Here is a 144,179-nt window from a genome sequence, read left to right on the forward strand (position 1 = left end):
TTATTGTTGTTGTTGCCCTCTACTAATATATTCAGCACAATCTCATCATAACAGCTTCCTGTGGAATCCATACCAAAAAGGACAAAAAGAGTAAGTGCACGAGGGGATCATGGCGGTCGGGAGGCAGGACTAGATTGCAGCTCCCACTCCGAGGGACAGAGCAGCGTGTGGAGGCTTGCATTATGAATTTTTGCTCCGGAAGGACTGCAGGAATAAATCGGGAAACCTGAGAGGACCCACAGACCACCTGAAGGAAGTGGATTGCTCCTGCAGGACCCTGGAGACACCCCAAATACTCAGCTGCGACAAGACCTGCCCAAGGAGAGTCTGAGCTCAGACACGCCTAGCCCTGCCCCCACCCAATAGTCCCTCCCTACCCACCCTGGTAACTGAAGACAAAGGGCATATACTCTTGGGATTTCTAGGCCCTGCCCCCCCACCTGTTCCTGCCCATACTACCACAGCTGATATTCTCTGGAAAGTGCCACCACCTGGCAGGAGGCCAACCAGCACAGAAATAGTGCATTAAACCACCAAAGCTAAGAACCCTAACAGAGTCCATTTCAAGCCCCCTGCCACCTCCACCAGAACAGTTACTGGTATCCATGGCTGAGATACCCACAGACGGTTCACATCACAGGATTCTGTGCAGACAACCCCCAGTACCAGCCCAGAGCCTGGTAGACTTGCTGGGTGGGTAGATCCAGAAGAGAGATAACAATCACTACAGCTCAGCTCTCGGGAAGCCACATCCGTAGGAAAAGGGGGAGAATACTACATCAAGGGAATACCCTGTAAGACAAAAAAATCTGAACAACAGCCTTCAGTCCAAGATCTTCCCTCTGACAGAGCCTACCCAAATGAGAAGGAACCAGAAAACCAACTCTGGTAATATGACAAAACAAGGTTCTTTAACACCACCAAAAAAACCACACTAGCTCAACAACAATGGATTCAAATCAAGAAGAAATCCCTGATTTACTTGAAAAAGAATTCAGGAGGTTAGGCCAGGTGCAGTGGTTCATGCCTGTAATCCCAGCACTTTGGGAGGCTGAGGTGGGCGGATCACCTTAGGTCAAGGGTTCAAGACCAGCCTAGCTAACACGGTGAAACCCTGTTTCTATCACAAATACAAAAAATTAGCCAAGCATGGTGGCACGCGCCTGTAATCCCAGCTACTCGGGAGGCTGAGGCAAGAGAATCACTTGAACCCAGGAGGTGGAGGTTTCAGCAAGCTGAGATCACAGAATTGCACTCCAGGCTGGGCAAGAAGAGCGAAACTCCATTTGAAAAAACAAAAAGAATTCAGGAGGTTAGTAATTAAGCTAATCAATCAGGGAGGCACCAGAAAAGTGTGAAGCCCAATGTAAGGAAATTTAAAAAATGATACAAGAAGTAAAGGGAGAAATATTCAAGGAAATAAATAGCATAAATAAAAAAACAACCAAAACTTCAGGAAACAATGGACACACTTATAGAAATGCAAAATGCTCTGGAAGATCTCAGCAATAGAATTGAATAGGGAGAAGAAAGAAATGCAGAGCTCGAAGGTAAAGTCTTCAAATTAACCCAATCTAACAAAGACAAAGAAAAAAAGAATAAGAAGATATGAACAAAGCCTCCAAGAAGTCTGGGATTATGTTAAATGGCCATACCTAAGAATAATTGGTGTTCCTGAGGAAGAAGAGAAATCTAAAAGTTTAGAAAACATATCTGGGGGAATAATTGAAGAAAACTTCTCCAGCCTTGCTAGAGACCTAGACATTCAAATACAAGAAGCACAAAGAACATTTGGGAAATTCATTGCCAAAAGATCATCCCCTAGGCACATTGTCATCGAGTTATCTAAAGTTAAGACGAAAGAAAGAATCTTCAGAGCTGTGAGACAACAGCACCAGGTAACCTATATAAAGGAAAACCTATCAGGTTAACAGCAGATTTCTCAGCAGAAACCCTACAAGCTAGAAGTGATTGGGGCCCTATCTTCAGCCTCCTCAAATCAAACAATTATCAGCCAAGAATTTTGTATCCAGCAAAACTAAGCTTCATATGTAAAGGAAAGATACAGTCTTTTTCAGACAAACACATGCTGAAAGAAGCCACTACCAAGTAACCACTATAAGAACTGCTAGAAGGAGCTCTAAATCTTGAAACAAATCCTGGAAACACATCAAAACATAACCTCATTAAAGCATAAATCTCACAAAACCCATAAAACAAAAGTACAATTTAAAAAACAATAACAAAAAACAGAAAACCAAGGTATACAGGCAATAAATATAATGATGAATGGAATGCTACCTCACATCTCTAACATTGAATGTGAATTGCGTAAATGCTCCACTTAAAAGATACAGAATTGCAGAATGGATAAGAACGCACCAACCAACCATCTGCTGCCTTCAATAGACTCACCTAACACATAAGGACTCCCACAAACTTAAGGTAAAGGGGTGGAAAAAGGCATTTCATGCAAATGGACACCAAAAGCGACCAGGAGTGGCTATTCTTATATCAGACAAAACATACTTTAAAGCAACAGCAGTTAAAAAATACAAAGAGGGACATTATATAATGATAAAAGGCCTTGTGCAACAGGAAAATATCGCAATCCTAAACATAAATGCACCTAACACTGGAGCTCCTAAGTTTATAAAGCAATTACTAACAGACCTAAGAAATGGACTTTAATACTCCACTGACAGCACTCGACAGGTCATCAAGACAGAAAGTCAACAAAGAAACAATGGATTTAAACTATACCCTGGAACAAATGGACTTAACAGATATATACGGAACATTCCATCCAACAACTGCAGGATATACATTCTATTCAATAGCACATGGAAGATTCTCCAAGATAGACCATATGATAGACCACAAAATGAGCCTCAATAAATTTAAGAAAATTGAAATTATAACAAGTACTCTTTCAGACCACAGTGGAATAAAACTGGAAATCAACTCCAAAAGGAACCTCCAAAGCTATGCAAATACATGGAAATTAAATAACCTGCTCCTGAATGATCACTGGGTCAACAATGAAATCAAGATAGAAATTCTAAAATTCAACAATAGTGACACAATATATCAAAACCTCTGGGACACAGAAAAGGCATGTTAACAGAAAAGCCCATAGCCCTAAATGCCTACATCAAGAAGTCTGAAAGAGCACAAACAGACAATCTAAGGTCACACCTGAAGAAACTAGAGAAACAAGAACAAATCAAATGCAAACACAGCAGAAAAAAGGAAGTAACCAAGGTCAGAGCAGAACTAAATGAAATTGAAACAAACAAAAAAAAAATACAAAAGGTAAGTGAAACAAAAAGCTGATTCTTTGAAAAGATAAATAAAACTGACAGACCATTAGCAAGATTAACCAAGAAAAGAAGAGAGAAAATCCTAATAAGCTCCATAAGAAACAAAGCAGGAAATATTACAACTGACACCACTGAATTACAAAAGATCACTCAAGGCTACTATGAACACCTTTACCCACATAAGCTAGAAAACCTAGAAGAGATGGATAAATTCCTGGAAAGATACAACACTCCTAGCTTAAATCAGGAAGAATTAGATACCCTGAACAGATCAATAACAAGCAGTGAGATTGAAATGGTAATTTAAAAATTACCAACAAAAAAAAAGTCCAGGACCAGATGAATTCACAGCAGAATTCTACCAGACAGTCAAAGAAGAAATGGTACCAATCCCATTGACACTATTACACAAGATAGAGAAACAGGGAACTCTCCCTAAATCATTCTATGAAGCCAGTATCACCCTAATACCCAAACCAGAAAAGGGTATAACCAAAAAAGAAAACTACAGACCAATATCCCTGATGAAAAGAGATGCTAAAATTCTTAACAAAATACTAGCTAACTGAATCCAACAACATATCAAAAAGATAATTCACCATGATGAAGAAGGTTGCACACCAGGGATGCAGGGATGATTTAACATATGCAAGTCAATAAATGTGATACACTACATAAACAGAATTTAAAACAAAAATCACATGATCATCTCAATAGGTGCAGAAAAGCATTTGACAAAAATCCTGCATCACTTTATGATTAAAACTATCACCAAAATTGGCATACAAGGGACATACCTCAATATAATAAAAACCATCTAGGACAATCCCAGAGCCAACATAATACTGAATGGGGAAAAGTTGAAAGCATTCTCTCTGAGAACTGGAACAAGACAAGGATGCCCACTCTCACCACTCCTCTTCAACGTGGTACTGGAAGTCCTAGCCAAAGCAATCAGACAAGAGAAAGAAATAAAGGGCATCCAAATCAGTAAAGAGGAAGTCAGACTGTTGTTGTTTGCTGATGATATGATCATTTACCTAGAAAACCCTAAAGATTCCTCCAGAAAGCTCCTAGAGCCTATGATAAAAGAATTCAGCAAAATTTCTGGATACAAAATTAATGTACACAAATCAGTAGCTCTTCTATACACTAACAGCAATGAAGTGGAGAATCAAATCAAGAACTCAACCCCTTTTACAGTAGCTCCAAAAAAAAAACAAAAAACAAAAAAACATAAAATACTTAGGAATATACCTAACCAAGGAGGTGAAAGACCTCTACAAGGAAAACTACAAAACACTGCTGAAAGAAATCATAGACGACACAAACAAGTGGAATACATACCATGCTTATGGATGAGTAGAATCAATACTGCGAAAATGACCATACTGCCTAAAGCAGTCTATAAATTCAACACAATTCCCATCAAAATACCAACATCATTCTTCACACATTGGGAAAAACAGTTCTAAAATTCATATGGAACCAAAAAAGAGCCCTTACAGCCAAAGCAACACTAAGAAAAAAGAGCAAATCTGGAGGCATCACATTACCTGACTTCAAACTATACTATAAGGCCATAGTCATCAAAACAGCATGGTACTGGTATAAGAATAGGCACATAGACCAATGGAACAGAATAGAGAACCCAGAAATAAGCCCAAATACTTACAGCCAACTAATCTTCAACAAAGCAAACAAAAACATAAAGTGGGGAAAGAACACCCTAGTCAACAAATGGTGCTGGGATAATTGGCTAGCCACATGTAGGAGAATGAAACTGGATCCTCATCTCTCGCCTTATACAAAAATCAACTTGAAATGGATTAAGGCCTTAAATCTAAGACCTGAAACTATAAAAATTCTGAAAGATAACATTGGAAAAATCCGTCTAGACATTGGCTTAGGGAAGGATTCATGACCAAGAACCCAAAAGCAAATGAAATAAAAACAAAGATAAATTGCTGGAACTTAATTAAACTCAACAGCTTTTCCATGGCAAAAGGAACAATCAGCAGAGTAAACAGACAACCCACAGAGTGGGAGAAAATCTTCACAATCTATACATCTGACAAAGGACTAATATCCAGAGTCTACATGAAATAAAAAAAAATCCACAAGAAAAAAAACTAACAATCCCATCAAAAAGTGGGCTAAGGGCATGAATAGACAATTCTCAAAAGAAGATATACAAATGGCCAGCAAACATATGAAAAAACGCTCAACATCACTAATGATCAGGCAAATGCAAATCAAAACCACAAAGTGATACCACCTTACTACTGCAAGAATGGCCATAATCAAAAATTAGTAGATGTTTGCGTGGATGTGGTGAAGAGGGAATACTTCTACACTGCTGGTGGGAATGTAAACTAGTACAACTGCTATGGAAAATAGTGTAGAGATTACTTAAAGAACTAAAAGTAGAACTATCATTTGATCCAGCAATTCCACTACTGGTATCTACCCAGAGGGAAAGAAGTCATTATATGAAAGCAGCAAAATTTATAATTGTGAAAACATGGAACCAACCCAAATGCCCACAGTTATATACATATGATTTTATATATATATATATAAAATATATTATAAATATATATATATATGATGGAATACCACTCAGCCATTAAAAGGAATAAATTAATGGCATTTTCAGCAACCTGGATGAGATTGGAGACTATTATTCTAAGTGAAGCAACTCAGAAAAGGAAAACCAAACATTGTATGTTCTCACTCATAAGTGAGAGCTAAGCTATGAGGATGCAAAGGCATAAGAATGGCCTTTGGGGACTCAGAAGAAAAGGGTGGGAAGGGGGTGAGAGATAAAAGACTACAAATAGGGTGCAGTGCATACTGCTCTGGTGATGTCTGCTCTAAAATCTCACAAATCACCGCGAAGGAACTTACTCATGTAACCAAATACTACCTGTTCCTCAATAACCTATGGAAACAAAAAAAAATTTTTTTTTAAATAAGCGCATGCATTTATTGAGCAATTAACTCGGTAGCGGGCACTTAAAATAGATATCCCTTCTTGTGGGTTGAATTGTGTCCCACCAAAGATATGTTGAAGTCCTGAACGTGACCTTATTTGGAAAATAGGATCTTTGCAGATGTAATGAAGTTAAGGTGAGGTAGGTCATACTGAATTGGGGTTGCCCCTAACCCAGTGACTAGTATATTTATAAAAGAAAGGAGACTGAACACAGACACACAAAAACAAACAGAAAAGGGAGAAGAGAATGTCCTTTGATGTCAGAGTCAGAGACTGGAGCGTCAGGCCAAGAAATGCCAATGATTGCCAGGAAGGAGTTTTTCTCTAGAATCTTCAGAGGGTGGCTGGCCTTGCTGACAACTTGATTTTGGACTTCTGGCCCCCGGATCTGTGAGAACATACATTTCTTTTGTTTTAAGCTACCTAATTTGTGGTACTTTGTTACAGTAGCCTGATAAAACTAATATGCTCCTGTTTTACAGTTGAGGACACTGTAACTCAAAGACGTTATGCAACTTGCTCCAGTTTATGCAGCTAGTAATTTGCAGAAGCAAAAGTCAAAGCAAAGCTGTCTGGCTCTAAAGCCCATCCTGCCATTTTCTATCTCTGACCTTGACTTCTCTCCCGAGTCAAGCCTATAACATCTATATATCTACTTTATATCACTACTTCGATAACTAATAGGAACCTCATCCATGTCGAAATTAACATGTCAATAGTGAACTCTTGATTTTTCCCTTCCTCTTTCACCCCATCTTCCTCTTTCTCCCCATCCCATCCCAGTAGCTTGCATCACCATCCAGCAAATCTTTTAACTGGAAAACTAGAGTCACCCTTGATTAGCCCCATTCCCTAATCCCTTATATTTAAATCATCAGGAAGTCTTGTTCACTTTACCTCCAATAAACCTGCATCTAACCATTTCTTACCCCCTTCACTGCAGACATGCTGGTCAAGTCAACATTATCTCTCAACATTATCTCTTGCAGGACAGTCCTGACTTCACTCTTGCCCCCTTATAATTTACTCTCTACCTTGTAACCAGGGTGACCTTTTAAAAATGTAAGTTTGATTATATCACTTCCTGTTTAAAGTCCTCCAATGAATTCCCATTGCACTTAAATAAAAAGATAACTCTTGCTAAGTTAAAGTGGACATTTGTCATTTCCTTGGTTATCCAGAATCCTAATCCACTTTCTACCCTTGGGAAATTCCCCACCTTTTGAGTTTTGGGTGGTGGACTTTGCTTTTCACTCAAGAATACTTTATATACTCACTTTCCCAGGCTTTCACATTCTGAAGGAATAGGCTCATGACCACTCAGCCAATTAGCTGCACTTGCTCATTGTGATGGTTAATTTCACATGTCAACTTGACTGAGCCATGGGTGCCCAGATATTTGGTTAATCATTTATCCTGGGTGTGTCTGCAAAGGTGTTTTTGAATGAGATTAACATTCGAATGTTAATCTTCCCACCACTCCATCCAGGTGTTGGGAAGAGGCAACAAGGCTGCTGTCTAGTGATGACAAGGGTGGTAGTACAACACTGGTGTTGCAAGTGCCCAGCTACTGCCTGTGATCTGATCTCTTCTGCATATCTTGCCCTGGCAATCCTGTGGGACACCTAAGCTCCTTTCAACAAATTACTTTTCTAATATAATCAGCCAATCAGTCTCTGTCACTTACAAAATGGACTTACACACATGACTTAGAAGGGCTTGTATATCCTGGTCACTGCCTCCTTCCCCAGCTTCATCACATACCACCCTTCCCACTCAGTCCCTACTCTCCACCTGTTGGGGTCTTTTTCCTCTAAATTCTTCCCATCTCCAGTCTTTGGCACTTGCCCTTCTGGCTGCTGGAATTCCCTTCCCCAGGTCTTTCTGTGGCTTCTTACTATTATTGAAGAACCAGCTCAAACAGCTCCTCTTCGGGGAGGACTTCACTATGTGATTTGAAGCAAATTCTTTCCCCATAAAAATCCCTGTGTTAATAACTGTCTTAATTTCTTTATAGCACCAGTAATTTCAAAGTAACTATAGCGCTATTATGTAAATGTAACTTATTCATGTTTTGACTTGTTATGGTCTACCTGCCCCCTTAGAAGTCATCCCAGGAGGGCAAGGACCTTGTCTGTCTTGTCAACGTTGCATCCCCTTGAATGCAGTCGATGTGCAGGAATCATTTGTAGAATGAAAAAAAAAGAATGAATGCCCCTCTCAGGAGATGCCCAGGCCAGACTTCTCAAAGGCCTTCTGCCCCAGCTCCAGGCTTACTCTTCATGCCTGAGCATTAATTTCTGAGTGTAGAAAACTCATGAATTTTTCCTTCTGAAGATTCAGGCTTTATCCCCTTCAGGGTGTCAGCAGGGGTGGTTCTGTTCATATCAATGACTACCATTTAAACCCTGAAAACTGTTAGAATGTTTGACAGTGAGAAGTTAGAAGACCAAAAGCCACGATCACCCCAAGCTACACATGTCATAAAGAGAGCCCTGGCTGTGTTGGAACAAAGGGGCAACCACTGGTATCATTTTCGGAGAAGCAACAATAACAAAAAAGATTTACTTATCTGTTCTGGTCTGTCCTAAGCCTATTACCATGCTTCTTGCCAGGGGCAGTGGGGCAGAGAGAAGAAGAAGGTCTGGTTTTTCAGGCCTTGGAGAAGTATCTGTAGAGCCAGCTTGGTTGAGTAGGCAGGGGGAGGAAGAACAGGGATACAGGGAAATTAAAAAGGGGAGGAGGCCGGGCGCGGTGACTCACGCCTGTAATCCCAGCACTGTGTGAGGCCGAGGAGGGCGGATCACGAGGTCAGGAGATCGAGACCATTTTGGCTAACACAGTGAAACCCCGTCTCTACTAAAAATACAAAAAAATTAGCCGGGCATGGTGGCGCGCGCCTGTAGTCCCAGCTACTCCGCAGAAGACTAGCGTGAACCCGGGAGGCGGAGCTTGCAGTTAGCCGAGATCGCGCCACTGCACTCCAGCCTGGGCGACAGAGCAAGACTCCGTCTCAAAAAAAAAAAAAAAAAAAAAGAGGAAACAGAGGATGCAAAGAGCAGGTCTCAGGAGACCGAAGAGAGATAGAGGAAAGGAGAGGAGGAAGCAGAGAGTAGAAGAAAGACGGAGGAAGGAAAAGGGAATTGGGGTCAAAAAAAGGAGAAGGAAAGAAAGGAGAACAAAACGTTACAAAAAGATCAGAGATAGAGAAGGAAGATGACAGGAGGCCAGAGGCAGAGAAGAAGGGAGGACAAGTACAGGGAGCTGGGGCTCCCGCATTGCCCCCCAAGCCCCACCCCTTTTCTTTAATTCCACTCAGAGCAAGTTTCCTCACTGAGTTATTGAAAAATTCTGTTTTTAATCTGGATCCCAGGCACTATCTGTCCTTCTTTTCTGTACCCTGCAAACTCCAGTTCAATGCCCACAGTAAGCCGCAAGCCTATGCAGTGCATTTACCATATGCTAGACACTGTTTTAGTACCTTATCTACATTAACTCTTAATCCTCACAACTGTTGACCCCAGTACAATTTACCCCATTTTTTCAGATAGGAAAACTGAGACACAGAAAACTTAAATATCTTGCCCAAAGTTACACAGCTGATAAAGTGATGAAGCTGGGACCCAATTCCACGCAGTCTAACTTCAAAGTCTATCACCTCAAACATCTTCTCACTGCTAAATATTTATTGAGTAGCTACTATATGACAGGCACCATAAAGTCTCTTCCGACCCCCCAGACAAAAGTAATTGGTCTCTTCTCTAGGCTTTTAAGGCATTGTGTATACCTACCCCGATCCCATTGCAATAAATTGTATATTTATGACCTCTATCTCCCAGGAGCCCATATATTTCTTAAGGACGCTGTCTATGCCTTCTTTATCAATGTATGTCTGCCACCTACTCTTGTGCCTCACACAGAGCAGGTATGCAGAAAATGTTTTTTTGGATGGAAGACTGTGGTGGTTAAATAATTTATGTTATCTGCTGTGACTTTGGAGCTAGTGGCTTAGATTCTAGAATTGTGGGCTTCATTTGACTAGTATGGAAAATGACAGAGCAGCCATGAAGGCAGCCAAAAGAGAAGTGTAAGATTGCCTGCCTGTGTCCTGATTCATTTACCTCAAACATGTGCACCCCAAGGCAAGATTATGGGAAAAAAATTAAAAAAGAAAACAAGGGTGAGGGATTGGCAAAGCCAGGGTAGGAGGCATTGCACCATCAACTCCTATTTCCCAAGGAGCTATGCACATCCCAGGAGGGTTAGTCCTGTTACAATGTTTTTGGGTTCTGAGCCCATGGCTGGGGCTGCAGCCATCATTTGCTGGCATCTGATAGAGAACCTCGATGGGACAGCATGCACCCCCTGTTATCAGAAGATTCACCTGCATTCACAGAAGCATAGACCCTAGAGATCAATCTGTCTAGTGGTTTTCAAAACCTTTTCTTGCTTTGAGTGCAAGATTGGGTTCTTCTAACCTAATCTATAAACCAGATAAATGTCAGACAGCTCTAGTTAAAACAAGGTTAGAGACCTATCCACTCCCATCCTCATGCCCACTGAATGTGTTGAAAACCATTGCTATATCATGGCCATCTCATTTCAAAGATGACAAATCGAGCTCCCACAAACCTTAAATGACCTGTGCAAAGCCCCCCAGCTGCTTGGCAGCATATTGGTGGGATTAGACAGACCTGAAGAAGGTTTTCTTTCATTTTGACCCTCTGCTTCCTTTCTTTCTAATCTTCTAAAAGTAACAATTAAAATAATGCTGCATATTTTCTAATCTGTACAATTTTCAGGGCATTCTCTGAATCTTGCAGCCAAAATGCTGCTACTTGTTAGGACCAGCCTCGTACTAGATTAGACAAACAGCAAAGCCTTGAGTTATGTTCTATGCATTTATATAACACTTGACACGTCTGAGAACTCTTTCAGATGTGGCAGTATAATTTGTTGAGAGATTAATTTGTGTGGCAGGCAGAAGTTGCCAGAAGACAACACCCGTTCCTTTTCGTGGCCTTCATTTTTTAAAACCTGGGCTTATAGAATGCATTATGCTAGGTTTTCTCAGAGGGGGTAAGAGATATTTGGGGAAATTTCCTGAGACTCGCAAGGAAATAGGAGTTTTGCAATGCAGCAAGTAAGTGGGGCTCATGCATTGCAACACCACAATACTCTGGTAGGAATACTCTGAAAAGCAAAGAAGAGCCAGGTCCCAGGTTTATTGAGTAGCTACTATATGACAGGCACCATAAAGTCTCTTCCGACTCCCCAGACAAAAATAATCGTTCTCTTCTCTATGTTTTTAAGGCATTCTGTATACCTACCCCTGATCCCATTGTAATAAATTATATATTTATGATCTCTATCTCCCAGGAGCCCATCTGCTTCTTAAGGATGCTGTCTATGCCTCATTTTTCAATGTATATCTGGCATCAAAGACCTGGCTCCCCAGCTGGTACAGGAGCAACAGAAATGCCTGGTTTCAAGGGACCATGCATGACTTTTAAATGAGGATCTTAAATTGACTACTACCGACCAAAGGCAAAGAACCATCTCTCCTCTCTTACTGTGTAAGTTCCAGTGCCTTTCCACACATCTCTGGGGAAGAAAGGAAGCCCAATTCTGACTTAGATTAAATCTCTTGCCAGCTTGGTAGGACAAGGGGTGTACAGCAGACAAAATGTGATTTAGAAACATAAATGTCACGTGTCTCTTAAAGGCAAAAATAAAGAGATCCTTATCCCTACAATATAATGTGAGGTACTTAGGGAAGCTTTTACTGTTATTCTCATTGTATTAGTGAGAAAACTGGGTCTCAGTCTTGTTTCATGTCCCAAGGCCAGTAGAATAAGTGCTCAGCTCTAGTTTATTAATTTCCAGTCTCCTCTTTCCTCCAAGTGTTACTGTTAATATTTGTGTGAGGGAAAAAATAGGTATGTTGGATATAACATAACGAGAGGATATGCTACTTTTATTTTTTAAAAGGTGAAGGGATTGGGAGCATTTTGCTAATTATATCCCTGCCCACCCTACCTTAGACCGGAAAGGATTTATGGCGACTCACAAAAATACTTACAGTTGGATTGGCTCTTAGCGTTCATTGCAGCCTTCTTCTAGTTTGGTTGCAGTGCTGCAGAGTACTTGACGAGAAATATTTCCTGGACTCTCTTGAAGCTAGGATTCTTGCTGTGAATTCAATTCCACCCGTCAGCAGTACTTATCTGAGGTGTAGCAGGAAGAAGTGAAGTGGAGACGATCGTTTCCCTCCTGCTTCAGCTGCTGCTGTTGGGAAAGACGGGCATAGGGAATGGTGTTTTTCTGTATTACATTGTCCAGCTCCTAGTTTTATGGGCATGAGAAGGCAGAGGCAGCAATCTTAGCAACAGTAGTTTCCTCACCTTTGGGATACAGCTACGAGGTGAGCTTTTGAGATCAATGATTCCAGTGGTGGCCTCCCAATTTCCATATCCTGGCTATGCCAGAGGCAGCAGCAGCCCTTATGGTCAGTTTAGCTGTGTTTTTCAAGAAGATATTCTTGGAGAACCAGCCTAGAGCCCACCATTCCAGCCCCTGATTAAGCACCTAATTCTACACTAAATCCTTCTCTGCTTGAGATAGAAAGGTCGCAGGTTTGGTATCTGTATCTTGAATGATAGATACAGTTACATAAAATAACATAAATCTTTAAAACAAATAAAGGGAAATGAAATGAGGGAGGAAACAAGGAGCCAGGCACAAGATTAATACAAAATGAGTATCATCAAATGGTCTCCATTTGCAAGGGGTAAATCACTCATTTGGCTCCAAGCTTTCTAGGAGTAACTACAAAGAGAAAAAAACATTATTTGATTCACAAAATCCATTAAGCCAAAACATTCTGTTTCATGAGATTTCTTTCATGAGTCTTAAAAGTGCTGTTAGTGAAAATAATACAATAGAAATTATATGGGTCTAGTAACTCACTGGCCGATTGAAAACAAAAACAAAAGCCAAAAAAAAAAAAACCACTCAGTAATACCTTAAACCTTTTACGTAAATTAATTCTATGAACATACATTCATTCCCCAATCTTTCAATGCCCTTTCTTTGATTAAAAGTCCTCTGATTTGAATTATGGTGCCATTTTTCTTATATAAATCACATCCACAATACATCATCTATGATTTTGAATTTCAGTTTATTTAAATTGGAGTGTGAAATTACACAATTTTTGAAGCATTTTGATTATATATTTCTTCTAGACTTTTAAATAGTATTTTCCTCATTAAAATTTTTTTATTTGTATATATGCATGGAGTACAGGTGCAATTTGCTACATTGATGTGTTGCATTGCAGTGAAGTTAGGACCTTCAGTGCATCCAACACTGGAGCAATGCATATTGTACCCACCAGAGCAACCTCCTACTATCCACCTCCTCACACCCCAACCCCTCCAAGTCTTCATTGTCTATCATTTCACAATCTGCTTCCATGTGTATGCATTATTTAGCTCCCACTTATAGGTGAGAACATGGTGGTATTCGTCTTTCTGTATCTGAGCTGTTTCACTTAAGATAATGGCCTCCAGTTCCATCCACATTGCTACAAAACATGTGATTTTATTTTTTTTAATGGCAGAATAGTATTCCATTGTGTATATATACCACGTTTTCTTTATCCAGTCTTCTACTGATGGACACTTAGATTGATTACTTATCTTTGCTATTGTGAATAGTGATGAGATAAACATGAGTACAGGTATCTTTTGATGTAATCTCTTTTTCTTTTTTTGAAACAGGGTCTCATTCAGCCCAGGTTGAGGTACAGTGGCATGATCTCAGCTCACTGCAACCTCTGTCTCCCGGGCTCAAGTGATCGTCCCACCTCAGCCTCCCAAGTAGTTGGGACCACAGGTGAGAGCCACCATGCGGGTAATTTTTGAATGCTTTGTAGAGACGGGGGTCTCACCATGTTGCCCAGGCTGGTCTTGAACTCCTGAACTCAAGCAATTCACATGCCTCAGCATCCCAAAATGCTGGAATTATGGGCATTAGCCACCATGCCTGGCCTGATTTCTTTTTCTTTGATTAGATACCCAGTAGTGGGATTGCTGGGTAGAATGAAAGTTCTATTTTTAGTTCTTTGAGAAATCTCCATACTGTTTTCCATAGAGGTTGTACTAATTTACACTTCCACCAACAGTGTATGAGTTCCCTTTTCTCCACATCCTCACTGACATCTGTTATTTTTTGTCATTTTTATAATAGTCATTCTGATTAGTATAAGATGATGCCTCATTGTGGTTTTAATTTGCATTTCTCTGATAACTAGTGATATTGAACATTTTTTCATATTCTTGTCCATTTAACTTGTTTTGTATTGAAAAATGTCCTTTGCCCATTTGTGAATGGGATTATTGTTGTCGTTGTTTTTGTTCCTTTTAAATTCTGTATATTAGAGAATTATATGACTCCCTTAAAGTCTTATGGCTAATAGATGGCAGAGGTGGAATGAAAACTCAACTCTTCTGGACTCCAAACAATAAACATTAATCATAATAATGTTCTTTTTTTAACAATTTCTTTAATTTGTGGTGGAAGCTGATGGATTAAACCCAACGCATAATTTGGCAAAAGCGTTTCTGGGGTTATGGTACAATATAACCCAATCCATACACACAGCTTTCTTAAGTTCATGAATAGAACTTGAATTTCAAAACAGAGGGCAGATGAACTGATTATTCTTTAGACAATTGTGCATAAGTATTGTTTCTATCAACCAGGCTTTTGATGGATTCTGAATGCCAGGGAGTTGGAGCTTATACTGCCTGACAAGTACCTGGAGTGCAGCTATTTTCATGTGGTTAAGAGCAGGCTAATGCTTTACCAATCAGCCCAAACTGGAGTAAGGATTGATTGACATTCTTGGGAGGAGGGGGGTTGCATTCATTGGAGAGCAGTTCAAAATGAAAGTGATAACCTATTGTTATCTGAAGGGTGAATGTCTAATGCAACCCTGGTGTGGTTTGGCTCTATTTTAATCATAGGCAGCCAATCTGTAGAAGTATGTGTATGATGGGAAAATAATTCCTTTTCTTCCAATTTCCTTTAGACATCTACAAAAAGCTAATAATCTTACTTTTAAAATACATTCAATAAAAATCTGTCCAGGCACACTAATATTCCTTTTACTTTCTCAGTTCGTTCTTACTTACCAAAGCATATTATATTTTGAGATTTAACTAACCTTTAATGAGTACACGTGCCTCAACTGGCACTGCACTAGGCCCTCTTGTATAAATTATCTTTATTTGCTAAACTGACCAAAATAGTATATCACATACTTCCCCCGACTTAGCTTTTAGTCCAAACAAACAAATGTATGCCATCCTCCACATTTGGCAGAAGTGGACCAAAAATGATAAGATCTTAGACTGCCAATAGCCAACGTGACAAGTTCCTACCTGAAAATATCAGGTTTGTGGTAGACCCATACTGTGGAAAATTGTAAATTTAATCTATATGTGATGATATGGAGTGATAATCATAATACATTGTAAGTTAAAAATGCTAGTTGCAGAATATATACATGCAATGCATATATATATGCAATGCAATGTTAGTTGCATATATATGTGTGTGTATATATATAACATATATATATACATATATATATATATAAAACGTTGACATAAAAGGAAAGGAAGAAACTGAGGCAAAATTAATATAAGTAGAGAGTTTATTTGGGCCAAAGTTGAGGACTGCAACTCGGAAGCATAGATTCAAGTTGCCATGAACGTATACTTCAATTAGTGGCAGTTACAAATGGATTTTTAACGGAAAAAAAAAAAGGGACAGGGAGTTGATAGGACATTCATTGTTTGTCAGGAATTCTCATTGGTTTACAGAAATAACATTGATTAGTGATTGGCTATACATTGTTAAACTCTAGAGTGTGGGTTATAGTGTTTGATGTGGCATTATTAGATTAATTTATAGGCAATAGCAAGCAGGTTCAATGGATGAATGCATAGCTCACAAAGCAGGGAAGTAGGATGTGATTGTTTTCGCATTTTAATGGCTTTTTAGGCCTAAAAGTTAGAAAGGGCTCATATTCCTCAGATAAAAATTCTTTGCCTTCCTTAATAGAATAATCCCATTTCTTTAAATAATAGATATAAATATATGCACAAGAATAGAAAGGTATGAAAGTTATTATATGAAAGTTAACATTGATTACCTAAAGGAAAATAAGAGCTGAGCAGATCTTTTGAAAATAATAGCATATTACATAAAAATTAAAAAGAAATTTAAAAACAAGAGCCTTAGTGCTGGAGAAATCTCAGAAACTTGTAGACAGGGAAGGTGTGCTTCCTTCCATATCTTCCTGTTTGAGTCAATAGAAGAGTCTGCATTTAAGAGGCTGGGGAATGCCCCCAAGGTGCCCCAGGGACTGGAAGTCTTTCAGGAAGAGGACACCTAAGCCACAGTCAACCACATCACGACAGGGTGAGATTTTAAGCTGCTGAACTGCAGGGAACTTTCAGTGATTTCCCAAATGTGGTCTGTGAAGGACTAGAGAGACTGAGGGGTAGCTGTGGAGGAAGAGCTGGGCAGGCAAGTGGACTTCAGGGACCCCTATCACTATTGTCTATTTTGCTTATTGGGACTTTTAACTTAATTTGGAGTTCAGCAGCAACAACAGTGGAAATTTTCTGTGGAATCCATTGATAAGGAATTTGGAGTTAAACAAAATTTACTTAAACTCCTTGAGTTTTAGTTTCCTCATCTTTGCAATACAGATAACTCCCTATCTCCTAGGGCTGTTGTGAGGATAGGATGAAATGATGCAAGTTAAGTGTTTAAGGCTTAATAAATGGTTGCTTAAGAAAGGAGGTAAGGTAAGTGGTAAATAGTAGCACAACTAAGGCAACAGGATGGGCTTGGGACTCCTTACAACCTGGGTCCTCAACAGGGACAGGTACTGGTCCATGGCCTGTTAGAAACTAGGCTGCATTGCAAGGGCAAGGGAGCATTACTGCCTGAGCTCAGCTTCCTGTCAGATCAGAGGCGGCTTTAGATTCTCATAGGAGCATGAACCCTATTGTTAACCAGTACATGTGAGGGATCTACGTTGCCCACTTCTTATGAGAATCTAATGCCTGATGATCTGAGGTGGAACAGTTTCATCCCAAAACCATTCTCCCCACCCCTGTCCATGAAAATAGTGTCTTCCACAAAATCGGTCCCTGGTGCTAAAATGGTTGGGGACTGCTGCCTTACACTGTACCATTGTCTTCAACTTTCCCTGTCATCCTTAGATATCATGCATGTCAAAGACAGTTCAATTGTCACCAACATGTGCTCTGGGTGCCTGTTTATCCTTGGGGCTTCATCATTGTCTTCCTGAAAAAGCCGTCTCATTTTGCAAGGTCAGGAATCTAAATCCTTGTCAGCCTAGGAGAAAAGAAGGACATTCAAGTCCCATGAAACTCATGTGTAGGAGGCATCCATGTGGAGAAGATCCCCTCTTGCATCCTAGGCCAGGGAAAAATATGAGGCCTGTATGGAACCCAGCTGACCTAGGTAGTCTGCCTTGATTAGAACAGGAAAATAAGTACATAGAGAGGCAGTTTGGCATAGTGGTTCAGAACCCAAACTCTGACCCGGGCTCCTTGGATTCCAGTCCTGCCTTGGCCACCCACTAGCTTTGTAACATTGGGCAGGCTGTTTGACCTCTCTGTGCCTTATTTTCCTCATCTGTAAAATAATAACTATTACGTATGGTTTTTGAGAGGATTAGACTAATGAATGTAAGTAAAGCACTGAGAACATACGAGCTATATATTGGTGCTATGTAAGAGTTAGCACACAAAATACAATTCCCCATGCCTATGTCCAAGCAGACAGAACTTAACCACAGCATACTTTCTCACTGAACCTATTGGAAACCTCTGTATCCTTCTCAAAAAAGTCACTTCAAGTCTTTGCTAATGAACCAGATCACTCAATAAAACCTATTGTCACATCATGCTATCATGTCAACTGGAGTATCTGAATGTAGCCGTAGAGAAATTCAGTTCACACATACCCGCTTTCTGTACCAAACACTCCATAGGAGTAAAATGCACCCTGATTAGAAGCAAATTATGCCATATAAGAGCGTTTGGCACTCAGGCCACCCAGGTGGCCTGTTGTGTGGACACAAGTGTTTTCAGTTTCCCTAGGATGCCTGTGCATATCCTGAGACAAGCAGCCATGAAGAAAGTCCTCTTGCCTGTCCTCATTCTTCATTTGCTATAGAACGAGAGTGGCTGCTAAGCCACAGACCACAAAGAAAAAGGTCAGCCTCATAAAATACACCACAGCCCTGCTGATGTGCTCAAAGAGGCACGCACACTTCAAAGTCAGCCATGGATGGAGACACACAGCTGAGCCACTCGAGAACTTTTATTTCAACTAGGAGCGTTTACCCTGAGGACTTAGCCCTTGTGAAGTTAAACCCTTCATAGAAGAACCCACATCATGGAAGCTGCATTCAACCAATGAACATGGAATCAACAGTGGAGAGACATATGGGTAACAGCTTGTTAATTTATAACCAACAATAACAACTGTTGGATCAAGAGAAAGGCAGTATTTTCACCCACACTCTCATTTATCTGAAATTCCTGATTGGCTCTATCTAATGCTCCTCTCCACACTTCAGACCCCACACCCCTCTGTAAATCCAGCATTTTGTTTTTCTCACTAGGCTCAAATGAACCAGATTATTCTTTGAAACAGAGGAGGATAAATGTCCCTGAAGGACATGGGGAAGTTTTCATGGCACACCAGGAAGTGGGCAGATCACAAACCTGTGACATCAACAGATAATTCTGGAGCCTATATTAGCTCCATTAGCATTTACTTCAACCACATTCTCACCAACATTTTAGAGGAATTAGTAATAAGTAGCAAAGTGGCTGATTTGATTTCCTTACCTTCTTGTATTTTTATTTATCTTATTTTTATTTTTTATAGAGATGAGGTCTCACTGTGTTGCCCAGGCTCATCTCAAACTCCTGGGCTGAAGCAATCCTCCCCCTTGGCCTCCCAAAGTGTTGGGATTATAGGCATGAACCACCATGCTCAGCCTTCTCTTGTATTTTTTAAAGTGAAATGAAATGGCTCAAAGATCATCCAACACTGAGAAACAGACAAGAAAGGACTTGCTCATCTTGGTGAAGTTGCTGCTTAAAATCCTATGATTCAGGGGTCAAACTAGAGCTTACCTCTCAATTCCATTGCCCATAGCCATGAAGTTTAGGGCAAGATAGCAAGCCTCTCAGAGGCCAAGTTTTCTCACCTTTAAATGGAGACAAATAATACCTACCTTCCAGGATTGCTGTGAAGCTTAAATAAGGTAATACATATAACACACCCAATAAAGATCCAGGGACATAATAGGCATTACATAAATGGTAGCTCTCATTATCATCAGTATTATCATCACTGATAATTCTCCAACCAAGGCAACCTGTTGATTATCACTGTTATTTATGTGACCAAAACATCTGGAAAGAACCCAGAGACAATAAATGACTCAATGAGTGAGTAATCTAAGAGAAAGTGAAATATGTGGTATTATCTCACAGGGCAAAAATAACTGAAAATTAATCCATTAAAATTATTTGAATACCTTTTAACTGCAAACAGGCATAAGGGAACTTTTGCGGATAACAGCAATGTTCTAAAGCTGGATTGTGGGAATAGTTGCACAATTCTGCAATTTAATAAAATCATTGAATTATATACTTACAATGGCCAGTGGAGTCTATGGTATGTTAATTATGCCTCAGTAAAGGTACTAAAATGGTTCTCCATGGACAGGAGCTGAAGGGGGATTCAGATAACAGGAATAACGGACATTACCTTGCATGTAACATAGAAAGACAAAAAGAAGGAAAATATGAAAGCCAGATTAAGAGACATGAAGGACACAGTGAGACTTTAGGATGCATTGAATTGGAGTCCCAGAGGAGAAGAGAAATAAGATGGAGAAGAAAGATTTTTAAAAGACTGAACAATTTTAAAAGGACTGAGATTTTTCCAGTATTGATGAAAGACACCAATCTATAGATTCAAGAAGTCCAAAGAATTTCAAATAAGATAAGTAAGGAGAAATTCAATCTTAGGCATATCATAGTTGAACTGTAAAGACCAAAGACAAAGAGAAAATGTTAGAGGCAATAATGAAAACAAAAAAATAATATCTTCAGGAGAATGACAACCTGAACAGACTTCTCAATAGCAAAAAATGGAAACTCGAAGAGGGTGGAAATGAATGTGCTAAAAAATATAACTGCCATCCTTGAGTTCTATATCTAGTGCAAATATATTTTTAAGAATGAAGGTGAAATGACAATTTAGACATCAAAAAGTAAAGGGTTTGCCACCTGCAGACCTTCAATAAAATAAAGTTCCTCTTCTATATTTTAGTATCTTTGAAACTGCATTTCTTTCATGTGCTGGACCTAGAATATCCAATAATTAATTAAGTGTCATCCTTAACTTCAAGAGTCTCATAATCTAGACAAGGGTTACCAGATTTAGTAAACAAAATACTGGTCATCAAGTTGACTTTGAACTTCAAGTGCACAATAATTTTTTAGGATCCATATGTTCTAAATACTTAAGGGTACATACTTATATTAAATGTTGAAATTCAAATTTAACTGGATGTCCTCTATTTTATCTGACAATTCTAGTCTATACAAAGGGAGAGATGTCAGAGCCAGAGACAGAGTTGGAAATTGTAGGTTGGTAGATGACAGCCACATCTCAGGGATTAGATGAGATTGACCAGAGATTGGAGAACATATCAGCTGAAATAAGACAAGAAAGGACCAAACGCTGGAACTCCCACTTTCAAAGGGGTGCTGGAGGAAGACAAAGAGGAGGACCGGCGAATGCAGGCAAGAAGGCAAGTTTCAAGGAGTCCTTCAATGCATAAAGCTTCATTTATTTGACAATTGAGTGGTTGCTACTGACCAGGCTCTGTTCTAAACACTGCTCTAGGCAATGGAATGATTGAACAGAGTGCTCTGAAACTGGAACTTTGGAGATCACTCAAGAGTTTTGAGAGAGCCCATTTAGTACTCTAGGGAGAACCAGGTCACCTGCAATCAAGAGGGTTTTGAGATTTTTCTGTTCTGGGTTGAATTGTGTCTCTCCCAAATTCCTATGTTGAAGTCATATCCATAACTCCCAGTACTTGAGAATATGGCCTTACTGGAAATAAGGTCTTGGGAGATGTAATTAGTTAAGATGAAGTTGTACTGGAGTAGGTTGAACCCCGAATCCAATATGACTAGTGTCTTCATCAAAAGGGGGAACTTGGACACAGACACACACACAGGGAGAGCACCATGTGAAGTTGAAGACGGAGGTGTACAAAGAATGCCAAAGACTGCCAGCAAACCACCAGAAGCTGGGAGAGGCATGGGACAGATTCTCACAGTGCTCCGAAAGAACCGACCCTGCCGACATCCTGATCTCAGACTTCTAGCCTCCAGGACTGTGAGACAATCAATTTCCATATGGAAGCCAGCCAGTTTCAAGTGCTTTGTTATGGCAGCCCTAGCAAACCAATACACTTTTCTTCATAAAGGTTCACTCAAAGGCTGCCCAGGTGGTGCTTCCTGAAGTCTTGCTCATCCCGAGACCTCTCCCATGGGGCATTTTCTCATGCAGACGCTGGTGCTGCTGACCTTCTCCAAGACGAAGTGTGGGGTGGTGCGGTCTTCCTGTCTTCAGCTTCTGCACCTTAAGCCCTGAAACTGCTTGTCAGCTGCAGCTCCTCTCCCTACTTCTGAATAAGGAAGAGCACTCCTGCCACTTTCCCTTCCTCTCCACCCTTCCCCAACTACCAACGCCCTCCTTTTCTTCTCTTCCCACAAAGCCTCTGTATAGGCCTCAGTAAGGCTGTCCGAAGGAATGTTTCTAGTTCCCCTTTCTCTTCTCCCCAAAGCGCCACCCCCTCATGTGAAATTAAGCTAACTTCACTAGCTTCTGTCTTCTTCTATTTCCTCTCTTTCTTGGGCCCATTTCCTCCCTAATGGCTCTCTCTCACTCCAAACACTGATGGGATGTTTAATTATTTGTTCAAAAAGAACCACTCTTGAAGTACTGTGCTAGCAGCTTCGGGGGTGTCTGAGATGAAGAACATCTGTCCCTCAGGAAGATGGAAACTTGGTCATCATTTAAGGGGGACAGGTAAGTCTCTCTGCAGGCTAACACCAGTTGACTCCTATCAGCTTGTTGGAAAAAACTGTGACTTCTAAGGCACCTGGGCTCAGTTGGAGGGTGTGGTGGCAGATGAGTGATGTCTGCGTGGCCAGGGTGGTGGGAGACACCAGCATGGGAAGACCGGGTGTTTGCCATCACTGAGGTACAGATCTGGATTCCAAGTCTGGCTTCATGTACTGCTCCATGAACTTGGGCAAAATGTAACTCTTGCAACCTCTTGGGCAATTTAACCCCTGAGCGTCCGGACAATTCAATATTTAACAAGTAAATGATACCACTGACACCAGTAACCCTGGCACATACGGGAATTTTATGTTAACCGATTTTAAGTCTGGATATAGTATGGGTGGGGACAAGACAAGAACCAAAATAATAAAAAAATCAATTGTAAGAGCCATAAAAAGTAAAGAGTGTTGTGGGAGTTCAGCGACAGCTTCCCATTGAGATGATTTCGCTGGTCTTGAAAGATGGGGTCTTGCTGGAGAGAAGAGACAGTATGCAGTCTGAGAATGGAAGCAGAGAAGAGCATGGGGCATACTCATGGGCCTTCGATAATAGGAGAGAAGTAGGAAGGAAGGCTGGAGCAAGAATAGAGAGCTTTGAATTCCTGGTCAAACACTGGGATTAAAAAAACAAACAAACAAACCACCACCACCACCCAGAAATCTTTATAGCAATGTCAAGTTGTGCAACACACTTGTACAATACTGTTTGCACCTAAGAGAAAGAAAATTAGAATCAAGCTTTTGACTGTGTAATTTTACATGGGTTATGTCAGTACAGGAACACCGCCCTCCCTGCTTAATAAGGTGAATTGGCCGTGGCAAAACTTATTAGGCATATGAACGAGCTGGTCTTGACAGCCTCACATTAATACATCAAGGTAGACACTACTCCCATGAGCTGAGATTTCAAGAGCTAATCTGCCTAATGTCACACAATGGTTAAATGGTAGACACAGGGGTGGCACTGAGATTCGAACCAAGTTTGAGCCTGGGCACCAAGACCTGGTATTCCTTTCCAATGAAAAGCTAGGCTGGTGAGGAAAATTAGCTAGACTCTTAACACAGGGGACTGTCAACTGCTTCTAACGCAAATTTCTCACACATGACAAAGGCTAAATGACAGTGAAAACATTTGGAAAGAAAAGACCTCTTTGTTTTGTGGTCAATTAGCATTCATTCCTGTCTGCAATAAAATAATGGGAATTGCCTGACTGAAATGTGGGTCTGTTTTTCACTGATTATTGACGCATTCCTTGCCACACAATTCCCTCTTGATTTTAAAAGGATTCCTTTTCATTACAGGTCACTTTTCACCCCTTCCCTTTCCTTTCAGGAGACATTTCTGCAGGTGTAGATGTCACGTCAATAAAGACAGTCATGACTGAGGGTGTGTGGGTGCCTCATTCTTAATAGGATTATGTGATTCAGGGTGCTTCCTTTTGTTTCAAGCTGAAGAACTCTCAGCCTCTGTTTGGGTTCCAGTGGTCGGTACCAATTGGGCATGCATAATGTTTCACCCACATGACAGCACCCAGCTCATACATACTAAGCACCTCCCTCCAAGTAGAAGTGGAACCTAACTGCTCCAGAAGCAAGTAAGAATAAGGACTTCAGGTGCAGCATGAATATCTCATTTTGAAATAACCTCTCTTCAAAACCCAAGCCAACAAGAATACAAGCCACTTTCTTGGGATTCCTCATGTCAACTTGGTCTATTATTTTACTGTTCATGTTTTTAGACAGTCTCTTTTGGGAGGAAACACGCCAGTCATATTAGATTAAGCCACATGAAATTGCTGTTATTTGACCATTATTTTGCTGCCAAAAATGGCAGCAAATTCACACGAATACCAAAAATTCACATGAATCAATCTAATAATAATCATAGCTATGTGTAAAATTTTTAGAATGTTCTCTGTGTTTTTCAATTTAAATAGAGACCTCAGGTTGCAAGACTAAAATGAGAAAATATCACACGTATGAAAATTCTTAATATCTGTTGAATCTCGAAGCATGTAAATCCTAGTGTGATCTGATAGCCCTGCACATATTTTATGAAAACTGAGTACAAAACCTTGTCAGGATGAATGCACTTTAATGCTTTAAAGTTTAATCTCACGAATCTCAACAATCAAATGACTCCACTTGATTTATATATGTACATTTTATTAGAATTCTTCAGAACTGTCAACAATTGGACAACATACAGGAATAAAACACGTGGAACACCAACATCCTTTAAACTTACGCCGCTTATGTATTTACACATAAAGTTACTGTATATATAAAAAATATTTTCAAGGACTCATGGGCTTGGGAATATTCAAAAGACATTATTGCTACATTTCAATATTTACAAAAAAAGCCACAAAATAATTTCAAACATTAAGCCACTGCAAAGAAACATCTGATGTAAGAAAAAATTATAAAAATATAAACTTTCAAGAATATCCAAGACAAAACTCTCAATGAAGTGCCCCTGAAGTACCTAGACATCTATAACTAACAACCACTTTTCTTACTATCATTGAAGTCAATAGAAACACAAAGGAATTTTTCAGACAAAGTATGGCAAACAACAATCTCTTGGGTGACAACACAACCCCAAAATCTGTTAACTTTGGAAAGGTGCGAGAGCATAGAACTCCAGTGCAAATGGTTACTTCCAGATAATGGCCACAGTTCTCTAAATGTAGTCTAAGAAATGTAGAAGGGGGAAACCATAAAGGCAACATACCTGAATCTTTCAAGACAACACACAAACTCTGCCATGTACACATTTACCTTTTATATTGGGCAGTGAGGAAGGGGAGTTTTTTGTTTTGTTTTTAAAGAGGTAAACTACAAGAATAATATCCAGGCTACAGTCTAAAGGGTAAAACTTAAATGTTTCAGTGAGACAGTAGCGTTATGGAAGGTCTAAGGAACAGGTACAGTCAGATAAGTCTAAATAACAGAGTGCCTTAAGTGCAGGTGAACTGCAAATACATAGGGACTGATGCCTTCCACTTCCTCTGCACCACTATGGAAGCTTCTGGTAAGCTACTCTAGATAGCTATGTGAAAAGAAACAAGAGCAGTACTAATAATGAAAGCCAAGTTACTTTTCAGGTACTAAAGGACCCTCTTGGACTCAGGGCAAAAATACCCCTCCAAATATTTGTCTACACACATACAAACGTACATACACATATATAGATACTGGCCCGGCGTCCAGGACATGCCTGCGAAGGAGGCTAAACCTATACTTTATTTCCTGCTACATAAGAATCCAAACTAAGACAGCAGTGTTTTCTCACTCCTGTGGGAGCCATGCAGTGAATCAGTAACTTTGTCAAACAGCATCAAATCCATTGAGTACAATGCCATTCTGAAGCTGATAGGCTTGTTCCACAGAATCTATAGAGTAAGTTCATCAGCTAAAAGAGGAGATTTTGTTCAAACTGTGCTTTGTGGTTATATTGTTTTCTTACAAAATGGTATTAACTGTTTCCTTCAAACTTATATGGCTCTTAATCTACTTCTATACACAGTGGACATAATGCCAGGGTTGTATACAGAAACGAAACCTTATGGTGTTTTCCCCTCAAATGTAAGAACACGGACAATTTATGGATGCGTATATACAAGTGTTGGCTAGGGAGGCCTTCTCTCCAATTCAATGCTCTAATAGCAAACTCTATTTAAAAACCAGGTCAGTAGTATAAAAGCTCATGCGGTGGTCCACAGAAGAGCATCTTTTGTTCACACTTGGGGATCATTTTTTTCATGGCCTATGTCTCATTCCCAGCATGAAATACTAGATTTCTTAAGCCCAGGTGTTCATACTCTGTCCTTTGTTCTAATGATGTTGTTTTCCACATAAAGGACTTAGGTTTTCAGCTTCTAATCTTGTATCATCATACTACTATGGATGGTTCTGAAGGCCAACTGTGATTACTACCATTTATTCAGGTAAACTATCAACCATATTTTTGGGCAGAATTGGAGGAGCCTTGGAAAGGACTCTGGCCCCCCAGTCCATACCTCCCTCTCTTTTTCCAAATCAGAATGTTTTCTGTTCATGGTAGAAGCTACGTTGCTATTGGGAATATATACAGTTGGAACCTTTGCAATAGGATGGTGGCTGATGACAAAAATCATCGACCACTAAAGTGTGCTCAGAAAGACAGGATTGCAGTGGGGTGCCCACTATCCTGGAGTTGGATGCAAGTTGAAAGAAAAGAAAATAACCATCATGGAAGCCAAAAGAAGAGATCATTCCTGCAGGGGTGACCCAAACACCCATTCTGCTCAGACATCGTCGTGCACAAGCAGAGGCTGGGAGGAGGAAGCGGTGCTGCCGACAGAATTGATCCGCACAGAATGGTCCACCACGGGCTTCTGTCGGTTGGGGCTGCAGTTTGCTAAGTTGGAGTAAATCTGGGGAAAACAAGCCCATAGTCAATACAGCAGTCCCTACAACGAACATAGCAACAAAAGGCATACTTACAGTGTCAAGATCACAACTAACTGATGGAAACTCTTAAGAGAGAAGTGGTTTACAAGAACTTTGTGGCCAAAACCCAAGTCATACTGACAAAACAAATATAAGCTTTGCTTTCCCCTTCATTTTTCCAAGGAAATAACTTTATACAAGAAGTGGGGACAAAACATGCACAAGCTTAGCTCTTCTAAAAGGGCACACCAGGCACCAAGCACTATCTTACCTATTTAAAAGGCTTGTAAATCTCTACAGCAACTACAACCCAATAACCAATGTAATTTGCTGGGAAACCCACGGCCCTTCCAGGGGTCTCTTGTCAAGAATCAAAGCAACTGGGTGGAAAATGCTGTTTAATTTGAAACATGCTTTGACACCCAGAAGAACAAGCTTTAACCCAAAAATTATCAGTGGTGTGCTATTAGGAAAGAAAAGATAGCTCCAAGCACACAGCCCAGGAAAGAAAGCAGCTTAAAAAAATCTGAGTCAAAGTATCACTAATTCTTGCTTAAAAAGAGGAAATAATGGATTTGAGTTTTCATTCCCCCACACTTCCCAAATCACTGGGAGGGGTCTCCCAACTTCAAACAGCTCTTCATTCTATATGGCTTGTGGGCATGACAGCTATCTGCCATTTTCTGGCTATGCTTGTTTGATCAGAAGGCTTATTTCACTGCAGTAACAAGCTGTCTTTTCTATGCTTTTATTCTAGTTCACATCACCCCAACCCTCCAAAGGATGCATGGCCCTGACATGTGAGAGGGAGAAAATACTGACCCCATGACCAGCATTTGAGATGAGGGAGGAAACATGGCAAATCCTTATGGAAACTTCTACTTCCAGTGAGTACAAAACTCTCCACCCTTCCCCCTCAATCTCACATCCTTCTTTGGCTCAGAATAGGAGGGCTGGGCAGAAAGAACTGGTTTCCATTGCTTTACTTCCCCTACCTGAAGCCCAATTTGCAACCTAAGATGAGGAGAGAAGGGGTTGGGAGGTTAGTCCTCACCCTGAAAGCCTGAGGAGGAGGACACACCTGGAACTGGGAGAAGGGGGATTCTATGCCTGGCCAGGGTATACTCACGTGATTGGTGCTCTCTGAAATCTGCTTCTCAATTAGCTGAACAATTTGCTTGAATGTTGGTCTTTTTAGGGGATCTGCATCCCAGCAAGTCTTCATTATGTCATACCTGCAAGACAAGGGCCATTTACTATCCCTCCTCAATGCCCTCAGCTTGTTTTCAAATGTATGGGCATCCAGCAACTTCAGTAATAATTCCAGGGCTATGCAACTGGACATATGGACTGACATATAGATAACATAAAACACTGCATGTATGAAATATTGCTGAAACTTTCTGTATTTTCGGTGACAAGAGATTATGAAAATAAACTACAGAAATGACATTTGACCAGTGTGTCATAAAGAATCCAAGTGACATTTCAAACTGTGTTATGAAAACCCTCAACATCTGGGTTTCTGTCTTTAAAAAGAAAAATAAAAGGGAAAACGTGACCTAAAGGAAAAATTTTTTGGCTCTTACATTTCAGCAGGTGCATGTTCAGGGCTGAGCATCCGGAAGCCTTCCTTGATCATCTTGTAGAACTTAGAATCGACAGGCATTCCAGGATAGGGGCTGCTTCCTGAGACACAGTTTGCAAAGCAGTGTTAATCACAAGGAAGCAGGACACCAGTGAAACCTCAAGAAGATGCTCTGAGTCTAATGAAGTTGTCTTTGGCAAGGATCATTTTACCTAAAGAGAACAGCTCCCAAAGAAAAATCCCATAGGACCAGACATCACTTTCAAACGTGTATACACAGTTGAAAATGCTTTCAGGTGCCATCCACTTCACAGGTAGTCGAGCCTGTAATAGAAGCACAACAGAGTCAATAATGTTAATTCAGAAGCTCAACAAAATTGAATAGAAGATATTCTTATAGATGCTGCTGTAGCTGAAATGTGGAGTGATAACTTGAGTACCATCTCACAAAAACCTTTTACCTATATGAACTCAGATGATCCCAATCACCTCTGAAATACATGGCTCACAAGTGCATTATCCCCATTTTAAGATGTGAGCACTATGTCAGTACGGCATAGAGATTAAGAGCACAAACGTCAGAGACAGCCAGACATTTTAGCCCTGGCTCCACCATGGGCCTTAGGTAATGCAGAGATTTGTTAGTTTCCACTGAATATGTCCCTCTCCTTCCTTAAAAACAGAAACACGGCCTCTCACAATTAGGACTACATTTCCCAGCCTCCTTTGCAGCTAGCTAGCTGTAGTTAGGTGACTCGGTTTTGGCCACTAAGTTGTAAGTGCTGTATAGCAGCTTCAGGAAAACCTCCTTACAATATAGCTGGCACGTGCCCTCTGCCCTCTCTTCTCTAGTGCAAGGGCCCCCTGCCTTCTGGATATGATGGCTGGTTACCCACCTGGTGGTCATCTTGGACCATGGACATGGGGGTTACACTCAGGAATGGCTAAGCATGGAAAGGAAAGACTTGCCCGGGTACTCCATGGAACCTTTATACCAATCCTGGCCTGCTACTCCTAGACTTCTTTTATTTTGGGTTTTCTGTCAAAACCCAAAACTTTCTCTAATACACTGGGAAAGTCACTAAAATATTTGTAATTAAGCCTCAGTATCTTCTTCTGTAAAACACAATGAATACTTTTAATTTTATGAATTGTCTTGTGGGTTAAATAAGATAATGTGGGTAAAAATGCTTAGCACCGCCTGACTCAGTGCTATCTGAAAAACTGCCTAGAAGAAAGGCAAGTACTTGATAAACAGTAGTGGCTTGTGATCGTGACTCTTTGGAGAACTCTCTCCATTAAAGTTGAGCTAAACTTTCTGTAACTAGTCCTTTTAGATGCATTCTGGATTCCCAATCTTAATCTGCCATAAAAAGCTAAATCAATCCTTCTCTTAATCCATTTAGGATTGAAAACTGGGAAAGCTTTTTTTTTTTTTTTTTGGTGTTAAAGTTATTTTAGTCAGCTTACAAAAACAAAACAAAAAACTTCCAATATCCCTTCCCTTCCTAGATGTTGTGCTAAAGTTCCTATAAGGGCTCCTAACCTGAGATCTATGGGTGTCAAATTCAGGGGCCTGTGAACTTGGAAAGGAAAAATGACATCCTTATTTTCGCTAATTTCTAGATGAAATTTAGCATTTCTTTAAATTACTAACAAAGGTGATAAAACACAGCATCAGCTGTACCTGTGACTTTGTCATGAACAGTAATCATAAATATCTTCATATCCTATTAAGTCTTTACAGGTATCTCAAAATCATATTTACATGAATCACCACTCTAAAATTACAGTGGTTTTTAGAAAAAATAGCAAAACCCACAATTACTTTTACACCAACCTAACAGAGCCTGTTACTCTCTATAGTAAACATATGTACTGACATATCACAAATTTACTTAGTATCTTCATAGCTATTTCGATTTAACTGTTTTCCTTGGTATTCCTATGTATTTCATCATAGGCGTTGAAAACAGTGTTCTGATAAGGGTCCCATAGGCTTTACCAGGCTCTAAAAGGGGCCATGACATGAAAAACAATGAAGAACTCATGTGAAAGGAAAGAACTTCAGAAAACCTGACACAACAAGGAGATCTCAAATGATGATGACAAAAATGTGGGGCAGTAACATATGTGAGTTTCCTTCTTCTTATCTTGTTCCAGAAATTCTCCTTACCCATTAGCCTGGTGAAAGCGAGATCTGTGATTGGTTAGTTCAACTGACTTGAACTGGAGTCTACAATCTGGAAGCCTGATAGAGCCAACCCCTCTTTGTCAATTCAAACTAAGGTCACTAACCAATAACAAGACAGTATGTAACCACCATCACGATTATTTAGATCGTAAATAAGACATCTATAAAGAATAGTAACAATATGTCTGGCACTGTCATAAGCACTTTACATATATTAACTCATAACTTTCTGAGTCAGGAATCACTATTATTCCCAAGGGGAGAAAAACAAAGATTCAGAGGTATTGGACAACTCTTGACAAAATTACACAGGCATGAAATAATGGAGACAGACTGCAGAATTCATCAAGACTGGGCCTGGAGGCTGCCACCTTCTTCCTCCTCCCTTTGGTCAATATTCAGAGGACTGGATAATTAACGACTTATCATTCTTCCTTCCAAAATTGCACCAGGATGAAGAGAAGTTGTTTTTATTATCACTCCTGATGATAATATCTAGCTTCAGCGCAGCCTTTTCAGAAATTCATGCTTTGGCCAGGAGATAAACACAGAAACACTCTTACAAAACCAAATCGAGTACAGGCTACCAATAGAGACGCCACAGTGATGGGGGGAAAACATTACATTATCATAAGGGGCACAAAAATCCACCTCCAGGAATAAATCTGGACTGCAGAAATGGGCCCAGGAAGACAGGCAGAGAAGAATATAAAGGGCAATATGGTTTTCCATGGCGATGGGATGCCACTCTGGAAATCACAGGCTCTAGTTTCAGCCTCTATTGTCCTGTGTCACCTCAGATAAAAAGCACTAAAATATGCCATGCCTTAGTTTCTCCAACTTTTAAAATAGGAAGGTGCTGCAATTATAGGACAAGGGTTTGTTCTGAGGATTCAATAAAAATTGGCAAGGAAATACAGCACTTTGAAAAACATTTGCTATGTTCTACAAACCCATTATTACTTATGAACCTATTTAATAGCTCTCCGTGTATTCTAGGATCCAACATTCTATATGGCTAACTCTGAATATGATCTTAGATTTTAATATTTTTCACACGGCATGTCAATCCCCCCAAAATTTCTCCTGCTGTGACCTTCAATGACCTACATTTGTTACACTTGAGCAAAATCAAGTTCATTGCTATTCTCAGGCTATAATGAAAATTAAGGCTATTTCTGTTTCCTTCACATGCCCCATAATTACACAATTAGAATTAGGACTTCTATTATTGAATGTTAGTTGTAGTAATGTTCAGCATACCATGCAAATTTTGCTGAAATACACTTAATTTGACTGCTAAAATGTGTGATATCCCTAGACAGGATTTACATTATGAAAATCACAGGAAACAATTTTTATCGAAAGTTGAAACTAAAAATCCTTTGCAGGACTGTCAAGCAGAGAATGGGTACTCACGTTTCCTTTAACCACATAATTAGAATCATTCTTGATGTCTCTGGCTAGACCAAAATCACAAATCTTTGTGATCCGACCATGAGTAAGGAGGATATTTCTGGCTGCCAAGTCTCTGTGAATACACTATTAGGTTGGAGGAGAAAAGAAAACCATTTAAATTCATTTTAACTTGTAAAGAGTGAAAACTAACTTTTTAATATTATAGTGTTGCTTATATTATAAAAAATCCAATACTTTTGTTTTAAAGTATTCAGTACACCAAAAATAAAAATCAAAAGTATGCCTTGAATGATGTTCACATAATCAAGAGTCTAATTACTATAATCTCTTTTAAAAGCAATTCTAATAAATGTTGTTTTCTTCTCAGGACTGCTTTCATTCATAGGGAAATACATAAGAAATAGTCATATCATATTGTTTAAACTGAAAATTCATTTTGCATGCATCTCTTTGAATGTCCTTTCACAGAGTTCCTAATATGCCTTTGCAACTTCAATCTGACATCTCCCAAGGACACACGGAAGAAGGTCTTTATTTCAGCCATCTTATATCCTTTCTTAGTTTGGTAATTGTTGGGAAATGTCACCCGTGACATTTAAGGGTAGGACTGGTAACTCATTCTGTTCGGTTAATCTTACTTCCTAAGGAACTCCTCTCACCCTTCCACAGACCATGCTCCTTGTTTTGGTTCCATCATTCTTTCCATTCCTATCCTTCTCCCAAGTGTTTATTACTATCTCTGACCCCTTATTTCCTGACACTTCATAAGCCACACATATAATATTTGGATCTAACTTCAATAAAACTCAAGTCTATGCTTCACCCCAAGCCTTGTAACTATGAGGTGCCCTCTGCTTTTACTGATAAAATGATTCTGTTCTCTAGGAACATATCCTATATCCTAAAAGCCAAAAGTTTTAAAAGAATTTCACTGCATATAAAAGAATATTCATAGAAAAACTCATTTAGACAGGCTTGTACTTTACAGCTTATAAATTAGAACAGGAATTCCAAAGAGACAGCAGTTGGAACATGAAGAAACTAAATTTCCTCTGCTTTTGGTTACCACACTTCAAAATGACATTCTGCATTTTAACTATGGCTCTAAAATGCTCTGTTCTCAAAAAAAAAAAAAAAATCAAAAAAAAACAAAACACAAAACTCTTTTGAGAATCACTCCCACTTACATTCTTGGAGGCGAGGAAAGCCATGCCCTTTGCCACCTGGTAAGAAAAGCTCAGCAAGTCTTCTAAGTCTAGGGCCAACTCGTCATCCTCCATGATGGCAGGAGTCACATCTCTTTCTATGTATGAGCCTGTGAGGAAGAGAGGATTTTTCTTAGCAATTAAAACCATAAAGGTCAGGAAAGGAAAAGACGGTGGCAATGACATACCAAAGGCTGGTAATGAATGAACTAATGTGAACTTGCAGGCAGATCACTTCCCTCGTGTCCAGGAAAGGTAGATGCTGAATCACAAAGTTAATATTTAACAATCCTAGGCTGGGTTACAAAATCCATAGAGGAGAGGGATGGCGAATTAATGCAAAGATCCCATATCTATAGAAAGATACTCAGGCACAAAAACATATGCTCTGACCCCAAACACCCACTTGCAACCCTAACTGCCACTGACCATTGGCACTGCTACCATAAAGCAGAACTGGTCTGCATCATTGCTACTGGGAATGATGTTATATTCCACATTAGCATGATATACATACTCTCTGTAAAGTTACTCTTGTTGCTTGATAGGTAGGTACTCACCTATTCTCGCAGATCTCCTTTTGTCGGCCTTGGTTGGGACAACATAAGAAACTCCAGGTTTCATGTCCATGTACTCATTAGTACTATCACTGCTGGGAGAGATGAAACAAGTCATGACTGAATCAAGTGGGACGTGTAGAAGGGCACTCATGGGTCAGGCTCTACCTCCTCATCCCCTTTGCTACATAATAGACTGGACCAATTTGAGGAAAGTCACGTAAAGTTTGAATAAAGAGTTTGAAAATCCTGTTCTGTAAGAAATGAGTTTTTAATAATGGATATTGGGGTCCATGCCCAGAAACTAGGTGTCCTTTTTGTGTATAATCATATAGAGGACTCAGGTTAGAAATTTCCCATCTCTTGACACAATGAATTTAATGGGAGACAGAGAGCCAAATACGGTATCCCGTATTACCTCAAACTCTCTAAATGAGCCCCAGGAGACAAGATGAAAGAAAGACAAAGAAGAGCTTCCAAGACGTGTTATGCAGGAGGCAGAGATCGTTAACATATAGTGACTGATGGAAGAAGGTTTAAAAAAAAATCAAGTTGGTTCAGATAAACACCAATAATTTGGATGATTTTCTGAACCATCTGGACCTCTTCAATCTGCAACATTTGGCTGGAGACTCTTCAAGATTTCTAGTACTTCCTGCTTCTGATTAGCATAGAAACACCATGACAACAATCTCCTTCAGAGTGTGCTGGTGGTTCCAATCCCATATGGGATCCCAAAGCACAAAGAACATCACACAGGATTGAACAATTTAGGCCATTATATCAGAAAGTTAAAGGATATATATAGGGCCAAGGTTTCAGAAAGAAGCAAAATGGCTCATTTCTTCACATAATGAGCACATGCCCAGGAGAAACTAACAAAAAGTGGTTTTGTACAGTTTCTACTACCACTTTAAACTACTCAAGTTTATAGGATTTAAAAAAAATAAAAAGTTTCACCTGGGGTTTTAAACTTTAGCCAGAGGTACAGAAAATGGCTTTAAGAGGTAATTGCCCATCAATAATATTTACTGAGGTCTCCTTGAGGGCCTGGTGTTAAGAGTTCAGGAGGCAATGTCTTGCCATTGCAAGATGCAGTGGATATAAAGTGCATGAAAAGGATAGGAGAAATCTACCACACAACTGCAGCAATATACAGTATAGGGGATTGGGCAAAATAACCATGACTTCTGTTGGACTGGGTACATCTAGGAAGTCTTCTCAAATGGTGGTCCTTAAGAGCATTTCCAAAGAAAGAATAGGCAAGATATGAGAAGAATTCTTTTCTGGTTGTAAATCAAACTCAAAGCTCTTTATACATGATTCAAATTCAGAATGGCATCAATGATGAAAGAGATGAGAATAATGTCCAGAATTTTAAAAAAATGTGCTGGAGTAGTTATGTCTTTTAATAGCATGATGAAATAAAAAGGGCAAGAGGCAAGGTATATAGGAATAATCCAGAGGTCGATGGCAAAAAGCCTACGTGTAGAGATATGTTCAGAGCTCTTTGTCATTCTGCTAAAGGTTTTAAAGGGACTTTACTGTGGCAACTTGAGAGGCTTTAGCATTTTCTCTATAAACAGTATCTCACTGGAAACATGCATATAGTACCAAGCTCAACAGTATAAATGGAAATACATGCAGGACAGAACCGTAAGAGAAACAGATATAGAATTCATTCAGTTGCATGGAACTAAGGTGTAGAAGAAAACTGAAAATGCATTTTTAAAAAATCAGCAAAAATCTAGGTTGGAATCTTTAAAAACACAATTTAACTTTCTAAACTGTTAATCACATTTAAATGATTTAATAATTTTGATTTCATACCTCAGAGTACCTCAGTTCATTTTTTAAAGAATCAGCCTTGATTGCAAACCCTTATGACCCCATGAACTGCCTGTCAACAGCTAACTATTTATGTAAATCAGTCTTACCAGGAAGACTCCTTTGAATGCAGAAGATTCTTATAAAGTGCAGCTTCTGCATGATCTTCCTGCTTTGAACAAATAAATGAATCACGTTTTCTTCTCAAAAAATTCAAAAGATCACCATAGCAACAATATTCTGTAATGACCAGGGTGGGCCCTAAAAGCACATAAGGAAAGGTTAGAAAGAAGGTGAGATACATAGATTAATTCTGCCTCCCATAAAAATACCCAAGGGTGGTCATGGCCATTAATATTCAGCTTCAGTGGATAAGACTACTTAGTCCCAATACAATCCTATATATTAACACTGCTTATCAAAAAAGCAGCATTATGTGGAGTAACATAAAACAAGCAAGCCTCTTTTAACCTGAATTTCTAAGTGACATTAGTATTTGGGGCCAAGCATGACTGCTGGTTTTACAGACAGAAGTTACTGCTTTCAAAGATTCTACTATTATCAAGCTTCCTACGTGAATCCTTTGGTTCACTTCTGTTTACAGCAGGGCTTCACACACTCTCTGTAATGTTATTATGGAAATAATGAAGGCACAAACTGTGGCATAGTGGGAAAATCAGCCACAAGGAGCAGCCAGCTGGGACAAGACTGGAAAGTGAGTGAAAACCTAAAATGACCTGTGTTCTGAGCGCTACTAGTTGAAAAATTTTTTGGTGCTATGAATGTTTAAACTGTAGTTTAGAAGTAACAGGCAACTAATTAACTTGGGTAAGAAATTTTCTCATGAACAATTCATGATGTGGTGAAGCAACATTTATGGGGATTATTTGAAGCATTATATAAGGCTGTCAACTTTATCGTGGATCTCCAGAAACAGCTCATTTTACACATCTTTGTTTCTTTCAACTGAAATACTTTCTGCAAACATCACAGACATCCTTGATGGGAACTTCAACTAAGGCTTCAAATTGGAAACTTATTTTTAGAGAAGTGAAATGTTTGCCTCATTTGGTGTATATTTGAGAACCAGTAGGCTTAGGCGCCCATTTTAAATTGTAGTATGCAAATTAATATTAACCCTTTCAGTGGCTACATATGATCAAGAAATGTATAAAGCTTACAAGATAACAGAAGCCTTCTGGTCAGGATGAGATATTCAAGAGGCTGATGTTGTTGATGTTACAAACACGACAATAACTAGTGTATGTCCTGGGCTGTTCTACCCCATAATGATAAAATTAAAAGCTGCATTCTTAAGAACAATAAGGAAAACAAAATCTAGCAAGAGAGAACAATAGTCTGGGTAAAAAAATCTTCCAAGCAGTTTATAATCTAGCATTGTCAAAATCATATTAAAATGTCATGTTTTGATAACCTGACAGACAATAAAAGGCAGTTTGGACATGGCTTTACCTCCAATGGTGCAGGCTCCAAGAAGATTCACAATATTCATGTGATTACCAAGGTAACTCAGGACTTTGAGTTCAGACATGAGGGCTTCCCGTTCTGTTAAATGGGCACTTGCTAAAATTGGAAACATGCATTTTAGCAAAAAGCACAATTGGCAAACTGATGTCAAGTGCATGCAGTACCATACAGGAACTTACGTTTGAGCATCTTTACAGCGACAGTCATGGCCGCATCTGACTTAATTAAGCCATAAGCAGTTGCCTCAACAACCTTCCCGAAAGCTCCAGCACCCAGGGTTTTCCCTGTAGGAAGGAAGACAACAAGGTAAGTGGTGGTGGTGCTGGTGGTGGAATTGAAGGACCATTTGTGCAGTTTCAAAATCAATAAAGGAATTAAAAACAATTTTGTCTAGAGACATTTTCCTACAATGTTCTCTATGCCAAACCTATCAAAAGGGGTGCAATTTCACAGAAAACTCATTGTTTCAGGTGGAACAAAACAAAGGAAGCCACTGGAGTTCCTTAAAGTCATTGTTATGTGTACCCAAAAAGGTGACATGGAAAGCCCCTGTTTCATACTGACCAAAACTCAGCCTGTTTCTGGGAAACTCCCATTTGTGATCATAAGGAAGTTGTGTTGGGTCTATGTAAACATAATTGTTTCCATTTATCTCCTCAACAACCTTCCACTGTACTTCATACATGGGTTTCTGTGGGGAGAAAGGGAAAAATAGATCACCTTTTAATAATTATTGTCTCAGTCATTAGAGCACTCTGGAGAGAGAACAAATAAATGGTTACCTGTAAATATTTGTAGGTCAGAATCATCACAATAATGCACATCATGCCAGCTACAATTACGAAACCAATCAGCAAAGGAGTGAACAGGGTGTGGGGATGGATTTGCTCTACAATGAAAGAGAAATGTGGAATCACAAACTTTGGCAGGATGGGATCTCTACCACAGCCACTCAGTCCCAAACTGACCCACCTCCCAACTCACAGCCCATGGCAGGATGCAAAGCTATGTGAGTCTCAGAGCTTCACCTTGGTTACATTGTACTCTTGTTATTCAAATGAATCTTTAAAAATATAACTTGAAACCACAATACTGCAGAATAGAAGTTGAGATTTCTGTAGAAAAGGAATAATTTATGCTGTTTTTCAATGAAAAGCAACATCTGAATGCACTTTATACTTCAATCAAATTCCTGCCTTGTACAACTTTAAAAAAAAGAAGCTTCCTTTATGGACGGTTTATATTTTCTTCTTTAAGCTTTCCTGTATTTTCCAAATTTTCTACACTGAGCATGAATGTCTTTCACAACCAAAAAAAAAAAAAAAAAAAACATTTTTAAGGTATTCTTTTCGTTGCCCTGTCTGAAAAACATGGAAGATTCTTCCCCTCACTACTCAAAACCTGAGAAAACACGCCACCTTTTGGCACTAGTCTTTGCCCACTCAAAAAACAAAAACAACAAACAAACAAACAAAACCCCAAGAAGGCCTAAAAAGTAAGTGCCCAGTTTCTTTGTCTTCCCACTTTGTACCAATTCATCAGTTTGCCCAAAAGATCTTTTAACTTGTTAAGAGAGTTAGTCACACATGAATCAAATTTTAAATATTTTAAAGAAATAACTTGCTAACATGACTTCATAAAGGCAGTGTTAACTTTTGGATACAGTGTCTGGCAAAGTGTTAAAATAATTCATTTTAAATAACTGAAATTTTTAATTGAATTTAAATTTTAGATTGTTCTAATTCTGTTTGGGTGTAAGGCAAATATATTCCCCCATTTGCTTTCTCTAGCCCTTTTTGATGGAGACAATTGTAAATATACAACTAATTATATAATAGAGACACACATACATATAAAATATATAAAGTAGCATGGTTAAAATTGCTCTGGTAAAAGCATATACTTAACAAGCTAGTACAAAATGAAACTTAGTGAGTTTGATGACAGTATGGTGTGATGCATGTATTACCAGAAATGACATGGTCAACGTTGGAATGAACTTAAAATCATGACTGATATGGTAGACAGAGCCTAAACATCCCCTTAAATTGGATTAAAAAGAAATATACCTTTGTTGTTACCTTTAAATGCAAAGTTAAAATAGGCAGAAGTCTTGCCTACATCGTTGTAAGCCTTACATTCAACCGTGCCATTGTGCTTGAATGCACTAGAATCTATAGAACTCTGAACCACTAGCTTTCCAAACGGTGGCCCAGATGAGTTTAGTGTCTGCACATCCACCGGCAGTACAGAAGCAGAGCATCTAAAGGGAAGAAAACAAAAGCCCCGGCTTACTCTAGGAAAATAAATAAATACATAAAACACTTGGGATGTGGCATACTTTTAAAACAAAGTTAGAGGTTCATAATCAACAGCAAATGTCCTTTTACAAGTGTCTAAGAATAAGCTCTTTGGTGACCTAGTGAGTGAAAAAAGCACTGGGGAAGAGAAGGGCAGAGGAGGCTTCGGAGTCAGATGCGGGTTTGAATCCTGATGAGTTACTTTAACCCCCACCAAGACTGAGTTTCTACGACTGTAAAACAGGGATAGTAATACCCATTGCAGAGGGTTACTGAAAGGATTGGAAAAGAATTCAATAAAATGACAGGCATGTATGCTGGTACACTGTAGATCCCTAAAATAAACAAGCTTCAAAAGGGTACATGAATGGTTGAAAAGAAATAGCATAGAGGAGGAAAGCATAAAAAATCTTCAAGGGGCCAGGCGCAGTAGCTCACACCTGTAATCTCAGCACTTTAGGAGGCCGAGGTGGGCAGATCACCTGAGGTCAGGAGTTCAAGACCAGACTGGCCAACATGGTGAAACCTCGTCTCTACTAAAAATACAAAAATTAGCTGGGCATGGTGGCAGGCGCCTGTAATCCCAGCTACTCGGGAGGCTGAGGCAGGAGAATCACTTGAACCCGGGAGGCAGAGGTTGCAGTGAGCCAAGATCACTCCATTGCACTCCAGCCTGGGCAACAGAGTGAGACTCGGTCTCAACAACAACAACAACAACAACAACAACAAAATCAAGGATGTAGACCAGAAAATAGTCAAAGTGAGGACTGAAGTTTGAGTTCTAAGCAGGAAGGCCTAGTTATACTGCAGGTGAGACCACCACTACAAGGGATCCTTTTCTTGAGCCAGACCCCGACTTCCCTATTCTAAACACCTAGCTATTCCCTGTTTCCTTTCTTAACACCTACATACATTCATTGTTTATTCCATCTATTATGTGTTTCTACCCACTAGAACAAGTTTATCCAACCTGCAGCCCACATGTGGCCCAGGACGGCTTTGAATGCGACCCAACACAAATTCATGAAGCTTAAAACATTATGAGATTTTTTTTGCAATTTTTTTTTTTAGCTCATCAGCTATTGTTAGTGTTACTGTATTTTATGTGTGGCCTAAGACAGTCGTCTTCTTCCAATGTGGCCCAGGAAGCTAAAAGATTGAACACCCCTGCACTAGAACATAAACTCATAAAGGCAAAAAGACTTGGGTGTGTTCTGTCCATTAGAATAGTGTCTGGTACACACTTGCCACTCCCTGTGTATCTACTGAATGAATGCCTGTAACTACGGGGCTTGCTTCTGCTGTGGCCATTCCTCCCAGGGGCCTTGAACCCTACTTAGTATTCCCCAAAAGAAAACACTCTCCTAAAACCCAGCTGAAAACAGCAATCCGATGTAACCCCTTCCAACTTGTTGTGATAAAGAGGCTTATTCCATGAAAAATAAAATTTCTGCGCCCATACTAACTATTCAATTGTGATATTAACCTGGGCTTTTAAAGCCTGAGCATAAAATAGCAATTGATGGATAAAAACAGCTGTGGTGACCCCATTTTCGTCTTCAGGTAATGCAAAAGGGCAATTTAAGGCTTAAGTGTGGATGGTGAGGGGCAAGCAGCACAGTGCCAGATGTTCTCTGTTCAGGGGCTGGGCACATAATCAAGAAGAAACCCTTTTTAAAAGCGGTCGCTTGCAAACGCCATATGTATGTTGTAATTGTGCGATCATTACTTTTTGGTAACTTGGCAATTAACTACTGAGGTAATTTTTTCATGATAACTACAGTCACATTTCCCACACACATTACCTCCTGTGTATAGAATGGAAATCTAATTACTCTGTCCTGCAAAATTGCTTTATCTACCTGCAGGCTAGAAATTGCATGATAAATCCAGAAAGATAACACCAAAATAGAGAAGTCATTCAGTAATGATTTTTCAGCAAACAAAATTAATGTCTACCAAGAAAAATATAGCAATTATCCCTTCTAAAAAGCCACATGGCTAGAAAAAAAACAATAATCAAAACAAAGCTTTTTTAAAAAAATCAGAAAACATATTTGAAATTCAAGTGAATTGCAGTCCTTCCCCTCTGCATTATAAGCAGTGCCAAAAATAATCATCTCACCTCTGCTCAGTTCCTGGACAAAAATACCAATCTATTGTGGGCTCTGGGAATCCTGCTGCCACACATTGGAGCATGCCATTCACGAGCCTGTCGTAAGTCAGGATTTCTGGTTTTGCTGCAGGAAAACAGAAATGGCCATATGTCAGAGTGCTGGAAAACCTCAGCAACATTCACTTCACTCCCTCTCTAATCCCTACAACCTTCCTGAGGCTGCTGAGTAGCCTGAGGGAGCAAGTTCAAAGGGCAGAATCTGAACCAAGGAGTGGAAGGGTACAAGGAGGCGGCTGTCAGGGTCCAACCCAGAAAGGCTTTCCCAGCCACAGTGGCCCAGCCCCAGAGGAGATGGCTGAGGCAGAGGTCGCAGGGCCAACTGCAGGGTTTCTGCTTTCAGGGAGTAGGGATCTGAAGACTGCTTCTAATCAAACTCTAGGACTCCAGAGTGTTCCACAGGTAAAAATCCACTTTAAAGGATTCCTGCCAATGGGATTTCAAGCAACTGTACCTGCCCTGGGAATTTCAAGTTATTGTGGGAACTGGAATGGATGAAATTAGGAGTTGTTAGAGGAAAAGATAAGCCCCACTCTTTTGCTCTTACATGAATTTTCTCCTTTTTGGGGGTGGAAGGGTGGTGCCGATTAAAAGCCGAATCACTCTATTTACAGGGAAGCTAGAACATAAAGAGTAAAATACAATATGGGCTTTACTTCAAATCTTTGTTTCAAATGCAAAATATGAACAGAAAACTAGAAGACAAAACCAGCCTAAGATTTATATATTTATGTATATTATGAACGTGAATATATACATATATATAAATATATATATAAATCTGAATATATTCACTGTAACAGCAGAAATGCTCTAATTTGGTATTTCTATGTGACTACAATAACCAGCTAACACTCAAGAATTTCTAATTTTTGAAGTTATCTACAAAGTGAAAGGAAGATGCACTTATACTCGGTGGTTCTGACGGCAATACATCTGAAGGATTCCAACCCTCTAAGAATAAATAAGCTCAACAGAAGCAACAGGATGGCAGGGATGCTGATATGCTGACCCTGTACTCGGAAGAACAGCATTGATTGTGCCAAGTCTAAGCACAGAATTACGGGAGCCCCATGCACAGTGGACACATCCGAATACCAGCTCTTACATTTCTCAGTTCTTTGAACTTGAGTAAGTTTCTACATCTCTCTAAATTTTTGTTCCCTCATGTGTAAAATGGGAATAATAACTGTGCCCATCTCATAGGGATACTGAGACAATTAAATGAGATGGCACACACAGAGAGCTAAGAATGACTTATAGAAATGAAACAATTATTTATTATTATTATTGCTGGGCACGGTGGCTCAAGCCTATAATCCCAGCACTTTGGGAGGCTGAGGCTGAGGCAGTGGATCACCTGAGGTCAGGAGTTTGAGACTAGCCTGGGCAACACAGTGAAACCGCATCTCTACTAAAAACACAAAAATTAGCTGGGCACAGTGACATGCACCTGTAGTCCCAGCAACTCGGTAGGCTGAGGCAGGAGGATGGCTTGAACCCAGGAGGCAGAGGTTGCAGTGAGCACCACTGCACTCCAGCCTGGGTGACAGAGTGGGACTCCATCTCAATAAAATTTATTATTACTATTAATACTGAGTTATTATTTTATAATCAGAATATCTACCTTTCTTGGATAACCAATTTCACTACAAATGAAGTGAACTGTATTTGCCACTCTAAATATTCTCCTCAATAATCTAAAAATTCCTTCTTTAAAATAGTCTGATAAGGTGTATATTTTAACCCAATGCGCAGGGAATTCAACATCAATTATATTGCAACTGATAGGGAAAATATATGCAGTGAGAAGGAAAGACTGACAGATCAGAAACTTAGGAAGTTTATTTCCCTAAAGGAAGGTAACACTGATAAATGACATCTTTGTAGAATAACCTCTCAGCACCTCACCTCCCTGGAGGCACCTCCCTGGAGTTGGCGGAGATCAGAGTATCCACATGCATGACACACCCACCTGTCACTCAACCTGGCCCTGCTGATGAGCAGGCCATTTGGCTAATATACACAAAAGAGAAACTCTCCAAAACAATCTCAAGGTAGGGGCATCCTTGAGAGTTTGGATCCAATGCCAGCTTTCACAAATAGAGCAAGAAGACAAGCCATCGTCTTGCGAAAGCATCCATCTGGCAAGTTTCATTTAATTATCATGGGCAACTGTGTGATCAGGCTGAAAAGTAGGACACAACACAAGAAATCAGCAGACCCTTAGGAGAGTGCTATTTGCTAGGGACTCTAGGTGCCATACTGTGGGTCTCTCTGGAGTCAGTTTAAGTGTCACCTCCTTTTCTAAGCAAGCCTAAACTCTCTGATGCCAAGCTGGTCTCTCTCCTTTCCTTATTCCCAAAGCATTTAAGAACACCTGACGCTGGTATGCAAGATCTTGGTCTGCCTCCTCCATCAGACTCGATGTTCTCGAGGGCAGAAACGACATCTTACTGATTGAGTATACTTGTAACTCCTAGCTCAGTGCGACCCACAGCAGGCACACAGTAAGCACTGTTGAATGATGAAGATCCCACCCAAAGGAACAAGTCTCTAAGATTCCAAAGGCATTCAATTATAGAGTCACAGGAAGAGACCTGTGAGAACAGCCTAATTGTGACTTTCGTAAATACGGCACTATTTCTATTATTTTTGCAATGGAGAGCCATGAGATAAGAAATCCGAGGGCCATGAGATAAGAAATCCAAGTCCCTGACAACATGAATTTTTTATAACACTGAGATGAATGATGAGTGGGACCAGTCTACACAAAGATGGTAGAGATAACTGAATAGGACTCAAATAGGAGCTAAGTTCACAACACAGATGTACTCATACCTATATTCCCTTAATACTCATACTTCCTAATGCTCATAACACTACATGGTAAATTCTTAGTGGAATTAAATATTAACTTAATAGGCGGAGGAAAGGCTGAAAGAACACTTTAAGATGATGTTAACAATGGTTATCTCTGGGTAGTATGGCGATGAAAAGTTTCTATTTTATTTTTTTATTTCTAATTTTATTTTGCAATGAATGGGTAGCTGAAAGTGAACCTATAAAACATTGTTTAATTAAAAAATTGGAACAGCTCAAAATTACATAATCAATTCCATTTAGCTTTGGTTACAAGTATGCTCTAACATCCAAGCCTTCTAGCATGACACCTGGTAGCAGTTATACAACAGCCATGGCTGGCAACGGTGTGGTCTGGCTGGCCTACTTGTTCCCATGTGCTGGTTAATTAAGCAGTTTTGTTAAGTTTCTATCCCAGGTGGGTCATAACCTGAGGCTAATTGAGCAGCTTTTGTCCTGCTGGCCTTAGGTTGGCCAACCAAGCTGACAGGGTCCTAAATCTTCAATATGCCTTAGACTCTCTAAGGGAAGAGAATAAATGCACATTCCTGGGCCGTACCTCCAGAGATCTAGTAAGCTGAGGGTATGACCCAGCAATGTACCTTTTTAAAGGGCCTTTAAGGAACCCTTATCAAAGCCAGGACAAGAGTAAGGCAAGAGAAGCACCCAGGGCATAAAAATAAGAAGGCACTAACCCTAAAGGGCCTATGAGTGGGTATCTGTGAGAGCACCTCCTTACATTTCACACTCTAGGTGCCTTTCTTGCCTCACCTCGGTCCAGCCCTTTCCCTAACATTGGTGCTAAGAGACCTCCTTCTGAAAAGGATGAGACACACTAGTACAGCATGAGCTGTACCTGGCAAGTTGCATTATGAAAATGTTTAATGCATAAAGAATGAGCCAGGTGGAAATCTAATTCCTAAAAATGAAAATCTGGGCTCATCTGCATTTTGTAAGTGCCTCAATGCACCGTGTTTGGCATTAAATATACATCTTGCTTTTAAAGATACATAACTCTGCAGTTCTCCAGGTTAAATCTGAGCTGTAGCTTCTTAGATATTCTGCAATAAGCAGTACAGCAAATGACACATTCTCTAATTCCTCCCAAGTTGGAGGTTTAGATAAGCCTAAGAGGTGTATAAGTTATGCATTTCCTGTGGAGATAAAAAAAAAATAGCCTTTTTGCCTTTAAAAACATCATGGACCTGAGTCATTCTGATATCGCCAACAACACCGATCAGCTTGTAGGCAGATTTCAGATGCTTGTAACTCTGCTGAGAATTTATTGCTCATGCAATTAAAAATCCTACACATCCAGTGATTTACCCCACAGATTTGTGATCTTGGAAAATATTCCTTTTCATCACCATCCAGTCCATGTGGAAAGCAAGAACAAAATGAATTTTAAGAACATAGTACAGATAACAAAGCTGAGGGCTGGTGGCTGAAAGGCAATACACAAGCCAATGGTAGAAGGGGTCTTCCTTTCTTCATCTAAATGCAGGGAGGCATTTTTTGATTAGAGTTCTCTCACCCAGCCACTTTAACCAACTTCCGCTATAAATGCACATTTGCCCACATTTTATAATCAGCAGGACAAAAAACGCAAACACTTAAGTCTCCAAATAATAAAAGACTAAATGAAGAGGGATCATAAGAATGAATTTCTGTTTTTAAAATTTGAGGTTTGCTGGTGTTTAAAGGCAATGAAGCAATGCTTTTCTGGAATTTTTCACTATCCCGGTTTTGGTCTGTGTAAAACCTACACTTGTGCCATAATACCATTATAATAAAGAAATTTAAGTCAGCTAAAATTGGAGTAGAAAAATAACCTTACTTATAAAAGGAATATTATACTTTTTTAAAAATTCCCAGAATAGATATTTTGGACATATACTGTGTCTTATACATTCTTAAAGATATCCAGAAATTGGCATATGGACACTAACAGAAGTTTATTTAACAAACAAAATAAAACTTCAACTACAATCTCCTGTACCTATTTATTTTAACAGTGACTGTCATTTTAAAAAGAAAAAAAATCATTCTCTTAATGAAGTGATTTTCTCAACTAGGGCTCAGCAAACTTTTACTATAAAGGGCGAGATAAATATTTCAGGTAAATATTTTAGATTTGTGGGCCATAAGGTCTTTCCTGCAACTCAGCTCTGCAGCTGTAGTACAAATGTGCCCATAGACATTATATAATCAAATAGGCATGGCTGTTTTCAATAAAACTTTCCTTGTGGACACTAACATTTGAGTTGTATTCTCATGTCTCATGAAATCTCCTGATTTTTTAAAACTAATCAGAAATAAATTCAATGACGTTCTTAGTTTGTGAGCCATTCAAAAACAGGTTATAGGCCGGGTGCAGCGGCTCACGCTTGTAATCCCAGCACTTTGGGAGGCCAAGGCAGGAGAAAGACCAGCCTGGCCAACGTGGTGAAACCCCATCTCTACTAAAAATACAAAAATAAGCCAGGCATGGTGGCAGGTGCCTGTAATACCAGCTACTCGGGAGGCTGAGGCAGGAGAACTGCTTGAACCTGGGAAGTGGAGGTTGCAGTGAGCCAAGATTGTGCCACTGCACTACAGCTTAGGCGACAGAACAAGACTCTGTCTCAAAAGCAAAAAACAAAACAAAACAAAAACAGGCTACAGGCCAATTCTGGCCAGCAGGCTATAGTTCTACCAACCCCTGTTCTAAACAGCAATCAAAAAGATATCCCAATCACAAGATTACGTTGAAAAATGATGAAACTACTTGGAGAGACTTCTTCAGCCAGAATCACTGCTCAACTTACAGGAGCACCATTGCTGTATCACCCAGCCGTGGGGAGGAAGACCTGTACACACATCACAATGCCACTCTGCTTGCTGCCAAGGAGTGCAGGCATGGGACAAAATCCTCTTTTTTCCTACTCTGGAAAAGTAGCTAATTCATTTTGCAACATAATTCAGAAGTGGAGGAGAAGGGTATTGACAGAATGCCCATGGAAACATTATGTCCCTATTCTTGGATTAATTTAAATTTCACTACATTACAGGTGACCTTGCATACATCTGTAAATGAAGGAAGCTAATTTGATGTAAAAACAAGTGGCTCAACTGAAAAGAAAATCTCCACAGAGTGGAAGTTCCACAATATAAAAGGGACCACTCACTGCTTTTAGCGAAGTCTATGTACCCAAGTTTAGAGTCAATTCCAGCAGAAGTTTACATGGCTACATACCTAAACCTGTTTCTCCTGCTTTTCCACCATCAACATAAAAAAATGGCCAAACCACACAAACAGGGGCAACCAAGGGCTATGGATCCAGACAGTTTACCTGGTTCTCTTACAGGTTCAGTGTTTACATCAAGGCCCCTAACTTAGCAACACACCCACCAGACCAACTTTCTTATGAGATAGGGAGGAAGAGTAATGACGCCAACCTTTGAGGAGGGAAAGATGTTTAGCTTAGTTCAGAGCTACATCTGCTAAATTTTTTCAGAACAGAAGAGAATCAAGTTCTACTTTAAAAGTAGGTTGCCATTATATCTTTTTTTTTCCAATTTAAACATCTATAACAATTCTTGCCTCCACAGACATTCTCTTTATAAGGAGAAAGAGATATTAGAGTGTCACATCAAAAACAACATTCATAATTCCCAAGCAATTTGAGAACACAAACTCATTTCAAGTTCAGGAACAGAAAACACAAACAGAGTTCAAACACTGTCAGATATCTCAAATGAACACATATTATCTATAAAAAGATTAATGTGAAAAGACAAGCAATGATTTTTACATAGATTAGCTACCACACTAAGAAGATCTGAAAATTATTCCTTAATTTAGAACTGTCCTGAAAGCCAGCACAGTATATCTGCCATATCGTATGTTGAAGACACAGAGCATGAAAGATAACAACAGATGATAACCTTATTAACTTCCAGCCACTTAAGCAAGGTCACTCATTAGACATTAAACAAGATAATTATAAACTTTAAATAATCATCTGACAGGTTTCTTTTAAAATTCAGTCACATCATTTCAGAGTCCCGCCTTGCTCCTGGATGTCTCAAAATTGCATCAGGCATGGGCTAAAGAAATTATAAAAGATCCATACACTGAGATGCCAAAATGATGTTATAGAAAGATATTCACAATGCTTTTGTTGTGCAGCACCAAAAATCCAGGTTATAAAGCAATATGACCTCATTTTTATTTAAAAAAAATTAACGGTCTGGAGGAATGTATAATAAAGAATATTAGTAATGGTAACCTATAAAAAGTAAATAAACATAAAAAGTAAAAATAAAACTTGATTTTTATTTTTGCTTATTTACATTTTCTAATTGTTCTACCCTTCACATAATGCTTTTGTAATAAGAAAAAATTGTTTTAATTTAAAAACATATGCAGTATACAAATGTTCACACAAACGAAGCTATGTTCCAGTTACTGTTGCAGCCTTAGAGCAAACTCTCAAAAGCAAGTAAATAAATCAGAAAGGAGTTCTATTCAGCACTTTATTTAATGTTTAAAATTTACAATTATTTACTATAAGAGGAAGTCACGCTAATAGTATCCACCTAATGGGGAAAACACTGAAAAGCAAAGACTTTCAAGCAAAAATTAACAGCAAGTCTTCAAATTTGTGGCCTCTAACACAAGTATGGTTTGGACACGCATGTGTTTGAAAGGTCCTACTATTTTTTTAAAAAATGGAAAGAAAAAGCTAATAGGTTAAGTGGTGGGAAGACATTGCCATCTTCCAAAAAAGTTGAAGTTCTAGTAACTTTGCTCTGTTTTGTGAGGATCTTACTGAAGGGCACAGTGGCCTTAAGGACCAAATCTGAGCAGTCCTTGCAGGCAAGACTGCCATTATTATTTTACTCTGGATAAAGGCAGTTGGAGATTCCAGCCAGGTGGGTGACCCAGAGAGCTGGCAAACAGGTGGAGCCATCTATATGGCTGGCTTCACGGGTCTATGATACAGTTTGAATATTTGTCCCCTTCAAATCTCATGTTTAAAAACTGATCCTGAATACTGGAGGTGGGGCCTGATGGGAGGTGTCTGGGTCATGGGGACAGATCTTTCATGATTAGCCTGGTGCTGTACTAGAGGTAATGAGTGACTCCTCACACTATTAGCTCCCTCGAGATCCGATTTTTAAAAACAACCTGGCACCCTTCTTCTCCTCTCTCTCTTTCCTCCTTTCTTGCCATGTGATGCCTGTTCCCCTTCCACTTCCACCATGAGTGGAAGCTTCCTGAAGCCCTCACCAGAAGCAGATGTTTCTTACATCCTGCAGAACTGTGAGCCAAATAAACCTCTTTTCTTTACAAATCACCCAGCCCTGGGCATTTTTTTTTTTTTAACAGCAACACAAATGCACTGATAGTCTACCTGTGATCATTTCTGGTTGGCTGGCCAAAAGCTAGATGGCTATGTGCTTTATCTGCAGGAGCTTCTCCCTAGAATTGGTTCCACCATCCATAACTGGATTTAACTGTGACCAAAAATACTAAAAGGTAGCCCAGACTTTGCATACATGGTCAAAGGGGATCTTTCTCATCGAGAAGCCTTATTCTGGGTGATTTATTGCTTTGGCTGATTTTGGTATACTGTATGACCTATAAATAATTGCTAACAACAGGTAGGATGTTAATTATATGATGCAGTGATTTGGAAATAATACATTATTTAACATTTCCTTAAATTGTTTCTCAACCCCCTGTTAATACCCTTCCATAAATGGAGTGAAATTGGTGACTTCTTAGTTAATTTGGTGCACTTCAGCAGTCACTTGGGCTTCCAATCTAGCTCAACATTAAAGGCATCCTATGTAAGGCTAATGATCAAAGGGAGCCCTTCAGTTCTCAATGTCTGCCTCCCCGTCACCACCACGTGAGGATCACAGTACTCCCACCACACTGGCTGAAGCTCGTCATTAAAGGATAAGCCTTCAAAATGGGAGAGGGATCTATTTATGATCCGTAAATACCATTTGCCACATATTTTAAATGCATAATACCGCCCTGGAAATGCTACCAGATCATGTTTTGAACTATCCACTTTAAGGTTACAGGATCTTCTTAAAATTATTCCAAAGGTTTGAAAAACAACTGGTTTATCATATCAACCATAATTTATTTCTACAACTATGTAAATTATTTCAGGATTCACATGGGTATTTAAAATTGAAGCCAAAATAAACCTACAAAATATTTACTTTACTGATTATCCTTTAAGTCCACTATAAAGTTTGTTATTTATTCAAGAAATACTAGATGGAGTGGGGAAAAAAGCCAAATGGATATATTAGGATTAAAGTGCATATTTGGCCTTTTATTTGTCCTGGATCTGGCAAAAAAACCTCATTGTGTGACATTTAATATAACCAAAGAGGCCATCAGTTCCTAAATAAGTAGCATAAGCTACCCATAGCATCTTGCCAATGTCATTTTTTTCTAATATTTCCAAGAGTTTTGGAAACGGTAATGCCTATTAAGAAAGCACTTTGAGGTAAGGTTTCAAAACTCTACTTTTTTCCTGATTTTCATTTCCAAGAAAAACAAATCACCATTTTCGCTGAAGGATATCAAACATTTCAGATCTAAGAATTTGATGTCTATACACATCTTGGATAAGCAATTTCAAAAGTAATTAGAGTAATGCAAATTCAATGCAGATATAATCACTAATTTTTGGTTTTGCTTTGTTTTTTAATGAAAATTCCTATCAGTTTCCACTAGAAGTTCTACTCAAAGATGGCAACCATGTTATAATGGCTCTTGGCCATTATAAACCACCTTAAATGTCACTGAGTCAGTTTAATAGGCCCATGTAAATCATGGCTTGATTTAGAAACAGTATTAGAACATTTTCAAGCTTAACATGTTATATACGTGTTTTCTTAACACAAATTGTCAGAGCACAATATTTTTTTAAAGTCTACCATATAAGCAATTAAAACATGCCCCTTCCCCACATTCAATATACTGAAATTTACATGTGGAATTTTCAAAACAAATAGATTTTTCAACCGCCAAACATTTAACCATGCCAAATCAAGGATTTTCAATAGCATTTCTTGCAGATGAATCTATTAAGCAATTACGCATTAGTGTCACAGAGTAAAAGTAGGCTGAATTTGTGCACTAAGAAACACTATGCATTCATTATTCTGATTTTTATCAATTCTGATTTTTGCAGAACACAATCCCTTTTGTCCTTGAGGCTCAGCTTATTTACAAAATAAACCATACAGTACACCTACATATGTAACTGGCTCAGCTAAAATGATGTCAAAAAGGCCACAACTATTCTAAGTTTAAAATTGTAGAATTCTTTTAGCTTTTGATTTTAAAATTTAACATGAAAAAAATCCTACCTCATGAGCTAAGCAATGAGGATGCAAAATCATGAGAATGACAGAATGAACTTTGGGGACCTAGGAAGAAGGGTGGGAGGGGGTGAGGGATAAAGACTATACACGGGTATAGTGTACACTGCTTGGGTGACGGGTGCACCAAAATCTCAGAAATCACCATGAAAGAACTTATCTATGTAACTAAAACCCATCTGTTCCCCAAAAACTATTGAAATAAAATTTTTAAAAATACTACCACATAATAATGTTAACTAGATTTTTTTTCAATTAAAAAAATCAACAAATCAGCTAACTATATCTGTAAAGAGCAAATGGGACGTACCTCATAGACAGTTTAAAGCTCAAACATAAATGCTACTACCTCTGTCCAAACGTTTGCAAATCAAGAAATCCAACGTGTTAGGTAAGTGAAATAAATGCCTTTGTCAGTTTGCTATTTGTAACAAACTAACATCAAGGAAAAGACTTTCTGAAGAGCTTGAGGTCAGGACCAACATGATCCTCATCTGTATATCCAGTGAAATACAGCGGGACCTCAGGAAGTACTGGGTGGGTATTAGAGACCCACACCCTAGAATGCAGAAAAGACCTCCTACTTACGGGCAATCCAAGAAGATATCCTTTTGGAAGGTTAACAACATATCCTATCTAGTTTCAAATAAGCATGGGTTCACCAGCAGCACTGATTAAAACTGAGCCTGCTGGAATGGCAAATTAGCCTAGTAGCAATTTTGCCCCCACCAGAGAAAAGTCAGAAACATCTTCCTGAGGTCAATATCTCATGACCAACTGGCAGACCACACACTGGCAAATGGAAGCATGAAAAAAGAAGAAAAGAGACACATTTAAACACCCCTTTGGACTTAAAGCCAGGGGAACAGTGGTAACACAAAGTACCTCACTTCATAAAATTCCCAACCACTGAGCTCTCAAAGTGAGGTCTGTGGAGTGGGCCCCACCCACGATCTGCTGTTGCTGGTGCACAGGAGAGATAAATACAGAAACTGAGAAGAAGCACTGAGGAGGAGCAATTTGACAAAGAGTAATTGTTATATCTATTGAATCTAAAAAATAAAAAAACCCGAGCTTGTATTTTGTATATTGTTCTTTTTCATTTCACTTTTCCAGTAATTGGTTTTTACTATATTTTACAAGAAGTATTGATCCACAATGTATTGGGAATCTTAGAAAAGAAAGTCTTTTAACATAGAAAGGTTGAGAAGCATCACACAAGAGCAGACACAATAAAATTCTGTATGAACAATATGCATATTATGCTTGCAAGGATACCGATTTACCTACGGTCATCTCTTAAATGAGATGAACATTAAGACTTTTCAGAAGCAGGTAATTTTGTCCATGGGTAATATACTAAGCTCTATATACTATTATCTTTTTTTTTTTTTTTTTGAGACGGACTCTCGTTCTGTCGCCCAGGCTGGAGTGCAACGGTGCGATCTCAGCTCACTGCAACCTCTGTCTCCCAGGATGAGTTTCAAGTGATTCTCCTGCCTCAGCCTCCCAAGTAGCTGGGATTACACACACTCATCATCGCAACCAGCTGAATTTTTCTATTTTTAGTAGAGAAGGGGTTTCACCATGTTGGCCAGGCTGGTCTCGAACTCCCAACCTCAGGTTATCCACCTGCTTCGGCCTCCCAAAGTGCTGGGATTACAGGCGTGAGCCACCGCGTCCAGCCTCTATATACTATTACTTTCTGATTCACATTGAAATTAATCTAGAGATACTTGAATTGAGGACCAGTGAAATGCTATGTAATCAAAACTGTTTGCTGGAACTCAGATAATAATTAATGTTTCCCTTGAAAAGGGAGAACTGTGTGATCAAACGAGTTTGGGATATATACATCCTATCCCATGGCCCCCTCTGGCAAAGTCACATTAGCATATTAGGATTCTGGGAAGGCCAGTAATAAAGATATGTAATAAATAAAGTAATTACATGAATGTGACCTTCTTCATCTAAACTCATATGAATGTCTTATTCAGAAAACACAATTTTTGAAATGTTCATAGTCAAAAGACTCTGGATTAGCAATAAAAAATCTGTCCAGCTATTTCTTTTCATTGGCTTACACCACCCACCCTACCATCTTTCCTGAGCTGTAGCATCAAATAAGACAATTATGTAAAATCACTTCGCACAGGTTGAGCGTTGTGGCTCACTCCTGTAATCCCAGTGCTTTGGGAGGACAAGGCAGAAGGGTCGCTTTAGTCCAGGAATTCAAGACCAGTCTAGGCAACAAAGCAAGACCCCCATCTCTAAAAAACATTTAAAAATTAGCTGTGCGTGGTGGTGCATGCCTGTACTCCCAGCTACTTGGTAAGCTGAAGCGGAAGGATCTCTTGAGCCTAGGAGTACGAGGATATAGTGAGCTATGATCACTCCAGCCTGGGTGACAGAGACAGATGCTGGCTCAACATGTTTGTCAACATGTTTGAAAACAAAAACATGTTTGTCTCAAAAGCAAACAAACAAAACATCTAGCTGGGCACGGTGGCTCATGCCTATAATCCCAGCACTTTGGGAGGCTGAAGCGGGTGATCACTTGTGGTCGGGAGTTCAAGACCATCTTGGCCAACATGGTGAAACCCCATCTCTACTAAAAATACAGAAATCAGCTGGGTGTGGTGGCATGCCTGTAGTCCCAGATACTCAAGAGGCTGTGGCAGGAGAATCACTTGAACCTGGGAGGTGGAGGTTGCAGTGAATCGAGATCATGTCACTGCACTCCAGCCAGGGAGAGAGAGCGAGAGACTCTGTCTCAAAAACAAAACAAAACAAAACCACAACACCTCGTACAGAAAGTAAGCTCCTTCAAGACAAGGAATTGGCCCCAGTCCTTTGTTCCCACAACACCCTATAACCCAACACACATAAAGTGCCCAGCATAACGCCTAAGCTCTTTTCTATGAAATATTCCAGGTGTCTCCTCATCCTCCACACACCCAGGAAAGCCAATTCCAATAGTCATTTATTGGGCTACTCCCTTGGAACTCCTAGTCTTTGGGGGCCTTCCTTGCACTAGCAGGTATGGTGTGGGAGGCACCTTCCTTGGAAATGCACACGGGGCCCAGAGTGGAGCCAGGAAGAAGCCCTGCACTTGGCAAAAGGTCCAGCTCATGATCGGGCTCCCTTGGCCTCAACTTCAGAGCAGACATTTCTCTAAGACATAGTGGGCTGTAGGAGTGGGGTCGGTAGGACCCCAGCAGTGCAGGACTCGGGTGCTCAGGTGCCCATGGCCATCTCCCATCCTAAACCATCTGCTACCTTCTCCCACATACCACATGGTACTCAGTAGTGAGCCATGGGCCTGTCAGTATTGCATTTGTCTCAGTGGAAGAACAATCTAAACACAAATAACATCACAGCCTCAAACGAGACAGCACTGAACAAAGAAATCACGTCAGGGCTCGATAGCATCTCTTCCCTACCTAACGCAGTAATTCAGCTCCTATTCAACCACTAGCCCCCCATTCCAACAATCAATAATACATTTTCCCTCAAACAACTGTATGTTCAACTTGTTTGGCTCCTCTGTTTACTTCAAAGGCAGCACGCAGAATTTGAGCAACTTCTACAAGGTCATGTGATCAGTGAAATGTAGGACAAGGAACTGGTTTTTTGACACACTCTAACCACCAAACCACGAAGTCTCTGTGAAGGTCAAGATTATCATGAAACGTTATTTACATAGTACACAAGTTGAGTCCTTGCAGCTGTTACAAACACGAGCCACAACTTTAAAAGAATAAAAAATTAAAAGGAGCCCTTCATGTTACTTACTATTCACATAAACATTAAATGCTATGGAAGCATTGACATCAGAGTTGGACACTAGGAATGTGTAAGTGCCTCCTTCGGTGCCTTTTAATCTCGTTAGATGAAGTTCACTTACGTATCTACAAAGAAAAGACAACTAGTCAATCACCTGTGGATAGCATGCCTTGGAAGGCATGTCTTTTTCAGTTTCTACCTGGAAATCTATGCCTGTTTGAGGAAAAATATAACTCATTTAATTCAGTAAGTATTAGCAAAATCCACATTAACAAATACATAAACACGCACACACATATTCCATCTGGGACCAACGCCTGTTGTGAGAGACCACAGAGTGGGGAAAGGTTAAGCACAAAGGCAACCTGACAGAGGCTGCAGCCTCTCCACTGGCCCACTGCCTCCCGCCTCCCCCCTCCCCCCACCACCCTGGGCTGTCCCCATACCACTTCCTCCCCTGCCCATAGTGCTGCAGGAGCCTGCTCTCCACAGTGTCCTGAACTCACCTGCCCTGCATGCACATGCTCACTGCCCTCACACAGACACTCTGGGCCCTCAGCGAGGTCCACACTGCTCACCTTCCTTCTTGCAACACCCCCATCTCCTGGTTTTCCTCCACCCCAGAGACTTCTCAGTGCTCCTGGCAGTATTTGCCACTCAAGCTTCTGACTTCTTGCAGGACCGCCATATAGGGCTGTGTACACTGAGCACCCTACAACCCTGTCGGGGTTACTGGCAGGGGCTCTGATGTACATGTGTCACCCTGGGCAGTCCACGACCCACACGATCCACATGGGCCACAACACCAACTTGCCATAGGCGGTGTGCCAACTCTCACACTATGCAAGCTCCCTGGGCAGCCCACTCTCTCACACTGAGCTGCTGGCTGCTGGCTCACAACCTTTACGTCTTTACTTCCAGCGCAGGGTTCTCTGTACCATGTCTCCTCTACAGAGCTACTTTCATGCCCCCAAACACTTGCCTGCAGCCTTCTCCCAAGGATTGCCCTTGCACAATCCTTGGAAGAAGTTGACCGTGCAGCCAGGTCTGCAGCCAGTAAGTGTCTGAGAGCTGGAGAGGTGCAAAAGCCCCGCTCAGCTCCTGGATAAGACTGAGGCTTGGGGTCATCTGAGCCACATCCTTACTTGCCTCCTTTCCCTCCCATGCCTCTTCCCCTACTCCCTGGTCAGTCTCTCCCTGCATAAGTCACTTGCCTCAGAATCCCTGTCTCAGGCTCTGCTTCTAGGGCGTTTGACAAAAGATACTTCCTACCTGAACAATCCCACTCAAGATCCCACTATCAATCTCAAATCCAATAAACCCCAAAACAAAGTCACTGCCTTTCCTCAGAAACTTGTCCCTCCCCCTCCTCCTCCTCTCCCTGAATGGTATGGTCTCTCACCACCCAACCTAAAGGCATCTTCAACTCCTCCCTGCCTCTCCTGCCCTCTCAATCACCTGGAGAGCTCCCAAATTTATCCTCTTCCCTCCAACCTTTAGTCCTTGGCCCAGGAAGCTATCATCTCTCACCCGTATTTTTCCAACAGTCAACAGTCCTGACTGGAAAAATAGAGCAAAACCCTATCCAGGCACTTAGCCCTTATTAGCCATTCGGTCTTGGTCAAATTACTTCACCCCTCTGTACCTCTGTCTCCTCTTCTATAAAAATGGTGGGAAATAAGAATGTCTACTCACAAAGTCTGTGAGGCTTCAGGTCAGTGGGTGAATACACGTAAAGTACTTAGAACCATGCTTCAGAAAAAAAGCACATGTCTTACCTGAAGTATTACTATTGCTACTATTTTTACTATAATGTCTTGAGGATCAAATGAGAGGTCTAGTGTAAAAGAACATGGGTTCACTGCCTGAAGTGAAGCTATTTGGCTCTTAGTTTTCTTACAGCTTTAAGAAACAATTATAGGTACTAACTTCCCTTTTTCTCTGAAGAGACTTGCTGTATCCCGAGTACATGCCAGTTACTGCTTTGAACTAAGCTCAGATCTCTAGAAAACTGTCCTCCATTTTACAAGTGAGAAAACTGAGGCACACAGGTGTGTGTGTGCATGCGTGTGCAAGAGCGTGCATACTCTAAACACACAACAAAATGGAATACTAGGATGAGGACATAGAAGGCAGCCCCAGACTTTCTTCTTTACCAGGTATCTTCTCATGGATTTACGGGTTACAGAAATAAGATCTGATAAGCCCACTGGAAAAGGGAGTAATGTGTAATCCCCCAGGGCAAGGTCCGTTTCTTACCTGATATTACTTTCATTCTCAGACTTGGGATAATCTTCCCATTTATCAGTGAAGGTTCTGTTCATATAGATCCACTGCTGGTGTTCAGGTTTGGGGAATGCCTCATATTCAACAATCAAATCTACATTTTCTCCATCGTTTACAAATACTGTAGTGTTTATCATGGGGAAGATATTAATGAATCCTTTATCTAATTAGAATGAAATAAGACAGAAAGAAACCATTATCTACAACTACTGGACAAAAAAAACAGAACCTCATCTTGGAATTACAAAGACAATTGGTTGATTTCCAGTATTAATTGGCAATAAGAGAATTTTAACTAGCCGGTTTTCATTTTATTTTGCTCTTGTAGAATCACTGTCACAAGTGAGAAAGGACACACATTTGAAATACTGATTCTCCCATTTCTGCCTCTTAAGCAATTCTCTTAAAGATCTATCACCATCTTAAAAGTCTTCTAAATCTACTAGTCTTGATGTTTATTAGGTTAAAAGTATTTGGAATAAACAGTGAGTTCATACACAGACCCAATATATAATTATATATGTGATAAGGTGTCATAAATTAAGGGAAAACAAGAGAGCCCTAATGTTTAATAAAAATGTTCAAAGAATGTTCTTTAGTATTTGAAGAAAAATAACCTTAGGTCTTCTTATATATCACAGATAAATCAAAGAGCATTTTAACAATAAAATGTTATTTTTAACTAAATAACAATTGACTCCTATGAAACTTCTACAGAGGGGAAGTTTCTAGGCTTTTTAGAAGCAACAGAAGAAAAACATCATAGAAGACAAATTTAAATCCATAAATATTTTTAAATGCCTATATAGTAAAATAATTAATGTAACAGGAAAAAAAGGAGAATAAAATGTAGAAAAAATGTTTAGCTAAACTAGTAATTAAAATAAGACATCACTTTTCACTTATTAAAAATAGCAAAACTAATTTTAACTAAACTCAATAATTTTGCAAGTGTGGTAAAAGTAGCATGCTGAATTACACACTGTAAATTGGCACAATTCTTTTAGGAAGCATTTAGCAATATAGATTTTTTTTAAATTATCTATTCCTTGATTAAATCTTGTAATTTCCATTTGAGAACTCTTCTTAAAATGAGATAGATAGCTACAGGCCAAAAACAAAAGTGCTATTTACACTATTATAAGCTATTATAATATAAAATGGCAAAACAGAAAACTGGTTAAATAAATAATGGAGTCCTTAGAAAAGGTGATATAATAATATAAAAAAGATCTTGAAAAAGAGAGCAATAAAGTAATTGCTAACATTATTTTTATGGCCACCATTTATGTGCTTACTATGTGCTAAGAACTGCTTTAAGTACTTTAGCATACCTTTTACTTAATAATTGTGACACTTAATCTTTTGTTTTGTTTTGTTTGAAACACGGTATCCCTCTGTTGCCCAGGCTGGAGCACAGTGGCACGATCACAGCTCACTAAAGCCTCGACTTCCTGGGCTCAAGCAATCCTCCTGCCTCAGCCTCCCAAGTAGCTGCAACTCAAGCATGTGGCACCATGCCCGGCTAATTTTTGTATTTTTTGTAGAAATGGGGTTTCGCCATGTTGCTCAGGCTGGTTTCAAACTCCTGGGCTTAAGAGATCTGCCCGCCTCAGCCTCCCAAAGTGCTGGGATTACAGGCAGAGCCTCCAATTCAAAACCAGGTAAAATGTTAACAGCTCTTATCACAAAACCAAAAACAAAGAAAGCGTAACTTTGTGAGATGATGAATACATTAATTTGCTTCACTATAGTAATCTTCTTACTATCTATATGTACCCCATACCATCATGTTGTGTATCTTAAAAATATACAATAAAAAAGTTATTTCTTAAAAAAAGAGTGATACCAAAGCCCTGTTCTCTTCATCACTCCATCATGGATCCAAATCCTCCTCCCAGCCACTAAAAAATTACTTTTCTGTTTGTCTCCTCCTGTTCCTGTTCCACCTCAACCCATTCTCAAAACAATACAAAATCAGATTCAGGTTTCACAGCCACAAGTCCTTCCAGTCATACAGTGATAATTCTTGGAAATTGATGAATGGATTTTAAAAATCCGATTACATACAACAGTGTTCTCAAAACATCCTTACTAATTGCTTTCTGGAGCTGAAGCTGATATATCAACATGCTCCCTAATCAACTTAGCAAATTAGTGCTTATGGAGTTTAATATTTTAAAAGCATAGCCTTCTATTCAAATTAATAAATGGTTCACAATCATGTTTAGGAACAAAGTAGTACACTTTCTGTGTGCTGACTATAATTGCAAGTAAAGTATCTTTTCCATGTTCAGTCTGGGGAGAAACTTTCCATTATAACATGGGCAGAAACGCCAAAATTTTACAAGATTATTGTGGGATAATCACAAAGCTTTAATACTGCTACATAAATTATTGAAGAAATTTGGTGAGGCGGGGAAAGAGATGAAAACAAATACCGCATCACTTTATTATTGTTCTTGATCAAGAATGTTGCCACCCTAGAAGTATTTAATGAAAGTCTAACACTAGGAATATGGTTGTACTAAAAAGACAAAAAAATGGATTAAATTCAAACAATACTCAAAAGACAACAAAATTGTAAACAAAGTAATTTTAAAATAATTATTATTCTCAGTAAATCAAAAGCATGAAGAAACTCACTATGCTCTGCTCTCTTTAAATAAAGATGCTTGGAAAATAAATATTTAGTGAAATTTCTAGAGTAGAGAAGATAAGGCTGAACCAATTGTGCATACCAGATATGATGAGGTCCGGGGACAGATTACCATGTTGTAGTTTATGCTCCGTAGAACCAATGACCTGTGTCCCAATGGCACTCCTTCCTGAAGGTTTATGCTATAATCTTTATGCTTAGAGAACAGGTGAGATAAGGAGGTAGGGAATACTAGGGAGGAAAAGTCCAATTCAGTCCTTACTAGAAGGAACTAGATCTGATGAGTGGCAAAACAATAAACCAAGGGGCACAGCCCCTACCAAAAGTTTCAGAGAAATACTTCAGGCTCTAAGCATTTGTGCTCCTTGATAAATTCTACATCCATTTCCAAACTCAAATCATTCAGCGAGCACTAGCATTTTTGAAAAATCTCAACTTATGTTTTGTTTGGTGGGGAAAGGAGGGTGGGGTGCACAAAGAATAATAGGTTTGAACAATTTTAGTAACAGCTTTCCACTTTCCTCCACTAAACTGGTAGAATTTGGTTTTGTGCTTTCATTGCAAGAGGCTACAATGATAATTTTCATTCATTCATTCAGTGACAACAAAATTCTAAGAATCTGTTCAACATTCCATTTACATAAAAAAGAAACTATCTAATAATTTCTTCTTTCACTACTGCCAGTAATTTAAACATTCCCATAGAGGTATTTACCTACTACTTCCAAGGTTGTTGTGACATTTGCTGATCCAAAAGTATTATTGGCATAACACACGAACACTCCAGAATCATTAACTCTCGCTGAACTGATAGTCAACGTTGCCTGACGTTCATAATTGAAGTCACCGTGATGCCAGCTATTATATTTCTCCTGTAGTTTAGTCTGCTGGTTTCAGAAAAGGAGAAAACAAAAATGAAGATTACCATATAATTTATATTCAGAATCTTTCCTAGATAAATTAAAAATAGCAGCAATTAACTTCTCCATATTAACTTTCATTATACACTACTTAAGTAAGAATAATAAAGCATCATGACAAGTCTGTCATTGGAACACTTCATATTACAGGATTATGTTGAAAGACAGTCATTATTAATGATTGGGAAAAAAATGAAAATTCATTTCTTAACCCTAGTACGTATAATTCCAAATTCTACGCAATGCTAAATTTTAAAAGTTGCTATCTATGAAATATTATGGGATACTGATATTTTGTAATATGAGTCAGCATATTTTTGTCATGTCTTTTTCTATTCTATGTCCCAATGACTGAGAGCGAACACATTGCTAATAACAATAATGTTCTATTTTATTAAAATTTATTATTTGCAAGAATGAAAACAGAATCACAATGTCAACAACTAGCTTGGAAACTCATCCTGCAGTTCTCACCCAGCAGAATCTTGTGAACTACTGAAGGGAGTTCCAAGGCATAAGAGACATCTAAGAACAAGGCCCAAATTATTTAAGCATGAGCTGAAAAGAAAAGGTTGTGAATTTACCCTTGTGATATCACCATCTCACTCATTTTTTGTCTGCAGACAAGACATGGAGAGATTTCTTGTATTTAAAAAGTCATGGGGAAACCATAACATAAGCTACAGCAGCTTTCTGAAAAGATTAAAGAAAGTCGAATATAGCTTTCTGCATCTTCCAAATTTTCTGTAATGTACACACACTCCTATTACAATGGGGGAAAAAAACAACCAATTAAAGTAAAAGGAGCTAATATTGACATGGAATGAGATCAAGGGTGATTCCTTGGTGAGGCTTTGGTAAACCTAATAGAGTTAAAGTATCTGACAGTATTATAAATCAGAAAAATCCTTCTGGAAAGGAGCTTACCAGGATGTTCATACCCTCTGATCAACTGCAGCAAATTTAACTCAAGGAAATTGCTCAACAGAAAATAAAAGCTTCAATATGTTGGTTGTGGTAAAAACTCAGAAACGACCTAAATGTATATCAAGTATAGCATTATGACTATGAGAGGTGTTTACCTACTTAAAAAGCACAAATTGAATGTACCTTAAAATTGCAATTATGTGATAATACATATGCATAGGGGAAAAGAGAAAAAAATATGAAAAAATGCAGACTATATAGCATTTATAAGGACTAGACACTTGGGACTACTAAGCATTTGAAATCTGGTAGTCCAAAGTAAGTTGTGTTGTAAATATAAAATATGTCCTGGATTTTGAAGACTTAGTATTTAAAAAAATGTAAAACACCTAATTAGTAATTTTTATGTTAATTACATTATGAAATAATATTTTAGAAACACTGAGTCAAATAAAATATATTATTAAAATCAATTTTACCTTTTTTATTTTTTGTAATGTACCTACTAGAAAATTTTAAATTACATATAAGGTTCATGTATTTCTATTACACAGCATTGCTATCTATGACGGTGGAATTATACCTATTTTTTAATGTTATTAAGGTTTTACAAATATTTTTACATTAAAGTAACCACACACAAAAGTTGACTGCTGAAGCTGAATGTTTCAAACTAAAAAGAACAGAAACCTGCTTTGCTGTTAACTAATCATGAGATCTTAGGTAAGTCAAGAGCATCACTAGTCTTAACTTTTAGTTTCTAAAAGGGTATGTGGGAACAAAACTATCTTTAAAGGCTTTTCTAGTTTGTAACACTATGTAGATTTCCTACTACCCCCTTCTAAGAGAGTCTTCTAATAATTGGCAGAAATCTACCATTTCACAGCATAAGATCAATTGTCAAGAAGATGTAAGAGCAAGGTGAAGCAACATTTTCAAACTGGCTTTTCCCAGTTCATAGTTTCACAGACTTCTCCACAAAGGCAGAGTGACAATGGACAGATAACATATCAAAGTCTCAATTTAAGGTATCTTCCTTCTAGTTCTTTCAAAGAGCCCAAGAGTCCACAACAGAACTCAAACAGGAACTCTGAACTTGTCAGCACCGAAAGGAATAGTGCAGTCATAAGAAATGCAGCATGAACATCCAAACCCAAAGCCCATAAGTTAGGATACTGTCAAAGATTCTGATTACAAGCAAGTAAAAATGTGAGGGTTTAGAGGCATTAAGAAAGCTAACCAACCAAGATTAACAGTATTGAACAAACTCCAAGACTCCCTTGCGCTTAAACAATGGCAACAATGCTAAAAAGTCATTTTACCCTAAATTACATTGTGAGTTAAACTTATTCCAAAGGGTCAGAATAAAATATTATGGATTTTTAAATAATTTGATAGTGCTAATAGTATTCTAAATTAAGCCAAAAGATATCAATAAAAGATTCATGGATGAACCTTGGCAGACAGCCATGAGCCCCATCTGCAAGTCACACATTACATATTGTTTGCACGTGATTTGGTTTTCCTTAACCCTTGGAGGTGCACACTGGGATTTCCCCAAAGAGCTCCTAACACTGAAGGCTTATCTACCAGCACCAGTGGATTAATTGGGACTGGCATGCAGGGCTCCTGGGAAAAATGGTTCAGAACAAAACTGCCTGGGGCAATTTAATTTCTCATCTCAAAAAAGGATAATGTTCAAGTTATACAGAGGCTCAAATGCACACCCAGTCTAAATTGTTCTCTCATCTGAAATCAAGGATTATAGAAAGCCAATTAATATGAGATTGTATTCTGTAAGGTTAGCCAAAAATCCATACACAAGCTATTTTTGTATTACATTATATGATACAAAAACTAAAATGTTTCTCTGAGTCATTGGTTTGAAAGAATAAGTCTATGGTACAATCCATTCTACCAGTCAATGGCAGGCTTCATTTAGCAAGATATCATCCATCACAGGTCTACATGAATATCATCACAATGTCTTTGCATTATGGCAATCACCATGGTTATTTGTTTAGCAAAGAGTTTTTTAAACAGGCATAAAATTGCCAATGTTGAACATGGGGCAGGAGGAGGAAGAGGAGGAGAAAGAAAATATAATATTTCTTTTTTCCAATATAATGCTTGCATGGGTAATGAATAAAAACCACTGTGATAGCTAATTAACTAGATGGCCAAGATTACTCAAAAAAAATTACTGAAAACTTGGTCAATGGGAAGTTTAAAGCAAAGTATTTGGAAATTAAGACAGTGTAAAAACTCTGCTCTTTTAGTAGGGAGAAAATTTCAATAACTAGCTAAAATTTATTTAAGATATGCCTAACCCAGTATCTGAGGTATAATGGCATTGAATATGCATTTGTTAAATGAATGGGAATGTAAGCATGCCCACATGTTTCAGATTAAGGATAACAATTTTATTAATAGTGACTAAAACAAATAGAAAACCATTAGCAACTTAATCTCAGGTAACCAGCCTCAAAGGAGGAAATCAGATCCTTACAAAAAGAAACCCTTCTTCAAATGGATAGGCCAATTTGTGGGCGAGGGAAGGGTTTTCTGGTGAATATCTGAGACTGTCTATTCTTTTTAAGTATGGAAGTGACAACTCTTTTCAATATTTTAAATAGTCTGGCCTAAACAGTATCAACAATAGCTTTAAATCAAAGTATTCATGCACTTAACCATGTTTTTTAAGTCCCTAACAGAGTTTTTCAAAGAAACAGCATGAAGTAATAACATGAATCTGAAGTTCTCTCAAGTTTCTCAAAATAAATGTATAAAATGAAATTTATTTGTTACTAATAATAAATGTATATAACTCCATGTGGAGGTATGAAAGGGGGAAATATGCAATCCCAACATTCTCCCAGATAATCCACCTCTGACAGACACACTAGCCGAGGCAGTTTCAGGACAGACTCTTCTGAAAGAGAAAACTTATCATCTCCCACAGAGACAGAACAATATGTTGAGAAGAATGAAGCAATTCACTCACCTGACTGTTTTCTCTCTTCCACGTTGAGTACACAGAACTAGACACATCTTTTATTGTGCACGTCACTGTGAATTCTTCCCCTTCCCTAAGAAGATAGCTTGCTTTGGACACAGACACAACAGGCACAGCTTTGAAGGCTAGAATGAAAAGAAATGTGGCCCCTCAAATAATTTGTATTATAGCATGAAATTTTGATTTACCATTTCTCCTCAAATGTGTACAGCTTACTTTGTCATCTTTTAAATAAAATACAAAGCATGGTGCTAACCTATCTGTACTACTTGCATATCTGAAGGTACCAGCAATTAAATCATGCATCCTTCAAGTAAATTGAGTGAAAAAGACAGAAATGCCCACTGTGAGATTATAATGCTTCTGGAAAACGCTTTTTCCAAACCAAGTAGAAGCCCTAGCATAGAGAAGCTGCTTTAATCTTTACTTCAGACAACCTTGATGGTGTCAGGAGGATGTGACCAACAACTACTTATATTCTTTTAAGCAAACAGGCGTCTTTCTCATGCAAATCCTACCCTGCTCACCTCTGGAAATCCCAGGTTTTAAATAATCAAATTTTCCCTAATTTCAATAAGTATACTTTTTCAAAAGCCTTAATAAAAACTGTACTCAATAGCTGAATGCCAACTGGTGTTGAATTAGATGATTTCTGAGATTTAAAACCTAGATTATCTTCCAGCTAACGAAATATTCTACATAATGGCACAACCATAACAAGTTCCACAGTCAATTGGAATTTTCCTTCTCAGATCTCAAACAGTTTGAGGATGCATTGCAATTGATCAGCTGAAGGGAAAGCCAATTCATATGTCAATAGTAAATCAAAGAATGACTCATCTGCATGCTAATCTTTTCAACCAACATAATTCAAGCTACCCAATGGGTTTCCCTTGGAACGAGTACTTGATGCAATTATGAAACTTTGGGCTGACTTAAGTCAGTCCAGTCTAAATGCCAATCTATGGCAGATACATTCACCTCTATGAGAGGCAGTCATGGAACTGCCACATGGGGTCAGGACCATGAAATAAACAAATTCAAAAGCAGATGACATTTCTTGAAGCTGGGGGAACTATGAACAACCAGCTCCCTGACTGACTACACTAAGGTGGATCAACGAGAAGAGAAGTCTTCTTTAGATAAGTGAGTTCTCAACTCCCAGAGGCAGATAAGAAAGAGCCAGTACCTGGCCTCACTTTCAGGATGAATTTTTCCGACAGCACTGACTTGCCCTCCTGGTCCACAGAACAATGCAGACAGAGCCGATGGTAGGCGCGTTTCACACTTTTGATCATGATGCCCGCCTTGGGGTCAGGAACAAACCTCAAGTCCTTGGGAAGAGGCTTCCCCTGGCACCCCTTGAGGGAATAATTGGTCACTTCTGGGTCTGTGAGAGGACAGCGGACCAGCGTGTCGTTGTCTTCTTTCCCATACAAGGAGCGGTCAACAAGGAAAAGCTTGGCAGGATCTATAGAAGCATATCCAAAATCAGTAGTTGGAATGGCTGGTCACAGACACTGAAAACACTTTTTAAAAGATCTAATATTAATATGTTGCCTTTCATGACTAGTGGCCCAAATGGCTGCTTTTTTCTGTGTAAACAAAAGCAAAATTTATCCATCTAGTACTATTGAGAATTAACATTTATTAAACGCTTTCCATGTATCGCGTACTAAGCTTGGAACATTACACTTAATCTCATTTAATCTTCAAATTGCCCCTCCCATGATCAGTACTATCATTATTGCCATTTCACAGATGAAACTGTGGTGTCATAAAAGCAACCCTCCTCAAGTGACATGACCTGGAAATGGCTGATTGGAACTCAAACCCAGGTCCAACAGAGAGCAATATTTGAGCTCTTAAAACTTTGGGAAAACTTTATTACAACTCCAGGGATCATCTGCCAATATGTGTGATGATTCCTAGTGAGAGCAGGAAAGGCTTCCTCCTTCTAACCACTTGGTGCAGGACCCTTTCCAGGGTCCAGAGTCTTTCGGCTTCTAAAGAGAATCCAGAAAACTCTCACCAGGCCACCCAGTACCCATGATAGGTGAGTCTCACTTGATTCATATTCCTCTGAAGAAACATGTAAATGTAGCTTCTGGAAATCAAATAATTTCAAATGTACAAGGGGAGCTTATGAGTTTCAGGAATTCTGTGGCAAATACCATAGCCCACCAGGACACTTGTGAGTGAAAGTGAACACTATTAGTGTTTATGACAGGACACCAGGCACAGACTCGGAGTGGCTCAGGCTGACTTGGCCTCATAGAAGCCAGACAAACCTAATTTCGTATACACAATATGCTGCCACTCTCTACAGTGTAATAATACAGACACATGTTTAGGCCCACAGATTACATTTAAAATCTGTTTTTAAACTGTCCTTTCCATCTGAAACTCAGGTGTTTCACAAACATGAACTTGACATCATTGAAATAGGTTTGTGTTTTATCCTTGACCAATTCTGAAAATAAGTTTTCCAAGATAAATTATGCATCTCCCAACCTTACTAATTTATTCTGCAAATAAATGACCTCATGATGGTTGCACTATGGATGGTCCCAGGCCATAGCTAGTTACTGTTTTATCTACTCTTTGTAGGTCACTTGAGTCTAGCTCCTACAATGATGTCCCACCTTCCTTCATTGCTGTAACAGAGATTACTTAAGTATTCAAACATCTTACATTTGTTATAATTAAGGATAGTTCCAAGATACAGAAGATGACTTTCCCTACGAAGAATGTTTGTGAGCCCTGTTAGAGTGATTTAACCAATTCAACAGTTTTCCTCATTTATTCAATTGTCATGATACTTCATTGCCACCTGGAAATTGCAGAATACCTTCCTGAATGTAAAGAACAGCACATGGATTAGCTCAGCAATTACAGAAGCATGCCCTGAGATGAAGTGGTGACTTACCAGGGTATATCTTTGCAGCTACCTACTTCGGAAAGGACAACTGATAAAGCGGAGAGGCACAGTCAAACTGTAGAGTCAGCTTTATTCGCTCCTGATGGAGCATGTTAGAATTTGTACCATCCTGGCTCCCTAACAATTACGTAAGAAAGACAGAACAGATCATCTTATCCAAATACTGTAGTGAGGAACTGAACTCAGGAGGTACCTAAGATCTCCAATCTAGAATAAAAGTATCCATTATTCATTCACAATACCATGGATAAGGCCTCTCAGGCCTGTTTCAAAGACAGCCCCAGTCCAGGGACACCCAGAACTAGAAAATAGAACTCTATTTCTCCTCCCGTCACTTGGATATGTCCCTTAAGCTGCCAGTGGATCAGTTTTTACATCAACTACAAGATACACCCCTGCCCAGCATGCTTACTCTTGAAAAGGCTATTAAAATCACAGACAAATCACTGAACTTGTCATAGGAAATAAAGCATAGAACTCCAACTACCATATTTATTTTTCTTTTGTTTATAAGAGGTCACATTTTTTTCTATGGACAACTCTACAAAGAACCCATGACAGACATGGGATGTTTAGCTGACCAAATTATTTTTCTGAAATTTACTCCTTAAGAGTGGGCCGCGTCTTTCGAAGTGTCGGTCTGGTTAGGCCTTGAGAGGCCTTTGGTTCCCTGAAGTGTTTTTACTAAGTGGGAGTATCTAGTATCTCAAGGCATTAAAATGCAGCTTTCCCAAAGGGCCTAATTGATTCTCAGGGTTTACTCAAAGCACCAGCACAAATGGGCTAAACCTACTGTAATCTCATTAGGAAGAGTATCACAGTCCTGCAGTCCTCCAGCTGGGGCCATACCCAAAGCCACTATGTATCACATCAAAAGATGGGAGAGAACAGTGAAGAAACATGTGTTTTAGGCCTTCTAGACCCAGCCAGAAATATTTTATCTATGGCTCAGTCATCCATATGTCATCCAAAATTAAGAGCAGGATATTAAATTCTTGAAAGCACAGCACTGCAGAAAGCCAAGCATTTACCTCTAACAAACACATAAATGGAATTGCTTAAGCCATGTTTGTTGGTGCACGTGTATTTGCCGGTGTTGGTGGCTTCTGCCTTTTCCGTGATCCATTCATTCTGCTTATTCTCATTCGTTTCATCCAGGATCTCAAAAGTCCATTTGACAAAGCCCGGATCAGTGCATAACAGCCTAATCTCGTCGCCCACGCGGACTATTAAGTCTGATTTTCCTGGATGGATGGATGGTGGAGACGGTTCCCCTGGACTCACAGATGGTTGAGAAGAGCCTGCCAAGAAAAACAGAATCGTGTTGAGTATGATCTTCTTCCTTGGCGAAATAAAGCACTTCTTCCAATACTGAGTTCCATCTTCTGTGTACTCTACAATAAAAATAGGACAAAGCTGCCCTGCTATTTATGGCTGAAAAGAGAGTTCTGTCTAAAATGTCTTAAGTTCATCTATAAAATTATTTTCTCCAACCCTCAATTAATCCTGAGGGTCACATTTGGTCCCCAAGCCAGGATGTGCTGAATGCCCCAGCCTTCTCTGGGTTAAACATACAATTGGGTCAAGTTTTCATTCTGAATATGGGCCATCTTCGCAGTGTGGACATGCAGACACCCAGCTTAGAAACAACAGAAACAAAATCTCACACTATGGGGAAAAAGAAAAAAGAAAACTACTGGCCTGTCACTCTCTTTGGCAGAATATACATGACCATGACATAGAATAGCTTTTCCTTAAAACTGTGTGAATTCAGTTATTTCTATATAACTCTCTTTACATGGCAATGTTCATCAAAAGGAGAACTATTCACAAATCTCTAAACACTAAGGCAGGAAATGATACACCTGTTTTAACACCCTAATGCCTAAATAGGTTTCCTAGATAGGAAACTATTTAGTTTATAAAGATGCAAACTTTAGGCTCTGAATATGAAACCTGAACCCTAGAAATTTTACAACAGCCAATTCATTCAGCCATGCATGCCTCCATGTATTCAAATACCTATTCATTAATTATCATCTACAAAAGCACCATGCTAGATGCTGGGGAAAAGTCCATGCTAGTGTGACACATGGTCCTCACATACATTTCAGGGTTTAAAGAACAAACTGCTGGCCAGGTGCCGTGGCTCACGCCTGTAATCCCAGCACTTTGGGAGGCTGAGGTGGGAAGATTGCTTGAGCCTAGGAGTTCGAGACCAGCCTGGGCAACGTAGTGAGACACCCCGCCCGCCCAACACATCTACAAAAACTAGAAAAAACATTAGCTGGGCATGGTAGTGGGAACCTGTTTTCCCAGCTACATGGGAGGCTGAGGCAGGAGGCTGAGGTGGGAGATCACTTAAGCCCAGGAGGTTGAGGCTGCAGCAAACTGTGATTGCAACACTGCACTCCAGCCTGAGTGACAGAGTAAGACTCTGTCTCTCTAAAAACAATAGAACAAAGTACTGAAGTAAAACATAGCTATGAGATTTACTGTCAATCTGAAGAAAAAGCAAGAGGTGGGCTGGAGTGTAACCATATCATAAGGGCAAAGGAGGAGGAGGAGAAGATGACAGCATGAAGAAAGGGCTGGCAGTGAAGTGAGCACAGAGCCTCTAGAGTTATTCAGAAACCAGCCTGGCTAAAAAACAGGGTACCTTGCGGAGCACATGACAGGTGAAACTACATGGAGTGAAACCAGATCCATCAAGGGTCCTGAACTTCTGGGTGTAAATTCTGGGAATGTACCTCAGGGACCCTGTAGATTCAATTTAGGTTTTTCAGCAGAGAAGTGACATGCACAGTGAGATCCCAGAGAATCAACTAGATTCAAGGAAACGAGTGAAACATGCTGGTCGCAGGCAGAAGTAATGAGAACCTACAGTAATGAATTCAGAATAAACAGGAAAAGACACTATAGATTGTCAGAGGAAGGCTGTATCAGCGGGATGAAAAAGCAAAAGGTTGACTCAGGGAAGACCTCAGTGAGGAGGCAGAAGGCAAGGTCCCCAGGTGAGGTGGGCTGGGGCAGTGTGATAACAAGATTCCCTGGGGCCCTCAGTCACCTCTTGCAGAATGGTGAAGGGAATGGTTCATGCACATCAGATTTATGTCCCCTGCCACCATATGCAAGGTTGCAGATGAGGACTGATCTGAGTGAGCCACACAAGTTCAGGATGGGTGAGGATAGGTGATGGGGGCATATTCTGAGGGGAGGGGACGTGAGAGGTGTAATTTGCTCACAGGTACAACCTGGCCAGTAATGGGACTTCTCAGCAGTGGGTTGCTTATGACCTGGAATTCAGATGATGGTGGTCCAGTGACGCCTTGTGAAGTTAAAAAACAAGATCAGATCATTAAAGAAAAGGGTTTGAGGAACCAACCAAGCACTGATCTTAAAGGGCTCTTCCAGCCAAGAGGGTGTAGGAAAGGGTCATGAGAGATTTAAGAAAAAGAACCACCAGGAAGAAAAGGGAGAGAGGCTAAGTGGCAAAGAAGGCAATGCAGTACAAAGTTTCAAAGACAGGGTGGTGGCTCTAAGGGCAGATGCCACAGTAAGATGGCAGGGAATGAACAAAAGAACCCTAATCTGGTTACAAAGAGACTGCTGGAAATTCTAAAGCACAATTTCAATTGAGTGGGAAGTGTTGTTTGCTCCAGGGCTACAGGCTGCAAATGCAGACCTCTCCCTTGGGTAGTTCTGGCAGTACGAGACAGAAATAGAGATCTGTAAACAAACCAGGCTTAAAGGTAAAGAAAACAGGAGACCCCCTCACATGTGAGATAGAAAGAAGAGCACTTGTGGGTAGGGACAGACTGAAGGTGCTTTACAGGAGGGTGGAAATTGTTTCCTGCAGGTGTGTGTACAGATGACCAGTCTCAATTCCTGTTTATTAGCCAAATATTGCCTGTGGTGGCATCAACTGTAGCCCCATTATGTCAAGCAAAGTACACCCCAGATCAAAAGACAATAAGTCCAATTATAAGCATTAAATATTATTAGGCAGCAACAACGTCATAAAGGCTACAGAGTGCGACGCTGAGTCCGCTAGGTGCAGCATCTAAATGTGGCAGCAAGAATATGGGCACGCAGTGGCCAGGATTATTTTCAGAGTTGTACAGAGCACTAAATAATAAAAACAGAGGCAGCAATAAATAGATATGCTATTATTTATATTATTTATTCCTTTTAAAAAAGAACAGTTCCCAATGAACGTGCATGATATTGATACAAATTTGACCCAATAATTCTTAAAGAATTTATACTGCAATCTATTTCAATCAATTCCATTTTCTCATGGGTTGATCTGATGGATATAGATAATTACAATCCAGTCAAATAAACATCCTTGACTTCCTGAGACACACCAGGCCAATGCAGCTAAGTCTAGCTGTGTGACATAGGCATATCACCCTAAGTCTGTGTCCAAGTTTCCACACCTGGAAAATGAGGATAAAAATACCCTCATCTCATAGAGTTTTTCTGAGAATCAAGTGAAGTAACACATGCAAGGAGATTAAAACAGGACTGGATAGTTTTTAATACATGCTATCATAGAAAAGCAGGAAAGCCTTTTAGCATACCAAGTGAGAGCTTGGCTCTTGAGTTAGGACTGTCTAGACTTGCATCTTGGCTCTGCCACTAAGTGTGTAACCCTGAGGCAAGTTCCTACTCAACTCTGCCCTCAGTTTCTCATCTGTAAAGTGGGGATAGTAACAGTACTTATTTTATAAGGCTGTTATGTAAAGCTCTTAGAACTATGTTTTGGTACATGGAAAACACATAATAAATGTTAGGCACACTTATTCCAGAAATGGAACTTCTTATTGGCCCTCCAAATCAGTCCGGACTCACCCACTTCCTATGTATGGGAAGAGTTTCCATCATCTGCCAAACATGTTCCTACCTGACTTCCCCCTCTCGGGCAGCACATCCTAGCATTCTTTCCTTCAGAGCCCCCTCCACACACCCTGTATCCCTTCCATTCCTGCTGTCCCACCTGAGACCAGCCAACTACTTCACAGAAGTAATATCCTCTCCTAAAAGACTCCCCGCCAGCCACCACCCACCCCACCCCAACTCATCCTCCCTCAAAACTCTGAGGTCCATCAGCCTAAAATAATATCCTTTTAACAATTCCATCCCCAGCCTCAAAACCACAACAGAGGCAGCAGCAGCTAACAGTAGCAGCTCTTACAACTTTAAAGGAACTGCCATGGGGTTAACTTCTAGCTGTTTTCCCCAGACCCAACCTGCCTCTCCTTAGGCTGACTGGCTAAGGATCCTGAGAACATTCTTCATCCGTTGTCATGCCCATCATCCCTTCTGCCTGTGTCCCTGGGACACATCTTGTCTTGTGTAAAGCCCCGCTGAAGACAGCCTCTTCATGGATGTTGTTCCCTAGCCACTCCATGTTGCGATAACCTGTCCTCACTAAATCCCACCAACAGAGGCAGCCCATCACTCATTTGCCTTGTACTGATGTTCAGCTGTGTCCATATCTCCTACATCCACTCCAAGGTCTTAGATCCTGCAGGTAAGGATCCTAAATCATACTTTTCCCTCTAGCACAGTAATAAAAACATTTTCTTCAATCCTGAACATATGAAAGAATAAAGACAGGACAGGCTCCTAAACACCCAGTCCCTATAACAGATGTCAACAGTCTACAGATCTATCCCCAAAAGATGACCCATGTCAATTCTGCTGCTCCACCAAGAAAAGCTTGGCTTCATCAAGTCAAACAGCCATGCATCCCTCCAAATAAGGGCCCTCTAAATTCAAGATCATGAGTTCATGCTTCACTTCTAGAGTTTTAAAAAATAATTAAAATAATTGCCACCAGAAGTATTCAGGGTTTTATTTTCAAAATAAATGATTTATAAACTCACATTATAAAATGAAAATAGGGCTTTTATTAGGGTGGGACTGTAATGTTTATTTTCTTTTTTAAATTGTCTTTAATATTGTTATAGTAGTCTCACAATTTTTAAAAAACAAATTTTTAAAAGAGTAGAGGTTCGTATTAAGAGAACGCCTTTCAAAAAGGTATTCCAACTTACCTTTGAAATTGCTCTGAAATTCCAAATTTTGAAATGTGCGTGGTAGACAGCAAGTTCTTAACAAATGTTTGTTGAATTGTGTTTTATTTACACCAGGACTTTTTGCATTAGCAAATGTACTTCCCAAATTATGTTTGGCTAAGGCTAATATTAAGAGTTGTTTTCTGTTCCCTGAACACATGTTAATTAATTAACCCAAAAAAAGGATAGGTGGCAAAACCCAACACTCTGGAGACCAACTAGCACTATAAGGAATGATGGCTTTAAGCTAGGAACTCCAGGAACTATTTATTCAGTAAATACTTATCCCAGCTACTTGATAAGTGCTGAACCTAGAAAATGGCCTTCGCTCTCAAAGAGCATAAAGGAGGAAGCGGACACTTATGAAGAGTCAACAATGCAAGATTTCAGTGATAGCTCAAAATAAAAGAAATGCCTCTGGCTTATAACCTCTTCCGGTACTTGCTATGTCTCCCTCATCAATAGTAGTATAAAATTCAACCTACATAATTGAAAGCAGAAACTCAAAGCCATACTTGTACACCAATGTTCCCAGCAGTATTATTCACCATAGCCAAAAGGTGGAAACAACCCAAATGTGGTCCAATAACTCATAAAACCCAATGTGGTCCAATAACTTGGATAAAATGTGGTATATACATACAATGGAACATTACTCAGCCCAAAAAAAAAAAAGTAACATTCTATACATGCCACACATGAATGAAGCTTGCAAACAGTATGCTAGGTCAAATGCGCCAGACACAAAGGCATATTGTATGATACCAGTTATATGATGTACCTAGGATAGGCTAATTCACAGAGACAGAAAGTAGAACAGGTTATCAAGGTGTGGGGAGGGAGTACAGAGGGGGGATGGACAGTTATTATTTAATAAGTAGAGTTTCTGTTTGGGATATGAAGAAGTTCTGGAAATGGTTAGTAGTGATGGTTACACAACATTGTGAAGATACTTGGTGCCACACAGAATTGGGACACTTAAAAATAGTACATCCTAAGTTACATGTAATTACTGCAATTAATGTTTTAAAAACTCAACAATTCTTTAAGGCCCGGCTAAACCTAAAACCTGCCTCAGCTATCTTGACGCTTTTTTATCTGATCACACTGGCCTCTATTATTAGCCTCTGTGAGCCCCTCAATGTTGTTTTAATTCATGTCATTAAAAACTTAATTGCTTCACTATTTTTATTTAGTTTTTCTATACAGTTGAGCTTATACTAAATAAGCATTGGCAGGAAAAGGTCTTTTAACTCTCTGAGCGGAAAGACCTGGAAGCTCTTATTTTAAACCACACTGACCCTGCCCAAGGCATTTTTAATGTCCAATACTATTAAGTTCTTCTCTAGTGTATCTTTGCTCTTCTGCTCACACCATGAGTCATCTGGTTTTATCCCCAAACGTGCTTATGGGAGTTGTATTCGATATTTTATTATGTATAAATTACATGTATAAAGTGCACATTATGGAAATTGGTGAAAAATGAGTGTGTGCTTATGGGGAGAAAGCTGCTAATTCTTCCGTAACTAAGAAAGGCTTTATATGGGTCGCTCAACTAAAGAAAGTCTACTATTGAATTAAATGTGGGCAAACATTAGCAGATCGGAGGAGGGCCTCCAATTTACAAAAACTTAGCGTGGGTTCTGCATTTGGATTGTTTCACAAGCACTCCATTTAAGGACACAGAAATAAGGAATCACAGACCCTGCATTGTGGGTGTGGTGTATGGAAAGAATGGCAGCTCAGAACTTTCCTGAGAAAGCCCATCACTCAACCAAAACTCAAAGAAGAGGCTTTGACCCTCCATCAAAAGATAGGCAGCTGTCCATCTTCTGTTTTTAAGTAAAAATAAAATATTCAAAGCATACTTGTAGTATTTTTTTAACATGTCAATTCACAGACTAGTTGAGACTGCAATTCTAGGCGCAGTGATCTGTGGAAGTAGGAGTGACCTGTTGATGGAGCCCAGGGGTGCTCCCCGGCAACTTCAGCAGTGGCTGGCCCAGGTCAACCATGACTGCAAGGTCTTTCTATCCTTCACAAAAGGCTAAAGCTCCAACAACTGGATTGATAGCTGCGGTTAAAAGTAAAGAAGTCCTTCCTAAACCTGTCCTCCTTTGGACACAAATATAAGGAACTAGACAAAATAATGGCAGGGAAGAAAACCCACCACATTAGGTCTATTCTAGTTTTGGGGAAGTAGAGCAGGAAGAACTGTGACTGGGGCAGAGCCTGTGCATTGTAGTTCAACTACTCTTCGGTTCACATAGTGTTTAACCACAATTCGTAATAAAAAAGCTAATGATTTGTATATTATACTGTTTCTGACACACTTTTTTATCCCCATAGGAATAAACTGGATGAAAACCATGATGGAAGGATCCCAGTAATCGCCCACAACACCCATGAGGCTTTACAAACAAAGAGATGATACTGGAAATAGCGTGCAGATGGGGGAGGGGGAGTATGAGCTCAGTGAAAACCACACGAGTCCTCAAAACACTCTTGCCCAGCAGTGGGGAGACTAAATCAACTCTGAATCACCCACATGAACCAAAGGAAGCCATGCAACAGAGAATCCCAAAAACATCCCTGTTCTACTGTGGGGAGCTCAATGCACCGTCGTCATTAAAGTCTGACCTTTCAACACGCCATGTACTGTGTAACCAGAACTAGATGCTCATGGGGGAGCTCACAGCCTTGTGCAGACAAAGACATAATGCTAATGAAATAAAACATCAAGAGGTGACACACGTGCTACAGGCCTGTGCTGCCCAGAAGGACCATGAAAGGGTGTAGGGGAGAGCTGAGCCAGGAAGACTTTGTATATGTGTTTGCATGTGTATGTGTTTCTATGTGTATTCAAGGAAAAGGAAGGCGAAGACAAAGTTCTCAAAGAATGAAGGGGTGTGGTGCTTCAGGAAAAGCTAGTCCTATGGGGACCCCAACCCAACCAAACTGTGAGCTCTCACAATCCAAAGTAAGGTCTCTGTCCAGTGCCAGGAATATACCACCTGCTAAGTGAAGGGGGAAGGAATGTCTACAGTACAGAAGATGCAAAGGGGCAGAAAGGAAAGAATGGTTAAATAATTTGTGGCATCACCCTACAGAGCAATGCTTTTTCATTGAGGATGTTTGATTGTAAGTCTTTTTTTTATTTTTTATTTTGGAGACGGGGTCTTGCTCTGTCGTCGCCCAGGCTGGAGGGCAGTGATGTGATCTCGGCTCACTACAGCCTCTGCCTCCTGGGTTCAAGCAATTCTCCCACCTCAGCCTCTCAAGTAGCTGGGATTATAGGGGCACATAACCATACCTGGCTAATTTTTGCATTTTTAGTAGCGATGCAGTTTCACTATGTTGGCCAGTCTGGTCTCGAACTTTTGACCTCAGGTAATCCACCCGCTTCGGCCTCCCAAAGTTGATTATGAGTCTTCTTGAAGGTTGATTTCACTCAATGGTAAATAATTTTAAACAGTCTTTCATATTGTCTTACATATTGTAATATAGAAGGTAAAATCAAATGTATTTTTTTCAGGAGGAAATAAATGAGCTTTCGAAGAAACTGAATTACTTTACAACCACATATTCCCAAATGTCCCACTCAAACCTGTGGTACCTCCAATCTTTAAAAGTAGTTCCATGGAAAAGTTTGAGAATATGCCTGGACGGATCACACTTTCTCTTAAGTTCAGATCTATCTTTAATCCAGTAATACAGAGATTAACGCAATTATTTAGGCAGAACTCATGATTAAAATCTGCTCAGGGCCAGGAGTGGTGGCTGACACCTGTAATCTTAGCACTTTGGGAGGCCGAGGCAGGCAGATCACTTGAGTCCAGGAGTTATAGACCAGCCTAGGCAGTATGGTGAGACCTCATTTCTACAAAAAATACAAAAATTAGCCGGGTGTGGTGGCACGCTCCTGTAGTCCCAGGTACTCAGGAGGCTGACGTGGGAGGATCACCTAAGCCCAAGAGGTCGAGGCTGCAGTGAGCTGAGATTGTGCCACTGCACTCCAGCCTGAGGAGCAGAGTAAGGCCCCATTTCAAGAAAAACAAAAAACCTACTCAGGTTTGGTCATGAGGTGAATGATAGGTAACTGTTTGACATCATCTCCTCCTTACCTTTCATTGTAATATTCCCATGTCCAGGCCTGAGAAACCAGTTCCTTTGGACGATGCAAATTTCTGTTTAGCTTTTAAAAATTAAAGATATGTTCTATCTGCATGCCAGGTCTCAGTACTGTATTATGTACATGATATTTAGTGATTTTACAGAATTTGGACAGTTTAAGGTTTCAAGCAATAGCACTATACCATTTAAAAATGATTAGCCATTTAAAATTCACAAAATAACAGACTCCATTACAGCATATTTAGTTTTTTTTTTTTTTTTAAGTAGCTCCTTAAGTATATTTCAAGGTTGGTCTAAAGATGATGAACTAATTGACACAGGGGAATCACAGAACAGAGAAATAAAGCTAGAGTGTCAGTAATTAATGGCAAACAAGGCTGGATCAGTAACAAAGCAAGCACTTGTGTAACGTGTCCTCATTGATGAAATGGGAATTGAGCTCCTATCATTTGGCCTGGGAGTACAAAGAAGGGGCTCACAGCCCGGTGGGGAAGACAGACTCACATAATTACCATACAATGAAGCAAGTACAGGCTAAAACAGGGCAGAGTATTATGTAGAACTGAGCTGGGAAACTAAGGCAGTGGGCAAGTGGAGAAGGCTCAGAAAAAGATTCCTAGGGCTCAAAACAAGTGATGTGTGCGGCCAGGCTGAGGGGTAGAAGAGGAGAAAGGTCTATCACTTGGGTCAGGGGAGAAGGGAGAGACATTCAAGACCAAATATCACAGAACTAGTGGAGTCAGTGCCTAGGAGTCACAAAATCATTCAGAATTGCTGCCGGTGTGAGGCTAGAGAGGGACAGAGGGCAGAACCCCCAGAGGCCTCCTCTGTCATGGTAAGGGGGTGAGCTACAGATGTATGTTTTAGGAGGACTCCTCTGGGAGCAGTGAAGGACAGTGCAAGGGGAACAGAATTGGAGAAAGGTCAGCCAGGAGACAACCAGTCAGTGACCCAGAAAAGAGCTGATGAGGGCATCAACCAGAGATGGTGGGATTAAGGGGAGGGGTGGCTTTATGCCAGGTGAGCCTGGGACCTTGGGTGGGCTGGCCCTGGACAGTGAAGAAGCAAGGAGAAAAATATCCCTGATTTTGTCTTACATGATGGGGAGATGGGGTGCCAATAGATTAGAGGGGTAAAACAGATTTTGAGGCATTTGGCCCAGCAGGCAGCAGCAAAAAGGTTCTGGAAACTGGAGGCAGGAGGTGGGGTATATCCACAGATATACTCTGGAGTCTTACTGGCACACAGAGGGTGGTAGTGGTGTCCATGAAATCCCCCAGGGAGGGAGTGGAGACTCCAAAGAACAGAGGGGCCAGGGAGAAATGACAATGCCCAGGGTGGCTGAAGTAGGATAGAGATGACAATGACTCCACTGCTAAAGGAGAACCAGGAAATTCCAGATCAGACAGTGCACAGGGCCTTCTATAGAAGGTTGGTGCAAAAGTAATTGTGGTTTTTGCCATTACTTTGAATGGCAAAATAGATGGACACTAGAACCTCAGGACAAGGTAGTAGGTTGGGGAGCAGAGAAGGATGGGGAACCCACCCCCAAGTCTCCAGGGCACAGGACTGGCCACTGACAGCAGTGAGGAGAAACAATCATAGAACTCATACACTCATTAGCAATCCCAGCTGCATGTCGGAACCACCAGAGCTTTGCCCACAGTAGTCAAACCAGGATCTCTAGACGCAGGGCCTGGCAACTGGTACAGCAGAAGCAGGCCTGGCCATTGGTATGGCAGAAGTGGGACATGGAAGAAGGGAGCTTTGTCGTGCTGCTGGGGGAGCAGCAACTGTGGGGACTGGCTGGTGTCAGGGAGGAGTTTGGGGGAGGAGGTGGAGGGAGGACCCTCGGAGTCAGTGAGTGTGGGGGACAGTGCCTGATGGCAGCATGAAGACACAGGGTGTTTCCAGAGGGCTCAGAATGAAGAGCTGGGGAGATGAACATCCACAGAGGAAGATGGCAATAAAGAAAGAAGGAACTGAGGGGAGGGATAGCCAGAGGGATGACTAGAAGGGCTCCTAAGTTGACCTGCCCAGGAGCTGATGCATGTGTCCATAAGGTGCAGAAGCCCATTTTGGGCTCAAGCCCCCCTTTTTTTGGACCTACTCTTTTCAGGAGACTCTCAGTGGTACAAAGGAGCCCATGGTACATGTGGATCCCACATTTCCAAGGACATGTGAGACGAAGTGGTTCCCAGGCTCGCCAAGGCTAGAGAGGGATGTCACACTGCACACAAAGGCATATCCTTTGCAGCGGAGGCAGTCAGGCTGCACCACCCCACCCCACCCACCTTCCACCCGCACACCTCTGTGTGGGCGTTCAACCTGGGTGGATTCACCTGTGGTTTGGGCCCTTCCTGCCTCTGCTACTGAGTAGTTTCCTCCTTAGGGCCAAGTCAGCCCTTCAATTTTCTGCCTTAAACCACACGGACATAGTGCCAAGGTATCATTTGTGCCGATCCCACCTTTCCTGTAGCATTTTTATGTTCTGCTTTTCTGTCTTTTATTTTTGTGATCTCTGGGCAAATCAGACAGACTTCATTCTCTGCAATGAAGCATTTCCCCACTCACATTCCTCAACATTGCCCAGCTGGGAGATTCATTTTAGTGCAACCCTCACCTTGACTCATTCCTTCCACCAGTTCCCAATTCACAAGCGTGCCACCTGGTGGCAAAAGAAGATGCCCTTGGGCTGCTTCTGCTTTTTGAACAGCACTCCCAAGATACAGAACATGTTAAATGTTCTGTGTGCTTCTAAGGAAACTTACTAAGAGGACCCAGCAGCAACGACTCAAGCTTCCAGTGTGTGTGTTTTAGAGATAGGACATCTGTCAAAGCTTTTCTCAGGCTGGAGAAGACAAGCAAACTTATTAAATGTTCGGTGTCTGTTAAATATTTAATATTTGTATATATTAGATGAAATGTATAAATGCATACTTTTGCAGGTAGTTACACTTGGGTTTTGGGGGTTTTGTCTTCCCCACCCCCCGCCTTTTGGTGGAGAACGAGGTCTCACTATGTTGCCCAGGCAGATCTCGAACTCCTGGGCTCACGCTATTCTCCTGCCTCTGCCTTCCTAAGGGCTGGAATTACAGGTGTGAGCCACCGTGCCCGGCCATAACTGCATACTTTTGCTCTTAAGCAATTAGTGAAGGATGTCAAGGGGAAAATATATACTGATAGAGACATAGCAGTTCTGGATTCTAAATCATTAGGCAAGTTACTTAGGTTCTCTAGGCCTTGTTTTTCTCATTTGACAAAGTAAAGAGTTAGTCTAAAGCCACTAACAATTCTAAGATCTGTAATTAAATGCTTAGAAGAAATAAATGCTGAGGTGATGGGATAACCCCAATTATCCTGATTTAATCATCCTACATTGTATGTTTGGAATTAAACACGTAGGCCATCGGAAGGTTAAGATAGGCCGGGCACAGTAGCTCACACCTGTAATCCCAGCACTGTGGGAAGCTGAGGCGGGAGGATCACTTGAGACCAGGAGTTTGAGACCAGCATGGCCAATATGGCGAAACCCCGTCTCTACTAAAAATACAAAATTTAGCCAGGTGTGGTGTAGCATGCCTGTAATCCCAGCTACTCAGGAGGCTGAGGCACAAGAATCGTTTGAAGCAGGGAGGCAGAGGTTGCAGTGAGCCGAGATTGCGCCACTGCACTCCAGCTCGGGAGACGGGGCGAGACTCTGTCTTTTAAAAAAAAAAAAATGGTCAAGACAAAGAAATATCGGCCGGACGCAGTGGCTCACATCTGTAATCCCAGCACTTTGGGAGGCCGAGGCAGATGGATCACTTGAGGTTAGGAGTTCAAGACCAGTCTTGGCCAATATGCTGAAACCCTGTCTCTACTAAAAATACCAAAAAAATTAGCCGGATATGGTGACATGTGCCTGTAATCTCAGCTTAGGAGGCTGAGGGAGGAGGATCACTTGAACCTGGGAGGTAGAGGTTACAGTGAGCCAAGACTGTGCCACTTCACTCTAGCCTGGGAAATAGAGCAAGACTCCATCTCAAAAAAAAAGAAGAAAAAAAAGACAAAGAAATCTCTTACATTAATAAAAATTCAGCGCTTGGGCCAGGCACGGTGGCCCATGCCTTTAATCCCAGAAATTTGGGAGGTCAAGGCGGGAGGATTGCTTACCCAGGAGCTCGAGACCAGCTTGTGCAATGTGGCTAAACATCATCTCTGCAAAAAATACAAAAATTAGTCGGGCATGGTGGCATGTGCCTGTACTCCCAGCTCCTTGGGAGGCTGAGGTGGGAGGATCGCTTGAGCCCAGGAAGTTGAGGCTGCAGTGAGCTGTGATCGTGCCACTACACTCCAGCCTGGGAGACAAAGAGAGATCCAGTCTCAAAAAAAAAAAAAAAGAAAATTCAGTTCTTGTACATAGAAAGCACTCAAATGTTTGTGGCAAGAATGAATAGCAGTGATTCTCTTATAATATAAATATATAACTAAACATCTACTTTGTTTTTGTTTGTTTTTGAGATGGAGGCTCGCTTTCCCAGGCTGGAATGAAGTGGCACGATCTCGGCTCACTGCAACCTCCGCCACCATGCCCAGCTAATTTTTGTATTTTTAGTGGAGTCGGGTTTTCGCCACGTTGGCCAGGCTGATCTCGAACTCCTGGCCTCAGGTGATCCACCCGACTTGGCCTCTCAAAGTGCTAGGATTACAGGTGTGAGCCACCATGCCAGGCCTACCCTCTTATACTACTCTTTGGACACAGAATTAGAATAAGGACCTAAACATGAAATTTGACTTACGGCTCTGACATCTTATAATTAACTATGAAGATGCAAGCATCATTCGACACTCAAAGACAGACCTTTCTCAGCTAATTATGTGGTCAGACTTCTAGATACATACACCTTACCAGCAGCAAAGACCTTCATAGGACTACTTAATATATTCTCTTCTCACTCACTCATCCTAACAAAAATACAGCCTAATGCTTGAGGAAAGACCTCCCCTTTTGATCTCAGAGACAGACTAAGGAAACCTTTCTCTGCCATTATGAAGTCAGTCTTTGGGGAGTTGGATAAGGTCTGGATGTGACAAGCAAAATATACTGGGATCCATCCCTGAGCAGAAAGGAGGAACTTTCTCATTTCCAGTGGGTTCTTCCCAACAGCCCAGCACAGTCCCCCGTTTCCCCGCACCCCCCACCCCATCCCCGCTGCCGTAAACATGTAGATTTCTGTGTTTTGATTTCTGGAAAGCACATATTGAAACGTGAACCAGAAAAGCACTAAGGATTGGAATCCAATAAACACCAGAACAAGGCCCTCACCATCTGTGAAGTTTGGGGTCGGGGTAGCGAGCTCGTCCCTTCTTTGAACATTTGCTTCCTTCACTTAAAGAACAATTCAGAACAAAGTAAAAAGAAACAGGTCAAAAGAGCATGGCAAAGGTCAGCCACACTAGTCAAAGACTTCACCCCCCAAGACCTAGGACATACAAAAGGGAGCCCTGGTGCAGTCTCACCTCCGAGCAGCTCCTCCTGGCTGCACGCTCCACAAACAGATGGGCATCGCCAGATTCTTGCAACAAGATCCTGCAGGAGGACCTGTCAAGTGCAAACTGCCTTCATGTTAGCATTGTCCTGGACAGGTGCGGGTGTGGGCGAGTGTGAGCTAGGCACTCCAATATTCACTAATCACCAAATTTCCTCCTATCAGGAAACTCAAACTTCTGCAAAATGTCAATTCCCTGCAGGCTCAGGAGGGGAAATGGGGTTTTGAGGAAGACAAATAAGGCCGGCACGGTGGCTCATACCTGTAATCCCAGCACTTTGGGAGGCCGGGGCACGTGGATCACCTGAGGTCAGGAGTTCGAGACCAGCCTGCCCAACACGGTGAAACCTCATCTCTACCTAAAATATAAAAAATTAGCCAGGCGTGGTGGCGGGCACCTGTAGTCCCAGCTACTCGGCAGGCTGAGGCAGGAGAATCGCATGAACTGGGGAGGTGGAGGTTGCAGTGAGCCGAGATCATGCCACTGCATTCTAGCCTGGGCAACAAGAGCAAAACTCCTTCTCATAAAAAAAAAAAAAAAAAAAAAGGACGAATGAAAACTTCAAGACATAAAAAAGTGTGACAACCCTAAACTCTAGTTCTAACTTATGCCATCTAATTTGAATGATATCAAATGAAACACAGATAAGTGAGAGGCTGATTAACATTTATACATACACATATGCCTATCTGTGTGCATGTGTATATATACACATATATCTGGCAACTGGGGCATTTAAGAAATGTTTTACTATGATAAAATATACATGACATAAGATTTACCATTTTAACCTTGCAAGTATACAGTTCAGTGGCATTAAGTACATTCACATTGTTGTACGGCCATCACCATTATCCATTTCCAGAACTTTTTCATCATCCCAAACAGAAATACTGCATAATGACTCACCATTCTCTGCTCCCTCCAACCCCTGATCAACATGATTCTACTTTCTGTCTGGATGAATTTCATTATTCTAGGTACCTCATATAAGTGGAATCATACACTATTTGTCCTTTCGTCTCCTGCTTGTTTAACTCAATATAATGTCTGCAAGGTTCATCTATGTTCTATCATTTGTAAAAGTTGACTTCCCTTTAAGGCTGAATAATAGTCCACTGTGTATATGCTATATTTTTGTTTATCCATTCATCTTGACATTTTATTAATATTATTTCCCTAAGGCATTTTTAAAACCTGTCTTCAATTATGATCTACATTTTATAAAGGCCTGATTTTCTAGCTCTTAAAAATGCTACAAATTATACTTGACTCAGATACTTAAGCTAATTTTCATTATAATGGGTAAATCAGTACATTTTGCTAGTGAATATACTCTGAAATCCTGCTTTAATGGGCCTGTCAAATAGGGAAAATTGCACCTTCCCCTCCATCCCACACTGAACAGACAGGACATTTTTCCTTCTATTTCCACTTTCAAAAATGTCACTTTATAGCCATAGGGATGGTTTATACCAAAGGAAGTAAAAACAAATTATTAATAAGAAAAACAAGTTTCATCTGAGGCCATTGCTAGAAAAAAGGTTACTGCCCTTGATAACTGTTCTGCAGATAGACTTCAATTATCAGCAGCAGAACAGTTCACCTACAGCTCCGGATAACAAGCAGAGGCAAATCTCCTTTCTCCCCTCTCTGGAGTTGGCAGAAACATTCAGGGAGCCCCTTTTCACTTGCCTTTGTGTTACCCTGCCATAGAGGAGGATCTGTGTTTTAAGTGCGAGAGAGAGCCAATTTCCAGGAAGGCAGTGCATGTGTTTTAGAATACGAGTTTAATTTAAAGGGCTCACAAGTGAGCAGCTCACAGTGTCACTCCTTGGAGCAGGGCCCTCAGCTCTAGAGGGACAAGGTAAAGGCTGCACTTGGGTGGAGGCAGAGGAACTCACCCTGGGTGGCCTCGGTGTTTCTCATAGAATAATACAAGGCTGTCTCCTTCAGTGAGTCTTCAAGGGGGCACAGCAAAGGTGGGGGAGGGGGTTATGTTAGCAACTTACTCTCAAATGGTTCAGAAAAAAATATGTATATAAAACAAAATAAATGTGGCAAAATGTTAACAACTGGTGTACTGGAGTTCTCTGTACTAATCTTGCAATTTTCCTGTAAGTTTGAAATTATTTCCAAAAAAGGAGCTTTAAAACAAAAAGTGGGTCCAGCTTTGTAACTTTACTCAGCAATATTGGAAAGTCTAGAAGGAGGATCAGACACTGGAAATTAAGGTGCTTCTCTGAGCTTGGGTGAGCAGATGAAAACAAGAGGAATGTTATGAAAACAGGTGTGGGTTTTGGAGTCAGACATGCATGGATTCCAATTTAAGCAATGTGAGACTTTGGGAAAACTCATTTGACCTCTACAAACTTCACTTTTGACATCTATAGGGGTAAAATAGGTCAGAATCTCCACCTTCAAATCCTTTAAATGCTTTATACTCAAATAAAATGGTCCTGTTGTTACTACTACTATAATTACTGCACTTGACAGCAAGAAGAGAAGAGAAGGGGGTAAGGCAACGTGAAGGAGCAGGGAGACAGACTCACAGGGATTGGGGGAGGGAAGGAGGGAAGGAGGGAAGGAAGGAAGGAAGGAAGGAGCGAGCCAGCCATGGAATGCATTGAAGCTATGAAGAAAAATGGCAGCTGATGAAGATAAAGGAAACAGACAACATAGGTTATCAAAGCACAAAATTATAGTTCTTCCTGCTATCAACACTCCTGGCAGATGGTAGCTACAGTATTCTGACAGTGAGTGAGGAATTGTGTTTATAATTTTTCCCAAATTTACTGTGTTTTATTACATTCACTTAATCTAGCAGACGTTTACAATAGGTATAAGAGAATATGTTGAGCCTCAAATATAAAAAACAAAAACCACACAACAATCAATCAATGTGCAAATAAAATAGTGAACAGATTACCAGTTCCTCTATCAAAAGCAAGATTCCCATTAAGCACGTCAGCCTCTTTACCCTCTAGGTCTTGAAACCCCAATCTTTCACAAAACATGAGCCCTCATTCTCAATATATGTATTTTTATAACCTATTGTCAAGCTTTCTATTAAATCAGCAAGGCTGAGTTTCTTATTTTAGACAAATGTCCCAATGTTGCACAGCTGTTGCTTCTGAAGGGCAACTTCCACGCCTTTACCTTCTAGAATAGGAATAAAAAACACTGGCTTCAACCAGGCCAAAGTAAATTGACTAAAATAGGCAAAGGAGTGCATATCTTCTAACAAATAGATTTGGAAGTGGGTGGGAAGAAACACAACCCACAACCCCCCGCCTGCCATCAACTTCTGTGAGAGAAGGAGGCAGTGTTTCTTGGAAACCCCGAGGAAAGAGGAGGCAAGTCATTTTCCCTGAAAACCTTCCGGGGCCACCTTTACTCCAGGCTGCTGGCTTCTGACCCATGTATTATGAATGTCTGCAAAAGCAAAGGAGTTCTTCCTTCCCCATATCCCTGAAATACTGATACTCAAGAACTTCTCTCTAGCGTCCCACAGGGCAGACCCCAAGTTAGAACCAAGTTATGAAATTTCGCTGCCACAGTGCCAGGGACCTGCCTTTCCCATAGTAGAATGAGATGGTGGTGGCAAATGCTCCTGGGACGAGGGTGGGGATGACAGTGGGGATGGGGGTGGGAGGGATGGAGGGGTCTAAAGCTCAGGTGACACCTCAATCAAAATGTAATATATTAACCAGCCCATGTGTCCTAAGAACAAAGATGAGGACTGCTCCACCATTCATTCATCCAATAATAAAGCTTGCTGTGTGCTGGGCCCTTGGGACAGTCAAGAGGGCAAGAATTCCCCATCCCTCACCCATAGAGTTTATATTTAACTCCACATCAGCAATAAACCAATAATTATACAATTAGGTAATTACAATGTGATAAGTTCGAACAAGCACGCTGTACAATGAGGGCTGATCTGACCTACCCTGGGAGGTCAGAGAAGATTGCAAAGGACGGGTGGGAGCTGGGCTGTGAAGTGCACTAGGAGGCCAGGGAGAAGCATGAGGCCCCTGGCAGTGGACAGAAGGGCAGCTCCTGCAGAGGCCACAGATGGGTGGATAGGAGCTGGACACTTTTGGGGGTGCAGCGTGCACTCACAGCCAACAATGAGGCAAGTGCTGTGTGCAAAATGGAGATCAAAACGAGATACTGGAGGCTTGAAAGGGATCTACGGAGACAGACTTTATTCCAAGAGCACTAGACAGTCTCTGAAAGGTTTTAATCAGGGTAGGACACAATCGTATTTGTCCTCTGAAAATACCACTCTTCCCTGGCTCCCTCCACCCACGCAGGTTTCTCGAAGCCTCTACTGCAGCACTGTCCCATGGTACTCCAATTGTCTGTTTTCCTGTCTGGACTAACCGAAACTCATATCTATCTTTCTTAGTCTGACAGAAGGAGAACTGAGAATTGCACCCTGGTCTGACGTTCTGACATTAAGAGAATTGAAGAATCCACGAGGGCTTTAACTTTTTAACTAGCACAGCCTGACAGCTGTGACAAAGCCCAGTAATTTTTACACTCAAGGCCAGTGGTTCTCAAACTTTCGCCTGCAGCAGAATCACCTGGAGAACTTGTTAAAACAGATGGCTGGGCCCTGCTCTCAGAGTTTCCAACTCAGCGGGTTCTTGGGTGGGGGCGGAGAGTTTGCATTTCTAAAAAGTCCCAGGTGATCCTGATGCTGCTGGTCCAGACCACACTCGGGAACCCAGCTACCAGAAGAAACTCAGGGCATTAGCGCAGCAAACAATTTTACCAGGATCCGTATCTTGGAACTCAAAGCAAACCTGCAAAAACAGATTTTCTTGAGTGAGCAAATCTGCCTGGCTTTTACACCTAGAAATCGGCCTAGCACTGGGTCCCCCTGACAAGCTTTGGCAGCAAGTCGGGCACAGATTTCTCGAATCCCCAAGCTTTAGAAGTGGGAAATGTTGCAGAATTCTCCAGTCACAGCTACGGGACTCCAGAATAGTGACACCGGGTGGCAAATACAACTTCTGCAGCACATCAGACCTCAATCTGGTGCACTACATCCGAGAGCCCGGAGCCCACATCCACAGCCCATACTAATCCAGTGAGATCCTCTGAGCTGCCATTTGTAGTGAGTGAAAAACAGCAAATATCCTCCTTGGACAGTCTGTGTTCTTCCACACAGCCCTATGAAATACCAGATATTTCTTGGTGAGTAGTCAGATACCATTCACCAATTTTCTAAATTGCTAATCAGATAATTGCTGCAATAGTTAATTCTGCAGCCATTCTACATTTGAATAAGCAAAACAGAAAATAATTAGGCCAAAACAATCACATTGGTTTAAAAGCACACTAATGGACAAAATTGGTTTATTCAAATTTGTTTCAACATTCATCAGAACGCTTGCTGGTCAATTTGCTTAATGAGTATTCACTTTTCCCTTAATTTTTCTTGGGTGACATTCACTTAGAGCAATACATTAAGCCTGTTTCCCTTTGCAAAGAATTCTTAACGACCAGCCCTGTGTTTGAAATGACTTCTTCTCAATCTTTTTGTGGAAAACAAGAGGAAATGTCTAAAAACAATCTTGCTCTATCTTCCAGAATTTAAATAACAAAAGTTTCCAGTATGTCTATTGAGAAATCTGTCCTTATTCTTTATATGGCTTTAGGATAATGGCCATCCCCAAAAGCAGAGGGGTAAAGAGGTCAATTCTAAAATTGTAACCTTTTAGTAGGTAATTTATATCAATGGCCAATTGGAGGAAAACTCAGGTTGGAGGAAGGAAATTTAGTATTTCTGGAAATCTAAATTAATATTATGTCAATCCCTAGCAGCATTTTTTCCAGAAATGATTATAATTAGAGATATGCAAATTTTTCAGTGGGGGAAAAAAATCAGAGAAAAATACACCTAATTAAGAAATGCTGTTATCTTTATTAGATGATATTAAGTATAAATGTGATTTAATACTTTTAAAGCTGTAAAATAGCACTCTCTCCTTCAGAACTCAAGGAATCTCACACCAAACAAATAATGACAAAAGCATGTCAGTTCTTATAAATTTTTCTCAGAAATAATAGCTCAGCAGTGAGTTTCCTGGCACTCGGATGATTTCAGCCACCATATTTTCTCATAAACAATAAGCTTAGAAAGCTAATGTAAGGTAGGCCATACAGTGTTCATTTCCATAGTAATCAGTTTTCGGATAGTTACAAATTTTTAATAACTTATTTTGGAAGCAAATCATTTTGAAAAACAGCTACCTCTGAGTTGAGATTTCAAGACAGGACTTTAGTCCAGATTTTGTTGACCCAAAGGTTGCCAAATTTTATCTTAAAATGTCAATATAGATTCTGGGAAGATGGTGGTGGCAGCATAATTATTGACTCTCCCCAACCATAAAAACTGACAGACAGCAGACTCAAAAACCATGGACAACATCCACAACAACTCTAGATGACAAACTACCATCAGCTACAGGAACCACTATCAGGCACTCACTGGAAAGCTCAGAGGGTCACCCTGAGAGTAGACAGAGAAAAAAGTTCCAGTTTAATTAGTGAGTGCGGAGAGGGCTGTGCCACCTGTATGTCCAATGTGTCAGAATGTTCTGGAGTGGGAGGGGTCTGATTCTATGAATTAGCAAGCCAAGGCAAAGCCCCACACTGGGGAGAAGCTGCTGGGGATGAGATCTAAGATGAGGAAATAGGGGCAAAGGTAAGGGAAAGTCTGGGCAGGTGAGCAGTGTGGGTAGGGACAAAAAAAAAAGTCTTAGGATATAGGAAAGTAGAGTTCATATTTTTATTACCACTTTATGAAAACAACTATGAGGCCGGGGGCACGGTGGCTCATGCCTGTAATCCTAGCACTTTGGGAGGCCAAGGCGGCTGCATTGCCTGAGCTCAGGAGTTCAAGACCAGACTGGCCAACATGGTGAAACCCCGTCTCTACTAAAAATACAAAAAATTAGCTGGGCGTGGTGGCACATGCCTATAATCCCAGCTATTCGGGAGGCTGAGGCATGAGAATCACTTGAACCAGGGAGGCAGAGCAAGACTCTGTCTCAAAAATAAAATAAAATAAAATGAAAACTAAGAGAGTCTCCTAAATCTCTGATGCTAGGAAATCCACACTGGCCCTCCTAAAAGTATAGGAAAACTCAGTTAACAACAGAAAAGAATCCAGTTGAATTCCACATAGTTATTTTTAAAGAAAAACTAAGGAGCAGAATGACATCCATCGTGTAAACAATAAAATCATGCCAGAAGGGCACAAAGGAAAGCTATGACCTAATATTTCAGAAGGAGCCAAGAGAAATTAACTAAATGAAAGAAGCTATGAAGAACAGCATAAATCAGAATTTTTAAAACTCAGAAATGAGTTGATTGAAGAAAATGAAGATTTAAAAATGGAGGCAAAAGAACTAAGAATTAAAAATAAAGAAAATAATCATTTCAGAAATGACAGGTAAAGACAACACGAGAGCAAATAAAAATGAACAGTGTCTTAAATGAACCAGAAGATGGAAAGGAGGAAAATTTTTCAATTCAAATGAATTATGACGCGGTTAAAAGGATTTGAGAGAAAGTGGCAGATACAGAATACAGGCTAAGAAGGTCTAACATGAATAATGGGAGTTCCTGAAGCCAACAAAGATCAGAACAAATGGTAAATTAAATCTTTATTGGAGAGGAAATAAAAAAGAACTCTTAAAATTACACATTAAAGCAGCAAGCACATTGTGTGTATGGAAAAAAAATAATCAACCTACAGCAGCCAATACTATAAAACTAACTAGTGGACTTTAAAGAATAAAGGTGGAAAAACATTCCTTTGGGTATCTAGGCAAACATACCAAGTTAAATTTGAGGGATAGAAAATAAGATTATCATCAGATTTTGATGCCACTTTATGGCAAAATGCAATACAGTAAAATAATAAAGGTATCCAAGCAAAGATAAGATGGGCCAGCAATTTTATACTAGCCAACCTGACCTTTAAATATACAGACTACACACTCGCCGTTGTGGACATATAATTCAGGAACTACTTCCCATAAGGCATCTATTAGAGGGTGCGTTTCAGAAAACCAAAATGCCAGGAAAGCCATGATATAAAGACTGGCCGCCAGCATTAAACAGATATTTACCTGTACAGCTAAGACTAAGTGATGGTAACAAGGGAGATAGCAGAGTATATAATTGCTGTATGCTCTGAAAAATGAGTATAGCCATCAGAAAAATGGGGAATAGGTGAAGTTCCGAAAAGTAGAATATGCTTGCTGATTGCCTTTTAGATATTAACTGGAAGTAAATGAATATTACTTCCAATCCCCAGCTCAGGAGAGTAAAGAGAGAGCAAAGAACGCTGGCTAATTTAAATATTATGGTAGCAACAATGGAAAATAGCCCCCACAAAAACAGCAGACAAGGGTATTATAGAAAGGTATCAGTCTGAAGGCAACCATTAAAACCAAAAATACAAATCTAACAAAAAATATGAATCTTCACAAATACCCAAAGGTACACCAAAAAGAGAAAGCAGAACAAGAGAACACACCACTTACACAGTACCCTCATTAAAAAACAAATCAAACTGAATATGATCAAACGTCTAAGTCACCAATTTACAGGAAATATTCAAAATGGTACAGGTGAAGACCAAGGAATGCAATCAGAATGAAAAGCTGCACAGGACAACTGCAGTTTCCTTAACAAAAAAGGGGCTAACACCTACAGAGAAGAAATGACTTAAAGGACATATCAACCAATTACAATGTGTAGATCTTGTTTGCTTTCTTTTAAATGTGCATACATTTGTTTATATTTTTATTTATCTTCAATAGGAAAATGTGAATACTATTCAATGACATTATGTAATTATATTTATTTGGAAGTGTTTGACATTGGCATCATCATTATGTTCAGAAAAGAAGGTCTTTGTAGTTTAGGACTACATACTGAAAATATTTATAGATGAAATTCTATGATGCTTGAGACATGCTTCCCAATAATGGGAAGATAAAGTGGGTAGAGGCCATATTGGTAAGTGTTGAAGCTAGATGGTTATATGAGGGTTCATTACACTATCCTATTTGAAATGTTGCCATAAATAAAAATATACTTTTTTTTAAAGTTCAGTTCTTTCATATTGAAAAATGGCTGCTAACACATTTTCAAACAAGCCAGGGAATACTCCAGAAGTCATAGACTCCTTACTGCTTTTTTAACCCTTCCCTAGTCAACTAATAAATTTACATAGGGTTTACTTAAATGTAGACCCTGAAATTCTCACCCAAAACAATAGGTGCTAACCAGTGATAATTACTGCAAATAAAAGGAATTGTGAAACCTGGAGCAAATATATTTAAGCAGCTGAGTTCATAATTAGTTAAGCAGCCACCTATAGACCTAATGCTGCTAATTTCATTGAAATTGTCAACTGACACCCACACAAGCACCTCAAGATTCCTCCTTAATACCTTCAACCAAGGCTATGGTCACTAGGGATACCTTCCTGCGCATATTCCAAGAGGGTACCACTTTTTATCCCCAGACAGCCTTTATCTTGGATTCCTTCTCGAGAACCAGAACAATACCATCTGCAGCAAGAGTCCTACTCCAGTGCCCAAGAGTTGATGGAGAAGGAACTTTCCCATCCTGAGGAATGCAATGGTGTCAGTTCTCAATTTGAGGCGTCCTTCATTTGAAACTGGAGAGCTTATTTCATGGAACTGTGAAAGGCCACTCTAAAGTGAAAACGCAAAAAGCCGGATGAAGTCACCCTGTCACCTCTCTGCTGGCACCTCACCCAGGCCAGCTACAGTAACAGGAGCATTGAAACTTGACATGCAGTAGGGCTGATGGTGGCTAAATGGTACCGTGTCAAACAGACCGACAGTTATTACAACAGTTATTATTAAAACTGAAGTCTGTCATATTTTTTCCCCAGGGAAAACCTTTATTTTTATATTTAGGTTTGATGAATGAACAGCCATGCAGAAATGTGATTGGACACAAAGGATCTGGCCTAACAGTGACGGACGGAGTGGGGAAACCCAGCAAGGCCGCTCTGTACAATTCCCCTTCCCCTGGGGATGGGGCAGGACCCCTCGGGAATGAGGGTCTTCCAGGAAGAAGGGAGAGTGAACTTGCTACGTTTTATGACTGGCTTTGGGAGAGAGGAGTTCTAGTTTCTATGACCTGCCTTGGGGAAAAAGAATTCTGGTTTCTGTGACTCACTTTGCGGGAGAAAAGGGAGCAGGAACCAGGAGGAAAGAACAGAGACCTGGCTTCTGAGGCCTTCCAGTCTCCTCTCGGTCAGAGTAGTCCGCATGCCAAGGTGCCATACTTTGGGGTTTAATGAGCCCTGACAGCAGGTCCTTGCAGTTTTCACAGGCAACTTGTGATCCAAGTAATCAGCTTTCAGTCCCCCTGTTTCACAGGACTTTATAGCAAAGCCTGGTTGAAATGGCCAAGTGTTAGAAGAACCTCTTTAAAGTTGAAATTCATCAAGTTCTTCAGCTGAGGGCCTAAGAATCCCAGGTGTAAGGTTAGCAAGAGTTAGGAGTTCAGTCATATTTTAAGAAAAACATGAATGAATTTTAAAAAGAGGGGCAGAATCTCCAGTCCTTGGAGAGATACCAAAGAGCATCTAGCCTGGACCCTGAAACATCTCTCTCAGCTGTGAAAGAGCATTCCCGCACATTCCAGAACAAACAGTTCCAAACCTGCAGACTAAAGCACATTAAAGGCTCCAAAGGTCCTGAAAGTGAAGACACCTATCACTAGTCAATCCTCTTGGGTAAATCCTCCATCAAAAACACCTGTTGAATCAAGAGGCCTGCTGCTCTGAAGTTACAGAAACTGGGGCAGGGACATGGTGGGATGGAGCTGGTGCTCAGCCCTCTGGAGGGCAGCACTGGTGGCAGGTAGTGAAAAGCACCTCACAAAGCTTACCTGACTCCACTCCTGCCCATCTCCCCCAGCCCCTGAATCTCCTTTTCCTGTTGTTCTAGTTGCTTTCTTTGGCTTTCCTCTTTTTTCAACTGGTACCCTCTGACCCTCTGCATCACCTTTCTTTTCTCTTTCTTCCTTAACTAACCATAATATGGAACTGAAATAAGTCTAAATTAAACTGCTTTCTATGACAGCCCCTCAAATTACATCTTTTTTTTTTTTTTTTTCCCTTTTGTACTCCTGGACTTTTCTCTCTCCTGGAGAGAAAAATAATTCACTAAAACAAAGCCCCAAGAGAGGACAAAGACTTTTGCCTGGTATGTTCACTGCTACACCTCCGATGCTTCAATAATTATTTGTGAATAAATCTATGGATTTCTGGTATAAGGGCAGATTAAAGATACAGAAGGGATCAAAAGAATGAAGAATAAAGCTGTAATGTTAAGTACCCCTGCTGTACCGCCAGAGCTGGTGTTCCCAGTGGCCAGTATGGCGCAAAGCCACTAGACCCCGTGCGGAACCCACCTCACTCGCAGGCACACACAATGCTCTGGGCCAGACTCTGAAAGGCAGTGGTTCTGAAACCAAGATGATCATGTTAAATAATATCCCTTGAAAATGCTGGAATGTAAATTGGGCAACACATTCAGATCTACTAAAAAAACTCACAAACCCTTCTACATATGCTGGTTTATTTTAAAAAAGCAAGGGGGGGGGGGTCCTCTTTTATCAAAGTGATGCTTTTTGGTGCGGCTAAAAATGTATATACTATTTCCCAGCAGCACATATACAGACTATACTAAAATAAGTAGAGAAACATTTAAACATTCCAATTAAGTATTTTCATTAGCTATCCTAACATATTTTAGGTTAAGAATCCTGGCTTGATTTAACAATGACAAAAAATTCTAAAAACCAGTCCTTGTGGTGTTTTATCAGCCAAATAAATATCAACCATTTCTTAAATGGAAAATCTTTCTAAGGTACCTTCTTTCAACATCAGCCATTAAAAAGAAAGTCTGCATTGTGAAAGTTGGGATGGAATTGCATTTAAAATACTTTATAAGCCAAAATTTATATCCTTTGAAAAGTACCTGTACTATCTTCACTTCAGTCTTTCCAAGTAGACTTCTCAAGATCTTTTTAACATAGTCTTGTTTTATTTTTAAGTATGCACTAGCCAAGTAGAATAACAGACAGCCAACGTCTCCTGCCACCTTTCACACTTCTAAAATCTCCAGTAAATATTTTCCCCAGAAGCCAATTGAATCCTGTTCTAGAAATACTTCTTTTCCAATAAAAAGAGATACATTAACTGCCAGAGCTCTTTGTGATAATGCTCTCCTTTGTTCTAACTCTGTCAACTAATTCCTCTGCTTAAGAACCTGCATAGGCCATTATATTTAAATTACTGGGAGTCCCGGCCATTGTTTGGAATTTTCTAACACCCTCTGAAATGTTCTAACACCCTCTGAAATGAGTTACCTGGGGTAAACCCAAATGAAGGTGGATATTTTGCCTCACTAAGCAATTTAAAATACAAGGTAAAGGAGAACCGTTTCACCTTTTTCATTTTCCCTCTTATCTTTTTTCTACTTGGTCAAGAATGAGGCATTCACTACTGGCAAGTGCTATCAGACACGCCTCTTCCTTAAGTGACAGAGTTCTGCCCACCACAAACAGCCACCTCCTCCTCCCTCCAAAGACTCCCTGGGTTGGGGAGGGCAGCCACCAGTGTGCCCCTAATAGCTTTCTAAAACAGGACTCGGGGGGATCCAGGGAAGAATCTCAAGATGTTCCAAACCACACAGGCCCCTTATCAAGGTTTGCAGGCTTGTTTGTTGCTATCTTTGCTTCAATGAATAAACTGACATAAACAAGGTGTATTATTTTGCTAAATATTTAAAATATGTTAATAAGCAAATGAAAGGTCATCTACTGCCACAATCAGAAGTTGAGCCCACAAAATCTCTAATCTTGGCTAGGAGTGGGGAAGGTCGGCAGGGAGAAGGGAGCAGAATTAGCCTTGGACTTAAAAACAACTCAAAATACATATCCATACTGGATGTGCATTGAACATACAACACAGGTAATAACATGCAAAAGTGATATCCATACTTTTCCATTTTTAAAAGTTATTTCTCTGAATAGGCAACTACTTAGCCAGATTACATTTACAAAAATCTCATCACATACAGCACTGCAGGAAAGACTTCAATTATTGAAGAATAAAAATCCAGGTGCCCTAAAAATTATCCCATCTCATCTTCCGCTACTCTCTACAGACGTTCTGTCGGCGGGAGCAGAGCCTTCCGGCTAACTCTAACCTTTGCTTTTCCTCTTCACATCTTGACCAAATTCCACCCTACTCTTTTAAGATTTAATTCAGGCCCCTATCTTCCTTTCAACTGGCCATTCAAGAAGTGATGCCTATGTCCTCCAAACCAATGGTAATGAATAGGACTGGAATTGTTAACTTAAATCTTATTACAAATCCTGTAACATTGGCGCCTACCCAGGACCATCTTCCTATAGGTCCTAGGCTCCTTAAAGGCAAGGATCCCATCTTAGACTCATCAATTTCAAAGTGACAGGTATTAATAAATTGTTATCAACCAGTAGCTGCTGAATTGCAATGTCATTTCTACCACCTTCCCCACTGGACCATGGGCTGATCTCAAACGTGCCACTGAGCCATGACCACAAAATGACCAGAGGGAAAGGACAGATGGAAAGGGTAGTCAGAGTGGTGGGTAACCAATCCATCCCTGAGTAATCAAGAGAAAAGGACTTTGGGAGCCGTCCTTCATCCTTACAGACTTTCTGCCTACATGCTGCGTTACAGCACAGCGATTCTTAGGGTAGGGCTAAATGATTGATTATGGATTTCTCTAGACCTTGAGCTTCCTTTTATTTGTCTTATTTTGACACTCAGTTTAAGCTACCACACCGTACAATTTCTTCCGTGTTTAGATCCCGCCACACCTAACAGATCAATAACCCATTTTTACGCTGTGGGTTCTTTACTTGCTGTTATCAATATAGCCGAAATTGTGACTATAGTAGTGGATTATGTTAGAGTCTATTCAGCATTTATGAGAAACTCTGCCCCACAGCCAAGGCAGTGAGGAAAGAAAAACGGTTGGTTATTTTCCCATTTCTGAATTATTCCCAAACGATTTCAGGCAGGCCCTTAAAGGGCCATCAAACCAACTGAGTTGGGGAGGACCTAAGAACCATTTCAAAATGACAATTACTTGGTTTTCTTCACAGCTCCAGCAAAGGCCCTATAACTGAATAAAGTCTCTGCCAACCCTTCTAATGAAAGAATTTTCCCTTAAAAAAAAAAAATTGCCGGGTGCAATGGCTCATGCCTGTAATCCCAGCACTTTGGGAGGAGGTGGGTGGATCACGAGGTCAAGAGATCAAGACCATCCTGGCCAACATGGTGAAACCCCGTCTCTACTAAAAATACAAAAATTAGCTGGGCATGGTGGCGTGCGCCTGTAGTCCCAGCTACTCGGGAGGCTGAGGCAGGAGAATCTCTTGATCCCGGGAGGTGGAGGCTGCAGTGAGCGGAGATCACACCACTGCACTCCAGCCTGGCGACAGAGCGAGACTCTGTCTCAAAACAAAACAAAACAAAACACCAAAAAACAAAAACAAAAAAATTTTCAATTTCCTTCTGGGGCAATTTAAATGACTCTCATTTTGTTCTACTTTTCACTCACACACTAAAAATATTTGAAGACTGTCATTCATTAAACCTTCCCTCACCTTATCTTCTCCAGGCTTAATAAATCTAATTTCTTTAAGTTGCTTTCAAAGGACCTATTTCCCAAAGCTTTCATCAATTCTGTGTCTTCCTCTATACCCAATATGGCCATTTTATTCTGAGAAAAACAAAAAACATACCTTAAACATGGCCTAATGCAGAGAAGAATACAGGATTCTCTTCCTAGTATACACTCCTTTTCATGAAAACTTACTTTTCACCATAAGACTGGTTCACAGTTAACACACCATTCTTTATAATCCCCAATGCTACCATAATATTATAGAGCCATGTTTTGTGACTTTGGAGTTTAGTTTTATTTCTTACAGGGACCTGACCCTAAGATTTCATTGACGTCTTCCCTCCATGTCTGTGAAATTGAGTTTCAAGAAAATGCAGCTCACAAATAATCAATGAATAAACACAGCAGAGTCCAACATCATATTCTCTCCCTCACATAGGCCACCCCTCCTCTTGGCTTTATTTCCACTAATTCCATAGTATCAACAATACTCCCAGTTACCTACACCCATGATAATTCCAGTTCTCCTTCCCCTCAATCTCATCAGTGCCTGACACACAGAAGGTGCCCATAAATACGCCAAATGAGAGAAGACCTGCACCTTTATCCTCCTCGTGTCTCTTAAGGGCGCTTTCTTTCCAAAGCATGTACCCTAATACCCAGGTCCACTACCCCTTCACTGAGATAATCTAAAGAGCCCATCTTCTGCCCAGCTCCCCAACACGTAGCTCGCAGCCATGAGTTTAACCCTCCTAAATAGTCTCCACAAAAAATCTCCCTTAGATACTTATATGCAAATGTTCATTACAGCATTGTTTGCAACCCAAATGTCCATCAAAGGAGCAACAGGTAAACAGAATGTGGTCTATACATACAATGGAATATTTTTCAGTCTTAAAAAGGAAGAAAATTCTGACTTATACTACAATAGGGGTGAACCTTGAGGATGTTATGGTATGTGAAATAAACCAGTCAAAAAACAGACAAATTCAGTATGGTTCTGCATATGCAAGGTACCTGGAATAGTCAAATTCAGAGACAGAAAGTAGAATGGTGGTTGCCAGAAGCTGGGGGAAGGAGAGGGGAGCTGCTCTTCAATGGGTATAGAATTTCAGTTTTGCAAGATGAAAGTGTTCAACAGTATGAATGTACTTAACACTATTGAAATATACATTTAAAGATGATTAAGGTAGTAAATTTCATTTTATGTATGTTTTACTATTTAAAAAAAAAAAAAACAGGCCAGGTGTGGTGGCTTACACCTGTAACCCCAGCATTTTGGGAGGCTGAGGCTGGGGGATCGCTTGAGCTCATAAGTTCGAGACTATTCTCTACAAAATAAGAAATAAAAAAATTAGCCGGTGTGGTGGCACACACCTGAGGTGCCAGCTACTCAGGAGGCTGAGATGAGAGGATCACTTGAGTTCAGGAGGTGAAGGCTGCGGTGAACTATGATCGTGCCACTGCACTCCAGCCTGGCAACACAGCAAGACCCTGTCTCATAAATAAATAAATAAATAAATAAATAAATAAATAAATAAATAATAAAAACAGACTCTCCCTTAGTCTTGGTTGCCCACAGGAAGGGAGTGTCCAAGTTTTAAGGCAGGGCTCGGCCTCTCGCTTCATCAGGCTATTGGAACAGGCTGGGGAGTATGTCTAATTGGACAGATTGGTGGAACAGGCAGCCCTGGAGTAGTACGCAAAGCCTGGGGGGCCACTCCTGGGTCAAGTCCACCTTAGCCTTGACTTCAAAGCATTCTTCATAACCTAGATGAAACTCAGCACTAAATACACATTCCCTCCATGCTCCTTGAGGCTAGTAGAAGTCTTACCTTCCCAGCCAATTCCCTACCCCCAGCCATCATACCAATAGAAAGGTTTGATAATCCTGAAGTAAGATCCTAATGCCTTGTTCCATGTACTGTAGTTTTTTTCAGCTGAAGCCACAACTACACTGCCCTCTTCCTTTAAGGTTCAGAAATTAATCTCAAATATTATCTCCTATGTGGATGCTTTTACTGATTCCTGATCTCTATTACCTGCCCATCAAGATTTAAGCTCATCTCCTTGAAAATCCTGCCCAGAGCACTTTACACTTAAGACAACCAAACTCTACTTCGAATCAGGGGCTGCGCTCTTGCCCTGGCCCTCCTCCACCCCCAGCCTGTAACGTAGGACCAAGGCATGGGGATTGATAAGCCTTTGTTAAACTGAATCCAAAATGTTTACTGACCATTTATTATGTTCAAAGCTTAGTGTAAGTGCTGGAGAATAGAAAAGATGTTAAACTAATACTTACTGAACACTAACCGCTGTGTCTAGCCTGGGGCAATGGACAAGTTCAGCTTGGTCCTTGAACTCCTAGTGAAAGCAGTCATGGAAAAGCTCCTTGACTGCTTTCATGGACCCTCGGTGAACTACATGTACTTATTCACCTACAGAAAATGGCCATTTGCAGACATTCCCCCAACCTAAACTTTTATCAAGAAATTTGTATCGCTTTTGGTGGAAAGTAACCCAAGAATACGGCTAAACAAAGAGCCAAGCAGATAAACATGCATTACCACTAATTGTGGTATATTTAACTAAATGTAACAACTTCATGTTAATACGAAAAAAAAACCACTCTACATATTCTGTTTACACATTTTCAATTTTTTTCTAAGAGGCAAAGCTGAAAGGGGAACATAAGAAAATCAGCCTGATAGTGGAGTCCACACACTTCCTCTATGCGGGGCACTATGCTAAGCATATTACATGCAGAATCTCATTTAATCCTCACAGGGGCCCTATGTCATCATCTCCATTTTACAGATGAGGAAATGAAGCTTAAGGAGAGGTTAAGTGTCTTGTCCCAGAGCACACAGCAGGGAAGAGGCAGAACTGGAATAAAAATCCAGGGTGTCAATTTCAGAGCCCAAGCTCGTAATTAACTGATGCCACATGTCCTGAATAATAATTTGGCTTAAACCTTAAATTTTGCAAAAATGTTGAAAACCTGTCAGAAAGGTATGCATGGGAAGATGTCTAACAAAAGTGTGTCATAACCAAAATGTAAGCATGAAAGCTAAAACATAAGATGAATGGGAAAAGTACCAGACACAAATGTTTACGTTGGAGAATCTTACAAGATGTGTAGTTTTTTTCCCCCCCGGAGAAAAAAAAAAGTTCAAGATCTATTCAATCTCTAGGACTAGTGATTTCCTAACTCTTATCAAAAGCTAAATAAAACAAGACCAAAAAAATTAAAGTTTATTTTAAAAACTGTCGGCCAGGCATGGTGGCTCATGCCTGTAATCCTAGCACTTTGGGAGGCCGAGGCAGGTGGATCACCTGAGGTCAGGGGTTCGAGACCAGCCTGGCCAACATGGTGAAACCCCATCTCTACTAAAAGTACAAAAATTAGCCGAGCATGGTGGCGGGTGCCTGTAATCCCAGCTACTCAGGAGGCTGAGGCAGGAGAATCGCTTGAACCCAGGAGGTGGAGGTTGCAGTGAGACGAGATTGTGCCATTGCACTCCAGCCTGGGCAACAGGGCAAGATACTGTCTTTAAAACAAACAAACAAAAAATGCCTTTCTAATCTTTAGGGCAATCATCTTAAAAGAGCAGGCATTATTCCCATTTTAGGGACAATAATAATTCATGTTTTACAGATGATAATTATGGCTAACACATATTGAGCCTGTACTATGAGGCACCATTCTAAAAGTTTTACATGTAGCAACACATTTACTGGCACAGACAGGTTAAGTAATCTGCCCAAAGTCACAGAGCAAATAAGTGGCAAAACTAGGATGGACAATGAAAGCTCAAAAAGGTTAAACAATTTGCTCTAAGGCCATCGAGCTGTCAGTCATGAAGCCATCAGACCAACACAAGGTAGGCGGCCTGTCTCCTCCCAATTGTCATCTGCCTGGTCCCAGGGGCATATTTGGATTCCTGCACTCACCAGGGCCCAGTGGGGAATGCCTAAGGGATGGCAGGATAAAGCCCTAGAGCCTAATGCAACCTGAAGAGCACAGGCCTCATCTACAGGGGCCATGACCTTCAATTCTTAAAGAGGTGACAGAAATAGAGATCTTGATTTAAAAAAAATCTCTAGATTGTTTAATATCGCCTCAATGTTTTCTAAAAAGCATCATGTAGGCCAAAGAAAACATGTCTCCGCGGGCTATCAGATTACAACTGCTCTTTACTTATTAAGAGTCTTAGGTCAAAAGATGAGCTGTATGATCACGTGCAAAAAATGTCAGAAATCAGAGCTGCTGGGCCAAGCCGACTCAACTCAATTCCTCTTTAAGTACAACAAAGATTTACACTGGATTTGCCTTCCAGGCAAACTTTTACCTCCTCTAACTTTTCCCCAGGCCTTCTTCAATCCGGACTTATAGCTGTGGCAATATCTATTCAAGTTACCAAAACTGCACATGAAATTTGCATATTTGGATTCCTGCAAATGTCATTCAATCTCAACTTTTAAAAGTTACCGCACATTAATGCAGCAAAAGAAAGCACTTCCCACATCCTAGCCTGCCAACTCTTAAACTACATTCATTCTGAAGAAAAAGCTGCCACAGCCTTGACCACTACCTTCAAGGGGTCCCCACAACTGCAGGCCAGCTCTGAGAATTCCGCTAGAGACACCGAGGTTCATTTCCTCGTGTCCTTCTTTAATCAGCTGGAAGAGACTTGAGGAAATGAGTCAAAACCCTAAGGGTAACTTCGAAGGGCTGTCAACAACAGCAGCAAAATTCATCACCACCACAACATCTGTAAATAAATGTGCTCCAAGGGAAGCCCGCAGAATACTTGGCACATTTCTGATGAGAATTTCTTTTGGGAGAAAAAATGGCTTTGGATGGTAGATTGTCGTTATTTCTCACCGTGCTATCCAGGGTAAATAGCCAATGGCATCAGCCATTATTGGGGGTGTTCTCTTTCACACCTATGCACAAGACCATTTTTATGTTTTGGAGTGGGAGATGGATTTTTAACTGGCTTGCATCATTTTAGAAACAGCTTACCTTCATTTCTGAGGGACGCTAACTGGAATGAGACAGCTAACAACTAAGCCAGCATACCACAGGGTCAAATGCCTACAGCCCTTCCTCCAAACTAAAATTTAATTAATTCTTCCTCCACAAATACTCCGCTTTCATAAGACACGCAATTCTAAATATTTTTCACCAAAATTGGGAAGGTAGTGACATTGGCCATCCTGTATTCCCAGAACTTCCAACAATCCCTGGCACATAGTAAAAACTCATTAAATATTTTTGAATGAGTCTTACAACAGATTCTGGTGAATCATGTGAATGGATATAGAGCTGGGCACATGCAGCCAATCTCATCAGGCTTCACCACTGATGATTTAGGGCTTATTCTTAGCCAGTTTCTCCAGCTGTAAAATGTTAGGGGTAATAATAGTACTACTTCCTAGGCTCATTGAGACTACTAGAAATAGGTAAAGCCCCAAGCAAAAGGCCTGGCACACAGTTTCCAACTGAAGAGCAACAACTATGTACACCACACACGTCATACGAAACTTAAGGCCCATAAGAAAGCATGCTATAAATGCACAGCATTACATGATTTACAGAGTCATGAGAAAAAAAATGGGAATGAGTGGGGGAAAAAACAGAATAGGGATAAATGAATTATCTGGGATCTCTTATTTCCAGCAGGATAATAATTTAGAGTGCCTTGCGTCCAGCTGCTGAGAATGACTCCAGCCTCACACCTGCAGGAACGAAACGGGGAAGGTATGATTCACTATTCCTTGCAGGTTCATCCTGTTAGGCACAGGAGCTGTAATACTGTGGGGGGGGGGGGGGCCTCAAAGGGCAATGCAGAGGAATATATGGGAATTGAAGGGCAGTAAGCATAAGCCACAGCTCCTTGCTTCAGTCAAGGGCAGACCGGTCAGATGCATCCATACTCTATGACTTCCCTGTGAGCAGGAGAGGCAGAGGAATTTCAAAGAGGCAGACAGGGCCAGGCGAATAGTTAAAAAGAGTGCTGAGTCTACACTCAGAACATTGGAGGAGAATTCTGGACCCAAAGGATCCTTCATGATGCAGATGCCTCCTTGTACTCTGGAGGACACTGGGTTTCCCAGAATTTAAGCAACCTGCCCTAAGCAACCTGGCCAAGGGCACGCAGCCAAGAAATGGCAGAGAAACCGAGAACCCAGGGGACAGAGCAAGGCTTTGTCGTTACACCACACTGCCCCCCCAGGAGACAGACCTTAAAATTCCCTTTGCCAAAAATCTATTGGGGAGAAGAAAACCACTGATTCTTTTAATTTTTTAAAAGGGAGATATTCGATGTGGTCTTTCTAGTCTCCTACTAGGGTCTAGATCACATAGCTTAACTGATATTAAAAAGGTCAAGGCACAAAAACATAAAGACCAGATGTGTTGTTTTAAGCTAGGTGATCAAATCCTCCAGGGAATCCGAACAGTCCCTCGTGACCCCTGCTGACCCCTCCTGCTGCACAGGGGTCCAGATGCAAGGCCTCTCTGCCCCCCACAGGAAAGCCCTCACAATAGATACAAGTCCAGGACGCTGCAGACTGCGCCTGGAGACTTTATAGAGAAACTGACCGGTAGTCGACAGTCTCACAACCGTTCATTGCGCCGCTTCCTTTCAAGCGCTTGATTCCAGCTAAGACCCACGTTCTATCCTTACATCATCAGGGTAACCTTAAAGGTTTGTTTTAAAAAATGACCTGGGAGATAGCAGGGCTTCAGGGGTGAGCTGGGCGACCTGCACTCGCCCGCACCAGCGACACCTGGAAAAAAGGGAACGGGAGGCAGGAATCTGACCAAGGGGCTCCAGCAACCTGCAAATCCTTCACCTAAGACCCAGTTCCCGCGCGGATATACCTGGATTTCTGTTATAGCTTTAAGAACTGAGTAGGATTTGCAGAAAGTTCCACGCCATCTCCCACCCCACCCCCAGGCAGCCCTGAAGTATAGAAGTCCCGGGGGCGGGGAGGCGGGCGGTCACGAATCTCAAAAATTTCCGAAGAAAACAGGACCTGCGAATACAGGTCGCAGACACCGGGAACTAGGGGCTTTCAGAACCCGCCAGGCAGGCCGGGCACTCTGTCCGGCGTCCTAGGCAGTCGGAGTCAGGGAACGCAGAGTCCCAGCACGCTGTCCCTTGCCTTCCCGGAGCAGGCGGCAAACACAGCCTCCAGCCGCCCCGGGGCGCGCGGCAGGAATGAAACGGCGCCGCGGCAGAAAGGGGCGAGCACGGGATGTACGAAAGCAAAAAGTCTGCAACCTAGCGGCTGCTTTCCACACGACCTGCCCAAGTTGTCCCTGTCGCCACCACCTCCAGGCTCGCGGGAGTCCGGCCCCACAACAGCCCCACGCCGCGCACTCCCAGCGCAAAAGCCTAACCCGGAGGCGGGGAAACGCCGCAGCCTTCGATTCGTCTCCACGGGTGGCGCCGCGAGCAGAGGCGGCAGCGGGTCGGTCCCCAGCTCTAGGCACAAAGAGCGCCTGCGGTTGGAAGGCAGCAGCCGCAGAGCAGAGAAAGGGCTCTCTAACTTTGCCCTCCGCGCGGCGGAGAACCTGCAGGCAGGTCCTCCCGAGCGCCGGTCACACACACGCAACTTTTAACAAAAGGAAGCTGCGGCCGCGCCTCGCACGGCAAGAGAAGGCGCTCGGTGCAAACCCCTGAGCCCCCCGCCTCCGCCCCCCGCGCAACGTCGGCACAAAAGCCACCCCAAACTCGCACGCAGCCTGCAGCCTCGCTCACGCCTAACCCCCTCTTGCTGTCCCCATTCCCGAAGAACCCCGGATTCGCGTCCCCCACCACCAGCAGCTGGGGTCTCCTCGCGCAGGTGAGCGACGCAGGGCGCCGGAGAGTCCGAGGGCCACCTGGAGTCTCCCCGGAGGCTGGAACGCACGGGCACTGAGGGCCCGCAGTCCTCTCTCCGGATGCACCCTGGCGGGTACCACCCTCCCGGGCACAGGCTTCGCCGAGTAGTCGCACGGTCGGGGTGCCAGCCGCGGTGTCCCACCTGTCTGGACGCGAAGCAGTAGGAGCAGAACACAGAGAAAATCCCAGGCGCCGCGAGCGCCTCTCATCGCGGTGGCTGCGATGGGATCCGAGCTCTGGTCCACGTTCCAGCTCTCGCCCAAGTGCAGCGAGCGCGGCAAAGCCGAGCCCCCAGAGCCGCGAGCGCCGAGCAGCAGCCCCTCCTCCCAGCGCCCTCCCTCTGCGCGCCGGCCACGCCCCTCCTCGCCTCCCCTCCCTCGCGCCCGCCCGGGTCTCGCTTCTTCCCGGCGGCGTCTGGCCCCTGCTCTTTCGACGTGTTAATGCCGGGGGGCTGTGCCCGCCGGGAGGAGGAGGGCGCGCGCGCCCTCGCTCCCCGCTCTTGACTCCCGAGCCCCTTTCTCTCTCCACCTTTCCACCCCTGGGATGTGGACGGCCCGGCTGAGGCCGTTCCCGGACCAAGGAGGTGCTGCCCGCTCGCTTTGTGAAGCTGGGCACCACGCACACGTTAGGGCACGGGCCCGCCACCTGCCAGGTGCTCCCCAGACAATAAAGGTCGGCTGCCCGCCCCTCGAGCACGTTCGGGCGGGAGGAGGCTGGACGCCGCTGCTCGTGGAGGTGGCATGGGGATGGGGAGGGGAGCGTTAGGAAATTAAGCCCCGACATTCCCCTCCAGGCCTGTTAGGAGCTCCTGGCACCGCGGTAAAGGCTGAGCCCGGTTTCGCTAATTGTTTCTGCTCAATTTCTCCACCTGCTTCGTAACCTGTAGGAACACAGTGGGTTCCTATTGGTCGGCGTGGCCTCCGCCCAAGAAGCCCCTGCCGGGACTTGCGTGGAGACTGGGGCGATGGAGGGCGCGTGGCGAAGTTTGCTCTGGGAGCCCAGGTTTTCATACACGTTTTCCCCCTCCCCCCAACGCTGCCAACCCCAGTAATGATTTCTCTGCCTCTGTAACAGACGACAGTTTTAGGACTAGGGATCCCTGTGTTGCTCTTAACTGCCCTTGCCGGTCCCAGGAGCAAAATAAAAGTACAATGATTCTCTTAAGCCCGATTTCACTGCCCAGAAAGTGCCTTACCCACAGTCTCATGGTGGATCCTTGAACGGAAAGCAACAACAGTATCTGTATAGGGGTTAATAGTTCTTCCCCACAGCGACTCGTCTTTTCATGCTCACGATAACAGCTTTGTGAGGAGGGTAGAGCAGGTATGTTTATTATTGTAGTGAGGGAAGACCCAGGGCTTGAACACTTATTGGAAGACCTACTCCAAGAAAGATGAGCTTTCCCTATGCATTCTGATAAACTAATAAGACATCCCTCCTGAGAGCTTAAGAATGGAAAAATAAATGGCAGATGCCCATCAGAAAAAGGGATAGAATAGATACACCTAGACTCTTCTCTGAAGTATCATCCAAAATTTATAGTTGCCCAGCTGCCCCACTTCATTTAATATTGAAAGCTCTCCTGTTGTTTAATAGTGTGAGGACCCAGGTTGATGTAAGAAAAATGATTTTTAAAGCTAATCACTTAAAAATTATCAGTGCTAGAGGGTGATCAAATGATCAATGTGTATAATTGCCTCTCTTTAAATGTAAGTATTTATTCACTCAGCAAGCATTTGTTTAGTGTCTGCTGTGAAGCAAGGAGGAGCTAGATACCAGGAGTACTATTATTAATAGACAGATATGCAGATGTGGCCCCTGCCCTCACAGTCCTTATAATCAAGTATGGGGACCTACATCCCAATCTCCCAGCAAAAGGTTCGAGTCATGCGGCTGTAGGAGAACTGAAATACAAAAGGTCTCTGTGCTCTGGGCCATCAGATCTCATGTTTTTCTTAGGATGACAGATAAAAGATACCACTCAAAGCAATCATAAGTTTCTGGGATCTTGATTTATTTCTAAAATTCATTTTATATTAAGAAAAAATCACTATGAGTTAAAATATCAACATTATGCCTGAGAGAGAAAATTTACAATTTTCTTCTTCAATCAGCTGATATTGGAGAGGATAACATCTTCAAAAGAGTGGGTGAAAAGAGACCATACTGCAATTTAATTCTAGGCAAGGAACTTCTATCAGGAAAAAAAAAAAAAAAAACTGAATAGGGAGTTATACCATGTTGGACTGTCATTCCTGTTTTTCATTCAGCAAATATCTTTTGAGCACCTAGGTAGGCATAAGACCTACATAAATGAGTAAGACAAAGTCTCTGTCTAGGGGAATTCACAGTCCAGCAGGGAAAATAGGTACTCAAGTAAGAAACTATAATATCTGCTAACAGAGCTTATGTTCAGCCAGTACACACCAATTTGGCCTTATTGGTTGACACAATATTGAAATCCTTCTGTACTGATTACAAAAAAAAACCATACCCTAAAATATCTCCCAGCCCAACCTTGAGACACGCTAAATCTCCTTAGATCCAGGAATTAAAATTTTAATGCTGGCCACAACAGAGAGCCTCCAGTACTTGTACCTTTAGGGTTGTTAGCTGTTTTTAATAATACCCACTGCCTGTTACATAAAGAAAGGAAGCATATATATAAGGCACTATGAGTGGACATATATGCTGTAATATATAAGGAACTATATTATAGATCAGCAGTGTCCAATGGAACATTGGCAATGATAGAAATGTTTTATATCTCAGGTAGGATGTATGGATTAATTCTATACTGTATTTTGTGATAGTCCTGGGCATGTTCAGGGATTGTGCTTCATGTATTTCATTGTTTTCATAATTCTTTTAGCAAGGACTCTCGATTGCAACTTATAGAAGCAGCTTAAATTAAGCAAGCAAATAAAGAAGCCTAAATGTATTGGCTCTTATAACCAGAAAGTCCAGGGATGATAGTGTTTCAGACTTTCCTAGATCCAAGGACTCAAAGTTATCAGGACTTGAAGGGCGAGTGTGTGTGGATGCATGTGTGCACAAGTGCACGTACACTTTCCTCCACCTTTATCCTCAATACTTTCCTGTGTTGTTTTGCCAACCTTGTATACACTCAGGGCAGCTCTAGGCTTACAGCTCACTAGTACCAACGGAAGTAGAGTTTTCCTGCCCCCATAAACATCTCCTATAAAAGTTTATGGGAGAAACCGAGTCTCACTGACCTGGCTTAAGTCATGTGCCCATTGGGAAGGAGCCAGAGGGATGGAGTACGCTGATTGGCCATGTCTGAGTCATGTGCCCACCCCTGAAGCCGGGGTCAGGTATCCATTTCACACCAGAGGCCTGAGATGAGGAAGGGTGCATCCCCAAAGAAAAATTGATGCACCATCAACAGAAGAAAGAGTAATAATGCCACACAAATACAACTAACACAGCTAAAATCTCGAACTTGAAAATATTTTAGTTCTGACTGTAAAAGATGCTTATTGTAGAAAATTTGGAAAATACCAAAAATTATAAAAAACAAAAAAGGCACTCAAGATACAATCACTGAGGAGTTTGTTTTAATATGTTCCTTTCTTTTTTCTCTATTTATATGTGAGGGTTTTTTCCCTTTACATAATTTAAGATCTTGGTATATTTTCAGTTTTCTATCCAGCTTTTTCACAAATAACATGAGCATTATTACAGGTCACTAAAAATCCTTTGGAAACATACTGTTTAATGGCAGTATAATGTTCAATTTTATGGATGTACCATAATTCTGGGTGTTTAATCATTTCTCTCTCTTTTTTTTCCAATTTTTTTACTATCATAAATTACTTGATGATTAATGTCTTGGTGAATAAAACTTGCCTGCTTCTGATTAGTTATTAAGTATGCATTCCTAACCAGGGGTGGAATTACTACAACAAGAGTATAATCCTTTTCAAGTTTGCTTTTTAATAGCTTTTCTTGGTTTTCAGCAATCATCTGAAAGTCTTTTGTCCATAAAGTTGAAGAAATGAATAGATTAATACAATCCCCCGGTTAGATTCTATACTAACAATAACCACTTCACAGTTTGTGAATCTGAAAGGAGATAATGTATGGTCTTCGTTCCAGCTTTCATTCAGTATTAATTGAACATCTCTGTGTCAGATGTAGTGTATTAGGTGTCAGGGATACCAAGTTAGACAAGACACAGATGCTGCCCTCACAGGATTTCCAGCAAATGAGGGGAGAGATGAATAAAGGGGCAAAAATTACATGGCATGAAGTACTCTAACAGAGCCATGCACAGTGATGTTTGCACACAGAGGAGCACCTGTCCAATGAGCTCGTGTGGCCTCCCAGAGAGGTGGGTATTAGACTCTGAAGGATCAGGATGGGGGAAAGGGAAAGGAGAGAGGAATGTTCCAGCAGTGGGAAGTACAAACGCACGGGGCTAGAGGCAGGAAACAGCATAAGGAATAGGAAGAACAAGGAGTGCTGCCCAGGCAAGGAAATGGGGCTTGGAGGAGAGTGGGGAGAGTCGAGGCCACAGAGATAGACAAGAACTGTAAATACTCCGAAATGAGAACCTCATCCTCTGAGCTACGGGGAGTCACTAAAGGACTTTAAGCTGCAGCCTGTTGTGATAAGGTTTACATTTTTGGAAAGACAGTGAAGAAACTCAGTGAAGGGTGACTTGAAAGGGGGCAAAAGTTAAGGCAGGAAGAAAATGGTAAGGAGCCTAATGCAGTGATCCACAGGAGAAACAGGGAACTGAATTAAGTCCACAGAGGTGAGAATAGTGAGAGGGGATGAATAAGGAAGTTAAGATTCAATAGGCCTGTGTGACCAAAACTATTGTGGAGCTACATGTGCTCCCATCCAGCAAGACATGGAGGTACTTGTTAGTGGACAGTGAAGGATTTGGAGTTGAGCCTGTTTGTTTCGAGATGTTCGTGGACTTTTTTTTTTTTTTTTTTTTTTGAGACGGAGTCTCGCTCTGTCGCCAAGGCTGGAGTGCAGTGGTGCAATCTCAGCTCACTGCAAGCTCCGCCTCCCGGGTTCACGCCATTCCCCTGCCTCAGCCTCCCGAGTAGCTGGGACTACAGGCGCCCGCCACCATGCCTGGCTAATTTTGTTTTTGTATTTTTAGTAGAGATGGGGTTTCACCATGTTAGCCAGAATGGTCTCAGTCTCCTGACTTCAGCCTCCCAAAGTGCGGGAATTACAGGCATGAGCCACTGTGCCCGGCCGACTTTTTTTTTTTTTAATTATTTTTTTCGGAGGCAAGGTCTCCTTCTGTTGTCCAGGCTGGAGTGCAGTGGTGCCCTCATAGCTCCCTGCAGCCTCGAACTCCTGGGATCAAGCCATCCTCCTGCCTCAGCCTCCTGAGTAGCTGGGAATACAGATACATGCCATCACACTCGGCTAATTTTTTTAAAGAGATGAGGTCTCACTGTGTTGCCCAGGCTGATCTCAAACTCCTGAGCTAAAGCGATCCTCCCACCTCAGCCTCCCAAAGTGCTGGGATTACAGACATGAGCCATTGCACCAGGCCAGACTTCTTAACACTAGATATGGAAGCCTGGGGCTCAGCACAGGACCAGGCTGCAGAGAGGGGACTGCAGCCTCAGATTTGCATGAGGTCACTCCGGATAAAATGTACATTACAAAGAAAACAGAGGAAAGATGTCCTCTCCTTGGGGAATACCCATAAGGGACAGGCAGAGAGTACCCCATAAAGGGGCCGGGCATGGTGCCTCACACCTGTAATCCCAGCATTTTGGGAGGCCAAGGCGGCAGATCATTTGAGATCAGGACTTTGAGACCAGCCTGGCCAACATGGCAGAAACCTGTCTCTACTAAAAATACAAAAATTAGCTGGATGTGGTGGCAGGCCTCTGTAGTCCCAGCTACTCGGGAGGCTGAGTCAGGAGAATCACTGGAGTCTGGGAGGCGGAGGTTGCAGTGAACCAAGATCGTGCCACTGCACTCCAGCGTGGGTGACAAAGCAATACTTTGTCTCAAAAAAAAAAAATACCCCTTAAAGGATCCCAATAAGCAGAGGTCAGAAAGGCAAAAAAGGGCTGTGGCAAAAGGAGATTTTCAGGAAAGCTGGAGTGTTCGACTGTATCGTATCTCTTAGGGAGGTCAAATAAGATAAGGGCAGAAAAGCATCAGTGGGAGTTTGTAATCATAATAAGAACTGACAACGTCTACCAAAGTTCTAAATTCTTTATATACACTAACTCATTTAATGTTCCCAAGAACTCTACCAGGTAGATACTCTTGTTCTCCCCATTTTACAAATGAGGAAACTGAGGCACAAGGAAGGCACAAAATTTGAATCCTATGCCGGGATTGGAACCCTTGACATAGCCCCTGTGCTTAATTACTGTAATATCTCACGTCCCTAAACCTACAAGTCTTTGGTAACTTTAAACACATATTGTCACACCTACACACCCACTACACACATACACAGTGTGTGGGGCCAGAATTCAGAATGCAGTGGGTTGAACAATATGTTAGAAGTGAAGAAGTAGGCCCAGGGATATATTTCTTGGAAAGTTTTCAGGTTTGGTGGTATGAGGAAAGAGGGGGAAGAGGCAAGAGATTAAGGGAAGATTGGGGAGCCCTGTGTGTTTGTAGGCTCCGCTGAAAGCACCAGAGAAAAAGAGATCTTGGGCTGGCACAGTGGCTCTTTCCTATAACCCCAGCACTTTGAGAGGCTGAGGTGGGAGGATGGCTTGAGCCTGGAAGTTGAGACCAGCCTGGGTAACATGGCAAAATCCCGTCTCTACAAAAAATACAAAAATTGGCTGAGTTTGGTGGCGTGTGCTGATATTCTCAGCTACTCAGGAGGCTGAGGTGGGAGAATCGCTTGAGCCGGGGGCAACAGAGTGACACCCTGTCTCAAAAGAGAAAAAAAAGAAAAAGAAAAAAAAAAACAGATCTGGAAGATCCAGGTGAGGGGGGAGGGTGATTTGAAAAGGGAAGTGGAAACACAATCTAAAGCCAAGATGGAAGAATGAACATTAGAAACCAGAAGGAACAAGTCCAGTGAGAAATGGAAGTGTGTAGGGTGAATTTAAAAACCCTAGAGTCCCAATGTATATATGAGTATTTAAAATATGATACTAATAGGTAACTTTTTCATAATTATCAACAATCATTCCTGAGAACTTCCTACAACAAAGGCACTGCACAGAAATACATGTGTACATACATACATAAAGTAATAGGGCATCTTATCTAAATCTGTGTTGCTTCCCAGATTTAGGAGTATTTCTAAACTTTAGAGTTCCGTAAATCTCCTTAGCACATGGTTCAGACATCTTTTAAGTCATACATCTTTTTCTGGCTTATATAACAATTATTTGTAACCTTGTCACAGCCTCTTTACTAAATAATAAATTATTTGAGGAAATTGTACTATAAGTCAACTGTGAGTCTCAAACAAAGGGCTTGCCCAAAACAAAGCCAGGCAAGCGAGGCACCCAATAGGCACTGTGTTTACAAAACCATAATTGCTGACAAATTATGCATCTGGAGGCTTTTCCCTATGTTTTTTACTTCATCAGGATTTGTTTTGGCCCCAGGAAATCCAATATATTATTATTATTGTCATAAATTTGTATAATCCAAATCTATGTTAATCTCATAGTGAACATCACGACTCTTTTTACTTTTATTATTTTCCTTCTGATCTGATAAAGAAGTTACATTACATTGCTGCAGGAGAAAAACCTGGTTTTCTTCTTCTTTTTATTTTTATTTTATTTTATTTTATTTTATTTTGAGATGGAGTTTGGCTCTTGTTGCCCAGGCTGGAGTGCAATGGCATAATCTTGGCTCACTGCAACCTCCACCTCCCAGGTTCAAGCGATTCTCCTGCCTCAGTCTCCAGCCTCTTGAGTAGCTGGGATTACAGGCATGTGCCACCACACCCGGCTAATTTTTTGTATTTTTAGTAGAGACAGGGTTTCTGCATGTCGGTCAGGCTGGTCTCGAACTCCCAACCTCAGGTGATCTGCCCGACTCAGCCTCCCAAAGTGCTGGGATAACAGGCGTGAGCACCTCGCCCGGCCCTTCTTTTTATTCTTAAGAATAAAAGTCTTAAATGGTTGAGTAAATACAAGGAGTAAATATGTGTTTAACACAAGAAAGAGTAAAGATAAATCAAGTTTCCTGATTGGTGGGGGACTGGGGAGACAGAACTGTTTATAATCTGTATGCAATTCTTAACATTTGCAACTAAATGATCTCAGATTAGGGACTGCCCCTCATTCTTTTTTTTTCTTTTTTTGAGATGGAGTCTTGCTCCGTCACCCAGGCTACAGTGCAGTGGTATGATCTCAGCTCACAGCAACCTCCACCTCCTGGGTTCAAGCAATTCTCCTGCCTCAGCCTCCCGAGTAGCTGGGACTACAGGCGCCCACCACAATACCCAGCTAATTTCTATATTTTTAGTAGAGATGGAGTTTCACCATGTTGGACAGACTAGTCTCAAACTCCTGACCTTAAGATCCGCCTGCCTCAACCTCCCAAAGTGCTGGGATTACAGGCATGAGCCATCTATCCCTCATTGTTGATTGACAGAAACTATTAACACAATGGAAAAATAGCAACATGAACATGGCCTTTATTATACAGGTGCTGTAGCACAAACCATTCCGAGCGACAGGAGTCTCTGATCACTAGACCACAGGCCTCCAGTGGTTAAAGTGACTCTGGAGATGGGGATATTTACTTGGCAGGGCCCCGAGGCAAGAGGAAAGAGATAAATGAGGAAAGGTTGACTCTACAAGGTGTGTTTTTTAAAACACACCTGATATTTTGAGTTGCATATAAGTAGGGTGATCATATAATTTATCATCCATACTAGGACACTTCTAGTAGTGAAAAAGAACAAAAGGCATAAACTAGGCACTCCAGGATGAATGGTTATCCTGAGGATAGGGGTTGTGGAAACTTCTCTGCTGCCACCCTTTTCAGTTAGGAATCAGGTCTCTTCTATCCCTAAGGCCCTTTAGGACAGAAATGCCCTGGAAATGTGGCTGCAAGTACTGAATGCTTTTGACCTCAGCTTCGGAGGAAGGTGTGAAGATTGTGGGGTGTCAGGGAGAGAGAGAGAGAGCTTAAGCCAGTTGAAAAACACCAATAGGGGGCCGGGCACAGTGGCTCACGCCTGTAATCCCAGCACTTTGGGAGGCAGAGGCAGGCGGATCATGAGGTCAGGAGTTCGAGACCAGCCTGGCCAATATGGTGAAACCCCGTCTCTACTAAAAATACAAAAATTAGCCGGGTGTGGTGGCACGTGCCTGTAGTCTCAGCTACTTGGGAGGCCGAAGCAGGAGAATCGCCTGAACCCGGGAGGCGGAGGTTGCGGTGAGCCGAGATCACACTACTGCACTCCAGCCTGGGTGACAGAGCAAGACTCTCTCCAGAAAGAGAGAGAGAGAGAAAAAGGAAAGAAAGAAAAACACCAATAGTATTGACTTGCATATTAAAAAAAAAATTTCTGGCCAAAATAATCATCATTCTCATTATCATTATAATAATACATAATTGTATATTCATGGCATAATGATCGGAATACCCATCTTTTTACTACACAAGTGACTTTAAGACTTATTTATGGGCCATAACCATATCAAGATATAATACTAGCTAATGTTTATTAATTAATCCTGATGGTTCATGTGCTGATGGAAGTGTTTGCTTGTATTATCGCATTTCTCCTTCAAACAACCCTTTGAGGTAGGTCTATCATTAGCCCCATTTTACAGATAAGGAAAGGAAGGCACTGAAAGGTCAGGTGACTTACTTGAGATCACCTGGTTAGGAAGTGGTGGAGGTAGGCTTGGAACCCAGGTAGCCAGCTGGGGCCCATGCTTGTAGTCTCAGCTACTCAGAAGGCTGAGGCAGGAGAATCACTTGAGCCCAGGAGTTCTAGATCAGCCTGGACAACATAGCAAGATTCTATCTCAAAAATAAAATAAAATAAAATAAAATAAAATAAAATAAAATAAAATAAAACAGGCTGGGCGTGGTGGCTCACAGCTGTAATCCCAGTACTTTGGGAGGCCAAGGCCAGCGGATCACTTGAGGTCAGGAGTTCGAGACCAGCCTAGCCAACATGGTGAAACTCCATCTCTACTAAAAATACAAAAATTAGCTGGGTATTGTGGTAGGCGCCTGTAATCCCAGCTACTCGGGAGGCTGAGGCAGGAGAATTGTTTGCACCTGGGAGATGGAGGTTGCAGTGAGCAGAGATCACACCACTGCACTCCAGCCTGGGCAACAAAGCAAGACTTCGTCTCAAAAAAAAAAAAAAAAAAAGAAAAGAAAAATAGAATAGAATAGAATAGAATAGAATAGAATAGAATAGAATAGAATAGAATAAAAAGAACCCAGGCAAACCTCCACACTGCTGCCTCCCTCTGCACCACGGGACTATAGTGCACTATTGTTCCATTTTAATAGTAGGTTTTCAACTTCACACTTTACTGTTTAGAACCAAAGGGATTTTTTTTTTAGCCATCTCTGTGTCCTCTACAGTGTCTTATACTGAATATAAGTTCAAAACTTGCTTCCTGCAGACCAACTATAAAAATAAATATGTGTGGCAAATGGGATAATTTGAACACTGACAGGATATTTGATGATTTTAAGCAAGATAATTTTCAAGGTGTGATAATAGCATTGTACTAACATTAAAAATAGAGTCTTTATAGTTTAGTGATATATTCAGTACTTATGATGAAATCCTATGATGCCTGAGAGTCACTTCAAAATCTTCCAGTGGAGCGGGGGTGAGGGGCGGTAGGACGTGGGTGGGAAGATAGATGAAGCAGGATTGGCCAAATGGTTGCTGAAGCCTGGGAGGCAGGATGCAGAGGTTCGTTATACTTTTGTAGATGTTTAACTTTTTCCACAATAAACAGTGGTTTTAAATTGTTGACGGTATTTAACCAAATGGAGAAAACCAAGGGAATGACAGGACCATAGTCAGCAAAATCTTTGCCCTGCACTCTTATCAGCAAGTTTGAGCCTTGTCCAAATCCCTTCAATGCTCTGGACCTACTGTTGTCCCTCTTAAAATGAGAGGTTTGCCCCAGATGATCTCTTATCTCTGAGGTTCCATCCAGCTCTAAAATTTTAATTATCTGATATGAGGGCAATAGTTAAAGGAAAAGGTAGGGTGCGGTGGCTCACGCCTGGAATCCCAGCACTTTGGGAGGCCAAGGCAGGCGAATCACCTGAGGTCAGGAGTTCAAGAACAGTATGGCCAACATGGTGAAACCTCATCTCTACTAAAGATACAAAAATTAGCCAGGCATGGTGGCATGTTCCTGTAGTCCCAGCTACTCAGGAGGCTGAGGCATGAAAATGGCTTGAGGCTGAGGCAGGAAAATGGCTTGAACATGGGAATCAGAGGTTGCAGTGAGCTGAGCTCACCCACTGCACTCCAGCCTGGGCAACAGAGTGAGAATCTGTCTCAAAAAACAAAAAGAAAAGAAAAGAAAAAAAAAGTGAAAGGAATAAAGAATGTTCCCTAACTCTTTGTCCCGGCTAGCTCTGGTGGCCAAGTGGAGCTACTGAAACCACTCCAACTTCTCTCTTCATTCCTCTTCAAACACTGCACCTTTTGCTTTCACTCCCTAGCTGTGTGACCTTGGGCAAGTTATTTAACCTTCCTGCACCTCAATTTTTTCATCTGTAAAATAGGGTGAGAATAGGGTCATAACCACCTCCTAGGGCTATGATGACTATTACATGAGTTAATATATGTAAAGCACTAAAAGCAGTGCCTGGCATATAGGAAGCACCCAATAAATGACAGATACACATTTTTTTACTATTCCAGTTGTATAGCTATTAAAACTAATTGTGGTTCAGTGAGGATATGCGATTTAGCCAGTCTATCCATTTTAATAAACAGTGGAGAGAGTGGACGTTTAAACGCAATGTTTAAACCATAAATCCAATGTTGCTTCTACTCAAATTGCCCTCTTAGGGCATTATTATGAAAAAAAGCAAATTATGAAAAATTATACTAGACAACAATCTAGGAGGATCAGGTAGTATCCCAAGACTCCAGCAGTCATCAGAAAATAAGTTAACATTTGTTGTTAACCACAAAAACTTCATCTGAGTCTCAGACTGTGGCCTCTGGGTCTTGGAGCCAGCCAGCCTCTCTTCCAGACAGCTTGGAGCCTGGCACAGTGCAGTTGGAGAGCGCTGGGTGGCTGGAAGGTAAATTACACCAGCCAGCAAAAGCCAGCCCAGCAGGGAGAAGGGGACAGGGGCATTCTTTTGTTTGCATACTGAAAAGCTTCTTAACCATGTACACTGGGCCTTTTGGAAAGAACTGAGCCTCTGGGCTGACCTCAGGTGACCAGGAATTATTTTTCAAATTGTCCCTTATTATTAGTAATTTTTCCAGCAACTCTTCCATCATTGGCATCTCTGCTGTAGCATTAATCTATCTTCTCAAGAGTATTTTTTAATAATGCTTTTAGAGATGTCATGTGCCAAAGAAATAAGATTAATCTCTGTTTGTTCACACAAAGTTTAAAGATGTGTTGTTAAAGAAAAAGAGAAAGTCGGCCAGGCGAGGTGGCTCACACCTGTAATCCCAGCACTTTGGGAGGCTGAGGCCGGCGGATCACCTGAGGTCAGGAGTTTGACACCGGCCTGACCAACATGGTGAAACCCCGTCTCTACTAAAAATACAAAAATTAGCCAGGCGTGGTGGCACACACCTGTAATCCCAGCTACTTGGGAGGCAGCGGCAGGAGAATTGCTTGAACCTGGGAGGCGGAGGTTGCAGTAAGCCGAGATTGCGCCATTGCACTCCAGCCTGGGCGACAAAAACAAAACTCCGTCTCAAAAAGAAAGAAAAGAGAAAGTCACAGAATAATATGTGTAGGATAATTTGAATTAGGTTAAATATTAGGTTAAATCATACCAAGATGCTAATAATGTGACTTTATATAAATATATCTCTGAAAAGACATGAACCAAACTGTTAATTGCTCATCTTTGGCTAGGAGGGTAAAATTAAGGAATGAGGGGGAGGGGGCTAGGTAGGGAGTTCACTTCTTCCTCTGTTTGTTTCTGTGATGTTTGAACTTTTATTCAAACATGTTCATGTATTACTTTTACATTTTAAGAAATAAAAAAATAAGTTGCTATTTGCCCAATTTAGCTATGGCAAATATTTTCTGGAATGAACTTAGGAATTAATAAATATTTATGTCAAATTAAACATCCCTATTCTGAAATGCTCTTGCATTTTGCATATATGAGGACTACACACTTCAGATGTCACAGACTTTCAGGTTCCCACCTGATTGAATCCCGTATATTTCTCAGTGTAACTATTTATTTATTTAGGAAGGGAAGGAGGATACTTCTACTTTCATTTGTTTTTAAATGGGGAAAACATTTCTAACCCCTAAGACTGGTTAGGGGCCCTTGGATGGATTTCACTTGTCCCCTGTGTGCCTACAGACACACACCTTCTATGTCTTTGTACTTCTCACACTGTGTTGTAATCTCCCTCTTACGTGCTCCTGTCTCCCAGCCTCCCACCTCCCCTACTACAAGCAACTGGAAAATAAACACCGTGTCTGTTCATTGTGACCTCTCCAGCCTAGAATGTCTAGCATAATAGGAACTCATCAACATTCATTAAATGAATGAAAGCTTGCATGCATGGAGGAGGGAGGAAATTCTTTTTCATAAATTGTTCATTTTTATCTTAAAGAAAATATGCATACCACGGTTATAGCAATGACAGAGCAGGACTTTAAAGAATTACTCATGTAATGGTTCAAGGGCAATGAGCTAAAAGCAAATCAGAAACTTCTTCATGTTTTGTTCAAAGCCCACTGACACTTCAACATGTATTAAATGTTAATAAGCAGCTATCTGGGTCAGTGGGTTAAGTAATAGCAATGGTAGAAGGTGAGAGGTGAAGAAATACACGGAAATTACATTCGGGGATGGTTTGGCTCACCAGAGCGCAACTTGTATTAATAGCATGCAAGTGATTTAACCATGTTATCTTTTTCTCTTTTCCTCATACAGCAGGCTTGGTATGGTGACAACATTCCCTTGACTCAGGCATCTGCAGGGCATGGTAAAATTTGGAACACATCAGAAAGTATCCAAGGGTTAGGTATGGGGTCACCTTCTCCTCCTTAGAGAATGAGAAAAAAAGATAATCACTACATTTAACAAAACTGTTCAGAAGCTGGTTCTACAGTTTGTGGCTCATCTTTTCCCTATGCCTTGCATTTTACCAGTTTTCTACACATTTTCATGAAGGCCAAGAAAAGAAACAAAGATTTTGTAAATACAAAATTAGTGCCCCTTAATAGGAATACAAAATAATAATAATAGTGAGAGCTAATTTTGTGTGTGTGTTTACTGTGTGCCAGGTAGATTCCTAAAATCACTGGTTACAGTGGAGGAGTGGTTTTGCACACCAGAGGACATTTGGCAGTGCCTGGAGACATTTTCAGTTGCCACAACTAGGGGAAGAGGAGAGTGGGGAGGTGAAACTGGCATTTAGTGGATGGAGGCCGGGGTGCTGCTAAACATCTTGCAATGCACAGGACAACCTCCTACAACAAAGGATTATCCAGCCCACATCGCAATAGTGCTGAAGTTGATAAATCCTGCTTTCAATAAATTATCTCATTTAAAACCCAAAACGACCCTAGAATAATGTCATTTCCATTTTACAGATGAGAAAAGTGAATTACAGAAAGGCTAGGTAGGTCTGTTGCTTCAAACCACACAGTTAGTAAGCAGCACAGCAGCTTTCCAGAGCAATCCTGTCTGACTCTGGAGGTCTTAACCTTGACCGCCATGTATTGGCAGGAAAGCAGCAAATAATCTTGTGTTACACTGTGGCTTTTATGATTACATGACAGAGAATTGCTGCCATAAATTCCTAGAGTCCATCACTGCCACCGTATAGGAACTTGGAGGCAGATGTCTTCAACTCCATCTGTTCTCTTAGCTCAAAGCGTGATTTCTATGAGTGTATTAATTGCTCTTTGCCATCTTTCCAACCAAAACATTCTGAAATTGTATTATTTTTACTAAGATAATATTAATCTATAATTAGTAACAGTCCTACTTAATAAAGGCACGTATAAAGTTTATAATTCTCCAAAATAATAAAAAGTATTAGCAAAGTAATAAAATATCAAATTCAGTCTTTTCTCATTCCATGGGATTCTTCTTCCCATGCATATCGGTGGGCAGAATGTATCTGAAGTTATGTGAAATTCATGAAACAGCCTTATGTTCTTTACCAGCCATCATTTCCCACAGTTTATAGGAATAGAACCTTTAAGTATGTCTCTACCAGAGCAGTACAATAATGCCAGACCCAGCAATAAGCCATTTTGCATGGCTATAATTGCATTTTATACATAAGGGCTCCCTTTCCCTCCAGTGTCCCCAAAGGCCTGCCATTGGTAGATTTTGCTGAAAATCATCCATTTTCTATGAGGCTGAAATAGGTCCCATATATAATGGACCAATGTAAAACATGCTAGAAATAGTAATATGTATGTTTCATCCCCTTCTCAATGGGTTATGCATCTTTTTCATTGTTACTTCTTGTCATAATAAGATTTCTTGCTTATTGGTTTATTACATTTGACTTAATAATTTCCATTCCATATGTCTTACAACACTTTCAGCTTTGACAGCAAATGAAAGCAGGGATATCCAGAATCATTCAGTTCCCCAGCCTGAACCTCAAACTCCCATTACTGATTCAGTGGCCAAACTTCCTTGTATTACTCATAAAGTACCAAAAAATTGCTTAGACTACAGTGAAAGACATAAAGGGGAAATTCATAAAGGAGGTAAGAGGAATCCTTAAATAATTAAGCTGTGATTATTTTTTATGTATGCTTTTAATGAAAGAGTATATTAGAATAAAATAATATATATTATTTATTTTAACAGAATAATTCAATTTACTGGAAGGACTGTTATTCAAATCTAACCTTAAATTAACAGTTAACAAATGTTAATTAACGAAATATGAATGGACAGTTTTTTTGTTTTCTTTTTTAATTTTTTTAGATTTAAGGCAGAAGATAATGACAAACCCAAGTTAGAAACCTCAACAGAACTTTGCTTCTTCCGCTCCCCACCCATCCTCCATCATTCCCGCCTCTCCAATCCATGCTGCACACTGCAGGGAGAGTTATTTTTCTAAAATAAAAATATGATATTTCCGCCTGGGCATGGTGACTCACATCTGTAATCCGAGCAATTTGTGGGGACAAGGTGAGAAGATTGCTTGAGCCCAGGAATTCAAGACCAGCCTGGGGAACATAGCGAGGCTTTGTCTCTACAGAAGAAAATTTAAAAATTAGCCAGGTGTGGTGGCACACACCTGTGGTCCCAGCTACTCAGAAGGCTAAGGTGGGAGCAACACTTCAGCCTGGAAGGTTAAGACTGCAGTTAGCCATGATCGCAACACTGCACTCCAGCCTGGGCAACAGACTGAAACCCCACCTCAAAAAAAAAAAAAAAAAAAAAAAAAAAAGGTATTTCTGACGCCTGTCTCAAAAACATTCAATGACACCCACTATTACCTAAAAATAATGTTCCAATGCCATAGCATGGCATTCAAGACTGTACTCAATTTGGCTATAACTTAGCTTTCTAGCCTTGTTTCTTGCCAATTCTCATTCCTTTTTATTTCTCTCATCATCCAAGAAGCTTCAACTCCAGTCACAGCAGATCACTCGGGGTCCCCAAAACACATGTTGCTATTGACAGATTCTTTGCCTAAATGCTCCTTGTCATTTCACCATCCAACTCAACTCATCCTTCCAGGCCCAATCTAAATGATATCCTTCTCTCATTTACATAGCACATTGTTTATTTCTCAGATACGGGCTCCTTTAAAACATTCAACAGTTGGCCGGGCGCGGTGGCTCATGCCTGTAATCCCAGCACTGTGGGAGGCCAAGGCGGGCGGATCACGAGATCAGGATATCGAGACCATCCTGGCCAACACGGTGAAACCCCGTCTCTACTAAAAAAAATACAAAAAATTAGCCGGGCATGGTGACAGGCGCCTGTAATCCCAGCTACTCACGAGGCTGAGGCAGGAGAATGCTTTGAAACCGGGAGGTGGAGCTTGCAGTGAGCCAAGATCGCGCCACTGCACTCCAGCCTGGGCCACAGAGTGAGACTCTGTCTCAAAAAAAAAAAAAAAAAAAAATTGTCACATGCATAGATATCTGTAACATACACTAGCTCTAGGCTCAAATTGTGTCCATCTTTTGTAATGTAGAATCATGCCCATTACTGGGGACCAGGGATGCTTGATTTGAATTGAGGTAAGAGATCACAGGAAGTGTACTTTTGAGACTACTTTGCCTTAGGGAAGCTAAGAATATCTGCTCTACCCACTCTGCATTTGGCATATTTTGAGTTTAAGTGGAAGTGGTGTGAAGGGCACATCCTGGTAAGTCGGTCCCTTTGATAACTGTGAGATCTGATTGATTCACAAGCAGGTCTGCATCAGTTCCACAGCATCTCAAACACATATTTCTCAATCCTAACTGCCCCACCTTTAGGCTTAAGATGCTTCTGAAAAAGCTAAAAAAAATTTCCCACTTTTTGTTTTCCTAGAAAAGCCACTTCCTTTCAGTAATTCTAGTCATCCAGCAATTATTATATTGGTACAAAGATTTTAGACTCAGTGCCATACAATTGTCATTAAAAACCTGGCAATTAAGTAATCTCTTTGCTCTTGCTAGAACTTCACATAACCCATGGTACAAACATTTGGCCTAAATAAGATCCACTTGGGTATATTGTACTTAGGAATTTGTAAACATAGAAGTTTTCTAGTTTCTTTGGATCATTTCTGAAAAAGCAGCAACCACATTCCTTCAGTCCTCTACTCTCTTGCCCACCACCCCCACTTTTTTTTTTTTTTTTGAGACGGAGTCTCGCTCTGTCACCAGGCTGGAGTGCCGTGGCACGATCGCGGCTCGCTGCAACCTCCACCTCCAGGGTTCAAGCAATTCTCCTGCCTCAGCCTCCTGAGTAGCTGGGACTACAGGCGCGTGGCACCACACCCAGCTAATTTTTGTATTTTCAGTAGAGACAGGGCTCCACCATGTAGGCCAGGATGGTCTCAATCTCTTGACCTCATGATCCGCCCACCCCGGCCTCCCAGAGTGCTGGGATTACAGGTGTGAGCAAGCACGCAGGGCCACCTCTTCTTTAAAGACTCACTGTATCCTGAAAAAGAAACAGCAAAAATTGCTTTTCAGACTCAAAAATTAAAGAGGGTGCCAATCAGGCCAGGCCTGGTTAAAGGACCCAGCTCTTAGATGTAAACTGGAGAATCCAGAAACCTTAACCCTGAAAATGACCTAGGGGCGACTCAACAGCTCCAGCAGCTCCAGGTGCTGAGCAGGAAACATAAATGGATGAGCAGGCCGCTGGGGAAGAGCGGAAGCTACTGTTGGAATATAAGAACACATGGCCTATTTCAAAGGAACAAACACTACTCTACCCAGCAGAGTTACAAGATAAGCACAGGAGACCCAGTATTGCCCAGAATTTTCAATTTTCCAAGAGAATCTGAAAATCCAGATTTTTAGAGGGTGAGATATCCCTATTTGGAACATAACTGAAATTCATTTTCAAAGACCATGTAGGCCCAAGTAGAATTAGCCTGCAGGTTGGATATGGCCTGGGACCACTGCTTTGTAATCCTTTTCATAGGGACCATTTATCCCACCTGCTTTATTTTACAGATTGAAACTGCCCTCACAGGGTTAATGAGAATTACAATCCAGGCTTTAGGCAGATTTAGTTAGGCACTGATCAGGCTGTGCTGGTGCACCTTCGACCCACTTTCTTGCAGCTGCTAACTAATCAACAATCAGGTAGCTCGCTGACCACCTGGTCCTTCATTGCTCCTATAGATGGAATCTCGGACTGGACCTTTTTCCCCAAAATTACTTTTCAGATTATGAATTCCAGCAAACGCCAACCCATCTGAAGACCCTGCCAAGGGACTCAGCATAAGAATGCAGATCCTCTATCTCTCTGTCCCACAGTTTGACCTCTTACTTTGTGACCAATCAGCAATCCTCACACTTTAGCCCATTACACATCCAGATCCCTTAAAAACTTCATACCCCAATCTCTCAGGGAGGTGGATTTGAGGTTTCCTCCCATCTCCTCATTTTGCTGCCCTACGATGATTAAACTCTTTCTCTGCTGCAACCCCTGGTTCCTTGGTATGTTGAACCACTGTGCATTGGGCAACAAAACTGTAACAGTTACAAGATGGTAATGCCAAAAAAAGATTGACTTCACATCGCCAGTTAGAAGCAAAAAGATGCCTAGAACCAAGTCTTCTGATTGCCAATCCCCTGAAATCATTCAACTCTGATTAAGCATTTGAATCTGAGATTAATGGAATATAAGGACCAAATCAGACTAGGGGGCTCTTGTCTGGTTCAGATCATGGGTTCCAGGCTCACTTGAGTTTGAAGAACAAGATGACAAATCCATTTCAGGTCCCTCTAGTGTCTCTAAATCCTCTGGAACTAGCCTAGTACTTGCCTAATATGGGTGACCCTCAGATACACCTGACAAAAATACAGATTTTCAGGTTTCAGCCTAGAATGAAGGAATTAGAAGCTCCAGGGACATGTATGCTTTTAATTAACTCCATCAGTGATTCTGAAGCTCAGCTGCTCTATCCTAAGGGCCCAGGTGGACCAGAAATTGCAGATTAATCCCAATCCAAGGTAGTGGTCCGTTAATATGGAGCAGTGCTACTATTCCAGTGAGTGACTACATGTTAATTTTTTCCACATTTAAAAATAATTCTTTTCTAATTTCCTAAATTATTGTTTTCTTACATTTTTAAAGAAAAAAAAAAAGCAAATCTTGTTGTAGAAAAAATCCTGATTTTCAGTAGTACTGCTGGAGCAAGATATTTTTACCCAGGAATGAATATGAACAGCTGCAAAAAACTGCTTAATTAAATCATGAATGATAAATTCCTCAAAGTTATACTTAAACATTTTATAATTTTGATAGTTCTTATTTTTTACTATAATCTGTAAACATTTAAGTGGAAGCAATGAATTAGATTTCAAAATAGATGAGTAATTTTAGACTGTGACATTCCAGTTTATTTTAAGGGACAATTAGTAGCACTTATAAAAATGTATCTAATTGCTAGGCCAAATCAAATTCAGCAATACTGGATGTTTTTACCCTCATCAGGCCTATTTTTTTTCCATGATGACCAAAACCAGTAAATGGAAGCAAAAAATCAAATTCTAAAAGCAAAATTATCATAAACTTAATTATCATTTTGATGTCAGTCTACATTAACTTGAGCCAATAACTCATCGCCAGTTCTCATAGATCATTTCTTATTTTGACCCTATTGTCCACACGGCCAAAGTATTTTCTGATCAAATGTAACTTCACCCCCTTTATAGCAACTTGTTTCCAAAGGTCCATATTAAAACTCAGATTTCCAAAATGATGATAATGATGGTGATGGTGATGAAGGCGATGCTGTGCTCCTGCTAACTCATCCTCAATTGATGGAATGTGCACTTTGACTCGTCAAGGCACTAGTTGTTTGCCAACTTTCAAAGCATGTGACCCAGGAGTAGATTTGAATTTTGCCTTTATATTGTTTCCTCCTTTCTTTGGAAGTTAGGGGTGTGGTATCCTTGAATAACTATGAGCCAAGTTAGTTTGGTCCTGAGAGGAAGAAAATGATTTAACTTCTTACTCCATGCCCAGAATTTAACGAGAGAAGATCTCAAGGGTAAATAATTTCTATTCCAGCCACTACCTACTGCAACACTTGCAGAGAGCTTTGAACAAATCTCTGAAGAACTGATCAGGCCTGACGCCATCTCAGTCTTGCACAAATATTCCCTGAGTTAGTTCTTCATTTCTGATGAATTTTCTGTTGGAATTCTATATTTACCTAGTTTTAAAATCCCCCACTATTATTTTCAGGATGATTGTAATGGGGTATGATTCTTTCATCAACACAAATGAATAGAAAATGTAAATGGAGAGGAGATGCACCCCCAAAAGGGGCAGCTTGAGCCCATTGTGGCACGTGGCAAAGAGGGCCCCATATGGCCAGATTTGTGGCTTTTTAAGAAAAGTTACATCAGGATTTTTATATGAAATCTCCCAATTCTAATATATTGGCAACTGATTGAATACAAGTTAAAATATTAACCAGGTCAAATAATAACAATTTTCTGGGACACTGCTAGCCGATAGGCTACCAGTTTGCAAACTCCCTCAGAATCACTGCTCTGTGAGTTTGTGGTCCTAGTGCTAAATCAATTCAGAAATTTCATCCTGGATAGCTTTTGTGTAGCATCAGTACATATATAATACCTACTATATGCCAAGCACTGTTATAGATACTGGAGATATAGCAGATAAAATGAAGCTTACATTCATATTCATAGAATTCACAATAGACAAGACCACAAAACATAAGGAATTGGATGGGAAAAATCTCAAAAAATGTTATAACTAGACTATTTTGACACTTCAGAATGTCATATAGAGTTTAATAAAATTAAAGCTTTAAAGGCAGGCAAGGCTTGATGGTTCATACCCGTAATCCCATCACTTAGGGAGGTCAAGGCAGGAGGATTTTTTGAGGTGAGAAGTTCAAGACCAGCTAGGGTAACACAGCAAGACCCTGTCTGTACAAAATAATTTTTAAAAATAGGTGGGCATGGTGGCACGCGCCTGCAGTCCTAGCTTCTTGGGAGGCTGAGGCAGGAGGATTGCTTGAGCCCAGGAGTTTGAGGCTGCAATGAGCTATGATTGCACCATTGCACTCCAGCCTGGGCAACAGAGCACGACCTTATCTCCAAAAACAACAACAACAAAAAAAGCGAGAATAAAAATTAAATAAATAAAAAGAAGTCTACTTCTTGGAAAATGCAGCCGTTTTCTCTATCAGAATAAAGTGTTTCTTTATTCAACAATTATTTGGTGAGTCCCTAAATTTGTGCCAAGTGGCTTCCTACACAAAAAGGATACAAATGAAAAAGACAAAATCATGATCTTGGCTCTCTACATTCAACCACAGGAATCAGAAAAAAAGAAAAATAAAAATGATGACAATCATGATAAATGCTCTGAAAAAGTCTAAAATAGACTAATGACAAGAGTGAGAAGTCTAGTTGAAATAGGATAGTCAGGGAAGTTCTCCCTGGGAAAATGTTATTTAAGCTGAAGTCTCAAGAGTAAGGACAAAGTCACTTGGAAGAAAGGGATGGGGTGGAGAGAAAGTTTCTAAATAGAGCAGCATGCGTGAAGGTCCTGAGGCCTGGAAGAGCTACTCAAGAACTTGAAATCCAGTGGGGCTATAAGATAGTGGACTGAGCCTGGAGAGACAAGCAGGAGCCAGACCACACACAGACATATGTCCACAGTAAGAACTTCAGGTTTACCCTAAGCACAAGGGAAGTTCCTATAGAATTTTAGTTGGGGAATGACTTGATCTAATTCACACTTTTTGAAAAATCCTCCTGGCTGTTTTGTGTGCAGAAGGCACACAGGAATCAGGCTCACTGACACAGAGAGAGCAATGAGGAGGCCATCGTAAGTAGTGACCTCAGGAAGAGGTATGGCTGACTGCCCTAGGATGGTGACATTGCAGATAGTGAGAAGGGCATAGATGTCAGATGTAGGTTGTTTAGGGGCTTTTTCCGCAAGTCCCATGACTCTTTGTTAGGCTGTTCTTGACTTTTTCTAGGAAATAAAAATCACAAGATTTAAAGTTAACTATGTCTTCTGATATGAAAAGTCAGTGCAGGAAATGAACTGTCCACCGCAGCCTAATAAAAACATCTCTGTGAACTTTCACTGATTTTAAGTCCACAAAGATGAAAGTCAGGGGTGTGATCCTGTCTGCTAAATAGCTCCCTTAATGCCCAAATCATGCATCACAAAGAGTTAGATTATAAAAGATAGAAACAGCATAGTTTCCCCTTTTATGAAAATACTTAGTGCATGCACTTTACTGCTTACTTGCTAAAAAAAATAAAAAATAATCTGATACCATAGTTGCAGAAGAAACTTTACAGCAACATTTAACCAAATAAAACTAATGAAAAGTTAATCTTGAACAGAGTTTAAATGAGTCCCAAGAAACTGACTTGCTATGTGACTTGGGATTCCTGTGACTTGTATTTTTTCACTCTGTGGAGTAGCACGTCCACAAAGCCAGCCTGGGCCTAGTGGAGCAGTATCCCAAAGAAGCTGGGCTTGAAAATCAAGAGCATGTGAAAAGTAAAATCAGAGTAAACATCTGATTTTTTTTTTCAACCTGTTGCAGAACGAGGGGCAAGATGAAGAGAGAGGCTAGGACAAGTGCTCTCAGCTTGGAGCCTGGACCATCTGTGAGGAGAGTGTTCTCTTAAATCCATGTTCTGTGTCTCTCAATTCCAGTAGTATAGGTCCAGCTTTTTTCTGATAATTCATATCTTCTGCAGCCCTATCCAGCATGGGTATGCCAGGCAAGGATGGATTGAGGAAAAAGAAATTGGAGACAGCGAAAATAGGGGAAAATGGCAGAATTGCAAGGGTGTTTGAAGTTCCTCAAGTTCCAATTTTTATTTTTTTTTATTTTTTGAGGTGGAGTCTCGCTCTGTTGCCCAGGCTGGAGTGCAGTGGCACAGTCTCAGCTCACTTCAACCTCTGCCTCCTGGGTTCAAGCAATTCTCCCACCTCAGCCTCCCAAGTAGCTGGGACTACAGGCGTGCGCCACCACACCTAGCTAATTTTTGTATTTTTAGTAGAGACGGCGTTTCTCCATGTTAGCTGGGCTGGTCTCAAACTCCTGACCTCAGGTGATCCACCTGCCTTGGCCTCCCAAAGTGTTGGGATTACAGGCGTAAGCCAGTGCACCCAGCCTACAAGTTTTTTCATGTAGGAAAAAACAATCATGAAAAGATCATATAATGCATTGAGACTTCAGCCTACCTTACCACACTCTTTTACCTTTTTTTTACCTTTACTCTATTTTACCTTTATGGGGGGTGGGGGCAAGCAGGATTCTCAAGAAATACATGTTCCTTCAGCTGATCCCTAGAATCATTTTTCTTGAACCTCTTTTCTCCACTTAATGCCCCCTGAAACTATAGAAAACATCATCCTCTTTGACCATTCTGTTGTAATTGTAAATGATTAAATACATAATCCAAATAATTGGTGCTAGTGAAGGATTAACCTGGTAACAGATGAAACAGAGAGTCTGTAGCCAACTTTAGGAATCCGTTTTGTGTATCTGCAGTGTTTTAAACTTCTTGGAGAATCTTTGAGGTTGGAATCTTCCCTCAATGTTGCCTTTGTGGATTATACTGTAGTTCAAGAATACTATTATAACGCATCTGGCACCTAGTATGTGTCAGGCAGTGTCTTACGAGATTTACTCGCTTTCTCTCATTTAGTTCTCACAATGACCTGCAAGGTCATCCAATTACTTAGTGGCACATCTGGGAATCTCACCTAGACGGCTTGGCTCCAGATTGTGTGCTCTTAATGCGTCCGGAATTGGTGGGTTCTTGGTCTCACTGACTTCAACAATGAAGCCATGGACCCTTGCGGTGAGTGTTACAGTCCTTAAAGGACACGTGACTGGAGTTTGTTCCTTCTGATGTTCGGATGTGTTCCGGGGGGTTCGTGGTCTTGCTGGCTCAGGAGTAAAGCTGCAGACCTTCGCAGTGTTACAGCTCTTAAGGCAGTGCGTCTGGAGTTGTTCGTTCCTCCTGGTGGGTTCATGGTCTCACTAGCTTCAGAAGTGAAATTGCAGACCTTTGAGGTGAGTGTTACAGCTCACAAAAGCAGTGTAGACCCAAAGACTGAGCAGCAGCAACATTTATTGCAAAGCGTGAAACAACAAACCATCCACAGTGTGGAAGACGACCGAGCAGATTGCCACTTCTGCTTGAGGCACCCTGCTTTTATTCTCTTATCTGGCCTCACCCACATCCTGCTGATTGGTCCATTTTACAGAGAGCCAATTGGTCCATTTTACAGAGAGCTGATTGGTCCGTTTTGACAGGGTGCTGATTGGTGCGTGTACAATCCCTGAGCTAGACATAAAAGTTCTCCACGTCCCCACCAGACTCAGGAGCCCAGCTGGCTTCACCCAGTGGATCCCGCGCTGGGGCTGCAGGTGGAGCTGTCTGCCAGTCCCGCGCTGTGCGCCTGCACTCCTCAGCCCTTGGGTGGTCGATGGGACTGGGAGCCGTGGAGCAGGGGGCAGCGCTCATGGGGTAGGCTTGGGCCGCACAGGAGCCCATGGGGCGGAGGGAGGCTCGGGCATGGCAGGCTGCGGGTCCGGAGTCCTGCCCCGTGGGGAAACAGCTAAGGCCCCGCGAGAAATCGAGTGCAGCGCCGGTGGGCCGGCACTGCTGGGGGACCCAGCACACCCTCCACAGCCGCTGGCCCGGGTGCTAAGCCCCTCGTTACCCGGGGCCGGTAGGGCCGGCGGGCCGGCCGGCCGGCCGCTCGGAGTGCTGGGCCCGCCAAGCCCACGCCCACCCGGAACTCCAGCTGGCCCGCAAGTGCTGCTGGCAGCCCTGGTTCCCGCTCTCGCCTCTCCCTCCACGCCTCACTGCAAGCTGAGGGAGCCGGCTCCAACCTTGGCCAGCCCAGAAAGGAGCTCCCACAGTGCAGCAGTGGGCTGAAGGGCTCCTCAAGTGCCGCCAAAGTGGGAGCCCAGGCAGAGGAGGTGCCGAGAGTGAGGGAAGGCTGCGAGGGCTGCCAGCACGCTGTCACCTCTCATTAACACCCCCTCTTCCCACCCTCCAACCCCCGATCCCTGTCTTTACTGAAACATGTCTTAAATCATGATGAGTGTTCTTGTAGGAGTCTTCTTTTTTCTTTCCAGCCCCTATTTTAAACATCTAGATTTGAGCCAAAAAGGACAAGTAGGCAAGGGGTTCTGAGAATGCTATTAACCACAAAATCTAACATGTATGGGACCAACTGTCCATGGTTGCAGAGACATTGACTATCCTTTTAATCCTTACAATAATTATAAGAGATAAATCCTCTAGATTAGAGATGAGGAAGCTGAGACACAAAGATGTTAAAGGGCATGCCCCAAATCATACAATGGGAAGAAGGGATTTGAATTCAGGCTTACCTGCTTGGGAGCAAAACCCCTGAACCTCTGAGGTATATAGCCTTGCTAGGACACTTACCTTCTGTTTTCTCTCTGGTCTTCACTTAATGAGCCAAGAGGGTTAGCTGCTGTAGTGGATGCTATGGGACATTCTCCAGGTCTTTGCTGCATGACTGGGGCATGCATTCCCCCAGCTGCTGGAAGTGTAGGTCACGGATGAGTCCCTCCCCCCCCAGGATTGTCTCCATGGGAGAGAGCCACCTTGGCCAATGTCATGGCCCTCTCTGGGCAACTCACATATAATGACTAGTTCATGGAGGGATGTAAAAGCCTGGCCCCTTGTCCTAATTTGAGTCAACTCTGAGTTCCCCATGGGCCTCTGTTTCCTTTTCATGGCAGCCCAGCTTCTCCCTCTGCCAAGTCGTGCTTCTTTCACACCCCGTACAGGTGTCCACCTTAAGACCATGCCTTAATATACTTTCTGCGTGCATATCTCCATTGCAAAGTCAATTTTCTCAGGAATTCAGCCTGCGACAGCTGGCAAGAGTCCCAGTGCCCTTTCCCAACCATCATCTCCACAATGTTGACTCATGTGGTAGAGAAGGGAGAGGGGAACTAGCACTTACACCATGCAAGGCTCAGTGGTAGACATTTTATATGGATTACCCCATAAACCCTCAAAGTAAAGAAATCAAGTAAAATACTGCTACTGATATAGATGGCAAGGTTAGAGAGAAGTGACTTGTTTGAGGTCACAAAGTTAATAGGGAGATGAACCAAATTTTTGGATACCAAAATTTAGGTAGTGTGGTCGCCTGAATAATGGTACCCTGAAGATGTCTGTGTCCTGATCCCCAGAATCTGTGAACATGTTAACTTCACATGGCAAAAGCGAGTTTGCAGATGTGATTTAATTCAGTATCTTGAGATAGGGAGACATCTTGGATTACCCAGTTGGGCCCAAGGGAATCACAAGGGTTCTTGCAAGAGAGGAACAGAAGAGTCAGAGTCAGAGATGTGAAGAGGAAGTAGAGGTAGGAATGATTTAAAACCATAGTCAAGGAACACAGGCAGCCTCTAATAGCTGGAAAAGGCAAAGAAACGAGTTACCCACTAGAGCCTCTAGAAGGAGTGGTGCCCTGCTAACCCATTTTAGCTTTCTGACCTCAAGAGCCGTGAGATAATAAATTTGTGTTGTCTCAAGCCACTGTCTGTGGTAATTTGTTGTAGCAACCGTAGGAAGCTAATGTAGGTTGGCTTTTTCCACTCTCTCCCTCTTGTCCTCGTGCACCTATGTATGTGACACTCTCATCTCCCCACTTTTGCCCTGGAGTGATGTTAAGCCTGATGTTTCTTCCATTTGGGGGACCCTGAGAAGCTGTATAAGCAAATATCATTCTCTGAACAGCCGCTTGAGGTGGGTCAGCCATTGGCCAGCATCTGCCTAGCTGACTCTACCTGGGATGGCGGTGAGGAAACAGGACTGAGGAAGGGAAACCCCTGTTCCGATGTTGTTAGAACCCTCCCGTACTTACCATAGGGAGCAAGTTCATCTCTTTTAATTTTGGGTTGCTTGTTTTGCTGCCTATCCCTGTATTCCCATCCCTGCCTCTCTGAGATCAGGGCTAAGCTCTCTGAGAAATCTACAGCAACTTGAGAGGAACAACAGGAGTAAACATGACTCTTCATTCCTCTTTAAGATCAAAGATTTTCCTCACTGCTAGGAGTTAGTTGGGTTTTGATTTTCTTAGGTTTATGGTGGGGTTGGGTAGAAGCCATCCTGGCCCGTTGGGATGGAAAATAGCATTTACTGAGTCCCTCCTCAGTGTCTGTATGATCCTTATTTTACCAAGGAGAATATTAAGGCACTTTCTCAGGATCCCAAGCTAAAAAGTGGTGGAGGAGGGAGCAAACCATGTCTCTCCCACCGCAAAGCCCTTAGGGGTGCTCTTTATATGATGCCTTGACCATAAAACTTGAATTTTAGGCCGGGCTTGGTGGCTCATGCCTGTAATCCCAGCACTTTGGGAGGCCAAGGCAGGTGGATCACCTGAGGTCAGGAGTTTGAGACCAGTCTGGCCAAAATAGTGAAACCTGTCTCTACTAAAAATACAAAAATTAGCCAGGCGTGGTGGTGTGCACCTGTAATCCCAGCTACTCGGGAGGCTGAGGCAGGAGAATTGCTTGAACCTGGAGTGGGATTAGGGTTAGCACCACTGTATGCCAGCCTGGGCAACAGAGCAAGACTTTGTCTCAAAAATAAAATAAAATAAAACAAAATAAAGTAAAATAAAATAAAAATAAATAAAACCTTGAATTTTAAGAATAATGGATTTGTGACTACTCTTTCCCCAATATCGGGACCCAGTTCCCAAAACACAATGCCAGTGTTGTCTACTACACTGTACTTTCCCCCCCCTTCCTCTCCATTGGCACCTCTGCTCCAGATGAATCCTGTGGGGCCCCTCTGTTCATATCTCCATAAGCCACATCAGCTGTCTCTCCTGCTGGAATCAAGATGCTGTTCTCTTGCCAAGTGGCTTCATCTTCTTGAAGTCTCCCTAGCACTTCTGGATTCCGGCATCCCAGGGCTCCTGAATGAAACTCCAAACCTGTGTATCCTTCCTGCCTCTTTTCAAATTCCTAAAACTGATCTTTTCTACCCATTTGTTTCTGAAACTGCAATGGTTGTCTCCGGACTCTTATTACTAAATGCAGACATGGCTGGGTGTGGTGGCTCACGCCTGTAATCCCAACACTTTGGGAGACCAAGGAGGATGGATTGCTTGAGTTCAGGAATTCAGGACCAGCCTGGGCAACATGGCAAAACCCCATCTCTACAAAAAATAGAAAAATTAGCTGGATATGTTATGCACACTCCTAATCCCAGCTACTCAGGAGGCTGAGGTGGGAGAATCGCTTGACCCTGGGAGGCAGAGGTTGCAGTGAGCCAAAATTGTGCCACTGCAGTCCAGCCTGGGCAATTAGAGTCAGACCCTGAAGAAAAAAAAAAAGAAAGAAAGAAAGAAGAAAAGATAAAGAAATGCACACATGTTAAATTACAGAATTATAAAGCCGGCAGGGTCAGGGAGAACATCTATTTTTCAGATGAAGAAACTCAAGCCTAAGGTCACACAGTTAGTTTAGTGGCCAAGTCTACTCCTTGAGTCCATAACAGCATTCCATATGCTGCCCTACACTTTCAGTCATTTATTGGGCATATTTCTTGATAAAGAGCATGAACTCAAAACCCAGACAGCCCAGGGTTCAAAGCTGGCCTCTGCCACTTGCTAGCTGTGGGAACTTGGACAAGTTTCTTAACGTCTCTGTGCCTCATCTTTAAAGTGGGAATAATATCGATGCCAACTTCATAGGGTTAATGTCAAAATTAAATGGTTTAATATGTGCAGTTGTACATAGTAATTGTTCAATAAGTGTTAGTTATTCATTATTTCATCCATGGGACTGAATGTTTTAAAGAAAGAATTGTCAAAACTTTCCTGCAATGGTTTGAGAGACTTACAGACGTATGTGAGCATTATGGCAGAATGAGTAAAAGCATCAACTCTAAAAATGAATTATGACAGTCCACATCCTCGTTCTGGCTCCTTTTGGCTGCAAGACTTTTGGAAGTTATTTAACTTCTTTGTGCCTCAGTATCCTCGTCTCTAAAATGGGAAAAACAAAAGTATTGACAACTTAGGGCTGTTGGGAAAAATTAAACGAGATCATCTAAGCTAAGCACCTGGTATATAATAAACATTTAATATTTGTTAGCTTTCATTATATAGCGAAAAAAACAATGTGAACTTCACTCCATTGCTTTTAGTTCAGTCATTTAGTAAGTCATGCAGAATTACTTAGTGAAAGCTCTGCATATACAAAATGATTTGTAATCACTGCATTATTTAACCAATTAATTAATATGTATTGTTCAAAATAGCCCTAGGAAGTTATCTGAGGTTCTCTATATTCATGATAAGTCTTAAAAACTCAAGGTCACACAGGGAGTTGATGGTAGAGTTAAGAAAGGAATTTGCAGTCACCTGTTTCTGTTGCTTAACTCCCTAAGATGTGCTGCTTTTCTTTTCTTTATTATTTATCTGCATCAAAAACAGTGCTTGTCTAGTTAGGCATCAATGGGTGACCTGACTGCTCATGGTCTTTGGAGGGCTGAGTCCAAAAGATCCCCAACCTGCTTGCATTCTTGCTAAGAGGAAATGTGATTCAAATAGAAATTGAGGGCACAAGGCAGGTGGAACATTCTGATCTGGAACTGGTGGGTAGGATGGATGGGATATTATGATTATATTAATAAATACCTTTTTTTGTCCATGGTTGCTAGCTCCTAACTCTCATAGCCATTGTTACAGTCTTTTGTTATAATGTTGGGGGCACTTCAGGGCTCAGGAAACAAAATATCTCTCTCTGACCTTCTCCTATCCTCCTTTCACCTGCCCAAGGCAGGACTCTAACCTAATTGTGGGTCCTATGACCCTCATTCTAAAGAGGGTCCTGCCCCGTATTCTGGAGGAAGAAATTCTGCACAGAGAGGCTAAGAAGAATCTGAACAGACAGGTCTTGCTGGGTTTAGATCACACTCTTTTTGCCCAATCTCATTTCCTCACATTTGTCCATGCTTCCATCACAGACAACTGATGAAGTCTCCATAAAAGGCCCAAAGGACAGGGTTTGGGGAGCTTCTGGAGAGCTGAATACATGGAGGCTGACAGGAAGGCATAGCAGAACTCATGCACCCAGGAGGGTGGAACGCCCCAAATTCATGAGGACAGGAGCTCCTATGCCTGGCACCCTTCCAGTCCTCCCTGATGTATCTCTTTGTCTGGCTGTTTATTTGTACTTTAAAAAATATCCTTCTAGGGCTGGGTGCAGTGGCTCATGCTTGTAATCCCAGCACTGTGGGAGGCTGAGATAGAGGGGATTGCTTAAGGCCAGGAGTTCAAGACCAGCCTGGGCAACATCGTGAGACCTCCATCTCTTAAAAAAATAAAATAAAATATTCTTCTTACGAAACTGGTAAACATAAGTAAGTGTTTCCCTGAGTTCTGTGAGCCGCTCTAGCAAATTTATCAAACCTGAAGAGGGGGTTGTGGGAACCCCAACTTGAAGCCACTGAGTCAGAAGTGCTGGAGGCTTGGACTTGAGACTGGGGATTGGGGGAACAGGTCTTGTGGGACTGAGCGCTCAACCTGTGGGATCTGACATTATCTCTGGGTAGATAGTGTTGGAACTGAATTGGAGGCCACCAAGCCATCTCTGTTGCTTGGTGCGTGGGGAAAAACCCCCTCATCTTTGGTCACAGAAGTCTTCTGTTGTGGTTTGAGAGCAGAGGAAAAATGCAGTTTGAGAGTGTTCTTCCGTGAAACAATGGGGAACAGTGTAAACTTGGAAAGTTAGGATAAAGAACACAGGATTTTGAAAATACTTTAAAGAGAGAAAAAGACAGTCACTCCTAGTAGAAAGAGGTCAAAAGGAAAGAATGATTCTGAAGAAAGGCTGGGCATATCGGGAGAAACACAGTGTTAGTTAAAAATTACAAACCATGTGTCCTACCTGGGCTGTCCCTGTGTTTACAGCCCATTCCTTCCCAAGGATGAGTCACTTGGCAGGGGAAATGGCCACATGCAAGGTTCCAAAGGCTTGAGCCAACTTCCCAGAGGAAAACAAAAGACTCCAGTTTAACCCAGGAGCTGTGTGGGGAACCCATCCGATGCTCACCTCACCCACCTCACCCGCAGGTCCCTGAGCGGCTCCAGGGAGATCTCCCAACAATCTGGCCACCGGCAATAACTCTACCTCATTACAGCTGAATGGGTCATTTCACGGGCAAATGTATCTGATAGGAATCAGGTCCCAGTCAGTTCTATATCCTGAAATCCCCGCTCACCCTTCCAGGCAGATGAGCCCATTTCCCCTACTAATGTCCCACAGGCAAATCAATGGCTATAGCTTCCTTTTACACAATACCTTTGAACCAGAGGAAAAAACAAACAAACAAAAAGCCGGGTATAAATCAAATTGTGTGAGAGAGTGTGTGTATGTAAACCCGTATGTGCAAACTGAACACTCAAGTAGAACAGGGGCACTTGCTTTTTCAGATTTCCTCCTTGAGTTAAAAGAGTCTCTGAGGGTTTTTTAAAAAAAATTTCTAAAGAACAAACTTTTGCCTCTTGTTTTCTTGAAGGAAACATATCTTTAACCTGCAAGTGCTCAGCTTTTTAAAATGATGCTAACAAAAACAGTGAATAAATGTTGCAAAATATTATTGTTAATTGTCCTCCTTGCTTGACATCTGACCTATCCTGGAAAAGGCTCCCATGGCACTTTTCTTATAAAACTGGTTTGTTTACGTAACACAGTGAGAAGAGTTTCAGGAAACTCATTCCAAGGACACCTTTTCATTCCAACCAAAGCAAGAAGTCTGGAAGAATGTGCAAGGAGCCAGGGACTTTGTAGAGAAATTGCAAAGTCCTGACAACAAAACAGCCCTCCTATATGACTTGGGAGCTTTGTTTCCAATTTGGCCTAATTTCTTTCCCCACATTTTAAAATTGCTCCATTTGGCCAGGAGTGGTGACTTGTGCCTGTAATCCCAGCACTTTGGGAGGCCGAGGCGGGTGGATCATTTAAGGTCAGGAATTCGAGACCAGCCTGACCAACATGGTGAAACCCCATCTCTACTAAAAATACAAAAAAATTGGCCGGACGTGGTGGCGCATGCCTGTAATCCCAGCTACTCGGGAGGCTAAGGGAGGAGAATTGCTTGAACCCGGGAGGCGGAGGTTTCAGTGAGCCGAGATCACGTCGCCATGCTCCAGCCTGGGCAACAGAGTGAGACTCCGTCTCAAAAAAAAAAAAAAAATAAAGAAAAAATAAATAAAATAAAATAAGATAGTTCTATACCAGCTGAATAGAATTCAAGTTCCAGTGCTGGTGCGGTAGCTCACGCCTGTAATCCCAGCACTTTGGGAGGCTAAGGTGGGTGGATCACTTGAAGCCAGGAGTTGGAGATCAGCCTGGGCAACATGGCGAAACCCCGTCTCTACTAAAAATACAAAAAAATTAGCCAAGTATCGTGGGAGGCACCTGTAGTCCCAGCTAGTAGGGAGGCTGAGGCACGAGAATTGCTTGAACCTGGGAGGTGGAGCTTGCAGTGAGTGGAGATTGCATCACTGCACTCCAGCCTGGGTGACAGAGTGAGACTCCATCTCAAAAAAAAAAAAAGAAAAAGAAAAAGAAAAAAAAGAATTCAATTTTCATATAAAATATTACTCCTCTTTTATCATGCTACCATAAATTGCTTCCAAGGATGTGGGTTCCTCCTGCTTTGATGACTTAGGAAAATGTGCTCATTGTCTGTGAACTCAACCCACCAAACCAAACACCAGCCCCAAGGAAGGATGGCTGGCCTGTGCTGGACCCTGAATGTCAACAACCAGGCATTTCTCTCAGGCTGAGAAAGAAGGGTCAGGTATTTTAAATGTCAAGGCCTCTATATTGACTACCCAGTGTTCCCATTTTAAATTTGAGAGGCATCAGCAAAGAGCATCCTGGCATGTCTTAACAGTTGCCAAGGGATGAAGGGTGATTAGGTAGATGCTGGTATCCAGCTGTTCCCCAGCTCCACTGAGGTCAGAACCAGAAACAATGCTTTAGATCACTAGGAGGGGGAGAATTGAGTGGTAATTTAGACACAAGAATAGAAAGTGTTTAGGAACTAGAAACTTCACAGAGAAGGTACTTAATACATATGCGATCAATAACTGTTGAATGGATGAATGAATGGATGAATGAGGTTTTGGAATCATCTTTCTTTGATGTATTACATTCACTCTTAAACATATTTTAGGGATGGGCAACATGTGACTCTAATGAGCAGTTATGTCCATTAATTCTTTAGCTCTCTAAGGTGGCACAGTCCCGCAAACATTTTATTGAGGGTAGCCTCTGAGGCAGGCACTGAGAATTCCTCTGAAAAGCTTCATTCTAGTGGAGACAAAGATACTTAAACACGGAGTCCTACTGACTAAGGATGCATTTATGAGGAGAAGCTACATGGAATTTAATGCAGAATATGAAACTCTGCTTCTAAATTCAACTTGTAGATTGAATACACGCATTTATTGACACTTCCTATTAATTCATTTACTCATCAAATATTTGTTGAGTGCTTACTGTATTCCAGGCACATTCTAGGCACTAGAGATATGATAGCACACACAACAGACAACATCCCTGCCTTCCACAGGAAGAAAGCAGACAATAAATAAATAAGTAATGTGTCAGGGGGTGATAGATATCATGGGGAGAAATAAAGCAGGATAAGAGACATAGAGAGAGTCATAGTAGGGTGTTGTTGATTTATACAAGCTGATCAGGGACAACCACTCCAATGAAGTGACATTTGAGCCAGTAGGACTTTTGAGAAGAAAGGGAGCAAGTCATGCTGCTATTTGGGAGCAAAGCATTCCAGGAGGCAGGAATGGCAAGGGGAAAGGCCCTGAGCTTGGAATGAACTTGGAAAGTTCCAAGTATGTCGAGGAAGCCAGTGCTGCTGGAACAGAGTGAGGAGGGGGAGAGTGGAAGGAGATGAGATCAAAGACAGCAGAGCCAGATCTTACACCACCTTTTATCTGAGTGACATAGGAAATCACTGGGGAGATTTGGCTATAGGGGTGATGTGAAAATGACTGATGTCTAAAACTGCAGGGGGCCAGGAAGGCAGGAGGGAGACCCATCAGGAGATTATTGCAGTAACAACCGTGAGGGATGATGCTGCTGTTCTGGCTTTGGGAAGGTACTAGTAGAGATGGTGAGAAGTGGTTGGATTTTGGATATATTTTGATAATAGAGTTAACAGAATTTTCTGTGGATTGGATATAGGGTATGAAAGGAAAAACAAGAAAGGGATCTTTTCAAGGCTTGGGGATGAACCAACTGGAAAAATAGCAGTGCCATTTACCGAGATGGTGAAGGTTGTGGCTCGCCAGGAGGGGAAATGGGTCTATTTTGGACAATTTAAATACGTGGTGCTTGTTAGATATCCAAGAGCAAATGTCAAGTCAGCTTTGGACAAAACCACTCAAGACCGGAATTCAGGCCTGGCGCAGTGACTCACACCTGTAACCCCAGCACTTTGGGAAGCCAAGGCGGGCAGATCACCTGAGATCATGAGTTTGAGACCAGCCTGGCCAACATGGTGAAACACCCTCTCTGCTAAAAATACAAAAATTAGCCGGGCGTGGTGGCGGGCGCCTGTAATCCAGGCTACTTGGGAGGCTGAGGCAGGTGAATCGCCTCAACCCGGGAGGCGGAGGTTGCAGTGAGCCAAGGCCTCACCATTGCACTCCAGCCTGGGAAACAAGAGAGAAACTCTATTTCAAAGAAGGAAGGAAGGAAGGAAGGAAGGAAGGAAAGAAAGAAAGAAAGAAAGAAAGAAAGAAAGAAAGAAAGAAAGAAAGAAAAAGAAAAGAAAGAAAGAGAGAGACTGGAATTCAGGTGAAGACCAGGCTGGCAGTATGAATTTAGGAGTCATAAGCACATGATTACTATTTAACCCATGAGGATGGCTATGGAGGGAGTGTAGACAGAGGAAAGCAGCAGCCAAAGTCCTGGGCCCTGTGGCATTTCCCCATGAGAGATCAGGAAGAGAGGTGATTCTCCCAGTTCAGAAAAGCAAAAGTAACAGGGATATAATTCTTGGCTCAGCAGCGACTATTCTTTGGCATGGTCACAGTAATCTAACTGCTAAATAGTAATTCAACCGAAAATTGTCCAGATAACTCTATTAAGAGAAAGGAAGAAGAAAGAATAAGTATGTGAAGAGGTATAAAAATGATGCATGATCATCTTCCAAAATAAGAATATAATAAATACATATATAAATTATAAATAAATAGGAGTATAAAGATGATATATAGAAAGGCAGGTAAATATCAGGAAAAATAACCAAAAGACTAGAAAGTGGCTTCCTTTGGGGAGTAGGAAAAGTAGGAAAGAATGGAGCAAGCGACTACTCTTTTTGCTTTTTTTTCGAGACGGAGTTTTTGCTCTTGTCATCCAGGCTGGAGTGTAGTGGCGCAATCTTGGCTCACTGCAACCTCCCCCTCCCAGGTTCAAGCGATCCTCCTGCCTCAGCCTCCTGAATAGCTGGGATTACAGGCACCTGCCTCCATGTCTGGCTAATTTTTTTTTTTTTTTTTTTTTGTATTTTTAGTAGAGACAGGGTTTCGCCACATTGGCCAGGCTGGTCTTGAACTCTTGACCTCAGGTGATCCACCTGCCTCGGACTCCCAAAGTGCTGAGATTATAGACGTGATCCACTGCACCTGACCTACTACTCTTATTTCATTAAAACTTTATGGACTGCAGGCCAGGTGCGGTGGCTCATGCCTATAATCCTAGCACCTTGGGGGTCTGAAGTGGGGTGGGGTAGGGGAGATAACTTGAGCCCAGGGGTTTGAGACCAACCTGGGCAACTTAGCAGGATTCTGTCTCTACAAAAAATTTTTTCAAAATTAGCTAAGCCCAGTGGTGTGTGACTTTAGTCCCGGCTACTCTGAAGGCTGAAGCAGGAGAATGGCCTGACCTGGGGAGTGGAGGCTACAGTGAACCATGATTGCACTACTGCTCGCCAACCAGGGTAACAGAATGAGACCTCGTCTCAAAAAACAAACAAACAAAACCCACAAAATCACAAAACACAAAACTTTATATACTTCAGTGGATGAATGGATAAACAAAATGTGGCATATCTATACAATGGAATATTAACCATAAAAAGGAATGATGTATTGATACCTGTTAGAACAAGAATGAATCTTGAAAACATTGTGTTAAGTGAAAGAAGCCAGACACAAAAGATCTCATATCGTATGATTCCATTTGTACAAAATATTCAGAATAAACAAATCCACAGAGACAGAAAATAGATTAGTAATTGACAGGGGCTTGGGA

At 41.3% G+C, this 144,179-nt stretch overlaps 1 protein-coding gene across 8 annotated transcripts; it reads right to left on the bottom strand.

The window, feature by feature from the left end:
• Window positions 1-24,746: 24,746 nt before the first annotated feature.
• Window positions 24,747-107,349, bottom strand: KIT (KIT proto-oncogene, receptor tyrosine kinase). 8 transcript variants are annotated; one of them, XM_004038686.3, is made up of 21 exons: window positions 107,133-107,349; window positions 69,616-69,885; window positions 66,833-67,114; window positions 65,632-65,768; window positions 61,496-61,664; window positions 58,095-58,284; window positions 55,845-55,960; window positions 41,742-41,856; window positions 39,398-39,579; window positions 38,099-38,205; window positions 37,881-38,007; window positions 37,496-37,600; window positions 37,302-37,412; window positions 35,939-36,089; window positions 34,005-34,096; window positions 33,427-33,554; window positions 32,240-32,362; window positions 28,839-28,950; window positions 28,628-28,727; window positions 28,168-28,273; window positions 24,747-27,022 (listed from the first exon to the last, which is right to left on the bottom strand). In XM_004038686.3, exons 1-21 carry the CDS (start codon window positions 107,197-107,199, stop codon window positions 26,894-26,896), a joined length of 2,919 nt encoding a protein of 972 aa, XP_004038734.1. In that variant the 5' UTR covers window positions 107,200-107,349; the 3' UTR covers window positions 24,747-26,893. The 8 variants fall into 8 exon arrangements, with proteins under 8 accessions (XP_004038734.1, XP_018881520.1, XP_018881523.1 ...); XM_019025975.3 differs by having other exon boundaries at window positions 39,386-39,579; XM_019025978.3 differs by having other exon boundaries at window positions 34,005-34,093; window positions 107,133-107,337.
• Window positions 107,350-144,179: the final 36,830 nt, after the last annotated feature.

The sequence above is a fragment of the Gorilla gorilla genome, chromosome 3 (assembly GCF_029281585.2).
Source record: "Gorilla gorilla gorilla isolate KB3781 chromosome 3, NHGRI_mGorGor1-v2.1_pri, whole genome shotgun sequence".
Classification (NCBI taxonomy): Eukaryota; Metazoa; Chordata; class Mammalia; order Primates; family Hominidae; genus Gorilla; species Gorilla gorilla.

What these genes read in the sequence shown, in the direction of transcription:
- KIT (XM_019025974.3), bottom strand. Translation starts at nt 107,199, where the DNA reads ATGAGAGGCGCTCGCGGCGCCTGGGATTTTCTCTGTGTTCTGCTCCTA. An exon ending in ACTGCTTCGCGTCCAGACAG is followed by an intron (nt 69,886 to 107,132) that starts GTGGGACACCGC and finishes TTTTCTTGGCAG; the next exon opens with GCTCTTCTCAACCATCTGTG. An exon ending in ATTATGTGGTTAAAGGAAAC is followed by an intron (nt 28,951 to 32,239) that starts GTGAGTACCCAT and finishes CTTCTATTACAG; the next exon opens with GCTCGACTACCTGTGAAGTG.